The following is a 141,571-nucleotide window of genomic DNA, read 5'->3' on the forward strand; positions in this document are numbered from 1 at the left end:
TTGGTCTCTAAATGATCAGGCATGCCGGCGTCAGATAAAGCAGTGTTTCCGGACCAGTGGGTCGCAAAGCTACTTCAGGTGGGTCGCGAAGCATTTCTAAATGTTACAGATTTCTATTAGATCACGAAATTATTGCATTGGTCATATCTCATTGTGGGTCGCACAATAAAACTTGCATTAAAAGTGGGTCGCGAACTGAAAAGGTTGGGAAGCACTGAGATAAAGCAACTTGCAATCCATTTTTTAGACTTGAATCATTCCCTCACTTTTGAAAACGACCACTAATATAATAATTTTATACTATTATGTATTTATTTTATACCATTAGTTATAGGTTTGGGGAATGGAAATACGTACAACACGCTAAGTTACCGAAAAAAAGGGCAAATGTATATTCTGATCAATTGCTACTAAGCTCAAAATCTCAAATGTCGATTGAGAGAATAAAGCAACTCTTTATTTTGCCAGAATGAATAATGGCTTTATTTGCAAGTCAATCAAGAATTGACAAAGCGCTGAAGCGGCGTTAACACAATTAAAAAACAAAACAGAACCAAAGTCTCAATAGAACCGCCAATAAAACATTTTGATCCCATAAAAAAATGCAGGAACATAGAAATACACAGTAAATTGCGAACATTTGTACGTATGTATACGGCATGACGCTTATTTCGATCAAAATTAGTTTTTTGAGTCAAATTAAAGGTAAACCCAGTAGGTCTACTTCAAAACAAGTTAGTTGTGAGACAAAATAAAAGATGGAAAAATGAGGAAAATATTTTCACCGTTTTCGTAAACACTAGTGCGCAACTATAAAATATTACATATTGTAGTTCTAAACCGAATTGCTCCATGTTCTGTTTCATGGATACAATTAAACACCCCATGAACAGCTACCAAGCGCGGTTAAAGCTTCTTGGAAGCTTGTCCATTTGCACATATGTTGATCACGTTGGACGTGGAATAAAATCGCGCGTCTAACAGTCAAAGTCCTTCCCAGGATTAAGCAAGTTTTAATCGGAGCAGGGAAACCAATTCTCCAGTTCGAAAATTTTATCAATGGCCGCTTTGACGTCATAGACGATGTGATCGGCTTTGGTCATTTCTTCGGTGTAGGGAAGGTCCCTATGACCGTGGTCGATCACCAGCCCGTTGTCGTCACTCATTTTCACAGGAATTGGTGAAATACTGGGTTCAAATTCCTCTTCTGGGTCAATGGGTTTCATTGGGGTCGGAAGAGATGGGGAGTAAACTCCAGTACACACGAGCATAGACTTGCACCTGTTATGGAATAAAATAGTTAAAAGTCTGTGTAAATGTCGCCTCCAAAAAGGATGAATGTTAAAGGAAACCCTTGTGGCTTGTTTTTACTTGTTTAACACATTGAGTTCGACCATGTCGCGTAATCATTACAAGGATATTTTCTAGGTCAAGTTGCAAATCATGGGATGTTTAAACGAGGTTGCGACACACACTGTAAATAAATGCAAGGGTCGTAACATTCGCGAGTTCGCTTGTAATCATCACGTTTGCAGTTCAAGCAAGTAAACACACGGCAAGGTTTTCGCTTGGGTCAGCGAAAAGCCAAAATATTCCGTTTTATTTCAGTCACAAGATTCTTGTTGCAATAAAATGAAATATGCTGATGTAAACAGTTACATGATATCGTTTACATGACGTGTACCTTTTGATCCCCCGGACGTTTGTGATGTCACCATGTAGCGCGAAATGCGATTCCACAGCGTTTTGAGCTCCGTCGGCATTTGTGGAAGATTGCATCGGTCGTCGCCCGTTTCGTGGGGACCTAAATATCAACAGGCTTAGGTTTTAAATACAACTCGTTAATCGGGCGTTCGCCAAACACGCAATGACTTGGAAACTTACATTTGCAATTCAGTTTTCTTCTTCTCGATCTCGATTTTCTTTTTAGTCAAAAATCGATTGAACATGTTGGCTCCATATATGTCGGTCAATGGGTTATCTCTGAAGATCATAAAAGAGTTTGTAAAAATCAATAAACCGTTTTTTTTATGAGGGAAAGAAACGACCAATTTCCATATTTTCGGTTTTAAAGTTTTGGATAATTATTTTCATCTTGTGCTAAATGTAAAGTAACTAAATATCTGTAGATTTAATTTTTCATTTTTGCCAATAGTAATACGTATATTAGTCAGATGCTCACCCGATGGCATACACAGTGTCCAGCTGTGGAATTTTGGCGGATGTGGCGATTTCCTCAATCAACTTTTGTGAGTATTCGTAAGTGATTTCGCTTGGCTTTCCCACAAGTGCCGTGTAATCGAGCTCCCGGCCCGTAATCTTCTTGTACAAGTTTTCCAGGCAAACCAAAAAGGCGCCGTGCCCAAATCTGTTTAAAAAGAGGGGAAATGTACTCGTTTCAACTTTGTCGAGCTTTGTGATTCCGTCAAAGTGTTCTCGAAGTTTCGTAAATACCTTCACTGACCGATATTTCAACAATAGACTGTCAAATCAGTTTACCAAAAAGTAAGACACGTTGTGTAAATATTTAAGGCGTGAAGCATACATTTTAAGGGGGTCAGATCTTACCTAGGCATATTGGCTTTTGCCATCCACTGCAAATCCATGTTGACAGCTAGTACTGGTAGTTGTTTGCCGTCGAATTTGGGTGCTTGGTTCGGTTTTCCGTTTGTCACCAAAACGTCAATGATGAGTTGCAGGTTGGTCTCCCACCTACGCACGGAAAAAACACAGTTTCACCCGGCGTTTCGATGCAGTCTTGGGCTAGTTTGTTAACCATTGCAAAAACAAACGCGTAGTGATCGTTGTTTAAATTTTTCCTTTACCTTATGGGCTCGCCGAGCATAACGATGGCTTCAATAGTTGGGAATTCCTCTTCGTCTTCCTCTTGTGTTTTCGGCCACCTCGTGCGATCAACCCAATCCAAGTAGGGGTAAGCTGCCCTTAAGCGCTCAATAGTGATGATCTTTCGAAATCCAAGGCTGAAACAAATTGAAAAAAGTTTGATTTACAATGAAATTAGACAACAAGAACCAAATGCGCGAAGTTCAGAGTTTTTGCTAAAATCCTATGTTCCAATATTCTTTTTACGTGTTAGCGCGAACGTGGACATAACAGTATATGCTGTTTTATATTATGGATTTCAATTTTATCCTTTAAAACTGGGCGAGTGTACTCACCTTTCAGCAACTTTCTGGCTGCCGCCATCGTGTTCTGGGCCAGAAACCAAACACCATTTATCGTGAAAGTCGTGGAACATCTCCAGAGGTGTCTGGGACATCACAATCTGGTCGGGGTTTACTTGGACACCAAGCTTCTCCGACAATGTGGCGGCCTTGACCTCGCGCAAACCGAAACCGTTAGTGCAAAATACACACGGCACTTCGAATTCCCGCTGGTCGGCGCTCATGAGGGATTTCAAAGCGGTCGCTGCCGACGGGATTGGCGTCTTTCCACGCAACAGAACCCCGTCGATGTCGAACATAATGCCGAAGTTGGGCTTCTTTTCAGCCTGCGGAAGCAAGGGTTTCCGATTATAATTACAATTTTTCATAAACAAGCTATGATATGTACTTTAGGTATACCCATATGGTGTGTTTTTTACTTGTTAGGAAAAGATATACTTTTGTCAAATGAATGAATATAATTAGTTTCCTTGGCCACGGCAAACTGCGCTTTCGTGAAAAGAAACGCAACAATTCGCCTCACAATATTTGACCTCTGCAAAATCGCTTCCGCCAATGTCAATTCACCAGCTATTGGCAATGGCCCTATTGGATCGTTAAGTAACGTTCGCAGCGAACACTTGCGGTTTCATGAAAACAAGCTGACAGCGCGGTATTTGAAGTAGTTAACCTACTTTGCCTTCCTGCCATAACGACGAAGCGAATGCACAGTTAATTGTTACACACACGACACAAAATCACAATGTTGCAACAACTTTTGCAATATTAATAGTGTTCCGTAATTAATGCATTGTGGTTTGGTTATGAAAACAAAAATCATTAAAGAAACCTTTTGGGCAGTACCTTTGAATTGTTGTTGTTATTGTTGTTGTTAAGATCAAGTTCCATGCTTCTTTCTTTGGTAAGCAACTTGGTTAAATCAAAACAGCGCTAAGATTTGCTTGAATAATCTAAGTACAACAGTGCAATCGATGAGATATATATACAGTTTACTATCTTGGCATATGCTGAAATGTTGCAACTAACTGTCTACAATGAGTGGTTAACTAAAGCATTATAACCATGAACAGCATTCAACACACCCATTCCATAAGATTGAAAATGTATTGAGGCGCAGGCTGGTAATAAAGGCCGCGATTTGCACTGGCAATCACGTAGACCACGCGTGTTTTTATGGAAGAAGTGCCAGTCTCTGTTTTGTTTGCGCGCTCAGAGCAACGCACAACGGTACCTGGCAAAAACAACCTGTTGATTGCAAGCTTCCTTTCCATTTGGTGAACGTGCATGGCGGCACATTTTTTTATCGATATAAACAGGTAGAACTTAATCTTGTCCCAACAAACATGTCGCTGATACACATGACAAGTTCAACCTCTATGAGGTGAAACTTTTTTAAAAATACGATGAACTCCGATCAAAATCTATGTCTTGATAAGAAACGCGCCATGTACAGTGCCTTCAGGCTTTTATACATGCATTGATGCATGGGCAACTACAACTAAGCAGCAGAACAATGATTGAGTTTAACATCTGCATTTTCTTCTGTGACGGAACAATTGGATTTGGATCCCGCTTTATACTCAATACCGGGCGGCAATAAACCCATCGAGGGCCCGGGGTCGAGCGGCGACTGACGTAATAGCGCAACTGTTGACAACTTCCCGTCGATGCCCACGTGACGCGGGATCAAGTGCGTTTGTCACGTGACCGAGTTCTTTGTGGTAAACTGTTTACGCAAAATTTCGCATGTGAATAAATTCTTCACAAACTCATGCTTAACAGCACGACGACAGTTTCGTAACGTTCACTGAACCGAGAAATTTCTGGAACTAACGGCATATTCCACGCGCGTAAATCGATACCATACAATGGGTAAGTTGGATGCAACAACCAAACTCGAGCGGCTTAAGGTTAGTTTAGTAACCCTCTGTATTACTTTCAAAACCTCATCGTTAGCATAATACTAAGAAAACGAAGATATAATGTAAGTATGATATTTTATATATTTATTCCAAAGCGGTTGATACAGTTATAAACAGCATACCATTACCTAAGCCTCACGCCCGGTCAAATTAGAGTTACAGGCATTTAACAATAGACCCGATTCTAGTAGCGTAAGGCGTATAACAACGATTACAGCAATATCCAAAACTGACGAACGATGCAATGCACCACCTTTATATAAAACGCTATTGTTTGTTAAAGATTCGCCCAAAGCCCTTAACAATCGCGTTCTTTGCACTACTGTTTTGTTTGCTCGAAGCAAGAATAACGACACCCAACTGAACCCCTTGCAAGAGCACCGGCTTTTTCGTGTGTTTGGGTGTGCAACCCGGCCCTTCTGTTGCGACATGTGTTTGTAGAGCACGCATCCAACCACGCGGCAACCATGCGCGAATCACGCAGTGTTCACGTGACGAGTCGGTCACCCCAGCTGCTGTGGTTCAACGGCTTGCAATGAAATATTCTCTTTAATGTAACCTCCATTACGTGTGTATTAGTAAAAGCTATTCAGTATGCTAATGTGAATGTTATACTTTGAAGTGCACTTTTTGGGCAGCAAAAAATTATGCTTGTTAAAGTTTACATCACGGGAATATACAAAATCCGATTTTTAATTGAAGGGTTGCATATATAAGTAAAATCCTTGTCTGTCCACAGCTTGCAACAAACAATCGGCAGACAACACGCCATATTACGCAACTATTGCGAAAATGATTCAACCGGTGTATTGTGATGTCACATTAAAAACATAAACAACCGGTGCCCATGCAACTGTCCACGCTTCCAGCACGCTGCAAGTAGGTGGCCCACCACAAATGAAAGTGGAACCTATTGTTTCACAGGCTAAGAATGGAAATCAATAAAAAGGATTACAATGTATTGTTAAATTAACGACGTCAACGCTTGAACGTTTTTGTCGTTTGTACTTCGGTCACGTAAAACCACTGATACTGCGTTTCAAATTGGTATCTGTTCGGGACAGGTAGCTGTATTTGTGATGGGTGAAAATATCATGCAAAAAAATATGCAACAATTTTTAGTTGTAACGCATTTAACTGCATTGATCGTAAAATCAATGAGCGAAACAATCAAAAATTAGGTTTTTTGGTTTGCATCGAATTGTTGCGTAATGATGACCCGCTTCAAAATTGGTGTGTTTTTATTACTTGAAACGCGTTTATGTTGAATCGGACAAGAAGAGGTATTTTGTCGATTTGCGTCAATGTTACGACAGAACAGCACAAACGCATTCAATACATTTTATTGCGGCAAACAACTGTTTACGCCTTTCACGTAAACAACGATATGATAGTGACCAGTTACAATTACAAGAACTGTATATAAATTACTTTATGAAATAAAAGGCACTTCTTGACGTTCGTCTGGGAATTTTGTTACGGCAAACAATGCGAGCGATGCAGTTATCTGTTTTGCAACTAAAAATTGGCCCGCTAAAATCTTTGTTCCACTTTCAATTTTCTTTTGGACATAACATGTTATTGCGTAACATATCGACCAAAACATGTTTTGGTGATGGTAAAACGAACTCGATTAACCTCACAAAAGGGAAGTGGCCTGCAAGCGCTGCACTGCAGCCGCTCAGCTGCTAAATTGGAACAACAAAGCAATAACTGACCATTATTTTTGCAAATAGTTCTAATAAGCGGTGCAAAATATTTAGTTCACTTAGCTTTTATATTTAGCTCACAGCGGTGTATAATGAACAGAACAAGATCAGTGCGGTGTTAAAAAAATAACGAAACAAGTGTTACATAAACCTATGTTCTCATGTCGTAACAGTAAATGTTTGTGTGCTATATTCGGTGATTTCTGCGAACAGGTATGATTTTTTGTCGTTACTTTGTGTGATCAAATAGGAAAATGATTCTTGGTGCATTAGCAAAACGTAAACAATCATCACCATGTAAACTGAATAAAAACCCCTTACTTCCGCACCACGTGCTGTGCATGTGATTCGTGCGTGATGAACGCGTGGTCAGCCAACTCAACATATGTTCCAATAAGCCCCCGAAGGCGCACGATCAATTATTGAAAGATCGATGTTGGTTTCTGGACATGACACGATATTGAACTTCTGACGTCATAAATAGTCCGGGAACGTATTCCAATCGCGCAATGGCAACCAGACTGTTTCTACTTATATTAAGAGGTTGAAATATACGCCAGCATAAGTTCTACGTTAGTACAAGTAAAGGTTGAATTGGACATGAGAATCTGAATTCAAAGTTGTTTCATTTGTTTTGACTGGTGCAGCATCAAACTTAATGAAACAAACCAAAAACATTTCCATTTTTTTCAAAACAAGACATTATTGTGATTTGTCTTTGTATTTCAAACCTTTACCTGATGTCTTCTGTCATTATTCACCACATTAGCGCTCGGCGGAGTCTAGCACACAAACGATTAAGTGGTTGCTGGATTGATTAGCGTTTACTACTCAACATGACGAATTCACGAACGTCGCCAACACCAGCTGCATTTAACTACATGCTAACTACTACATTAACCACGATTGCACGAAATATGGGGTTCCAGCTACCGTAAAATAGCCAGGCAAGTTTTTTTTATATTCACCGTTGCACTAAGGTGCTCCCTTTAAATGTCGGCCTGTTTAAAACTGATTGAATAAAAAAATAGTGATTGCAGTGATGTATAAGCCCTCAATTACCGACTGTCCAAGGTGTTTGAAGACATTGGCTCCGGACACAGCTGTCTTTTTTACTACACATAGTTGCGTTTGCATGAAATAGAAAATATATAGAAAAAGATCTGGCAATTCACTTATATATGCGATTTCACCAAACCATACTGAACCTCACAGTTCAAAGCAGCATTGACGGCACCGTGGCGCAGTTTACTTCCAGTATAACACGCTTGAAGTTAAAAATGTTTTGCATTGAAAATAAAGTGGAGTAAAAAGAAACAACATTTTTTAATGCTCAACAAAGTGATTATCGAATTTATTCTTGACATTCTTATATGCGCGTCCAATGTAACGGTCAAATTACAAACTAAGTCTTAAATATATCCACCAGCATTAAATACTGACCGCATCGACATTCCAAGTTTTAAAACCAAATTTTAGTTTAAATCGCGCTCTTCAAGATTATAAAAACGTTTATCAGGCTTATTTTTTAAGACTTACATAGTCAGACATATGACATTAAGTTTAAATCGCCCAAATCGCAAGATAGTATGATTGTTGATTCATTTACCTAACTTGGTATTGAAGTTTAATAAACCATGAGTGTATTGCATTAATATAGCAGAATACTGAATGTTGTTTTTTTGGCTGTAAAATTTGGGTTGAACGCAAATAAGTAAAAACATACCATGCAGATAAATATGAACCATACTCTCAGCAAGCGGATCAACATAAGGGATAACAATACGTCATTGGTCATTATAACGAAGTCATAAAAGCGCCAGAAAGATCAAGGAACGTTGAACAATGAATTGTGGGACGAATTTACGACATTATGTAACACTTACGTCATTAGTACGTCGGTCAAATTGTTGACTGTTGGTATGCCACGCTGTTTACATATGTCTTGTTAACAATAACACCCTTACATAGTTTCTGTTGCTATTTACCAAAGATTCCAAATTTAGTTTAAAGCTTCTGGTTCTTCAATGTTGCTTTATGTGTTTTGCATGCGATAGTATCATTTTTTGTGAAAAAGATCGCTTTAGATAAGGTTTGTGACTAGATGCTATATATAGCGTTACTGTTGCTGAACATAAGTTACGTAGATTTTTTTGTAAAGTTTCGTCTGTCATCCGGCGAGACTTCTTCATGCAGGGTTATGGAGCAGCAGTTCATTAAGCGCATACACCACCAAAAACGCAAGCACAGCGTTAAAGTGAACATAAGAAAATGAGAAGTAGGTTACATTGGCACCGCAACGACCACTGCAAGCTTTCACTGAGATATGCTCCACCGCAGTCCTTGCAAGGAATTAAATAAACAACTCCCTTGGGTTGGGCTGTCACCTTCTTAATATGCTCAGATATTCTGTCGCCCAGCGTTCTATGGGGCTTGGTGTGTAGACCACAATGCTATGATCCGACATCATCATACGATAAAGTGTGTCCGTTAAGCCACGGGCATATAGTATAACGATTATGCCGGTGGTTTCGCGCTGTTAGGACCTTATTGTGGGTTTTGGTGGGTGATTGGCAACGTTGGTCAAGTGCCCGACCCATATACCAAGAAGAAAACCTGATCGGAATTCGTGGCCACAGGATATCCTGTGGGTTCAAATCCCGGTGTGGTAAAAAAATATCCATGACGAATACAATTTATCAAGAATGCGCTGCGAAAGAACTTGCATCAGTCATGGATATTAGGAAGAAAAAACGCAATGAAGCCATAGCGCCAACTACCGTCACAATTTTTACACCATATGTCCGTGGTTTTGTGGAGCATCTCTTGATGAAATCGGAAGAGCGTTACAGATTCGGTTGAAAGAGCATCGGCGCGACGTTGCAGCGAAGAACAGTTAAGTAACGGCATTAGCAAAACATGCTGCTGCGCACGGACACCGAGGACTTGACGTTTTTCTTGTGTTTTTTTGTGTTGTGTGCGCTTAATGAATTAAATGCATACGCTAGTCAGTCTCTATTATCTTCCAAAATCTTAAGCTTCATTACTTTTAACCTCGCTGATTGAAATGGGACGAATATTTTTTTGCTGCACCGCGATTCGAACTTTTATAGTGGTCACAAATCCGGATCAGGTTTCCTGCTTGATGTATGGGTAAAGTGCCTTGATCCTTGTAGACAATGCGAAATACCCGTTTTTCATCAACAAGTTTTTTTTTTAAAAAGGGGCGAATGATTCAATTGCGGGATTACGACACGATAAGGAAACATGGAATGTTGCAATGGGCGCTGACGCGAGGCAAAAACGACATAATTTTGAAAGCGACACCGTGTGGTGTGTGTTATGATCCACACCGTCCGCTGCAGGGCGCTGCATTTCCAAAGCTCATGGCAAGCCACATCCCGTAGTTTGCAAAACATTGACAAAGCAATAGTTTGTTTGATGCCAATATGACAAAATTTTAATTTTAATATTGCCCGATCTGTACCAAACTTGTGGACTTTTGGAGCAACATTTAAATGCATATGCGTGACAGCGACCAGTGCATACAAAAAGTAAATAGTACACCTTCTTAAATAGTTTAGAAATTTTGGCAGTGATGAACAAGTTCAAACGATAAAAGGTAAAAAGTGCACATTTTTAACTTCAAACGAAACAAAATTTTGGAACACAGTCGATAGATAAAATTTATCTTTTTGTAAATCCGAACCGGTGAAGTTATATCCTTGAACTGGAACTTCTTTGATAATTTGAACATTAACATGCAGTATGTACACGAGAACCCTTTACAATACACTTTATACAACATTAGCCAGAAGTGTCGCTCGGTTTTAGAATATAAACAATCTGAAAGCAAACGTTTCAGCACTCATTATGTACACAACCCCGGATTTTGGGGGTTAGTATTTCTTAAGGAAACCCAATAGTTGGTATAAAAAGCTAGAAATACACTACTACGTTGCTATATGTTATGTAAACGCTTTGCACATAATTTTTTTGTTTACAATCAAATACGAAATATTGCACCGATAACTCTAAAGCGCCATCGACCGGATGTTTCCTTTAATACGGAATTGCCACTAGGACAACCAAAGAAAGTTTTAAATAATGCTCTCTGTACCCCAATACCACCGTACAGTATCTCAACGTACATGCCTGATTAATCTTTATATACATACACATTTGCGATTCAACTGGGTGAAATCCCTTGAAAAAATGCAACAGATAGTAAACGGGTTTAGCTAATATATGTGGTAATGTTCTTTATGTGACTAAAATATTCTATCCTTTCTGGTATAATATGCCGGTATGTTTTTCATTCATAATTCATAATGTGAATACTGAATCTTTTAAAATGAAAGTCTAAACCGTTTATTTCGTTTAGTGGATGAAACTTTCGTGCCAGAAAATAGTGCGGACAGTCTTCACAAAGGTTGAAAACCACTGAATTACTCAATAGAGCAGGGGTGGCCAGACCTGCTTCATGCTCGAGCCGCATATAACAAAATCCAGTTTTAAAAGAGCCACAACACAAACACAATAAAACATACGAATTTATTTACTCACAACGAAGTGTAGCTATTGATTAAATATTAGTGCTGCGTGGTGATACTGTGAGTACCTGGGCTGCAAGACGTTTGAAATTAGGCTGATATGATGTTAAAGCCGTTCGGAGAACGCATTGTTTCATAGTGTGATCAAACAACTCGCCAAGACCGGGAAAATGCATGTCTAATTCATCAATGCTAATTCATTAAAGAGCCGCAATCAAGGACTCAAAGAGCCGCAGTTTGGCCACCCCTACACTAGAGGTTCCAGTCAAAACGCACAAAGCTGTGCGATAAAGATTTGCTGCTTGCAAATTTTATATTAAACGAATGCAATCCTGGTATATTCAATATCTACACTGATGTAACCGAAAAACACAACTTTTACCACTTATTGTATGTATTAATAAACGAAATTAAAAAGGTTTTAAAAACACACACAATTATTGACAAAACATAATATAAAGTGTTCACTGACTGCCACTGGGGTGAACAAAAAAATCTTACATGGAACAAAACAAAAAACATTGTTTTTGTATCTCAAAAACCTTAAAAGCATTTTATGCAGCGTTAGTAGCTTTGTACATATTTACAAAAAAAGATAAAAACACAGTTTTGTTGCGCAAGGAAGAAAACACGAATGGTAGGCGATAATAGGCAGAGGCATGACACTGATGGTAGGTTTATGTTAACCATGGCTCGATGCAATTCTGAAAAACAGTGTAATTTCGATGCCAATGCGTGTGATGCACATTTGCCACTGTACATTCATGCAGTCTCGCATTCCTATCAAGAGTTTTTAATCCAAAAACATCATCATGGTAGAGCTGTAAAATAAAAAAATCTGATTACAAAAAATTACATTAAATGACAAACGTAGCCATGGCACCACACAAATATAGAAGATGAACTAAATACTATTTGAAAACCCATTTAAATCAAAACATTTCATTTTAGGGTTTAAAAAAAAGTTGTCTACAACTTTGGTCTGGCAAGAAGTAAACATAGATTTTATTTAAATGTAAAAAAATACACTACGCCTGGTATCAATAATGCCAAATATTTTATGTTCTGTAGTATTCATAATTTCCTTTTTTTAAATGAGAGATTTTAACAACAATTTACATACCCTTAATTTTCGCATTGGAACTGGTTTCTCATTTCTGTTAAAGCAGCCAAATTGGGCAGATTGCCATGGAGCAATAACTCCATCATCTGGTCCCCCAATTAAAACCAAGTTGCCAAGGCGAGCAAAGTTCGACTTCCATGTCTTGCGGTAACTGAAGTCTTCATGCACACTTTCATTGTTTAATGCAGCCAGATATGAACTGTACTTTTTATACTGCTTTGAATGGTGAGGATCTGCAACAGAGTAATTATACAAAAATTTGAAATTAAACTCATAATGTGCTTAAAATGACAAAAAATGAACTGTTTTTGGTGAATAGCTATGCCTAGGGGACAGCAGAAATCTTCTTAAAAATTAGATATTAAATCGTATGACATAGCGTTGCATCACAAATACACATGAATTGCTAAATTTTACCTTTCCAATAATTTCCAATTGAGAACAATTGTCCATAGTTGGTGTAAAAAAATCTGTACAAATCCTCTTTGAGTTTTGATGGCAGCAACCAATTGATAAAAGATGTGTCTAAAATAGTATATGGTATTGTTAAAGCAAAGTAACATAAAATGTGATAAAATTTAAGCAGAAAAAATTCTTGGTATAAATATACAATAAAACAAATTGAGTACATTACCTCCAAATTGTCCATTCAGTGGTGATGATAAAGCAATAAAACTGTCAACATTGTGATTGTCACTGGTTTGAATTAGTCCTCTTCCAATCAGACCACCTGAAAATAATACAACCAATAAAAAAAGTTCAGAAAAATAAACACTATTCAGCTGTTACAAAATAAGTTTTAGTTTAATTACATTTTATTGTTGCTGGTCAGTAATTTTATCTAATGTTCGTTTCGAAAACAACTAAACAAAAGAAAATCCGGGTAAACAATATTTAAGTTACGAAGATATCATGGCACAATATCCAACAAACATTTAAAATATTGGGTGTGATTCCCTTAAATAAGTTTGAGCACTCCTAAAACTGGCAAACCAAATTACAGCGGGCGTCGCTTGTCACGTAGAAGGATTACATGAAGCGTCCAGTCACGGGTCACCATGGGTGCCCATTATTTGGGTCCTTGTTGTTTTAAGCCCAAGTCGTCATTGGTCAACGTTTGTGGCGGTAACTTACGGTCAAACCGCTCTTCAGCTGATCCATTGTTCGTTGCGCAACAAAGAGAGAGTCGGGGTTACTAGCGGTCATACAAAAACACACGCGCCGCATCGTCAACCAATCGCGTCCCCGCACAGAAACGCACGATGAGGTTACTGTAGGTCACTCTACCAACCTTGAGAGTAGCCGATTACGTGCACGCCGTCTTGAGCTGTTTTCATGATGGGGTCAGTGAAGTTTTTGATGACTGAAAGTTGCTCCCAAAGAGGTTTAAAGCTGTAGTAATGATCAAACAAATCAAGCCTGTGGACCTCAGTTCCAGGATGCGCCTATACAAAAAACAACAACACACATTATTAAATGAATGCAGTCTTAAATGCAAAATACGCTGACAAGAACACCAATGTACTAAAATAACAGTAAGTGTTCTGTACCTTACGAATATAAGTTCCCAACTGTGACAGGTCTTTAGCGTCGTCCAATATTCCGTGTATGATTATTACAGGTTTGTAACCGAAGGTTTTTACACTTTGGAGCAACAGTACAATCCATATTTGCAGCAGCGCAAACGATGTATACTTTGACATGATGATACAGCACAAGCTAAGCTCTTGCAGAACTCACTCTACAGTACAACAAAAACGTAAACAATGCAATGAAACGACTCATAACTAGCATTACTTTTATAGGCTAGGTTCTTCCAGGAAATACGCCAGACCTGTGACCAAATTTCCTGTTTAGACTTAATAATAATGCCTTTCTTACGTCGCAATAACTCAACAATCCGCTCATGTCATGATAATATCTGGCGGAAAGCTTAAGATAACTTTGAGTCTCATCCTGTGTGGATTATACATTGCACGACTTCCTGTCCACATTTCTACTTGACAAGATGTTTGTTTTAATTATACAAAACTTTTTTAAATTTGCCAGTACCACTTGACTCAAATATAAGGTCTAAAAAACAGGAACTATTTCTGGAACTGCGTTACTTCACGATGTCCGTAACTATGCGATACAGCTGTTGTACAAGTGACCAGCAGTCGCACAAACAAAAAGCAAAGCGAACACGGGAAAAAAGAACTAGTTCGGAGATACGGTTTGCCGACCCAGATAGCGGTGTCGCTGCGCGTTATTCTAAACTAGCACGAAGAGAACATACTTACACAAGTATTGTTTGGGTTAGATAAGTAGTTTACAAGACTAAGATAGAACGTCACCAAACATACCTTTTGGTGGGATTGCGGTAAAATGTGGCAATAATGCTACTTATTTTTTCTCAAAAAGTTATATTATGTTCCATACAACGTTCATGATGTTCCTCATTATCTAAATTTAAAATGCTGCATTAATAACATCACTTCGGCAAATATATTTTTGCGACTACAATATCTGTCGTATATATTTCCACATTGTTTTCGCCGTTGGCGATGCTGATACCTGCTCTGAGCTCGATGAGGAGTGAACGCTTTTATATACGACAGATGTTTTGGTCGCACGAGAGTACGAGGCTGTAAAACATTTCGTTGTTTTTTGTCCATCATATCACAACCCCCAATAACCTCCCAGCCTAATAGCCCGACAAACATGTTGATCTCCTCTGAACGATCCTATCACTTATTTAGCAAATAGTTGTTCGCAGTTTGAAGCTACCTTGTCCTAGTTTCCAAAAATAGTTGTTCCCAAACAGATTTTGTCAAAGTGGCACCACCCAGTGTTGAGCCAATCAGAATTGGCCACGTGACGCAAAGGAGGCGTTGAAAGGGTGGTTTATCCGACTGAACTCGTTTGAACCGAACGAGTGAACTGTGGTCGCTTGACACAATTGGCTTGTTTTCTTCTGCCAAAGTAAGGATTCAATTGATGTAAAGCCGAGTAACATATGAGCTAACCTGTAATAATATAAGCGCATATGATGTAATTGTGATGATATTATTTACAAAAACTGCAGCCAAATGATCACCAAACAACTGTTTTAGAAACTTTTAGTAAACCAAATGGTTATTTAAAGTAAAATGCGTGTTCATTTCAAAACAAGTAACTTATTATGCAGTGGATGAACAAATTATGATATTACCAAAAAATTGTAGGGGAAAGTGATAATGGTTGTGAGGAGGATTACTGACGCTCTTGCGGAACGACGGGCCGCCGATCCGTCAAAGATGTCTTTACTGTATCCTGTATGAAAGTCCCCCGGTATAGGAGCTAATATGACCAATTTCCTTCTCCTGGGCACAGCAGTTACTGAAAACATGCGTTGAGTTTGCGTATGCTTGGGTGCCTATTTGCACTGGCTTAGAGAATGCCCTTGTGCTCTTCCGTCAAAATTGCTAATTTAAAATAGAAGTTGATTGTTTAATATTCCCAAATTTTATACGCTTGCATGTGGGTGTTGTATATAAAGTCCCTACCAGCAAGTAAATTCCACAAGCCGGAAAAAAACGAACGCGATCTTACTTGTTGGTGCGATCGTGAAGGCAGAGCTGCCATCGACGTAAAATCGAAAATAAATATTCCTAAAAATGCGATTTACCGTCAACGATGCTAAATTTTTGCAGAAATTTTCACACGAAGACCTACGTTTTATCGTGGTGTGAGAATGGCAAAAAATCTTTGCAAATATAAAATGTGGGTTTAAAAAGTTGTAAGGAAAAGGTTGTGAAGAGGATTACTGACGCATTTGCGGAACAACGGGACGCCGCCGATCCGTCAAAGATGTCTTTACTGTATCCTGTATGAAAGTCCCCCGGTACAGGAGCTTGTATGGCCAATTTCCTTCTTCTGGGGCAGCAGTTACTGAAAACATGCGTTGAGTTTGCTTATGCTTGGGTACTTATTTGGCACTTGCTCTTGTGCTCTCCCGTCAAAATAGCTAATTTAAAGTAAAAGTTGATTGCATAATATTCCCAAATTTTATACGGTTGCAAGTGGGGGGTTATATACAGAAGTCTCTACAAGCAAGTAATTTCCACAAGCCGGAAATAAACCGAACTTACCTGTTGGTGCGATCGTAAAGGCAGAGCTGCCATCGACTTAAAACCGAAAATAAATATGCCCAAAAATGCGAATTCCCGTTAACGATGCTAAATTTTTGCAGAAATTTTAAAACGAGAACCTACGTTTTATCGTGGTGTGAGAATGACCAAAAAATTGCAAATAACGCAAAAAGGCCTGCGAGTGGCCCCAGATTTCCCGCAGTTCAGTCAGCAGAACTGCGGGTCAGTTATGCCCAAGGGCGTTGGTTCAAACCTCACCGAGAGCTTGATTTTCCTTATCTCGCTGCGACATGTCAGGAATAAGTGGCTTTGATCCAGCTTGGCTGCATTTCCTTGACTGCGATGCCAGTGAACCTTATGACCGATCCACATGATTCACCAGCATCTACGCACAACCCTCACTTCTCGTTTAATGCAAACACAGAGAAGGATGATTGAATAAAAAAACTTTATAGTTACGCAAATTTTACGGCATGAGAGGAAAGAGCATTTCTTTGGCGAATTATGAAGATTTATTTGAGGATTAACTATCGTTTACCATTTCCGAAATACTATGTTTAGTATAACATGGTTTCAGGTTGTTAAAGACGAAAAATTTCTATTGTAACCTGGAGTTGATGGACCGGAACAAGCGGGAAATGTTGTTGTGATTTGTGATAAATCCCGTTTTTGTTGCGTTTGTTTTAGAAATTCAATGTTAAACGGTAAGTTTGTCTATTTTTTTGCACCTTTCGAATGCCTATATGCTTTTTTATTATTTTTAACAATGCACAAAGGTTTTATTTGTTACCTTGTTTTATCCTAATATTGTGTTTTTTAATTAGATTTGACGTTCTAAGGAAAATGCCTTCAGCTGATATTATACACCAAGAAGAGACGTCGTATGACCCAGGAAGTTTACCAAGTTTGCTTCCAATTTACTACAAATACCTTTTCCCATATGGTCCATACTGCAAATGGCTGAGCTATGATGTTGGACCAGGTAGTCTATTGTTCGAAAGATATTTTTGGTGTAACTATGTGCCAGATTGGAAAGTTTGTTTTTTGCGTGGTGGATTTCGTTTCGGCAATCGTTAATTGCGCGGACGATTGCAACGTATTTTCGTATGTAATACATTAGCTAATTAATATTGCGCGAATTGTCGGTAAATTTTCGCACAAGTGCATGGAAGATAAATCCTCTTGAAGTGCTTATTGTTTTTGCACTCATGAACCTGAATGGAAAACAGCATCATTTATAATTTTATCAGCAAACGGATAAAAAATAGGTTGATATATAGTTAAATGAAAAAGATTTCTACAAATTTCACACAATTTGCCATTTTAAAAAACATTCCAATCTGAGTGGCCTTTTGCGAACATTTACTGTTAGTCTGTGTAAAAACAATTTGTTTATGCTTTAACATAGGAAAAACGTTTTAATAATCTGTGCATTGTCTGCTAAATTAACGATTCCAGTACTTTCCAATCTGGTTGAGTAGTATGTGCTTGCTGGTAATATACCAGATTGGAAAGTTCGTTTTTTTTATCGGGGATCTGTAATTGCGCACAGGATCGCAACGTTTTTAGTATGTTAATGCATTAGCTCACTGATCAAACATACAATTTTTTTGAATAGAATTTTACATTTAACAAAATACACTTGAAGTCAATACGTACACAAATTATTGTGAATATAAACACACTTAAACATATGTATAATGTGATATGGATGAAGATTTTTCAGTTATTATCTTTATTTAAAAAATGTTTAATATGTATTTCAAGTTAACATTTTTCACACAACTCGTAGAGAATTGTGACCCTTACATAAACTAATTTATACTGATATACCTAATTTTTGTTATTCCTTATAAGTACAAATATTTAGCTGCAGCTGACACATCCTGCTTCACCCATAGAGAATTTTCCTTTACCCTGCAAAATGATATTTATGTGAGGTATCAATCATTTACTAATCAAAGTGAGATGGAAAAGGAAATGCAAAGAATGAATCCTTACAAGATTGATATTGGTGCTATATATTCTCATTATGTATGTTTATAAATCTGTTTCTGGGTGTGTACAAGAAATGCTTATGAATCGTTTTTCAGCCCAAAGACCACAACAAATATCATAGTGGCACTTTTAAAGCACTTCACAAGGAGCTTGTTTTTGACATTGATATGACGGACTATGATAATGTGCGGAATTGCTGCCAGTAAGAAATAAGCCTGCTTTTGTATATACATCATTACATTTTTTCACACTGTAATGTATCTCTCCTATTTTTTCTAGAGGTGCTGATATTTGTTTGAAATGCTGGACACTGATGAAAATAGCAATAAAAATCATCAATCGTGCTTTAAAAGGTATGAAGGCAATGTTGCCTATTTTGCAAGCTTTTGCATTTAACAACATTTGTGCTTCCTTAAAATTGTTTATTTGTTTCTGGTTTGCAATTATGTAAATTTGGTTTGTTGCAGAGGATTTTGGCTTCAAACATATTTTATGGGTTTATTCTGGAAGAAGAGGTGTTCATTGTTGGGTGTGTGATGAAAAGGTAATCTGAAAGTATGTGATTAATTAGCGATCTATTTGACTGCACCTTCCATTAGAATAGATTGTGGTTCCATTGGTAAATAACATAACCAATGCCAGGTTTAAGGAACTGATCAAAAAATTTAACTTTTTCTATGTTAATTGGACTGTCTGGTTTAATCATGTGTTTGTCTGTTGTAGGCACGGAAACTATCAGCTCATGCTCGTTCTGCGATTGTTGAATATTTGAGTTTAATTCAAGGGGGAAATGTTGAAAAACGAGCTGTTATGAAGGAACCTGTTCATCCATACATCAGGTAAAATTATTGACTGACAAAACTGACAAACTTCAAAAAATTCAATGATTGTGGATCGTAATCTATATATTCTGAAGTTATCATTGGTTGAGGTTTTTTGTTTGACATAAAATTTGAAACGGGCTTTTGTACAGTTTGAAAAAAGGAGTCATTAACAAGTAGGCATTTGGCCAACTTGAAAATGTTTTGTTGCAAAAATTTAACATTGGTTTTTTTTTATTGTTTTTGCCCAGACACTGCCTTAAGATTGTCAATAACTATTGGGAAAAATATGCACTTGAAGACCAAGAAATATTCTCTACCAAGAAAGATATTGATAAAGTCCTGAAGCTTATTCCCAATGAAAATGTTCAGAATGCATTACACAAAGCATACCAAAGTAATAAATAGTGACCGGTTTTTATATGTGGCCTTTTATCATCTGTGAAATGCTTTTTAGGTGGATCCATGGAGCCAATGGAAAAGTGGACAAGATTGAGATCAGAATGCACACAAACCTATGACACTGTATGGATTTTGTTGGCTTTGTTATTTCCCAAGCTGATCTGGCATTTCAACTTTAATTCATAAAAAATGTGTTTCTTACCCTAATTAAACAAGCTGGGCCACAATGCAGTTAATAGTTACAAGTTTTTGGAGCAAACGTTTTGCCAAAAACCTATGCCCTTTTTAGTAAAATGACAGGACTGGTAGGAATGTTATGGAAAGATGTCCTGGCACAAGCAATACAAAGCATGATGGGCTATTTTATTTATTGTTAGAATTATAAGCAATTTTAATTGGTGTCACCTTGATTATTTGATTTGAAAATATATTATACAGGACCCCAAAAAGAACAAAAAGTTAAGATTTTGTGCCCCTGAAATTATGCTTGAATACTGCTTTCCGAGACTTGATGTCAATGTAAGCAAAGGTATCAACCATTTGCTTAAAAGTCCATTTTGTGTTCACCCCAAGACAGGTATGGATGTATTGAATATGTTGAATTGTGTGTTTTTATCAACCTTTAATTTAGGTCGTGTTTGTGTTCCTATTGATGCAGATAAAGTTGACGAATTTGATCCTTTTATTGTACCAACAATAAGGTACATTCCATATTTACTTACAATAAATATTCGTACAAAATTAGGCACTTAAGACTGGCAGGTTCCCCCAAAACTAAAGTTGGTGTCAAAATTGAAATATTTTTTGCACTAGTTGTGACAGCTGTTACATAAAGGTGTAACTTAGTTGATGTTAAAGATGTTGCAAATAATCCAAGCATTAATTGATTTCATCCGACTTGAGTAATTTAATATTGTATGTTTTATTCAGTGACTTGTGTACAGAAGTTGAACATGTGCAAAGTGACAAACAGGAGAAGGAATCTGGTAATGTGGTTTTTGTTCATGCACAAATATATGCGTAGAATATACTAGGATATAATATAGGGTTATTAACTAATACATTTAATATAATTGCAAGTTGGCTGGGGCACTAGAATGGTTTAGAAAACTACTTGACATGGCATATTTAAAATTGCACCATAAACTAACTTTGCCAGTCTTTTTAATATGTTTGGAGTTGAAAAAAAGTGGTTTAAAATTGATATGTGGTAATCAGTGGGGATTATCACTTTTAAACACACCTTTTAAGTGATATGTCATGCTTGATAGAAAACTAAATTGATTGCTTGTAGCATGTCAGTAGTTCACAAGTTTGATACAAAGTTCTAAAAAGTGTGAACGATTTCTGCTGTTTTAAATTGAAGTTTGCAAGTAATTTAGCTAAATGCATTGAAAAATCTGGTATTGTTGAGAGATAAAAGACATTGGAGAAATTCCAAACTAAAAATTAATGCACACAAGTCACGTCCGTTGTAATTGCTCAAACTTTTAGTGACTTCAGTAAAAACATCTTTATTTTTTGAAGAAAATATTCTTACAATAACATAAATGTCTTTTTCATATAGTACAGTGACAAAGACAAGTAACAATTGTGTTCACAGAGAATGCGCCTGAAACCCCAAAACGAAAAGGAACAAATTTGTACAAAAAGACCAGGCTTAACGAGTATATGAATGTTTTCCAATCATTTCTGGACGAATTGAAATCAAATGCCCCCAAAAATAAAGGTATATAAATTTTATAACAAGGCTTTGCAGCGCAAGTTTCCAACTATTTTTTTGTTGCAGAAGAAAAGATGGACTTTTGAAGTTGTAAAAAACGATTTGTACTTTGACATATTACTGTAAACAATAAATACAAACAACAAAGTAACTAGAATGAACATGTACCGTCCTGTTAAAGTTAAAAAAGTGTGCTTCATAGTTACTCAGTAAAGTACCAAATCTTAATTAGTAACCAATGTACATACGACCACAGCTATTTCTGTTAAAAGTAACTAACAACGATATCATCTGTTATAATGACTTGTATTGGACTGCGTCAGAGGAATCTGTTCTAATCAGTTTTCCAGTTTCGTGCATAAGGTCGACAATGTACCGTGTTGGGGGGTAGCGTGGAGCCCCTGGTTCCAACGACGCCGGAACTGTCACTTCGTTCCACGCTCTGTTGTATTCGCCCCGGACTAATGAACAAGGAACCCCGATTTTGTCGGCAAGAACCTAACAACATCATTAACTTGGATTTTTGTGCATATGTTTTAAAATTCGGATTAAAAAATGCCTGATTGTCATATAGTGCTCATTTCCAAGATTTGTTCTTATTTTCAAGAGCATTGTCTTGATTATTTATGGAAAACTAGTTTTTTTTTATCTCATGCCGATTTTCGACATATGCGCCCAAACGCGGTCAATAAAATCAAAATTAGGCACAATTTTATACACTGCGTCATTAAAAAGAAGCGTGCTTGTGTCGTGGTACATGTGGCAAAAGCAGGCTAAATAACCAAAGTTGCCCGCCGGATGCAGTTTGCTTCAACCTGGGCAAGACAAAATACAACGCTCCACATCAATCCTTAGTCCCAAATGACACGAGACAATATCTTTTACCCTTTGGATTGTAACTTTGTTTGGTTCAACGTATACCTTGTACAACAACGCTCTGTGGTAATGGATGCCCCTCTGCACTCTTCCAATGGGAACAATGTTAGATTTTAATTCGTGTTTTAGTTCAGCAACGTGTAAGTCCCAACTAAAGTCGGCAAGTTTTCCCTTTTCTACTTCACCTCCCATCTTTTCAACCACATATCTACAAAAAAATGAGAATTATGCGTGAATAATATACCTTGCAAGGGACAAATTAATGTCAATTTTATTATTGTTTTTCTTTGTTTCGCAGCATGTTTGGGCTAGAAAAATGACGTGTCCTACTTACTGGGCAATAGCAATGATTTGTTCCTTGGTTGTGGGCATCGGTTGAATGTATTTTGTGACGTCATCCAAGTAACCTTGCAGAGCCGTATCCACCGGAGGGCGGTATACACCGTCTGTGCGTAAATGGCGAAGTGTTACTTGTCTGGTGAGGGTAGATTTTCTACCAGTGTTAATTTCTATTTACTACTGTAGTTATTAAATTCTGTTGTCAGTTAATTTGAATAATCAAAAGTTAATTTTAGTATCATGCAAATAAAGACTGAAAAGAAAAAAAGACTACATCGTTAATCCATCTGAATCTGGGTATTGGATTCTAATTGGAATGCGTTTTCAGAAAATGACGTTAGGGGACTACGTCATGCCCTAGTGTTGCTATTATGACGACATAAACCTTGTCGCTCCAATTGTTTTTTCAACTCTTCTTCAAGTTGAAGCTGCTTGAGCCTCATCGCTAAAAACATTACATAGCAATGCGTAGTTGATAAAATATCTGACGTCATCCGATGAAGTGACATACACGCGATAAAACAGCACCGCGCACTCGAATAACGCTGCTTGCATAACTCCACAGTTACGCAAGCTGTCGAAAACATGTCATTCAACGATAGGCCATATTTTTCATAATATGTTAGGACCAACTTCAACACAATTTTAGAATTAGTGTCACATACAAACAATCTGCACACAACATAATTGGAAACAAAACAGCAAAAGTTATTAATCGAGACACACATGTGTCATTATCACAAACTCATAATGCGTTTAGCAAGGCTGAAATATGGCAAAGTTACATTGACAATAATACAAAATGACATATGCAGTAACGTTGGTTTTTTGATCATACAAAACAGACACACAATGTTTCAATTCGGCACAAACACTCTTATTGATTTGTCGTTAAACAGCAGCCCGCAATAGTGGTTTTAAAGAAAAATAACAACCTGTGGGTATTACGGTTGGTTGAGGAAAGAACATTTCAAAAACCCACCTTCCTTTTCTGCCCGAAGACGTTCGGCTTCTTCGCGCATTTGAGCTTCTTTGTCTTTTTTCTTTCTGAATGTTTGTTAACATGGAATCGCGATAAATTTCAACAAATTTCAAATGACACGCCGAGGTTTACTGAATGCCATTTTATTGGTAATTTTATCATAAATGGTACTACCATAGTATATACTCATAGTTCCAATAAGACAAATAAAATTATTTGAAAGTTTTATATGAAAGTTAGTGCAACAAATACACAAATAGCGTTTTTATAAACACACATATATATATATATAACTATTTATCGTTTATCAATTGAGCATTAGCTAACGTGATTTTTAATCGTTTTAACTAAAAATCTAACTTTTGGAGATTAACCAAACCATTAATTGCAACATGTTTTTTTTCACAGTGTTTACCTTCGTGTGTACGACGCTTTGGAACTAACTCTGCTTCCTTTATCTGATAATTCTTCTTGTGCCGTCTTCACACTAAAAAGTCGCTATGTTAGTAAATGCTTATTCTAGTGTGGATATTTGGCAATTACTGTGACCAAGCAGTGCGAAATTTTAATGGTTTTGTATTCAAAAGTATTTACAGGTCATCGTCAACATTTATTCAAATATATCGCTAAAACATAAAAAGCAAACCAAATGCAAAAGGTAGTGATGCAGCAAAGCAATCAACCGACCAGTCAGTAATTTCGTTAGCATTCCAACACAAAAATTAAAACAATTAAAAGTATAAACAAAATACAGCTAAAGTAAAGATTTAATTTTTAAACTGCGTGCATCTCATGCATATTTTATCCTGGTAGACCCAGCGTAATCTTTTACGCGAGCATGCAAGCATGACAAAAACAAGCGTTTCCATAGACGCGATGACGCAAGCATGCTATCAACCTCTCGCTTGCAAGGGGACTCCTTGCCCTTGCTTGCGTCACTGTGACGTCATTTCCTGCTGCGTCAGTAACGTTGTTGACGCTAAGTTGTGATTCGGCGGCTTCCCCTTCAGTGTCGGAGGTTTCTGCTTCGCTACTTTCGAGAGAATTCGGTCAGCTGATATTTTAACTTAAATTTTTCTAACTGATTCCGCCATGCTTTTATAGTGGAACGAAATAGTGACCTAGGTTATGGACGATACCTTAGGGGACAAAATTTCTTTGTGTTCCTTTGCTAAGTACTTGTTACTGGATTTCATTATTTGCTAATATATATTTATGTTTATAATGCTATAAGTAAAAAAAGTTCGCATCCAGAACAACACACATTCTGTGCTAAACCTCCGATACAACTGCTTTAAAGGGAGGTGGTAAATAATTGGATATTCAAAAAATATTTTTGAAACATTTTTTTATTTGACAACTTAATAAATAAATAAACTGCTTTTAAACACCAAAGGAACCTGTCTCTGAAAAAAAAAACAGTTAAACAAAATCAAAACAATTCAAACTGGCACACATCCTCACCAAAACTAGAAGCAAAATTACGAAAACACATTTCATACACAACCAAACACTTCAACGGAAAAGACAAAGAAACTTACGGTTCCGATGGTTTGCAATTAACCAGCAAAACTGGCCTCCTCTGGTTCACCTCTTGCTTTGCAAGTTCATCCAATGACTGAAACTTAGTGTTTGGGCGGAGCTGAGTGATAACAAAAAAATACGTTTATTTAGGTATATAGTCGAAGTGCCAGCAACAGGTATTCAGGATATGATTTTCAACAAAATTTGCACAAATTAATATACATTGGCGTGGTAAACAACGCATTGGTTTTGTAGTGAGGGTAATACCTGCCCAGCATCGTAAAACCCGTCCGTAATGATATTATTACAAGAAAGCTTTCCGGTCAGACTGTATTTCGCAGGCAAATTGCTGTCCAACAATTTGTCAAGCGCCGCAAGACTGTAATTGTTTCTACGTTGGTCAGAGTCGTTTATTTCCTGAAGAATTTCAAGACCCCTAATGACAAAAAAATAAATTGAAAACAGTAAAACGCCCACATGCTCTCTTGTTAATTAAGTAACATATCTCAAAAACTGCTACATTTTATGTGCAAAAAAGCCATCCAATATTACGGCTTTTTTGCACATATATTGCACTGGTGGTTTTGCCTTAGCGCTATGGATTACCAAGCAGATCCGTTTGGCCATAGTGTGCTCCACAGTGGTTTCGTCTCTGTTGTGTTGTACTCAGTATAGGGTACCCAACGGATCGACGGTCACCGCAAGGTATCACAAAGTGAAAAATAGTGTGCCCGTTAATGTAAAAGCTAGCACAGTGCCACTGACAACAGCTGCTCTGATGAGACCTTTTAGGTCGAAATAGTGCGTGTACACACTCTGCTACATTTTGTATGTGAAAAATTAAGAGAGGTCTGGTAGCGCGCTTATAATGACAATAGAACATTTTTATCCCATTGTAAGTTTTCTTATATTCTGAAGATGATGTAAGTAAGTGCAATGCAAACAAAAAAGTGGATCGAATTAACCACGGTATTCTGGCAGACATGCGACGAATCTTTAACTTTATTCTTGGATCAAAAGTTCAAAGATTAATGATATCGGAGAGTTCTGTAGATTTTAATTTTATAGAAAAATAATTTCGCCGTGAAGGCATAATGAGTTAAAAAATGACATTTTGTGTTTTTACCCAAGCTTGGAGATGGCTGCAGCAGTGGGAGGGTCGCAACTACACGCCAACACTGCCCATGACGCGTTCCTTCTTACTTCGTTGTCACCTGACTGCAACTGACCAATCAAAGGCTCCAAACCGCCATGTTGTCGCATCTGCACCAAAAATGTTGCACATATGTATACAGTTTTCATTCCCTGATACCAAGAGAAACTGTAGCGGTGTACCTACCTCGGTTCTTGCATCAGCTCCCGTTACAAAAGCAGTAACAGCCTGGGCGGCCTTGCTTTGTACTTTGGTGCTTGGCGACTTCAAGGGTTCAGTCAAAGCAGCAACGATGCCTCGTTTAAATATTTCACTCCTAAACCACAAACACTTTAAAAATACAGTCGTATACATGATACGTTAGTAATAGCCCTTAACTGTCAAATCATGTACAGAATTGTTATTTAAGAAAGATAATCATACTTGACATTAATGACAATAACGTGCTATGAATTAATCACCTGATGTTAAGATCATGTGCCATGTTAATGAGGCAAGCTGCTGCATTAACAACAACCGATTCCTTATTGTATTGAAGAAGAGTAAGGAGTTGCTCTATTCCACCACCAATAACCACTTCACTGCACACAAAAATACCACTTTATTAACTTGTCACAGTTCAGTACAACAATGAAAGAACCTGTTTAGGTTTTTATATTACACAATAATAGAAATAATAACATACTTGCTGTTGTTGGTATTGTTAAGAGTTAGGTTGGCAAGGGCAAGTGTTGCTGCCTCTCTCACGTGACCAGACTCAGCGGAAAGGAGAGCAATCAACGGGGGAATACCCTCTGAAGTAAAAACAATGAAAATATGAAACAAGTTAACAACACAGCATTCAGCATTTACCTGACTTCCCAAACGTATCTTTTGCTGCAAGATTATCAGACAGGGCTGCAATAGCTTGGCACGCGGCAACAATCACCAGGTCATCATTTGTTCCAATCATAGTGATCAGAGTTTTTTCTACTTCTTGCTCATGCAGTATTTTTCCATTTTCCACTTAAATCACAAACATTAAACATTATTTGCTTTTGTTTAAAATCAGGTATTTTGTATGGCTGTCACTTGTCATTCTTGCAACAAATTATATTTGAAAAGATTTTTTAAAGTACAAATGTGTATAGGAAGTAATTAAAAATTACCATTTTTAGCTGATCTTGCAATAGCTTTTGCAGCATTGGCCTGGACTTGGCTTGAGGCAGAGGACTCAGTAACAAAGGAAAGTAGTTTTTCCATTCCTCCAGCACTTCTGATGTCATCCAGAGATTCTGTGTCTTCCATGCAGTTGGACAAAACTGCGAGGCAATGCACATGGAGATCCTCCCAATCCTTTTGCAAATATAAAATTATGTATTCAAATGAAATCTAACAAAAGGAATATGCATTGTAAAGAATTGTCCACTTTCTATCAGAAATTTTCTTAATGGAAGCTTAATTAGTTTCAATGCAGAATACACACAAAATTACATGAGGTGTTTATTGCATTGTTTAGAAAAATATTCATGTTGATAATGGCCTCTTTGGTTGTTTTGTTTTATATTTATGTAAATAAAAGTGTTTCAAATTGTAGCTTTCCATGATAAAATAATTACAGTACCTTGTTTCCAAGAAATTCTACAAGTTGCTCCAAACCCTCATTCTCACGAACAATGCCTCTCGATTCAACTATAACGGAACAAAAAAAACTGTTTACCAAGTCTGCTTGTTAACATTAGGCAACCATCACAGAAAAAAACATTTAAACCATAAAGTGAAAGTCTAAATTTGACAACATGGCAAAAAAATTAAAGTGAACACTAAAAACCAACATAATTAGTTATGTATGTGTAGTTTACAACAAAATCTAGATAAATTTTAACATTGCAAATCAAATCATTTTATTTTGCACAAAAACATAAATATGAACCATACATGCGATAGTTAAAAGAGCATGGACACCGATATACCCTTAGTGGAGTCAGGCACCCATATGACAGTGATTTCCTCACTGAAAATAATGCACCTTGAGCATGTCTCTTATTCACCCATTTCACAGAATTATAGTGAAACTTACAAAAAATATAGAGTAGTTTTCCTACCATCTTGTGTGAGTGCAGCGAGTGTTGTTAATGTGAGTTCCTGAATTACAGCATAGTCAGATTTGAGAAGATCCAGCAATGGAGGAATTCCACCCAATTCACGAACTGCTGCTCTGTTCTGAAAGTCCTACAATGAAGTGCACAAAAATATTTGGATGAATGTGATAGAAATACAATCAGAATGAAATACATAGAAATTGCATAATTGAAACCAGTGATTCTTGCTCTTTTTGAGTTCTGTTCTCTCTACTAAAGTATGCAGCTTTATATGCACTCAAATGTTTTACACATTTTAATTTTTTACAATAAATATTAAAAATTAACCAAAAATTGTGCAACCAATAAACAAATGTTGCAAGTCGAAATATGACAAAAGCCAATGTTAACTTAACAGTAAACCTCACCTGCACAAGGTTACATATGGCTTGGACAGAATTCTTTTGTACGTCAGGGTCAGGTGAAGCGAGAAGGTTGATCAGAGGTTCCAAACCCTCAGCTTTACCGATAGACAACTTGCTTGCAAAATCAGTAGACATGTGTGATAGAAACAAACTTGCAAACTCATTGCAAACATCATCCTCTGAAAAAAGTACATACCATAATTTTAATATTATTCAACCTAATTATCTAAGAATTAAAGACATACCATCTCCCAAAAGCTGAATAGCTGCCATTATACTGTCTGTTTTTCTCAGATATCTTCTCACATCCGCTGGGAAATAAACAAGTGTTACACTTTATAGAATTAAATAGATGCTTTTAATACAAACCATGGCCCGCCATGACTCCAAATGCCATACAGGCATATCTCTTGACACTTCTTTCCTCATGATTTATCAGGCGAATTAGAGATTCCATTGCACCGAGGTCCAGAAGCTGTAACTTGTTTTCATCACCTATAGTTTCAAGTTTGGTGTGAAAAGAAAATACTTCCTGTTTTTTTTTCTACCTAATAATTGCCATCGGCTGTGCTATAAAATTTATCAGAACAGAGGACCACTTTTCAATGTAACAATATTTTAAATAAGTCAACAACATGTCTTGGTATATATTTTAAAGATAAAATAAAAAATTTTTACAGTGATGGATTACAAACTTATGGAACACTACATGACATGAAACAATTACTTGAACCTACATTTGTCAGCAAACTTATATATTGCTTCACATGCTTTGCTCAAAACTTCATCCTCTTCCGACTTGAGCATCAAAACAACAGTTCCCGTCTTTTTGCTCTCAATGTTCAGAGGATCAAACTACGATGAAAAAGAAGCTTGAAAATCATAAATTTGCACCAATTTACATAAATTTTCACCCTCGCTTAATTTTGCCAAAACTTTTTGTGGTACAACTATCATAGTTTTATAGCGAGGCAACAAGTATAATGATCCTTATTACTGTAGGGTAGGGTTTCCATACATTAGGACTGTTTCTAACATGTCTTAAATTTTGGTGTTCAAATGTGTATCAGGGAATATGGCAAAAAGTGACTATCATGGAATTCATGTAATAATCTGCAGTTGTAATCCAGGTTGAAAAGTTTGTAATTTGCTGTTTGTAAAATGGCACAGGACCGTTACTAAACGGAGGTGTGATAGAAAAAAGGTTAAGAACCACTAGGTTATTGACATAAATTGGTTGGGCATTGTTATTTATCAGACATATTAACCCATTTAAGGTTATTAACAAAACAATAAAATATGTATTTGACATCTAATATTTGTAATGACATCATTTGTAAAAAGCAATGAGATAACAATCCACTTATTTCAATATAAAACAATGAAAAATATAATTTAACCTTCGATAAAGTCACAAATCAGTGCTGTTGTTTTTCTTACCACATCCTTTGCTGGAGGTTCAACTTCTTTCTTTACTTTTTTGCCCATCTTTTAAGTCTTTGTGGACCTTTCTTTCTTTACTACCTTTCTTTTAGATGCATAAAATTGCCAAATAAATCAAAAGTTTCAAATTTGTGATTGTGAATAACAGTGGCTATGCGTATACTAGATGAAAACCGTGTCCCAGTTGTACGAAGAAAAACGTACAAAACTTGCAAAATAAGTTTGAAACAAAAGTACTAAAATCATAAAGCAAGTCTCCTGAAAGGCATTCGACCATGACCGACTGAAGCTCTATTCCGTTGTTAGGATCAGTTTAAAGGTAAACCTGATATCTCATATTTTATTTATTTGGTAGGGATTAGGATTGCGTTTGTTCGAAAAGGACCGGATACTCCAAAATACATTTTTTTATAACTATGAGCTGCAAATTTAATAATTTTAAATAATTATTTACCAACCTTTTATCTATGTTAAATCAAGATACACAAATAGACAAATTTGAATGACCCATAAAAACAATTTCTTTGATACAAATTGTGATTTCTATGTATATTTACGACATCTGACGTAGAGTAAATGGTGCCAGCAATGATTTTGAAAGTTTTAAAATCAATGGTGCCAGTTAAGCAATACATTATGTACACATGTTTATCATACACTTCGTAACATATACCCACCCAACATATGTTTTTCTTTCCAAAACATGTACAATAGAACTCGAATTTAATTCGTCCAGATAGTCGCCCTTTGTGGACGAAAGTTGAGATACAAGTGGTTTGCAATATTTGCCTCAAACAAAATAGTTTCTGTTATTTCGGGTAGTTTAATCAGGATTTCCACCAATCGCGGATAAAAGTTGCTCTTTGTTCAGGCCATAATACGGATTAGGGTGATTTTTGCTGATTCAACCGCGCTTACCACAAACCCACCTTTCAGTTAAATGTTTATTTATTATTGCTGTGCGCATGACGTATTTTTCTTACCTTTTAGCAAAATTTTAAGCCAAAGTTATTCCTTACAAAAGCAATTTCCAACCATGTATTTGTAACCGTCTGGTTTAGTCCCGTTTTGAGAGCTAATTGACAATTTGTCTGTGTTGCTAATCTAACACGTGACTGACCCGATGCATAGTTCAACTGCCAAGTCACGTTCGTGAACATTTAACTGGAGTTTGTTCAATTCATTTAACTGGAGTACAACATTCTTTCATTGCAGATCTTACACGAAAATCAGTTAAAATGTTTATTGTTAATATGATTCTTTAACTTGTGTGCCGCTCACATGTGCTTATGGTTGATTCTTCCATCTGATGTTTCTTGTGACCAGTTATTTTTCTTCTATTTTTCTGTTTGTAAACAACAAAATATTGTATGAATTGTCATTTTAAAATGCATTGAAAAGTAATGAAGTTTTGGAGAAATTCGTGATATTTTTACGACTCTCAAATGACCAATTCATGACACGATTTTGTTATTATTTAAATGTCACAAAGAAGCAAGGCGACTCTCAAATCGTGGCACGTTTTTTTGTAATTATTTAAAAGCATTAATTTCAGTGACAAGAAATGGCTTAATGGCTTACAAATAGGCTGGGGAGAGCAGATGAAATGCTAACGAGCAAATGTAGAAGATAAAATAGATTTCTATTCATTTTACCATTGATGTGTTCACTCCGTTTTGTAGAGCGTATCTGTTTTTTAATCAGTTAGTCAACTATTTTTAAAAAAAATGGATGTTTTGTGCCTTTTCCTTATGATGGCAATTGGAAGCTCCGATATATTGGCGGAAGGTAAAAAAAATAGTTGTTATAAATAAAAATTAGTAGTAAAAATAGTTGCGCAATTATAATTTATATCTGACCTTTACAACTGTAGTGTAATCAAAGATAAGAAAATATGAATTTACATTCACCACGTTTAAGTGTAATTAATTATTACCCTATTTCAAAATGTCTGTATTGAATTTTTTAGTTCATTGACTACGAATAAGTTTAATTTTTCCAAAATATATAATAGTTTGTTAAATCATTTCAGCTTCAACCACAGGGTGTGGGATAAGAAACCGTACACCAAGAGTTGGCGAGACGCAAGAACTTACGTCACCGGGTTGGCCTGGCAATTATGGAAACGATGAAAACTGTCTGTGGTTATTTGAAGCACCCGAGGGTCACGTGATCCGGTTTAACGTGCAATCATTTAGCATTGAAAATACACATGACTTTTTAGATGTAAGAACTAAAATAATCATTAGGCCTTTAAACCATTAAAATTCAATCATTACGTTATTAAGTATTGATTTGAGTTTGCAATAATTAATAAAATAAGCTTACAGGTGATAGATGAGCATCTTGTGGTAGCACGTTTATCTGGCAATCTCACAAATGGGTTCACGTTTAGTTCAAGCAGCAGATTTTTGAAAGTTCGATTCACATCTGATGGATTTCTCACCCGCCCTGGATTTTCAATCACATACAAAGCAAGTAAGTTGTTGTGGTATGGATTCTTTACTGAACAATTGCTTTTCTTTCCTTTGTATATTTATTATGTTGTAAACTATTGTTAAATATTTTGTTTCTTGAAGTTGAAGCTGCACCCGAAGTCGTGACAATACCGAAAGGTGATGGAACCAGATCTAGTTACGTTGAAATCAAAAATGCAGGAAAGTATAAAAAAATCAGAAATTTTGGATCGGGACCTGTCAATATTAGAAATATTGGATCAGGGGAAATCGAAATTGTAAATTTTGGCCCAGGGTATGTCTATGTCGCGAATACTCAATCAGGAAATGTCAAAATTCGAAACTTCGGATCTGGATATATCAGAATCAGACATCGCGGATCAGGGAACGTTGAAGTTAAAAATTCCGGGACAGGGAATGTCAAAATTGCAAATATCCAATCAGGGAATGTCAAAATTATAAACTTGGCATCAGGAAAGAGCATAATTAGAAACCGTGGACCGGGAGATTTCGAAGTTAGGAATCGAGGATCAGGAAATATCGACATCAAAAACTTTGGATCGGGAGACGGAGAAATTAGAAATTTCCGATCGGGTGAAGTAAAAGTTAAAAACTTCGGGACTGGGGAAGTGGAAATTAAAAATTACGGACCCGGAAATCTTGAAATTAAAAGTTTCGGAACCAAACCTGTAAAAATTGCAAAGCGTGGGTCTGGACATGTCAACATTAGAAATCGCCCATAACTTCATTGAAAAATTTGTATAAAAAGAAACCCTGGAAAACGCTTTGTGTGTTCTTGCGTTCGCCGTGCTTTCTCTCTCTCTCTCTCTCTCCCTCTCTTTCCCTCTCCCTCTCCCTCTCTTTCCCCCTCGTTCTCTATTTTAGGCATACCTGTATAGTTTGTTCAAATATTAACAACGTCATTCATACCTTAATTGAGTTAAAAATGGAAATTATACCGAGATTGTTTGTGCAGATATAAACAGATATTATAAATTGTTTTTAAACATTTATGACGACAAAACTTGCGTTTGCATAACAATATGACCTTTATGCTTTATAATCAGTTTTGTTAATTGTAACATTTAAAATCACTCAGGCATACTTCTGCGTTATACAGTACGTCTAAATGACGTAACAATGCTTTTAGAACTGCATTTCTTTCAGCCATGCTTGGTAAATTTAGTTGTTGAGATGTGTGTTGTGTAGTATATAGTGCTTTGAAGTTTCGGTTATATTTTATAAATATTGTACTGCAGTAAAAGTTAATCTGCTTTGCTGATGTCTTACTTGCTGGAAAGCCGTGGTCGTGTTCGTTTTCGTGTCCATGTGGAGTAGGTGATAAAAGTACACGCGTTTTTCGGAATTGAGACAGAGTAAAACTTTGCAACCCTAGTATGACGGACTCAGGGTGCCAGGCGCGCAAAATTCTGCCGTTACATAATTATGAACTTCTTGCAAGCACAACGAAAGAAAAATAAATTACTTATCGCGCTTGCCTCCCATTTGACGACTCACGGAAGTCAGAAAAAACAGCACTTATTTTCAGTACCGTGTAGAATGTATTAAGGCAGGGGTTCCCAAACCGGGGTCCGCAACGACTGCAAGGGGGTCCGTAATGACACTAAATAAAACAATTAGTATACGTTGTATACAGTGCATTAGCAGTAATCACTGCAGTAATTTATGACTGGATTGGTTTCGTAAGCTTTACAATACATATTGCACAATTACTCTACTTTTGAATGGTTCTTGCACTATCGTTGTATCTTACGATTTTAAAGGTGTTTACAATTCATTCTTTCGTTTTTGTTTCGTTTTTTTTCTTTTCGCGTGTAAAGAATTCACACCTATCATATAGTTTGTAGCATTTTCAACGCTGCAAAATGATGATGACGTAAGACAGGGGGTCCGAGAAAAAACAGGTTCACAAAATGTTGTCCGCGGCTAAAAAATTTTGGGAAACCCTGGATTAAGGAATCAAAAGCAATCATGATATCCAATTAATTAGGAAATGCATTGCCATACGGTTTTTAACATTAGATAATGTCATAAATGTGGCGTTGGACTATAAGAAAAAAAATATTTTATTGTTACCCAAGCCATGATAGTATTCCTTTGCCATTAACATCGAATGATTTCTCAAAGCGTCAAAACTGCGTAAAATGAGTCTGTCAGTGTCCAAATATATACACTCGACCTCCAGCAGGATTCTTATCCTTATTGCTACGTCTGAACCATGTTCTATTATCTACACGGTAATTTGTGTATTTTTATTCCAAATAACAACATTTTCACACAGCACTGTAGACGTCAATAATGTCTGGAAAGTTAAACACGTTTTCCATACCTTAACGGAAATTCCCCAAACTTGTTTAGGCTGAGTCCTTTTGATGAAACGTATCTTGTATCCTGCTTGCTTCTTAAAATGATCCCAATACTCTCCGTTGGGAGGACAATCTCCGTGATAAAGGATTATACGAGGATTCTGGTACTTGAGGGCCCCAAGCATTCTAAAGTTATAAAGGAGTTTGTGAGTTGTTTTAATCCAGACAAAATAATGGACAATGTAGCGCAATCGCTTTACTGTTGTTTCATTTACAGTACCGACTTCCTCTATAGCTACATCGAGCCTTAACCAACCTCACCACACCGCATGACAAAGGGATCATGCAAGTTGTAAATTTTGCAAATTTATTTTTGAGCGCATACCCCTCCAACGTACCATGTTCATCTTCATTAATTCTAAAATTTTCACATTATCTACAGACCTGTGTTGTTTGTTTTACACAACAAATTAATAAACAAACAGGTACATACGCCATACAATAGACTACTCCCATCAGGCGGCAACTAAACCAAATGAAGTGAATAATGTTAGGGACTTTGTATTGGGAATTGAACACCTCCTCTCTGACTTCTGGAATCTGCTCAAGAATTCGAAAAAATGTTGATGTAATTCTATACATGCATACTTGTTGCATGCCAAAGTAAGCTTTCGTAACGCCGTCAGTTCGTATATGCAGTGTTTTTTGTCAAGGCAGAGTACCAGATTTTCCGATGAATTTTGTTTTAACCTTCCAAAAAGCAACGATTTTTAAAATGTTAGACGAGCAGCTTTGTCCAGAGTTGGCAAAGATCCGAATTAAATTTGCAAATTATTCGAAGATTTTTGTTAGGATAAAGAATAAGAAGCGAATTAAGCGAAGTACCAAATTAACCGAATACGTAAGAGGTATACTGTAGTTATATTATTACATCACAATAATATAGAAAGGTTCACCTGCAGAATGTCGTCATCGTTGAGTTTTAAACGTTTAAGCCTTTCCTTTCTACGTCAGCAACAATTTCTGTTAAATTGACGTCTTCTTTCCAATTTTGCAGAACGTCTTTAGGAAGTTTGTCATCCTGCAGTAAACAAAACCAATTATATTGTATAACTCAGGACTGGCCACTAATCTAATGCATCGTGTTCTAAACACATTTTCCATGCCTTGAATTCGCTTTCCATGGGAGGAACCAAACCCTTTTTTCCGGGATTTGCTTTCCTTTTGATGAAGTCAAAAGCTTCCACTGTTTGTATTCGTCCAGTGACATCATCGATTTGTTACCAGGCAATTTAATTCACCAAAGACTTTTTTTTTCAATTCTTCCATTGCATTCCTGAAGTAAGATTGATTCCAACTCTGCAGCTGTAATTATTATTGAATGCACCTTGGACTCGACTCGGCAAACATTTGAGAGCGATGCACTTTTTGGTATGGATGTTTCCAATTTAATTTTTCGACTTGGCATGTGATATAACGTCTTGACAATCGATGTAAGAACCAGGATTGCGCAAAGGATTTTCACATACCGCCACGTAAATTGAGATTCTTTTTTAAAAAAAAATCTGTAGCCTACTCCGTTGCTGGTTTGGCACGAATCAAATTTGGAACTGATTATGCTTGTGTATAGTAACCTCTAAAGATTTCTTTACAATTATGAGTACACGAAAATAGCAATTGTGCACTGCAAAATCCATGTTGCAATTCAATCAACAGTGTCTGTTGTTGTGTTTACACCAACTGTCGTTGATAGTGATGTTGTGACTTTATTGGATGTGCCACAAATGGTGTGCCTGTCCCACGTTATGAAAACTTTTAAAAAGTTTTGCATGCGCGAAGTTTTATTTGTTGAATGCTGTGAAGAGGAAGCGCTTTTTATTAACCACATTTTGCAAAATGGAAGATAAAATCCGTGAAGATGTAAAAAAAACTTCTTCGCAATAAAATAGTTCGTTTCGCGTATTCGGTTTCTTTCTGTGACGTTACAATGACGAGATATTCGCGTGCAAATTACATTCCTCGGGCATGTTTATGCTGTGCGGCACGCTCGACTTTTCAACCAATTATCACACTAAATTGCAACCAACGGTATACGTTAAAGGAAAACATGTTGTTTTCACAACCATTAGCTGCGTCAGTGTTTTTTTTCTGGTGTGCATGCGTAATTTTTAAGGTTTTCGTTGCCTTCCACTACAACAAATATGACTTCTTCTTCTTTCTCAAAATGTGTCCCATATTTTAATTCTGCCACTTTCTCCGGTCAGCGTTTTCATAACCACTTTCGGTTCATAGCTGACATACATTACTTTTGGATACAAAAAAAGTTATAGAAGTGCTGTCAGTACCACTGCTATTAGTTTGCAAACGCCTCGAATATGTAAAAAAAATTTACAAGCAAATTTGCAAGCGTTAACCGGTAGTAAGTAAGTCATGCACAAAAATTTACCAAAATTTTTAGTTTACTAGACAATGTCGTCGCACAAAACTATCAAATGTAACGACCCAGTTTTTTCGTGAAAGTGGACTTACGTAGACCAGTCGGGTACGATTTGGTATAGAACGGCACAAGCTAGATTGTTCCCTCATTATCGCATGCGCAATAAAAAAGATATATGTTTGCCTTGTTTATTTTTTCATCGTACCCGACTTGTCTACGAAAGTCTTCGTTTCGTTTATTCACTTGTTTCGGTCATGCCATTCACACTGTTTCATGCAACAGTCGATTTTTTTCAAACCTCGGACGGTTCGGAGTTATGGAAATTTTGCCACTGGCACTTTGGTTTGGAAGCAATTTAAGCAGGGGTATAGTTCTATTTTCAGATATAAATACGTGAAAACAAGAAATTGTGGCTCTAAAAATGAGATAGATGTGAAGATTAAATTCTGAACATGTTATCGGTTTTAGTTTTTTGTCAAGCGTTTGTGGAAAACAAGTTGTAGGTTGCACCTGAACATAAGCAATCAAAAATCTATAATTGTTAAATAATGTGTTGCTTTTTAGACGCCAATGCTGTTCGCATTTGAAATAACTACATTGAATTGTTCAGTCTGTTGATTTAGTTCAAAGACAGGCGTCATTTTCATGATGTATGGCAAAAGTTTGGCTCGACTATGTTGACTTGAAAACAAAATGCGTGATGAGTTAACGACAATTTCATGACAACGTATGACAGTTTGACATTTCTACTCTTATTTTAATGACATGAAATCACGACCCACAGACATGCAAAGTCTACCGGAGAAGCACACATGCTGCAAATGGTAACAAGTAGAATTAGAAGACAGGTGGTTTGTGAGCTTTTTACAGCTTATACATTTTTATTTGTATCAAACAGAACTATTTTTATTTTAGTCATAATTTTCATTGAAAAATGGGCGTTGGTGGCGTTTTCCTTATAATGGCAATTGGAAGCTGTTTCCTCTTGACGGAAGGTAAAAGCTGTGAAATTCTACAGTGCTTTGTTTACTTCCGCCTAATTTATACTGATGATATGTAATATTACTGTATTTAACAAAATTGGAAAAGGAAATGAGTGTACATAAGTTACACAGTTCATCTTTATCAAATTCCATTGCATTTTTCAGTCTCGGGATGACAAGTTTTTTGTGCCTAACCATATTAATAAATCATTTCAGCTTCACCCAGAAGGTGTGGGATAAGAAACCGTACACTAACAGTTGGTGTGACGCAAGAACTTACGTCACCGGGTTGGCCTGGCAATTATGGGAACGATGAAAACTGTCTGTGGTTTTTTGAAGCACCCGAGGGTCACGTGATCCGGTTTGTTGTACAATCATTTAACATTGAAAGCAGATGGGACCAATTTCAAGTAAGTAATATATTGTGTTGTATACGTGCGAACATAAAGTTTAAAAAGGGTTAAGACTGATTTTAGGTCTACAACAAATTATAACCTATAGGTAACAGACCAGCGCGGTGTGGTCGCAAGTTTATCTGGCATCTTCTCAAGGGGGTTTACCTTTTCTTCAAGCAACAATTGTGTAAAAGTTCGATTTACATCTGATAGAAGTGACATTCGCCCTGGGTTTTCAATCACGTACGAAGCAGGTACGTTACCGTGTGGATTCCGGGTTATTTTTTGTATAATGGTAAATATTTTATTTCCTAAAGTTGCCGCTGCATCCACCGTTATAACACTTCCAAGACAAAACAGAATCGTCTATACACGACCAAGTTATGTTGAAATTACGAACGAAGGCTTGAAAGGGGTTCAAATTAACAACCAAGGAACAAGAAATGTCAAATTTACTGTTGACGGATCGGGAAAAGTAAATTTTAATAATCGAGGTTTACAACAAGTCGAAGTTTTAACTTTAGGATCAGGGAATGTTGAAATCGTCAATAGCGGATCTGTTCTAATCATAATTCGTGGATCTGGAAATGTCAAAATAAAAAATTACAGATCAGGCCACGTCAAAATTAGAAATTACGGAACAGGGGATGTCACAACCACACAAGAAGGGTCAGGGCGGGTTGAAATACTCAATTATGGATCAGGAAGATTTAGATTCTTAAGAAAGGGGACAGGTGTTGTTCAAATTACTACTGGTGGTACAAAGAGTGTACAATTTCATCGAAATGATCAAAATGGTTATCAAATGTCTTCAGTAGGCGCAAGTAGTTTACGTTCAATTAATATAGGATAACCTAAGCCCTTTGTCATTGGTAAGCACAACTACACAAAAGATCCCGGCATGTCAAAATCTTGAAAATTTTTGGCTAAACTGTTGTCATTAAAGAGTAGGTGTGGCAATAAAACAGGGCCTGTAAGAATGATTGCTTGTTTGTTATTGTTCACTCATTCCATGTGTTTCATGCTTATTTGCAGGAATGTCATATTGTTGTTATTTCCCAGATTTGTATCTTCATATTTTGAACGTAAACGCTGTTGATCTTTATTTCATTCTTTTTTGCCCTAACGTATTTATTTTAAAGCCGTTTAAAATTCCGAGTCCTTATTTTTAGTTAATTTTTTTCGACAATGTTTCTTGTAGGATTTTTTTTGTTTTACTTGTTTTGTGTGACAACCCCTTTTGGATAGAGTCATCAACACAAAAATGTTTTTCAAAATCATAATACTGCAGTATGTGTGCGGGCTGTATGGAAAAAGTTACATAAAGAAATATACAAGAAGAAATACGGATGTACTACCAAAAAAAAGAATGCCCGTCGCATAATGGGCGACAGTGGATGCGGAATGAAGTATATCAGGCAATTTGTTACAAGAGTTCTGAAAATACACATATATTGCAATGTACACATTAATGTTTTAAACTAAAGTTTGTAAATAGCATCTTTGTTTACCTAAATCTCTAGTTTGTTTGGCACTGGTAGGAGAAAGTAGGGTTAAAATCTACGCACTTGCCCAAATGAGTGGCGTTACCGTGGTCATATAGAGGGTGCTAAGATATTTTAAATGGTGGGTCGAAAAATTTTGGGGGAATCTTCCGATTTTTTTAGCTGTAAATTCAGGTTAATTGTAGTCAAGCATTGGGAAATACGAACACCTGTTGTAACGTCCGTCGAACGCGCCCCGGTTCTTGGCGCGGAACGTCACACGAGGCGGAATTCCCGCAGTTAAAACGCGTATCTTTAATGGGCCTCAAACTCGCTCACTCAGTTGATGTTATTCTTGTTATCGAATGTGCAGTACGCACTCGTACGCAAGATAGAATGTATTCGAAGTGTAGACGATACAGACGTCGGGAGGAGACGAAATACACGTAGGACACGTGGACCCTTAGAACACGGTTTCTACACAGAAGGCAATGTGTCAAACAAATACACTTCACACGTAGTAAAGTACAGCATAAGGCTCACCAACTATTTGGGAACTGGGAAACTGTGGACCACAAAGACGGTCCAAGCAGTTACTGTCGCACACCTAAAACGAAACAAGCAACATAAACTACAATGCGCCACTATGACGTAACACACACAATGCTTACCGATAACTTTGGGCGACAGAAGATTAAATACACCACGCTTCGCGTGCGTACAAATGCAAGAGAGACACTGTGAGTACAAAGACAGCGTCAACACCGTGTGTAAACTTAATCACATAAACAAAGGCAGCTATATTGTTCAGTGAACTGACTTCTAAGTCATCGCAGTTAAATTTGCCAAAGTTACAATTTACACATTTCGGTTATCAGTCGTTACACACATATGTACAAATAGACTCACCAGAAAATGCTCGCTCGCAACACAAAAAACCTTTTGCAGAATAAAATGACGTAGCACTGTGCTGCACAGTTGTCGGACAAAAAGGCCACGTTGCGTTATTACTTAAAACTTGGTCTCTTATTATTACGTCACAGACCGCATGAGATTGCAGCACACATTAGTGTAGAGAAAAATGTGCATTCATAGAAATCGGCAATTACAAGCAAACAAGATGTAACACCTGTGTTAGCGCGATCGTCATTCAAACGGTGGATTACCCAATTGCGTAACTTCAGGGAACATCCGAATGTGAGTTTTTGCGGTAGTACTTGCGCTGCAGTTTTGTTGCTATTAATTTTCATAGAAAGTTCTGAATACATTTGTAACCAAAAAAAGGGACTAAATGTGCGTTTACGTGGTCAGGAACACGTACAAATGAAAACTATGGCTCGCCATGCCTCCAACGTAAAATGGCACAAAAACGCTCATTGTTTGGAAACAATGGCAAGTTTAAGCACAGCGCGTTTTTACATGGATGATGACAGTTGCATTTATTTAGCTATCAAAAAGATAAAAACTATTTTACAAAGTTGAGACAGTAAAAGAGTGGCGGTTCAAGGACATTTTTTAAAACTACGTTAAACTTTAAATGTAACCCAACATTTAGAACAGAAATCTCTTAGTTTAGTTTCAAAGCAAAAACATGGTATTCGCGGGCCCTGTCACATAGTTTGTAGACGTTTGGAAAAGCTTAGTAGAATGTCACGACCTAATAATCCATCAAACAGGGCAACATTAATCACTTTCGGCCTTCCAGACAAGTTAGCTGGAAGCCATGTCCAAACCAAGCAGTCAACATTTCAAGTCACGCTTTTTTACGTCGGTTAGGGTTTGGTCGAACCCATTCCATATAGCCCAAGATAAAAGCCAAAGGGATGGTCAAATGTCAAAAATTTCTTTCAAAAAAGTGCATTCAATCTTTAGCGACCCAGAATTGAAATCTGTGTTCTGGTCGTAAACATTGTGATGCTTATAAAGCATGTAATTTGCGTACGTAGATGATAAGAATAGCATGTATAACTGTATTACGCGCCCAAAAACACAAAATTAAAACCCCTTGACTGTAAAGGTTGTAGTAAAAGTATAGAAACAATTTTGAAGGAAATTTACCAGGATTTTTCATTGGTTCATTAAAACTTCACGACGTGGTTATCCACCATACAAAGAAACATCAATTACTGCTCAACCTAACACGCGAGTTAACAGGAAGCAAAGTTCAAACTACGTACTCAGCCGCACATGTCACGTTCTTAAACTTTGGACAAAAGTTGTCAAACAACTTTTTATTTTAAACTTGGAAATATCTTTATGTCTATTACCTTGTTTTCTGCCACTGCAGCGTTAATCCGCCCCTGACAAAAACAAGTAATACCTAACCATGATGCAGTGGCGCAGATCCGTGTAAATTATTGGGGGAAACAATTACGACATAAAGAAAATACTTGTGCTCGTTTTTCAGAAGATTTTTTAAAATTATTTTTTTTAACCTTTTTGTCTGTTACTGTACTTTCTGCTATCACAAATTGACCAAACTTTGAAATAACACGATCTACCGCCAAAACCAAACACACAAGTAATGCCATTATCAGATTGTTTGTGTCACAATAACTGGCGACTGTGAGGACATACTCCGACCGATAATGTGCAATTCTTGGGTCACCATGCCTTCCCAGTGATTTTCGACCATACAACCATGTGTGTGTGAAATACAAGAACAATTTGTTCCAAACAACAAAATGAATGACAAGACGTTTACAGACACACATTTTGTTCTTGGCAGCAACATACTTGACAGAACTACACCAAACTAAACCAAGAACCCTTGTCTTCGATCAGTAGGGCATGTTTTGTATGTTATGCATGGTTGTACAAAAGTATAATAAACCTAAACAAATACTTCACACACGCACAGACAAGCAGACCAAAAAAACCTCGCGTGTTAAACCAAGTGGTATGGACATTGCGTCAAAACAAGGGTTGGTTTCGACAATGACTACAGCAAAAATAAAAAAGTGATGTAACTTTGTAACGCAATTAAATGAAATTGATATAGCAAACCAAAGTCTTTTCATCACGCTTCGTATCGAACTCGTACTGGTTTATGTTTTTGCGTAGGAACATATTATCAAAATATCGTGCGCCGCGCAAAAAAAGGGCCTGTCGCACACAGTTCGTAGTCATTAGACAGCAGAGTTCATTAAAATTTCACGACCCGGTAATCCATTTCCAAAAACCATTTTCGTTAACCTACCACGAAAGTTAACAAGAAGCAAAGTTCAAACCATGTACTCAGTCGCACATGTCACGTTCTTAAACTTTTGACTAGATTTGTCAGACAACTTTTCTGTGCTTCCGGCCTCACACCAGCATCATTGAAAAAAATCACAAATATTCTTCTTTTGTGATTTAACAAACCACTGTGAGATTTGTGTTTGTGCAAAACACCAACTAAATTTTTGTGCTTTTTTATTCACCTTTGATGTCAAATTGGCGTTTTACCTTGTAATGCTAATGAATTTTTTACTTTTAAACGGACTCGACATTTTCTGACAACTGCAAATAATTCATATCGGGCCACAACGCGGTAGGAAAAAACTGGTATATAGACATAACTTTAAATTAACTATTTGAAACATTAGCAGGAAATAATCTTATTCTTTAACTGGCAATTTCAAATATTACTATCATAACTTTGTGTCAACGCTTCTATTATCAGAATGCATGTTTCGCTTTATCAAGCATCATCAGTTCCGTACAAACAAAATAAACAGAGTTCTGATAATAAAAGCGTTAACACAAAATTATTATAGTAATATTTGAAATTGACATTGAAGTTTCACTTGTGTCACGCCCAAGAAGTGTTGCTGATCAGGTTTTGATTTCATGAAGTTAAAAACATTTTCATTCATAACTGGGATTTTTTAGTTGAAAGACGCGAGTGGATTTCCAAATATATAAAAAGGTCATGGGTTGGACAACAGTTTGGTCATTATGCGTGATGAGCTTTCACGACCCTTGCATGATGACAACATCATGGGACTGCCTTTCTCACTTTCCCAGACGTATATCAGTAACGAGAAATTGTGGCTCTCAGATAGGAAAAGTCGCTGGGAGGAGCTCACGTGTAAATGCCAACCAACATAGGTAGAATAAATACATGTGATTTTTGATCCTTTTTTTACGCGTTTATACATTTCTGTGCAACAGGAATCTTATTTAGTCTAGCATTTCAGTATAAAATGGGTGTTTGTGGCGTTTTCCTCGTTATGGCAATTGGAAGCTGTTTCATCTTGACAGAAGGTAAAAACTGTAAAAAAGTATGACATTTTTTGTTTTTTGTGCCCACTTTGCACTGGACGTTTGTAATTGTAGTGAAATCAACAAGAATACAAAATTTATTCCAGCTTCAATTGCAAGATGCGGCATTCGAAACCGTACAGTAACCGTTAATATGACACAAGAACTTACGTCACCGGGTTGGCCTGGCTATTATGGGAACAATGAAAACTGTTTGTGGCTATTTCAAGCACCCGAGGGTTACGTGATCCGGTTTGTCGTGAACTCATTTAACATCGAAAATAGATATGACGTATTTGAAGTAAGTAATAAAACGTGTTCTATCAATAAAACGTTGCGTTATGAGCTTTAAATTATATAGGCGACAGACGAGCACGGAGTGGTCGCACGTTTATCGGGTACATTCTCAAGTGGATTCACTTTTACCTCAAGCAACAATTCCGCACAAGTTCGATTTACATCTAGTAGACGGGACACCCGCCCTGGGTTTTCGATCTCGTACGAAGCAGGTACGTTGTTATGTGGTGGTTTAAAAAAAATAAAACAAATAATTCTTTGAAATTGGTTACAAGCACAGTTAACTATTTTGTTTCTTGTATAGTTACGGTAGGACCGACAGTCGTGATACTTCCAAAGCAAAACAGAACCTACAATAGACGACGCAGTTACGTTGAAATTACCAACGGAGGGTCAAAAGATGTTGAAATTAACAACGAAGGAACAAGAGATATCAGAATCACTACCAAAGGATCGGGAAGTTTCAAAGTCTATAATCAAGGCTTGAAAAAGGTCGAAATTTTTACACAAGAATCTTCGAATGTGGAGATAGTCAATAACGGATCTGTTCTAATCATAATTCGTGGATCTGGGAATATCAAAATTAAAAATTTCGGATCAGGGCATGTTAGAATTAGAAATTTTGGAACAGGGGGTGTCACAACTACACAAGATGGACCAGGACGGGTCGAAATCAAGAATTACGGACGAGGAAATTTTAATCTCTTTAAAGTAGGGTCGGGTTTTGTTCAAATTTCGATTGGTGGGTCAAGAGGTGTCACATTTTATCACAAATTACCAAACTATTATCAAATATCCAAAATTGGCTCAGGTCACTATATTTATTTTTAACATAAACTTTACTCATGGTAACAAGTGCGGAGATCCTGTCAAAATAATTGGAAGTTTGTTATTGTTCACAAGTCTATTTCAGTTTCATGCATATTTTCAGGAATGATAAAGTCACTTTATGTTTGAACAGCGGGTTTTGTGTGTCTCCTTGTCAGGAAACATTCGCCCCATAAAAATTCTCAAAAATCAAAATATTGTTTTACTGTAGCATTACCTACTGAAAAATTGTTTTCTCGTCGCCTTTATTTTGCGTCCCTGTTCGAGAGAACCCTGAATATTTGTACAGTTCTTTGAAATATACCACTTGTAACCTGCATGTAACACTGATTTTGGAAGCATCAGATCATAAATAAATGCTAGGTGTTCTATGTTAAAAGTTATAACAAAAAAGGAAAGCTGCTGGGTAACATAAACAAACAATATGCACTACAAAACTCTACTAACACTACAAAAACGTACAGGAAACTAAGTTGACCGAGCTACTGATGCCCGGAAATTTACGGTTGTTTAAAATGGGTATAATGCTACTTCATAGATACGATTTAAATTTCCATGGATCAGAAGGACAGTTTTGTTTGTGAGATCATAACAAAGTCATACGTTCAATTGTTGAAACGGTTAAATCTCTAATCCAAAAAACAAAAGTTAAATCTCTAATGCAAAATGCCTGAACGTTGGCAAAGAATAAATGTCAAAATCTAAAACCGAAACCTACAGAAATATTACGGGTGTAATGCAGGTACCTAAAGAAGTAATAAAACTTACGCTTGTAAAATATTTCAAACACTGCATTACACGATTTTTCGTTCGTTCCGAAGTGTGGTAAAAGTTTTTTCAATTTTTTTTCCCAGAAGATAAAGAAGGATTTAGGTGTTATGATCTACTTCTATGACGAAAAAGTTTCCCTGCCACCCATAAACTGTAAGATTAAGTCAAGATAAAACACCAAAATCTTCTTTTGTTGATTTTACACTTCCCGCTGGAATTGAGAGATTCGTTTTGCATGCACTTTTACGTCACCGATTGTTCGATGCTTGTAACTGTCACAGAATAATATTTGGTGGTCAAATGGGTAGAAATGTGTGATAACGTTACGTTCTTTGTTGAGATCGATAGATTGCTTGCAAGAAAGATCACAAACATTTCGAAGACATGCTTTGTTCTGTTGCGGAAATCTTCCAATTTTTCTCACAAAGGGTTTTCTCACAAAGGCTATACTTCGTTGAAACTCGCCGTTTTCTTTCCCAGGTGTATTATCACAACTGACGACGGTTTTCGATAAAAAATCAGCGATCACAACACAGCCAAAAATAAACGGTAGCAAGCACTTACCAACTGTTTTTTAACAGGCCAAAACGTGACAAAAATACCGTTTGCGATTGTAGCAAAATCCCGATAACATCGTACCATAGTTCTGGGTGCTGCTCGTAGCACGGGTTTTCGTCATCAAATTACAGAAGCGCATATGAAAACAAAAGGAACGGAAGTTCTGTGTTGTTTAAAATTATATTAGGTCAATCATGTCATAACGGCTTTATTACATTATGCCAATCCAAGTATCGTTTTTCCTAAACACTAGCGGTAAAGGCCACTGTTCGTCTGAGGAATAGTATAGACTCGGTTGTTGGTTTCAAAAAGTTTATTAAACTTTGCAGAAATCAACTGTATGCAATTTATTTGTCGTATGATAGCAAAACAACAGTTGATGAAGCAACATACTTGCGCACGTGATGCAAACGACCAAATATTATTGACGTCACACTTGCATACGAATATATTCGGGTTCGCACGAATAATGTTTCTATTTATTCGCATTCGCAGGAACCCGAATCTTTGTCCATTTGGCACTTCCCTAGGCTACGGTAAGTAAATCATAATTTGGTAACGAAACTCAAAAATACTTACAAATAAAGAAGATGTCAAAATCAGTGGAGAACAACATAAAATTGTTTAATGAGGCAGTATATGCAAAAGATGGTCGATCGATCGACCCGGGGCTGTCCAGCTGGCTAGTGAAATCGGTCGTATAACGGAAAGTTTAAGCGGGTTGACCGGTTGAGAATTTTATAGAAATTCGTTTGAAAAAGAATCTTATATAACTAAGACGATAGATGAGGAAGTTTCTATATTCCCAAGTTTGCAATAATTCGACACAAGATTCGTGCGAATTGCAAAAGACGGAAGTCGGTTAAACTGGTTGTAATTAAACGGATTAAATTGTACATGTGTTACGTAAGGTTATTTCTATGATCAAAAGAATTAAAAAAGATAAAAACTCGAAAACAATTCCAGCAGAAAATAGCTTGTTACTAATGCTTAACGATAGACGGTCATAAAGGTATCTCCTACTTTGTTTAGCACACACAAATACAGTAATGCCATCTTGAAATATATCATTCCATCAACCACGTAAAAAATTGTTCGTGCATGACAAGTGCAGCTCTAGTGTCGATTTCATTATCACCGTAAAGTTGTGGTTAAAAATTTGGAAAATTTAAAAACGCTTGATACAAAATGGTAATTATTTAACAAAAAAGGCAGTGAGACTTTTTTTAATTTGTTACATCCAAAACACCGATTTGGTACATAGATATCATAAGGGTTACATGACCAGTAGTGAGAACAAGTATTGCGGCAATACCGCACGTGTTTTGTTGCAAATTTGTTTTCGTTGTTTTTATAAAGTAGTTTTGGTAAAACTTTAAAATTGTTTAAAATTTGCAGAATCGAAACAAAATAATGTATTGAAGTGTTTACTTAATTTAACAAAGTCTTGGTTGATCGTTAAGTGTTTTTTTATAGGGTGCGGTAGTTTGCTTGATAAGTTCTCAACTACATTGCCCCCTGTTAGCAAAGTAATGCTAGTCTTGTTTGAATCACCTTCGGGGTTTGCAATTTTTAAGGTTTGTACTTTTTAAAGAAAATTAAACTGCTTTAACAACAGAAAAAATACATTAGATTTTGTTACAGTTTAATGCTCAGCTTTGCTTTTAAATGCTTCTCAATAGTAACCATCCAAAGTTCAATTTTATTGATTTTTTGTAAACAGGTTCTTGATGAATCAAAGTTGGAAGTTGCTGATAGTATCCAGCAACATTTTGACACAGCGGAAAATGCATCCAGTCTGTAAGACTAACTTTAACTTTTTCTTTTGGTTCAATTTTGGACACTGGTTTTTTGTATTTGTGAGTCCTATATGGGAATCTGTTTATTTACAGGTTAAAGCTTAAACACTTCAAAAAATTTGAAGACACTACCGAAGCTTTGGCAGGTATTTATCTATCAAATTGGAAAGTTTGTAATTTGAGCAGGTTTTTTAGCAAACTTCGCACTGACCAGCCGTCAAATAGTTTTTAACACTGGTTTATCAATTACATAGTTAGAATATCAGAGGTTTTTGTGCACCCCCTGACAACAGTTTACAGACCCAAGTGGGTCTGTGGTTCCCTGGTTGAGAACTACTGATCTTACCCTTTTGAATACATAGTTTGTGCAATTGTTTGTGTGCTAATATTCAATGTTTTAGCATAAGTATAAATTCAAAAAGTTTAAAATTGACAGCAGGATACCAAACCAAAAAGTTTCCTACAGCAAAGTAAAACATTCTGCCACTACACAAAAATGTGTAAATTAATCAAACTGTCATCAAAACACATTTAATGTTGCAGACAGGTGTACACACTGTTTCAAGCTGTGAGGTCTCATCAGTGCAGCTGGTGACTGGGGCATTGGGCTAGCTTTAAAACTAACAAACTAACAATTGTCGATCCGTTGGGTACGCAACTTAATGCCAAACAAAGGAGACAACCATATCTAATGTATATTTCAATGTTGTAAATTATTTCAGCAACAACTGCAGCAGTAGAGGGGAAGTTATGCAAACCCTTGAAAAAGATTTTAAAGAAAATAGTGGCAAAAGATGCCCATGAAAGCCTTGCTGTGGCAGATGCCAAACTTGGACAGGCAATAAAAGTAGGTGTAGTTCCTCACTTAAACTGTTTTTTGCTTTTATTTTGTGACAGTAGTTCACAAAAAATTTTTTTTTTTTATATAAATAACAAAAAGTAGGATATTGTTGACCACTTACATGACAATTTAGTTACTGTTGATATAATTACAGGAAAAGATGAACTTACCATGCATTTTCAGTCCAGCTGTACAAGAGGTTATGCGTGGCATTCGTGCCCATGTGGACAGTCTCATTACCGGTAGGTTAAAAAGATTTAATGCAAACATTCCTCATGAACAAAATTAAACTTAATATATTTACATAATTTTTAGGTCTACCTGCAAGGGATATGACTGCCATGGCCTTGGGGTTGGCACACAGCTTGTCCCGTTACAAGCTGAAGTTCTCACCTGACAAGGTTGACACAATGATTGTCCAGGCGATATGTAAGGACTGGTTCTTTGCAAGATTAAAGTTTGTTATTGAGAGACTTACTTAATCATTATTTTTTGGTCTGTCATTATTAATCGTTATTTTTTGGTCTGTCACTATCTTAATAACCAAAATTACATGAGTATAATACCAAATAATACCTTTTGTTAAATTTACTTAGCACTTGTACAGATTAATAATGACTAAGTAACATATTGCAAGATGCAGTCATAAATATTATTGTTGAATTTTAGCACTTTTGGACGATTTGGACAAGGAACTCAACAACTATATAATGCGCTGTCGTGAATGGTACGGTTGGCATTTTCCTGAATTGGGAAAGGTTGTAACTGACCATTTAGCATTTGCAAGAGTTATCAAAAAGATGGGATTTAGAACGAATGCTTCAACAACTGATATGTCTGAAATGCTTCCTGAAGACATTGAAACACAGGTAACAATTTAAATGATCTTTTTTCAAGACATTTTGCATTTTTGTATTGTTAGTTGGGTAAGTTTACGTAAACTATCTTGTCAGATAGACTTGGGACTGCAGCACACATGCACACACACACTAAGGTCATCTGTGTTTAGACTTAATTGCTCGAACTGTTATCTCTTCTGCTTGAATCATGAACTTTGACTTGTATAATTAGATAATTGTTTAAAATATTTACCTTTACAAATTGCTGTCACTGTTACCAAGACAATGCCTAAGGCCAGATTGTGTTAAAAATAAGGAACTAATTCCAAGTCTAGTTAAAAAAATTTGCAAAAGACCAACTGTAAATAATCACAAAATTAAAACGGTTAAACTTGTAACGTGCATCATGCCTAATATATATATGTATTGGGGAAATGTGGTATATGTATATATTATTGTTGTGATGTTATTATTTTGCTTAAAATCATAAGAAACTCGGATAAAAATATATTTTTAATTTAATGTATTTGTTCTCAAAAAGGTAAAAGAATTAGCTGAAATTTCAATGGGCACAGAAATATCGGAAGAAGATATTCTCAACATTCGATACTTAGCTGATCAGGTGTGTTGCTACTGCTAAGATAATGACTTGTGTTCATCTCCCTTTGTATATATTTGTAAACCTTATTTATTTAGTTTATCAGTGTATCTACTATTTATTTTTCATGTTTATTGTTTATATGTGTGGTAAATTTGCATGCAAAATAAAATAATTGAATTATAAAGGTTTATGCTAGTCATTTTTCTATCATGGGCCAAATTAAACAGATCGTAAAATACTGAAGTTTAATTTGGTTTCAGATTATCGAGATTACAGATTATCGCACACAGTTGTATGATTACCTTAAGAATAGAATGACAGCAATTGCACCAAATTTAACAATCCTCGTTGGAGAGCTTGTTGGTGCAAGACTTATTGCCCATGCTGGTAAGTTTCTAATGCTATACACATACAGAGTAAGCGCAAGTAGCAAAGCATTGTTTTAAATTATTTGTGTTTTTTTAGGTTCGTTGTTAAATCTTGCCAAGTATCCTGCATCAACTGTACAAATTCTTGGTGCGGAAAAGGCTTTGTTTCGTGCTTTAAAAACAAGAAAAGAAACTCCCAAATATGGTTTGATTTACCATGCTTCACTGGTGGGACAAAGCAACCCAAAAAATAAGGCAAGACGATTTTGTTAAACTACTATATCTTAATAATACTTGTTTGGGTAATGCTATAATGAAAGTAATAACAATTGTGAGGTATAAGGTGTTGTTTCATACATACTGATTTATGTGATACTAATTGTGCTTGGTACTTAACACTTTTGTTTATTTTTTATTTCAGGGAAAAATTTCCAGAATGTTGGCAGCGAAATGTGCATTGGCAATACGTTACGATGCACTTGCTGAGGAAACTTCAACTGAAATGGGAACTGAAAACCGGGCTATATTGGAAAATAGGTTACGTGCTATGGAGGAGGGTGGGTCCAAGCGACTAAGTGTGGGAAGCAAAGGAAAATTGGACAAATGGGTTAACAAAAGTGAAGTACGTATTCCAAACAACTAGCTGCATTCCATGCAACTGAACAAATTTACTAAAAAAAATTGGTATAAAACATTTGTTGTAAACTATAATTTAGCTTTTTGTAGAAGAAATTGTGTTTGTCAACTTTTTTGTGTATTGAATTGCATTGTTTGTGTTGTTTGCATGCTTATGTTTTGTTAATTCTATTTGCTTTTTCTGCCTCTCTCAGGTTCGAATGTATGACAACGCTCAGGACTCCACAATACCTGTGCCAAAAAAGAGAAAGATTCAAGAACTTGACACCACAGTGGCTGAAGAATCAGAAGAGGAAGAAGGTATTGTGATTCAGGATTTTCACCTGATGTTAAGGAATGTCTGAAGGTGTTGACAATCATACCAACACTTATAACTTTTGTATGATTTTAAGTTATTGGACATTTATGCCAGAATAGTGTAACAGAACAGCTCCCTTCATGTTTGGCACTTCACAAAGGAAAGACATGTTACTAATTCATTGGAATGTTGCACCGAAATTTTGTGGGACATTTTCGCCAAAGTTAATACTAAGATAAGATAATTTTGGACCATAAAAAATGGGCAGTGGCTTTAAAACACTGACATGAAAGTTGCCAAAACTTGTTATTTTATATATAAATGAATACGAAAGAATGCAGTATAGGACTGTTTGTTGTAGACTTTTTTTAAAGAAATAGTTTGTTGATAGATTTTTTAATTAAATTATAATTTTGCTTTGAAGTTTTGTTGTAATTGTAAAACCATTTATCCATCAGTTTTGTTTCACAGAAAAACCTTCTCTAGTGATCGCTGATGGCAACCTTAAACAACCGCCGAAGAAGAAAATTAAAAAAGAGAAGAAAGTTAAAGCCATTGACACAACTACAGAAGAAACACCTACAAAACCTGTAAGGAAATAGTTTTCAAGATAAAAGTGTTCAGGAAATAGTTTTCAAGATAAAAGTGTTCAGTTAAGGCACTCGGAAAGAATTTAACAAATGTGTGATCGTTTACTTTTGATATGGTGTTTTATTTAAAAATGTCCTGCCCTTGCTGCACATGCAAATCGATCCAACAAATTCTTGCGTTGATTATTCTTCATCCTTCCTAATGCTGGAATGTTTTTAAAGAAAAAAGACAAGAAGAAAAAAAAGAAAGAACTTGAAGGCGCAGAAGATGCTTCAACACCAAAGGTAAATTTTAATCTGGTGCAGATACAAAATATTGATAATATATGTGGTAAAAAATATTTTATGACCAACCATTATTTGTTTTCAGAAGGTTGCAAAAATTGAAACTGAAAGTGCCCCCACCCCTGACACTGAAGTAAGATCAATATAAGTCAACTTTTAAGTAAAAAAATATAAGTAAACTAACCATAATACATTTTCTTGCAGGTGAAAAAGAAGAAAAAGAAAAAGAAGGTTAAGACAGAAGCAGAAGAATAACTTCTATTTGGTTTTTAGTCGCAACACTAACACATCATGTTGTTAAGGATGCATTTTGAACAAAACATCACAAACTCTTGTAGCATTTAAGTATTAAAAATCATTGGCTTCACAGTAATGTTCTAAATGTGTATTTCATCTTTTACTACTGGAATACATGTTTTATATTGCCGATTTTAACTACTGTAGTTTATGATCTTTGTTTTCTAATGGAGCTTCATTTCATACACTTGAAATTGGTGGTTTTCAATGTAACACTCACGGTGAGGTTTTCTGGTTTTTGTATTTTTACTGCCTTTAGTCTGTACTGCCGGCGAATAAAAGCGTGAGAAACAATTATCATGAATGTGGCGAGGTTTCAAGTGGTAATATATAGGTTTTGCAAATTTGTAACGGGAGGTGTAAGAGGGTTGCAACATTCTTACAGCACCGCAGTTCTTTAGGCCGTGAATTCTTTATGATTTTTGTGGAAACATGTGGTTTGTTCAATCATGCGTAAATTTCTCCTGACCTCGGAATTAGAAATTTCAATCCGCAATTGTTCCTGTTCGGTTTTGCTGTAATATCCTGGTAAAAATTTCTTATGGGTGCAGGAGCGAATCAGTGAATATGTTAAAGTCATTATCGTTCATGAGAATTTATCTCAGCGGAAATGTGTCTAAATGCATGCTTTCCTCTGAAGCCAAGGCAGCTCCATCACAAAAGCAAATTCTCATGAAACTTCGAAGTAAAACAAATTATCCATTAATCAGCTGCAAGGAAGCACTTAAGGCAACGGGATATGATTTGGAGAAGGTAGGTACAGATAGGCCCTGTCATGCTGAACACTAAATATATTTTGATGATGCAAATAGAATTTGAGTAAATTAGTCCAATTTTTTAAAGTTTTAATTTTGGCATATCCGCATGCCAGGTCCCTTTATTGGCTGCATACATTGGTGCATTTAGTCTAACAATATTCTTCAGGAGTTCTTAAGCATAGCAATGATAAACAGCTTTATGTAACAAGGATACAATTTATACGATCAGGTCCCTTGATAGATACCCAAATATAAACAATAATGTCAGTTTTAATCCAAACCAAGTAAAAATCCTGATTTACCCAGAAACACATCAAACCAAAATTTCCTATTGTTTTCAAACACATAGTATTGTCAGACCTCCAACTTTTTAAGTGTTGCGGAGCACTGTCACATGAGAATTGCGGGCCGCAAACATTAAAAAAATACCAAAGTATAAGTATAGTGCTTATTAAAATGTTGTTGTTTCCGTCACAGTATTAAAGTTATCATTTTGCAGTTGTTCTCATTTGTCATTCTTACTAAAATAATCCTTAAATTCTGCTAATATCTGTACTGTACACATTATTACTCCATTGAAGTCTGATATATCTGACATATACAGTTTGGACATTACAAAAAAAATTAAAAAGTTCTTTAATTGTGATGTAACAATTAACCAAAAGAGGTTTCAATTGATCACAAGTTGCACACACTGATATCAACTGGTATGCATTTATACCAAATTTAAAAGATTACATATTTTCGTTTAACATTACAGTTTTTGAATAACCCAAACTAATCATACTGAGGGTCACTTAAACAAACCAGATGACCGCAAGTTGGGCAGGCCCAGTATTGTTGATGACCATATATGCCATTGTTCGTTAATTTAGGGATGAAACTTTTTCCCTTGTCTCCGCTGTCAAGTGTCATGCAGTTTCCTTTAGTTATGAAAAACTAATTATTCATTTACGAACAAAATTTTTTCGGTGACTTAAGTCATTTACGCAAACCCCTATTTTATTTGACTATTACTGCAGGCGCAAGCATCAGCTTTGTGCAGCTTGCACACAAACCGCACTCTAGTAGTATCAAAATTCTGCACATGCTTATGTGTATCCTCCTTAATTTTCACTAGTTGCGCCACTGAGTGCTACATATATTGTTTTGACAGAAATGAATTTTCATACCTTTGTGTTGAAATAACATCCACAGACTAGTATATAATTTGCTTCATAAATATAAAGAAAAAGATATAGACTATAACAGCATTGTTGTTATATATACCGAAAAGATGCATATTATTAAGTAAAATATGTATATTATGTATAGGCTGAATTGTATTTGGTTGAACTTGCCAAGAAAAAAGGATGGGAAAAGATGACCACTGGGAAGCAAAACATAAGGGAAGGGTTAATTTCAATACTAACCAATAAGACAAGTGCGGCCATTGTTGAAGTAAGGATATATTTTTCTTTCGGCTCTTTCTGTACTTCTGTAGCATTTTGTTTCAATTCAAACTTCTTATGACCCATGTCACATAACAATTAATGCACTAACATTTGCCCAGTGTAACAACAAATGTTTTCAACACTTAATTTACTGACACACACATGGTCATTTTATGATTGAGGAAGTGAATAAAACAAATAAAAAATATTTCTTTGCCTTCAGTCTGTGGGGAATTGTGTTATTTGTGTTGTTATTGTGCGATAGGTAAACTGTGAAACAGACTTCGTTGCAAAAACAAAGGAATTTCAAGATGTTGTAAAAACTGTTGCGGATGTTTCTTTAAATACATTTCAACATCAAGGAAAGGTCAGATAAATAGTTTTATTAATTATATACTATATGTACTTAAATTGATGAGTTAGTTGTAATTTATAATTATAATCTATATAAGGTTGGTATGTTTGTGTGTTGGCGTTAGTAAATACTTTATTTGATAGTAATGGTATCTTAAATTTTGGTAAAGAGGATGTTAAATTTGTATCTCTGGTTTGAAAATGATGAACAAAAATATTTGTACATGTATTGTGCACGCAGGGCTGGTGTTTTTTTCTGTACAAGGTGTATCTAAGAGTAAACATATTACTTCTTTGCTGAATATTTTGTTCCAAAATTGCTGTAGCTGTGGTCACAATTTTATAAGACCCCAAATATTTTGTGGTGCTGCATTTTACCAGAGATTTGTAGATAACACACACATTTTAGAGTTAGTTCTTATTAGAGTATTGCTAAATTCCACACTACCACTGATTGCCTGCCTAGTCCTTGAATATATACCTTGTCTATATGTTTCAAATTGTGGTGTTAGATTTCCATACCAAGAGAGGAAATTCTGAAATTGCAAGATCCTAATCAAAATCAGAGTATTGAGGATACTATTGCTCTTACAATTGGTAGGTTATGTATCACTTCTTATATCACAGTGTTATTTTGATATGGTTGTCAGATTACATAATAATTTATCAACAACTTGTTTGAACCCAGTGTTTGGTTTAGTGTTTCTTATGAATTGTTTTTTTTTACTACTTTCAGGAAAATTAAAGGAGAATGTAATTGTTAGGAGAGTAACCATTTTAACACCACCACCAGAACAGTCTATTGCTTACTACATACACCCAAGCATGTTGGTAAAAAAGACAACTTCAGATCCTATATTTGGTGGATATGGGTCTGTGATAGCCTACTCAAAAATTCAAACTAATGGTGGGTTCATATAATTTTGTCTGATGATTCAGCCTGATTTACAAACTAATTTGACTTTTTAGATCCAACACCATCGACATACTTTAAGCTTAGAGGAAAGCAATTGGCCCAACACATTGTCGGAATGCAACCCACCTCCATTGGAATAGCACCAAGTATGTAGTTTTACCTTGACGCTTTTTGCAAGCAGTTTATTAAAGTACTGATGATGAACCCAGTAAGAGTTCGAAACGCCTACTTAATATGATAAACAGCATTTTAGCTCTGACTTTCGTTTTTAGATATGTGGTTCAACATCATATAAAATACAAATTCTTGAGTTGCAACTTAGCAGTTTGTTTGTTTTCTGGGAAAAAAACTGCCTTTTCTATTTTATACGATCAGTTTTTAGGCAATATCATTGGGGGTCACATGGTCATTTCAATAATTTCGATTTTTACTGATGTTTATGTTTGTAGAACCAGTAACCATCTCAGTACCAAAACTGAATGTTTCCGACGATTTTGACAATGAAATAGACAACAACACGACAGATGATGATACTGCAGTTGAAAATCTATTACATGAAAAAGATGTTTCGGAGAATACAATCAATGCCAATGTTGATTTAGAAGCCCCGAAAGAAACAATGATTGTTTTGCCAGCAGACGAAAACAGCGATGAGCTGTTAAAACAGCCGTTTCTGCTGGAGAGTGACGTGTCAGTCGCTCATTGGATGGAATTCCACTCGTTGCAAATACATGACTTCGTCCGTTTCCAAGTTGGCGAATTGAGCGACACGTAACTTTTTTGGATAACTGTCCATACATACGTGATATTTGTATAGTTTTTCCCAAGTATGATTTTTTCCACTGGGAATACAGAGATAGATAAGATAGTAACACATGTAAGTTTTAAGTTGGCCGACCGTCTATATTATAGAGAATATCAGTTCGATCCAAAGATAATTTTTTTACCTTCCACATGGCCACGTGATTTCGTAATTTATAACCTGATACCCATGGCACCGCGTTGAAAAATACATACGATTTTATGGTTAATTCAAATTTGTTCGTGGTCTGGGTGTTGAAAACAAAATAGTTTATTTCGTTGCTTTGTCGTTACTCTGTTTGTTTTCGTACCTTCGCGCCACAAACGAACTTTCAATCGAACAAGTCGTAACGTCACAATTGAAAATACATTGGGATGTATGTGTGTTGCATTGGTTTAAATCTATTTGTGATTGGAAGAATGAATACACGGAAGATGACGTCTTGAAAGCAATGTGTAGCGAATAATATGAATGCGGATAGATGCCCACTGCTATAACCTAATAGATATCAACAGTGCGTCTTAATATGACTGTTGTAGACAATCATGTCGTACAAACGTCTAGGAAACGACTTCCTTTTAGTGGTGATTGTCAATCACCGCCAAGCCTTCGGTGTTTGAACGAATAATATCCGCAATGATAGCAAAACAAAATGTCGTATTGTAATCATACTAAAAGTAGACTGTTAGCCATGGGTAAAAAGTTTTGGTTAAGTTTGAAGTATGTGAATTAAACTTAGATTATATGTAGCCCGAAAGCAATCGATTCAGTAAATGTGATAGCGACAGAATTTTGTGTGTAACCTTCAATAACGCATCGTTCGTCAGCCTAGAGTCTTTTGCTTGTACTTCGTTACAAGCATTACTGCAAATCGCGTACGTGGAAATAACAGAGGGTGTTCATTGAAGACAGCTAAATACCTTTGAACAACCTGGAGAACCAAAACGACACTTCTCTTTCGATGTGTATCGAAACAAGAGCTAACTACCCGAAGAGCAGTGTGCGAGTTTACTGTTGCAATTTACACGGGCAACAATAACAGCCGTTATCTACCTATAAGTAATGGTTGTGAATGAAACTATGACTGAAACATGGTTTGGTGTAAAAACAACGTAAATGTCGAAGCTGCAATGTTGATGTAAACAGACGAGGATGAAATAAATATTAGTTTTCCGATTCATCCAGTTCCGTTTAATAACAACACGTAATATGGTTGCTAGACGTTTATTAACCAAATGTAAATATTTGGGAAAATGGGTGCAAAACAAAACTGTACATAACAACGTAATTTGTAGCAAAAATGTTAGAAAGGAAATCTCTGTTTATTTTAATACAGTTCAGATTCATGTCTCCATTCAGCTATAACACAATGTTTACAGTGTCTTTTCACAGGCATTTTATATTACTCGTTTCTCGTTGAAGAAAGTCAAAAGCTTCTGCCATGAACAACAGTTTCAAGAAGTTGGTTACATAAAAATACAATCGAGTTAATCAACCATATACAAAGTAAGTGCGCTATTGTGCAAAACACAAAAATATCATAATAAAATATGAGAGGTTGTATTTACTATGAATATATTCTGTGATTAATCAACGAAAGTTGTCCAACGATGTTTGAATTTTGTGTGTAGGTCATACTTGGTGTCTACCTTTTGATCATTTTTCCAGCATCTTTCTGATTCCACACATACTTTACATTAGGACGGTTTGTGCGGAACGGAGTGGGTGAGTAAAGATGACCCAAGTCCATTTTTTCCACTTCTTCAATCATGAAACGGATCTGGAGCAAATCACATTTACTATAAATGTCTACACACAAACTACATTGCTGATACTCACAAACACATAAAACATAGAGAGTCCATTACTGATCGTCTGGACATTTTGTATGTCAAACGGTTCGATCATGGTCTTTGCCATCTGCGCTTGTTCACGCGTTATGTTCTTCGTGTCAACATCCATGATCTGTCTCCGGATGCTCTCTCTTCCTGTCTTTCCCATCAACGCCTGAATATCGGTCCAAAACTGAAAAAATGAAGGAATTGGTTTTCTATACTTTCTTTGCTCCAAGATATCAGTGTATTCATTTTGTAACATAAATTTGTCCATTGCAACTGTTATTAAATCACCATGCTGGTTGAGCTGAGACTGGATGTCATACAATGAATATTATTGTTTTGCAATAACAATATTTACACATTTTTTACTTTGCGAAAGTTTAGTTTTGCGTCAAAATTAGTATGCAGAAAAGTTTGAAAAATGTTACAAAAGTAATTCGAAAATGAAGATTCTTTAAATCAAGTTACCTCTAGCTCATGCGGTTTGTAACCAAGCACGAGGTATACAGCTGTCATAACCTCGTGCACGCCCTCTGGCGGTTTGGCATAGCTTCGAATTTCAGAAACTTCGCTCTGGCGAAGGTTGAGTACATCCGTACGCGCCTTTAATTAAAAAATTTTAGTAAAGCTGTAAAAACTGACTCATGTTATTCTTAATACTGTCGATTTGATTAAACCTCATGAGAACGGATAAAAGCAGTGAAAGTTGAAAGTTTTTTCGAACCTTCTCGACCATCTCCAGTTCAGATTTCATTTTTTTTGCTCTCTTCACTTCCACGGGAAGGTCGAACTCGTACCCACGCTCTTGCACGACACCTAGTGTCTTTGTAACCAAGTCGTAGTCTCGGTTAAGAACAGAAAGCTCCAAATCTGAAAGTATAAACGATAGAGATCTAAAATTGCATGCAAAAAACCTTTGACCTAGAAAAACAAGAAAAACATTTTTTTTACATTCACAAATCAGGGCATTAACTTTTTTGTTAAATAAATAAATACCGAGTGATTTATTTTGTTTTAGAAATTAGTTTACCTCCTTTGCAACGATAAACATCCAACATTCTATCAATGGTTTCTTGGTCACATCCTTTCATGTCCTTTAGCTGTAAACATATTTTCTCCACAGCATCAATATTTCCGTTGTCCATTGCCGCTTTTAACCGTTCCATTAAACTCTAAAAATACGAGTGAATGCGATGTATATTGAGTGATAGATTTTTGGCATGTTAAAACAATTGACATGACTGTCAATATCTATAAAATGATTTTGTACATCATTTGTTTGTACTTACATCAATCTTCTTAAGGTCGTTTAGCAAAACTTCTGCATCATTTAACTCAACGGAAAGTTCTTCAGTAAAATTCCTTCTTTTCACTTCGAAAACAGATCGTTCGAGGTATCTGATATTTCGTCGCTCCGTGGAATAGCTTAAACCTTCAGAAACATGTTTCCATTAATTGCGATACATTCACCAACATTGAGGTAAATTGAAAACCTCACTCATATTTTTCAACCAATAAGGTTTTCGTTAAAGTTTTTCTTGAGAAATGATTAGCGCAGATTTTTCGCCGAATAATAGATTTTTGCGTCTTTCAAAGTTCAGATAAACTGTTGTAATCGTACCGTCTTTGCATTGGTGCATACTAAGCAGACGTTCCCCTCTGATAACGTCACCGTCTTTGTCTTCCAATTTCATGGCGTTAAATTTGTCTAAATTCATGGCCACGCCCGTGACATCATCCTTCGTTAGAGCGATTCGAAGATTTTTGCGAACCATGGTTTCTTCGTCCATCTTGTTGTCGCTTCTAAAAGCATCACGTGATCTACTGAATCGCGACAATATGTTATGAGCCACATGATAAAAGTATTAATTTACATAGTATAAATATATGTATTTAATAATTTGTGTTGTGCTGGTACGGGTTTGACTTCGATAAGGAAATGTTTAAATCAACGCTTCCACGCAAACTAGAGGTCAAACGACAATTTTAGGGTCGTTAAGAGTTTACTATGTCATACAAAATATAACATTAACTGTAATGTTTCATAAAACTACGCCACTAGTCACGTGATGTGTTACTATTGGCCCGTGATTTTCATTAAAACTGTATACTGTGTGATAAATATCTAAAAATAAGTTGAATGTCAAACACGAATGGTAGCGGATACACATATAAAGAGACAAGCCAACACATACCCTTTGACAAGAACTTCATTCAACTCTGCTTTTTCTGTTTTCTGCAATTTCAACCAACAACTTACTAAAAAAACTCATGGACATGATAAACTGACCTTTTCTACGTCCACCAAGTTCTCGCGGCGAGAAAACCAATAATAGGCCAGCGCGATTATGATGCCACAAATGAATATAAGGCAAGCAAAAACGATGCCAATAATTGCTCCGTCAGGAAGGGTCTTGGCTGTGGTAGTGCTGGTAACCGCCTGAGTAGTAACTGTGGTGGCGTTTGTTGTTGCTTCTGTTGTGGTTGTTGTTGTTGCTGGAGCGCTTGTTGCCACAACTAGAATGATGTGAAATACAAAAATCTTGTTACAAAAACTTGGCTTTAAGTACAAGGGGCACCGAAATATGAACCCCCTCTGTATAATACGTACGTTACCAATTTCCTTACAAAATTATAAACAAGTTTATCCTGCAAAAGTTAAAAGAAAAATTTTCTGATAAATAATAATTTTTATTAGGTTCACTGATATCGCAGCCAAGCTGGATCAATCACATTTTCCCGACATGCCGGAGCGAGATATCAAAAACGACCCTGGGCTTTCTGGTCCTATCTTTTAACGCCTGATCTACGGAAGTTCAGCGTTACAGAGGATGTAGTGTGGTCAAGATACACCGGTGCGCAAGCTCACACTATTGCAAAAGATCTTTGCATTCACTTTGGGGATATCTACCATTATAATCAGACAATTAAGAGGGCATGACAAGGCAGGACCGTCCACACTGCGAAGGCCCTTGTTTTGCGATCGCTCCGACTTGTCCGAAAAAAGTGGCCTTGATCCAGCATGGCCTCAAAACCTTGGTTGGGATGCGAGTGAACCTGATGATCTATATACGATAGCTCACATCTTCAAGTAAGGGCCTTTTACACTGAGGCGATTTTAAGTTTAGGCAATTAAAGTATACATCATACCAGGATTTCCAACTTGCACAACAAACTGGGCTGTTTCGGGGGAAGTTCCTTCCACTGCGAAGTAGACAGTTTGGTTTTGTGTGATATTGTAAACGAACGTCGATAAAACGTTGGGTGAACTCGCTGTCACTCTGAAATGTAAAGTTTACCAAATGAAAATTACTGTTTGCACAGAATATTGGCAAAAGTCGCGAGTGGAAAAAAAACTGTGTGTAATGTCGGTCGTTAGTACACCTGCTATTCTATTGCGTTGCATGTCAAGACGTGTAAATGTAATAAAATGAAAAACTACAGCTTGTGATGAATACCCTTTAAAAACACAGTAACTTACACAAAATCGTGAAAAGCAGCGTTTGGGGTTTCAACCGAAGTGGAAAAATAACAATTGGCAGTCCCGGATGTTGTGTAGAACGTAAAAGTTGTTGATTCTGAGAGAATTGTCTCGAAAGACTGAGTTTGGCCGTTGCCAAGGGAACCCAAAACGTTGGTGTTTGTTGGAATTGTCGCTTGTTCTGCACCAAAAAATGATATTTATCTTAACGGTGAATAGTCAGTAACACAAGACTACAGTCAACAACTAAACACAGGGTGTTTTAAAGGCTGGATTTCATCACAATATTCATCATTTTTTTGTACAATTTTAATTTATTTTATACAGAGTTTGAAATTTGTTAGGACAGTCGGTAAATGAGGTTTTGCAGACTCCCTTTTGCAGTTAGTTTGGACGCCTAATTAATATGCCTACCAGGTTGCACTGAAACAGTATTACGGCCCCGGAGGATAACAAAATTGGTTTAACACATCTTCTACACTACGGTACCAAAGCAAATTGATTCCTGGACATTGGTTGTGATTCCCGTCAAAGAAGACGCGTTTGCCACCAACAGAGCGTGCGTAGAAACCTCGCCAGTCGCTAAACTGTTCAACTCGGTCTAAAAATATAAATTACAATTAATACAGATATATGTGTGTGCTTTATCAACTGGCAGAACACAACATAAAAAAATCGTTGCTGGGCCCAAATCACTGCATTTTAATGAAAGGGTTGTATTTTATAAGTAAATTTACGCCTTACCATATTGTAGTGATTGTGATACCATTTAGCTACTGTGAGCTCCTCAATAAAAGTTTTTCTACTGGACGTCAAGTTAAATACAAGTAGTTTATTGGGCTTATTTGTGAAATAAGACAAAGTAAGAATGTTATGCAAATGATAGAAAATCTACCTCGTAATAGCAAGAATGTTGAAACAATTACCTTTATATAAGCAAAATATTATGTGGAATCTGTGAGCTGTAGACAGATAGGTCGAAAAATTGTCAATCTGTCTGCCGCTCACAGAATAATTACCTTTGTGCAACATTTCTATAATTTTTTTGGGAGTTACGTTTGGTTAACGCGTAAACAGTTTTAACCTATGTGTTTATCACATGTTGTCTGTCTGTTTAGGGTACCTGATTACTGCTGTTGGAATAACCGATCGCAATAATGTCAGCTTGCGCCAAGCGAGCAAAGGTCAAGGGCAATGTCAACTCGTCTCCACTACTTTCATGGGAAATTATCACCATCACCTGTAAGATGTATTGTGACGTTAGAAATTCGTGAATTAAGTAGCAATGTTGCTGGTGCCAAGCATGTTATCGGATTACCCACTGCCCTTAGATTAACATAGATTGTATTACACTGACCTATCGCCTACAATTCGGTGAGGCATTCATTCGATAGTAATGAAATCTATGATTAGCAGAAAGGCAGCTTTTATTAAAAAAAGCTTGATTGAACCGTATTCATTTACCCTCCATCGCACATATTCTTAGATTTTTCAGTTTTTTACAAAAAATGTTTTCCAAAAGATATGTTTTCCTGTGGAGTTCAACGTGGCGGGGGGACTTACCCTTCCAATACCCTTGTCTGGGGACCGAGTTGGTGAAAACATGAGTGTTGCATGAGAAATAGCGATTCCAGTTAACACAGAATCAGAGGACTGTTTTGTTAAGTTGTTGATTGTTTCCGTCACAACTGTTCCATTGTTTCCTGCACTCAACTCTAGAGCTACCTGCATGTGGTTAAATAATATGATTCGAATTTTAACGTGCGGTGGGTATGTAAAAAAATGGACGATTGAAAGATTTTTAAGGAATGCGGGAAGTTGCCTATACAATCAAAAGAACAAACGTAAGTGAATCTGTGCATTTAGCAGCAAAAACAACTCTACAATTAGAACACCCACATGTAATGTCAATAAATATTGTTCTTGGATACCTCTTGGATGCCTGAGTATTGGAGGATACCGATGCGATTCGTACTATCACCAACACTGAAGTGCGATACCACGTCAAGCGTGAATGATTTTACTGAGGCAAAATCACTATCGCTTATTGAAGAAGAGCTGTCCACCACAAATATGATGTCGTGTACGTTATGCGTGCAAGCTGAAAGCAATCAACCAGTTGTTTTTGTGGCCTTCGCCCAGGTTACAAACAAGTAACACATTGTCAACATTTGCATCACGTCAAGTTTTTGCATCAATGACAAAGGCTACATCTACATTATTGCATATTAAAGTTGTGTCGCAATGTTAAAGATGATTTAATGACAAAACATGTACAACACCTTACTGAAATAAACAACTTGACATTTTTCAGTGCTACTTCTTTGCTAATTGCGCCATTTTCTACTCTTGGGATGAATATGAGAACAATTGGTTGTGACATAATAATGGCAACCATTTTTTTTGCTGTGGCGCATGAAGTTCTACTCTTTTCGCAAGTTGTGCTGTGCCGTATTTTAGGAACGGCTTTCCTGCGCTTACAGTACTTTCTATGTTTATCTATGTTTCGTTTTTTGGGCATAGCTCTATTTATGCCACTTTCTAACAAACGTAATTTAGTACTGTTTCACCACAACAAACAAATTGGCAATTAACTGAGTTTATGGTAAACTTTAGGAGGTTGTTGGGTTGTGACAATCATTGATGTGATTTGCTCATTGGCAGGATGTTACAGTCTGTACTGGATTAAATTTGTCATAATACATTGCCAAGCCTGCAACTAAAGCTTACTTGTTGGTAGTTGATCGACAAGGTTTGTAAAATTTCCCAAAGTGATTGGTGGTGATGAGTCGTAGTAATATTGAGACCAGACGGAATACTACAATTATACCAAATAATTTTTATATCAGGCAAACTCATATTCAAAATTTATGAATACAGTTTAGTGCAGGACAAAATTTACAATGCCCACATATCGAAGTGATATATCTTTTCAGACAAATAACAGGCTACATGCAATTGCGTACCACACCCCGTTTACCTTTGTTGGTAGGAGGAGTATATTGCGTTTACAAAAAAGGCAGGTCCAAACCATCCGGTTTTCAATCCATAATCAACGTTACCTGTTGGGACACGTCACTGCTAATAGTGACACCTTGTGATTCCCCGTAAGCTAAAAGCAATCGAGCTGCCAGAGCAGAGTAGATGGGAATGGTCAAATTTGCAAATTCCACGTTTGTCCAGTTAATCGCAAATTTGGCATGGATTGCGTCATAAAATGACGTCACGTTGTAGGTTTCGGTTTGAATGTTGGCAAAATTCACCTCGTCCACCTTACAAGCAGAGTTTATCGTTATAGGAAAGTAGGTCTATCATACTGCACTCGCACAAATTCACCTTCCATAACCCCCCACCGCTGTTGCCCAAATGAACACCGTCTGTTGTTTCCACGTACGCGATTCTTCGCAACAGTCCATTGTCTGGTGGAAAAATTTCTAGAAATATAATGAAATGTTGATCATCAGACTCACTTCACTTGCACAACGGTTTGTGTTGGAAAGCAAACGTGGTGCAATACGACGACATTGATACGTCATCGAAAACCACTACGAACTTGGAGCAAGTTTGTCAAACTTATGATAGTTGAATAAATCGTACCTGCATCTTGAATCAAATCGACGCATCGGACAACAATAGCTGTACCTGTGGCACCAGACTGCAAAGTCAGATCAGTTTGTGACGCAACAGAGCAAATCAGAAACAAAAGACACAGCGCAACTTTCCAAAACATTGTATTGTTTTGACTAACTCAACTCATTGTGTACGAAGAGCATCCAATATTAGTTTTATCACTTCTGAAAGAGAGCACATCAATACAGCTGTACGTTCTTTGTTTCTTGAAAAACTAGGATTTGTAAACTCCCTGACTATCAAAGCAAAAACTCTTCATCTGTTTGTTAAAAGTTAAATTTTCCAAACTTACAACTTCTCATGACCGGTTCGTGCAAACCAACGTCACATATTATTGCTTTTTTGGCCAAAATTAAAACGAGAAGGCAATATTGCGCGCAGGCTAAGTTTAGCAACGATGAACTGCACAAAAGCGTGTCGGGTTTGCCCGCATGTGTACAACAGGTTCCAAGCAACCACATCAAAATTTGAGTAACTAAGATTATTCACACAATGCGCTATTATGGGTAATAACATGTTACACGCAGCGGCTGAATAGCGGATAATTCAGGTCTCTAACATTATAATACGACGACTATTTTCCAACTCGCCTTTCTCTGAGAAGAAAAACACTGACGACATCATTCCAACCACTGACCTACGTCTGGTGATGAAACATTGTTTGCGAGACATTTTGTTCCTGTATGACCATTGTCTTCCGTTGAAATTTGATAACTCTCCACTCCTGTATGGGTGAATCAGAATTGTTTGTAACGATAGCAAGTACAAACAAGAGACTCGAGACCGACTTTTTATTATGACCTATAAGATGCGGTTATAGTAGTTTACAGAGCCATCCCACATGTTTATTTAGGTCAGTTTATTTTAGTTGTAAAGCGCAAATTTCTGTCACTAACATTTTCTGAATCGATTGCTTTCAGGCTGCCTACAATCCAAAGTTTATTCACATACTTTAAACCTAAAAGAAATTGAACATAATTAAAATGTCACATTTTGTTCGGCTGTTGCTGATATTTTTCGTTTCAACTTGAAAAACTATCTTCAAAACTGTTGGGTTGCAACCCAATCTTTCAGGCCTTCTATGTTTAATCTCACCTCATAGGGAGTTGTTTACGATTAAAGTGCACTTGGCACAATCATAATAACTGGGGATTAAATTCGAAGGAACCACATCAAACATATTTCTGATGTTTTTAGGTTCTCGTTTAACTTCATAAAGGATAAAGAAGAGATAATTGCTTGAAGAGGCTTTGTTTACATGTGACAAGCGCCTGGTTTCGAAATTACCGAACCGTCACCAAAATACGCTGGCGACAAAACTTTTTTTCCAGTCGAAAAAACTTTCAACGCATGTAACTTCGTCATTTTTTTACGGATTTCCAAATTTTCATTGCAAAGATTGGCACGTACAAGTATCGATGATTTTGAGGGCGAATATTATCGTACATCGGGCGTAACTAATTTTACAAAGCCGCGGCCACCACAAGTCATATATATATCATTAAAAACGTCATAAAACCTTTTTTCAAATATAGCAAGTATTATTTATCACTTCTTGTGTTGCCCTAGATTCGACTTATAGTTCATCTTCCTATCCGGTCACCTACTCGAAAACCATGTTTGGTTCTAAGCTGAATCATTTTCGTCTCTTGTGTAGGAGTGTTTATGCGCAAATTATATGCAGTGATGACATAAAGATAAACGAATAAATGAATGCAAAAGCATTTATGATTTTGTCACTACATATAAAGACATAAGCATACAACCATGTCATCCAAGGTATCTGGATCTAATGGAAAGAATGCCTTATTACTGAGGGTCTTAACCTTTATTTGCACCTACGGACACATATTATTTAAAGTAGTCCTCTATCTCCATCACGCGGAAGTTTTTAAAAGTAGTCCTCTAGCTCCATCTCGCGGAAGTTTTTCAAAGTAGTCCTTTATCTCCATCTCGCGGATATTATTTAAAGTAGTCCTCTAGCTCCAAACGGTCATTGATGTCACGTGTGTAAATGAAGATCCTGTTAGTCATGCTATGGCGAAGTCTTTTTGAATTGTTAGCAACATTACGAACACAAGCCAGTGAATATATTTGTGTTGCCGAGCGGTTAACAGACTGCATAAACTGTAACGCAATGCTGTGCTATGTTGATTTTATTTATAATAATGCATTGTCGATTTCAAGTAGCTGGAATAACATTATGATTAATTTTTTTCGACCATAGATGAAAGCAGCGATGGAAATAAGGCAATTCTCTTCAGTTCCTTCCTGCAACAAATAACATACATAAATTTGGTTTAAAAATTCGTTCGTCAGTACTTACAGTTTGGATTCGGTGATAAAATGGAAAGCTTTATTGGTGACGAAACCGTTGAATCCAAACTGTGTCAGCGCAGAATAACTTCCCATTTCTTAAATACATGAACCAAATTAAGAGCAACAAATTTGATCTTTTCTAATGTCGGAAAACGTTTATCACAGTATTTGAATTGATTTGATGTAGTTATTAACCCACACTAAATAGGTTTGAGTGGCTTAAAGACGTAAAGCAACTCTTTGCTTTATGCGAAAGTCAAACCTTTCCAGAAAATCCAAGAACTTCGGTTGACTTCCGGCATTAGCACCGAATCAATTATGACGTCAGAGCCATCACACGATATTCCATAAAATGTACTTTTGTGGAGAATTCCTTCGACACTCTTTAAAATAAATGCCCCTTTTATTGACGTTATCATTCCATCTGTTTAATTAAGTTGTTATGAAAGCAAGTATTTCGAAAGTATAGGGACATATCCAAAAAATTTTCGGTTCATTAACAAATAATTGCCCCAACAATAGCATGGATGTCCATTTGAGACAAATTTTCCAACCAATGCTGGTGTCAGGCCGAAATAATATGTTCATGTTGTGTTTGTTGGTATGAACATACTAGTAAACCACTTACCAGCAAAGGTATTGGCGAAAACTTAGCGTTCTCCAGCAATACATTGCAAAAACTGTTGTAAATGCCATCACCGACGTAATATGAAATATTATCTGTAACAATTCGTATCAAAAAGTGAGATTCAATTTCCGGTAACTGTTCTTTTGTTCACAGTCGCAACATTTTGCTGCGATTTTTTCCAGGTTTTTAATACCTTCGGTTACTTTTTTTCCAATTACATTCGTAACCAGCGATATCGCGGGACCAGGAAAGTACCTTCCTGGTTCAGAGATAATAGTGACGTCACTTTCAAGTGGAAAATATTCATCCAAACTCTCTCTGATGATGCGGGCCATCTGAAATAGAACATATGTTTCGGAAATTCTAAATCTTTTAATGTTTTTCGTCTCACACCTGTTTGAAAGGGACGACAGCATCTTCTTCCTTCGTACCGGGGAACCCCCCACCTATGTCCAGTAAATTGAAAGTGAAACCTACGTCATTTGCAAAGTCAAAAATCATTTTGGATGTCTGGATAGCCGATTTAAACGAATCTGCCTCCGGGCATCCGGAACCAACGTGAAAGCTGGAAGTACACCAAACAAATCCTTGCATCTATTTTCCATAAAGTTCCCAGTAGGTTTAATTTACCTAATTCCAACTACATCCAGCTTAAGTTTCCAAGCAATTTGAATCAAAAATTTGGAGTACTTGAACGATGCTCCAAATTTGTCACCGAATGTGGTTCTAGCTGTGACGTTGTTGCTAGTTTGAATTCGCAGAACGAGTCTGTGAAAGAAATATTTATGAACTTGTTTCGTTTCACTAAATGTAATTCTGAATCCACCATAACTTAGTTCTCTAACAAGGCATTGTTGTACAAAGCTATCTGGTGCCCCCTCTATGTACGGTGCCCTTTTACCTTCCATGGGCCTGGTTCGATTCCTTGCTTTTATGTAAAAGAGTTACCTCACTTCTGGATACAATTCTTTTGTTTTGTAAAGCTCCTCTTCGTTGTCAAACACCATTGTTTTAACTCCTTTCTCTTTGGCGAACAAGATATGTGAGGAGAACTTACAAGTATGAGCGAAGATGATTTTATCCGGATCAACACCGCTCCTTAAAGCCATAGAAATCTCATTCTAAAAACAAAATTTTATGTGTGTTTTTACATAGGAAATAGTAGTGTAGAAGTGTTTCGGCTTTGTTGAATTGGTGTACACATTGTTCTTATCCGCCCCGTATCAAAAGGATTTCTACTGAAGGCTGTTGAGAGTAACTGTGCAGTCTTTTGTCATGTTATTTTTTTGCGTCATTACAACAGGTCAGTCTGTCGTGACCAAGACTATTGCCATTCCAAACGCCAATAAAACATCTTGCCATCGATATCGATATTGTAACACAACGTAGGCACATTATTTTAAAAAGAAAAGTCACCTTACTTATTATAATATGAGCCTTCAAGCCAGGTTGCCCAACGCTAGAAACTGGTTCTGCAGTGACACGCAAACGTAACAAGGTACAAGTCACAATAATATATTTTAAAACACAAGCATGATCTTACCTTACTTGCGCAGTCAAATCCACAACCAATTGCGGCCATTGTAGAAACAACGGGTTGAAGCGAGTTTGCTTTGATTGCGTAACAAACGTTAACACGAGGTAATTCTTCTTTGAATCTCTTGTACTGATCAAGGATTGTTCCAATGTCGCATACAAAGAATGATTCGTCCCAATCCTAAACGAAAATATACATATATAAAAGTTAAATTTATACTGTGACACTGTCAGTAGGATATTGTTGTGTTTATTGCATGTTCTTCTATAAACTCCGTCTATCCAACACCAATCAGGTAAACAATCTTTTATTGAGATGGCTAAAACGTACGGCAGCAGTCCAAATGAAACCACAAGAAAAATGGAAATCGTGTGGACTCACTACCGAATGGGTGGATTCATCTTCACGTCCCCCACCAACAACACAGGTAAATGCAATTCATTATATAGTGGCACTGGTCAAAGGCGTGTCAGGGCGAACCAGCAAGTTATTACAGTTTAGAGTAGAGGTTATTGAATTATAGTCGGGGCGGTCGTTGTTTAAAGGTCTGTAATTATTGTTGCAAGACGTTTGGATTGTCCTTTTGTACGTGGGAAACCGGTTACAAGTATTACATTTTTCGTATTAATATACACTGTGTTCGCTACAATAAGTGATCCTTCTTTCACTAATTGCCTCTCGTGAAACAATTCCTTCGGCCAAAATTTAGCGTTTTTAATTGGATGTTATTGTGTGATCATCGAATATTACCTCTTTGTTTCGATTATTTTCAGCCACATCTTGCGCCACTTTTAAACATGTTGTGGAGTTTGTTACAACTTCAACTGATTGTTGATATGGAAAGTTGAAAGACGGAGAAAATTCTTCTTGATAATTTTTAAAAGCCTCCATTCTAGTTTGAAGCCACCTAATACAAAATATTAACTAATCATGTTTAACCAATCACCATTATGTTGTAGCAGTCCAAGCAAAACTTCTAATTCTTTGCATTCTGACGTGGTTCTGGCGTGTTCTTTTTTCGTACGTTTTTCTGCGTTTCGTGTGATACATATTTGAAATGCTGCGCAATGACCCTGGTGGCGAGACTCAAATCGCCTCTGTAACAGAACGGGCCGCCGGGGTTACTCCAGGTCACTTGTGTCGTACCACGAGGCATGCACGAGTAAGCCAGATAACTAATAATATACCTAACGAAAACAACGTATTCCACGTAAACAAACCAATTTCAAAAAGAATTAGCTGATACAAGTACGACATGAGTGACCTGGAGTAACCCCGACGGACTGTATCGTTACGGAGGTGGTTTAAGTCTCATCCCGAAATATTGATTGATTAAAATCTAGGTTAGTGTTTTTGCAAAAAGTCAGCGTTTGAAAGTATACAGCAACTGCAACACATAATTGTCTCTAATGTTAAGCTGATTGAAGTCTACAATTCTTCACTTGTGCGCTTTTGAAAGCCACAAAATCATATCGGCACCTTTACCTGCATGAGAGTCTTTTCTAATGTAAACCACATGATTTCTCAGTTACGACATATTCACCTGCAAACGCTACAGGACTTTGTTTTAAATTTCGGTGTTTCACTACTGTCACAATGCCCTTGATGTCAACAATACAAAAAACAGATAAACCTAAGCAGTGACTAAGACGTAAATGGATGAGAGTAATTGTTAAAGGCTTACAAGTAGGTGAATCAGGCTATTTCCAACGCGTCAGCAAAATGCGGTCAACCGTGCAACATCTTGCGCTTGTACAAACCCACATTGTTTGTATGTAGGTGTTTGTATTTTATTTGACGTGCGGTTAATGTTGACTTCCCAATAACCGCAGACAACTTATGTATTTCGCGCTGTCCAAAGTATGAACAAAGTTTATGTAATGTCTTCTATGTTGGGACAAGGACAATCGAGCTGCTTCATTAAATTATTTTGTAATTAACACGGAAACGTCAGGTTCCATCATTTTCAGGTATTTATCATCTCTTCAGGCAGTCATGGTATTTTATCTATTGTAGCCTCCATGTTCAGAGTTATCAAAATTTATCAGTTACTGAAATTATCAGGACAATTCTCAAACATATTTGCGATAATGTTAAAATGAATCCGCTTAATAGCCATTTAAAATTGGTGCATCGAAACAAGGCGACAAGAAACAGTACATACCAATTAAGTATAATATATGTGATGACCAAGGCTGATTCCTATGAACACTTTATAAAGTTTGACATTTGTGAAAGCAAATGTACGTAAAAGGGTACCATTTTTACATGCGTGAAGTAGTGGTGACAGATTTAAGATGTTACAATGTATTAACGACGTTGGTTATGTGTATTTATCCGGATGTAGGTACCACACGTCTGTCTCAAATGCTTTGGCATAATAAAATGTATGCCATAAAAAAGTATCACAGAATACTGGTTTCTCAATATCAAAATCTTTTATTTAACTGATTTCCAGTGGCTCATGTTTTCATGGTTGTTATGATTTGGTCCGGACGTTTTGTTCGTGACAAGTAAGATTTTACAAAGAATGCCTCAAAAAGGCTTGCCTGAAATTTGTTTTTCTAATCTTTAACCATCACGTTTCATACAATTAGGGAAGAAAATCGATTTCACAAATCTATTTAGAAAATACTGCATTGATTTCATGACGATGCAGTTGTGCTTTTTTACATTTATGTATTCTTAAAGTTAATTTAGACACTTTCCTCACCGTAAATGCAACATCAAAAACTTTTTTTTTATTGTTGAGATAGGTCAGCAAAGTTTTTTTGCGAATGTTGGCTTTAATCTCAACGCGAAAACGTAAGCATAAAATTGTATTAGATTATGAAAACAACAATTCATTGTCGATATGGACAAAAATGCTCATTTGAAAAGGCAAAACGATTCTGATTTACTTTATTTTAAGGATCAGATTTGCAACAAAACACATGTCCTTTAACGTAACAAGGGTTGTACATTGCAGTAAAAGGTGGACAAGGACCAGTTGTGTTTCCCCAGCTTGGCAGCTTATTATACAACACAGAGTGACGCTCACAAAGTCTTGTTGAGTTCACTATGTTGTCATCACCAATGGACATCCAGGCGCCCGCTAGATCTCTGTAAACAGTTCGATTTCAAATTAATTGCTGTAATTAAATGTCATCCAAAGTCTGTATGTGTTGGTCATGTGGCAATAAATAATAAATCAGCGAATCAAAAATATCCCACCTCATTGGAACGAACAACTTACCTTTAAAAACAAAATTTTTCGAAGTTGTGCCACTATATTACTGATCGTATATTATAATATATTACTGTACTTTCTGGTGGGTGCTTCTGAAAATTATGGTGAAAATGAATCACAAAATTCGGACTGTATTTGTAGAAAAGTGAATCGTTTAAGTGGCCGATCATCCGTGATTTTATGAAAAATTCATCACAGATCTACAAATTTTGATCAAAATTAGGGGGCCTGCTTAGTCAATATTTTGACAAAAAAAGCAACAAAAATTGGAACTAGATTTTGCAGAAAAATTAATCGTTATACTACCCACTCTGTTGTGTAATTATATCATCATGTGTCCTAAAGCTGACCTAACAAAACGGCGCTTTAGATTCGTGAAATCAGCGTGTCTGGCAATGCGACTTACGCCTGTGGATCTACTGCGCACCTCAGTGGCTAATAATTGCGTTCCTGGCGTTTCTGGCTTTGCCTATAACACCTGCGTACCGTTTTGTACCAATACACTTGAATTGTTGTGACTGAACAATACAACAGTTATTTGGCGACGAGGACGGAATTCTGGTCATGGAGAAGCTTGTGTAGATAATGCAACGTCAACCTAAAGCTCAAGAACGTCAACTTGAAGCACAAGAATGTCGACACCAAGAACAACACGAAGCCCAAGAACGTCAACACGAAGAACAAATGGAGCGATGATCGCAATTCTGGGGAAGCCTCGCTCGAGTAAAGGATCGACGGAAGGAATGGCATCAACGGTAACTCACCTAAATACGCCACATTTTTTGCCTTTTGATTCGACCTCAGAGCTGTGGGTTGACTACTGGTTCCGGTTTTGCACGTTTGCCAAAGCTCATTTGGTACCCGACGATCAACTGGCAAAGGTATTTTTGACGAATCAATCTTCAACTGTGTACAAGTTGCTTTTCAATTTGGCTGCACAGGAATCGCCACCAAGAGACATCAATGAGCTCACGTTAGAAGAAATCGTCCAAGATATGAAGTTTCAGTTCGACCCCAAACGTTTTATAGTCCGTGAAAGGTTCAAGTTTTGGACCGACATGAAGCGCAAGCCGAGTGAAACCATTCAAAAACTCGCTGTTCGCATTCGACAAAGCGCAGCAACTTGCAACTTTGCATCCATCACAGATCCATTGCACTCGTTTCATCTGTTCAATTGAAAACGAAGCGGTTTTGAAAGCTCTGTTTAGGACAAAGGATGACGAATTGAGTTTTGCTCGTGCAATTGACATTGCGGTCGAAACCGAAGATGCTGCCAAAGTGGCTAAAGAAACTGTTTACGGGACGCAGCCATCTTTGGTGTACAGGGTACGTGCTACAGTTTAACCGTGGGAAAAACGTAAAGTTGATTCGAGGACGGTGCAATTACCTGAAGGGAGGAAATGTTATCGATGCGGCAAGACTTCGCATCAGGCTTCTGAATGTCGTTTCAAGAATGCAACCTGTCATGTTTGTCACCTAACTGGACACTTGAAATCCGTTTGCCGCAAAAAGATTCGACAGCGCACACCCCATGGCGTTAAAAGAATTGAGAAACTGAATTGCTTTTCTAGTTTTGAAGTAGCCACGCCCAAGTTTGAAGTTCTAATTTGTATCAACGATCGATCGCTGAACATCGAACTTGATACTGCTACCGGCGGAAATTTTCTGTCAAAAGAAACACGGAAGAAGATTGGTTCTCCAAAGCTGCACAAAGCAACGTCGCAGTATCAGTCTGCAAACAGGCACAACTTGGCGGTGATGGGCACATTTACGTTTGCTACCGGTTATGTAGATTCTGAAAAGGTAGCTTACCTTCATTTCAACGTCTGCGACATTCCACGTTTGAATTTGGTTGGGCGGAACGGAATACGGAAAATGTGTATTTCGTTGGACAAAGTTCTGTACGGCAGGATAAACTTACCAGCTGCAGAGGTACTACAAGCCGTAACCGCTCAAGAACCGCAAGATATATCACTATATGAAGAGTGTGTCAAGTTTTGCAGTGAATTCGCAGAACTGTTTAAGCCCAATTTAGGCTGTTTTCAAGATTATGAAATGGAGGTACAATTTAAGGACGACGCAAAACCATTTTTCTGCAAACCGCGTTCAGTTCCGTTTGCTATGCAGAGTTTACCCCAGGTTTTGGATTCCGGGATAAGCAAAGGAATTTGGACTCCAGTGAAGTTCAACGACTGGGGTACGCCAATAGTTCCGGCTGCTCCGCACGATGTACCGACGCTGCGGTCTTTCCTTGGATCTGTACAATTTTATGCAAAATTTTTGCCCACAGAATTGTTTTCTCACTACGTCGTATGGAGTTCTTATGTATGGCTCTAGAATCGTCATTCCAGCAAAACTACGTGACAAAGTTTTACAGCCACTGCATTTGGGCCATTTCGGCATGCAGCGCATGAAGCAACTGGCCAGGACAGTGGTGTACTGGCCAAACATTGATCGAGACATTGTGGACATGAAAAGTGAAACGTGTTGTTTCAACACGGCAATTCTGTAGCCGTATACAACACTGTACACGTGTTGCATAACAGCCGTGTTGTTTCTCCCTGTGAATGCTGTGACACACCAACGGGTTGTTTTGCCGTGAAAATCTGCGATCCTGCCTAAACAACACGCGTGTAATGTGTCGTGTACGGCTACAAGCCCATTACACGAGAAATGCGTGTTGTTTTATGCAACAAATTGTATTACAATACTAAAGACAATTGAAACGGACTGGAACGAAATGCAGAAAAACAAATAGAACTGTGAAAATGTGTATATGGCACTAATTATAACCAAATTTGAAACCATCAAGCAGCACAAGTAGTTGAAATACATATCATACACCTTTTTGTGTTGAACATGCAAAATGTGAAAGTCAACAGTTTTCTTACAATTTTGTCCCAGGCATTAACTTCAACTATGTTAACTTTGAAAACATTTTTTGGCTGCAAAGTACCATGATTCAACAAAATCAAACTATAATGAACAGCCAACCAAGCAAATAAGTTTGGTAGCTTTACTTTATATAGAGATATCCACAGCAATGGACATCGGTCCAATGAACCCAGCATTATTTGTATTGATTACAATACAAGCATGGGCTGGCATCTTGGGCTGTTCATTCTGAAAAGAAAAGAAATATGCATAAGAAAAAATATATGAATATAGCATTGACACTAACACAATTAGTTATTTTTAAAACCATGACAAAATTGAGACAACAATACAACTTTGCCTTGCAAAGTCAATGTATGAATATGAATTATCACCAACATGTTTTCAGCCTTCTAATATGCGAATTAATGAAAAACAAGAATGCCATACAGTAATTTGCTACCACAAAATGAGCATTTTCAGTAACTTGTTTTTGTAAGCGGCTTCATACATACTACTTACAAAACTAACTTTTTGTTTTGTGAATAAAAAAAATATTTACCTTCGTCAGAACAAAAATGGCAGTAGAATGCTTGCTGATGTTACTTTTTCCTTTGTATCTTCATGATGTCCACCCCAACATTAATTAACCTAAAAGGAATTGTTGTTAAAAAATTTTATTTGCCGAAGGGCAACAAAGGCGACATACAGAACACAAAAATGCTACATTTGTTACTTTGATAAGAAATGACAATACTTACAGAACATTACTTTTCATGTGTCAACATATTCTTCTGGTATCAGGCTCAAACCAGCAAGTAAGACAATCTACAAAACATTCAACAACAAAAATAACATCTGCACAACATTTATTGTTTTATTTTAAAGTGCTTGATGTTTGGTTTATTGTACATGCAATTGTTAATGAAGTGAATAAAAGCACATGCTTAAAAAAGCACACATGTTGATAAAGTGCTTGAAACTAACCTCAGGGTGATCCATCTAATCCACAATTTGTATATGCAACAAGTATAGTGGATCAAGTTCGTATATCTATCCCATTATTACACAGTCCTCATATCCATGTATATTGTTTGGCTCTCCTAAAGCCCACTGGCCACTATTAACACTTAATCCATCCGTCCACTTAAAGTTGTATTTTCCCGGAACCCCCCTTGCCCCAATGTAGAACGAGTATGGGATAGCTAAAATAATTCACAATATAAATTCATAATACTTGTATATACAGTTGTTCGATTACATACTTTTAAAACACTTCTTCTTGTAATGATTTACAAAACGCAGTAAATAGGTGAATTTAACATTCGCAAACCAGAAAGATAAAAGATCCCATAACGGGGAAAAAGACAAGACAATGACTATCCAACAAGTGTCAAACATGACTTGTCAGATAAAATATGCTTGTAAAAGTGTGGATTAAAAGGTAATATGTGGATGTGGTAATGAAATTCTAGAACGGTTTTTTTAAATAAATTGTTACTGATGCTGCCAGGCATATTTATTGCTTAATACTGCTCTTCTGGCAAACTTTATTGTATTTACGTTTCTCGACGTTTCGGCTATTATGCAACAGCCTTCATCAGGAGGAAGTATCTTTTTAGCGTTTCTGTTTATGTGCCTCAAATCGTCCACTGTGGTAGACTTAGATACTTCCTCCTGATGAAGGCTGTTGCATAATAGCCGAAACGTCGAGAAACGTAAATACAATAAAGTTTGCCAGAAGAGCAGTATTAAGCAATAGAACGGTCCATGTGCATTATTTTAATGTTGTTGTTTTTGTCAAATCTTTCGCATAAAAATTTGCATTACCTATTACATTTCCGATTTTCGCCTTCAGGATTTCAAATATGTTTGTTGTTTTAACATGGGCGAGATGTGCATTCAGAGCCCTGCATGCTGCTTCAGCTTCTGTGTATGAATTAACTTGGGTTCCGATGTAGTATTCCCTGTAGTCATATAACTTTTGCCAAGTTTGTCCAAAAACAGCAGGTAGAAAGGGTATAAAAAACATCACAAAAAATATCATGTTTTTCCTATGTGTAGTTGGTGTAAATGCTGTTGAAAGCTATCAATTATGATAACTTAAACACTAAACGCGAAAACATTGCATTCTTTTACATTATCTTGTTTGGCCATATTAAAAATTAATCAAACTTTCGCCACGCTTCTTCCCTACACGATCTATATGTTTGCACTTTAGTCGATAGCTGCGTATTTGCGGCCGACTTCAGTGCTAAACCGAATCCAAAATCTGATCACAGTATGTAAGCAAAATCCTGAGCAGAAGTATAAATTCGTCAACGCGTTCAAAAATTTATAAGGGTATAAGTGATAGTGTACAGCCATGCCAAGTAGGTAGATCGACCCTATTGCATGTCTATAAATATCATTGACATGTCGGGGAGATGGAGCAACAGGGTTTGGTGCGCCCTTCGCAATCGCCGTGGTCAAGTCCCGTCGTTCTGGTTCGGAAAAAGTCTGGTGAGACGAGGTTTTGTGTGGATTACCGGCAAATAAACATTCTTACGTAAAAGTGTAGCTACCCGATACCAAGGGTGGACGATAGTTTAGACGAAATGGCTCATGCGAAGTTTTTCTCAACTCTTGATCTTAAGTCAGGCTATTGGCAGATTCCAATGCGGAATGACTGCCGAGAGAAAACCGCTTTTTCTTCGCACGTGGGACTTTACGAGTTTAATGTTATGCCCATCGGACTATGCAATGCCGCGGCTAGTTTTCAGAGATTAATGCGGCTAGTTCTAAACGGGATGGAATGGCGCGGCGCTTTGGCATACCTCGACGATATTATAGTGTATGCCACTACCTTTGAAGAGCACATGGATCGTTTAAGTGGAGTACTCGATCGGTTAGTAGAGGCGGGTCTCACGTTGAAACCGACCAAATGCAATTTGTTTCAATCGCAAGTAAGTTTTTTGGGGCATGTGATTTCCGATAAAGGAGTGTCTTGCGATCTCGGCAAAATAGATGCTGTAAGTTCCTGGCCTACCCCGAGGAGTGTTAGACACATTCGACAATTCGTTGGCCTTACTTCTTATTATCGCAGATTTATCAAAGATTATGCTCGGGTGGCTGGTCCGTTACACAAGCTTACAGAAAAGGGTCGAACATTCAAATGGGGGGAAGAGCAACAAGATGCATTCGACGAACTAAGGCGACGCCTTACACAAGCACCTATTCTACAGCACCCGGACTTTTCAGCGACTTTTGTATTAGATACCGACGCTTCCAATAACGCGGTGGGATGTGTGTTGTCCCAGGTAGTAGATGGCAAAGAACATGTGATCGCCTATGGCAGCAAATCGCTATCGAAAGCTGAGCGCAATTATTCGACTACGCGAAAAGAATTGTTAGCTGTAGTATACGCCGTTAAAGTGTATAGGTGTTATTTGCTTGGCAGGCACTTTCTACTGCGGACTGATCGTTCGTCACTCCGGTGGTTGTGGAAGTCGCGGGAGATGTATGGCCAGTGTGCGCGTTGGTTTAAACGCCTCGCAGAGTACGACTTCACACTGATTCATCGCCCGGGAAAAAAACACGGCAACGCCGATGCACTAAGCCGCTTGACCAATGAAGAGGAAGAAGCGATGCCATTTCCGGTCAACACTTCCTACGGCACAAACAGTCGTCGCAACGGTACAGAAGGAGTTTATTCCTTAGACTTGCGTCGCTCCATTGGACTGCCATACGAGGAAATAAGTAAAGCCCAACACGACGACCCGAAATTTCCCCGGCTTTTAGGTGGTTAAACCTTGGCAAGAGACCACCTTACCGAACTGTTAGGTCAGCCTCGACGATGACCAAACACCTTTGGGGGCAATTCGGGCGGTTAATCGTTCAAAACAACTTGTTGTATCAAACGAGTGACTCCTTACATCAACCGGGCGCATGTGTGTACCGCCTTATCACTCCACAGACCACCAGAGAAACGACTATGTCCGATTTGCACGACGCACCACTTGGCGGTGGCCATCTCGGGATGGCAAAAACCTGTTCGAAGATCGAAGAAAGACACTTCTGGCCCGGTTGGAGGACCGACGTTGAGGCATATGTCCGTTCCTGTCGCCACTGCCAAAGAAGTAAGAAGTTTACAGCAAGGCCCCGCGCTCCGTTGGTTCCTTCCGGGGAGATGCAACCAATGGAGCGGGTCGAGGTGGACATAATGGGGCCACTTCCGGCGACCTCCAGTGGTAATCAATACGTATTGGTTGCATGCGACATATTCACTAAATACGTGCGCGCATGGCCACTCAGGACGCAAAGGGCAGAAGACGTAGCCGGGACAATGTTTCATCGTTGGTTTACGGTACACGGCGTCCCGGACGTAATCCATTCCGATCAAGGTGCAAACTTTGAATCTACTTTATTTAAAGAGCTAGCACGGTTGATGGGCTGCCGAAAGACCCGGACGACCGCGTATCATCCTCAAGGAAACGGTGCGTGCGAACGCAACAACCGAACAATACTCTCCATGATACGGAATTATACGTACAGCGCGATGAACGGTGCTGGGATGAGGCGCTGTCGGCGGTGGTCGCCGCCTATAATGCGAGTGTCCATGAAAGTACAGGTGTGTCACCACATTATTTGTTAAATGGCCACGCTCTACGACTCCCAGCAGATTTATTCGGTGCTCCCGCCCAGCGCGATCCATTCCCGGAACCACTGGAAGGGCTACGCGCTAGGCTCCAGTTAGCTGAAGAGGTGGCCCGTGAAACGTTGCGGAAACAAAGACGGCGCATGGCGTCGCAGTACGACCGACATAAGAGGGGCAAACCGCTGAATGTGGGTGATTTTGTTCTCTTAACAGACCCCGCGGTGAAGCCAGGGATGGCGAGGAAATTCCACCTTCCGTCCAAAGGCCCGTACAAAGTGGTGGACATCAAGTCAGCCGTGACGTATGAGATCGAGGACGAAGAAGGACACCGAAAAGTCGTCCATTATAATCGCCTCAAACAAATTCAAGGTGAAGGGGCGGACAAGACGGAGGGGCGACCAACCGTGGAAGAGGAAGTCCGCACATTGCCACCTACGGGAGACCCCACGACACAAGTGGTGACCTGGACCAATATCACCGAAAACGAAGAAAATGCGCAGGCACCGAACTCTCGCGATGACAACGGAATTGCCAGTCGCCTTCGCGTAAATCGCCGTCCCACTCAGCGCTATTCCCAATAAGTCTGCACGGGAGTGCCTCGACATAGATGGGGGAGTGTGTAGCGCAAAAGAATTTGCCCACTTGTTTGCGTTTCATTTCCAAGTTTCACGCTTTCGTTAAATCACGTATTCTTTTACGCCATGTTCTTTTTCACCTTCCACCTGTTCTTTTAAATGTTTTGTATTGATTTATATTTTTGTATTTATTATTTAAGTGTCTCGAACGCACCAGTCACCGCACGTTGATTTGATATCGTAGCGCTATAGCTCCCTTCCTCTCACGTGACACTGTTGGGCCAATGACTGGCGAGAGAAAAGATAAAACCGGACGAACACGAGACGCTAAGAAAAATCGGAGGGCAGACTGTTTGGGCAGATTGTGATTCGGCTGTGCAATTTTTATAGTTTTATGAACAAGATTGAATTGCATTGTTTAACCGTTGTGCTGGAACAGGCTGGTGGTTAGCCGTTAATGCAGCGTCCTGAGGACCTTGGGAAGCGCTTATTTAAGAAGCGTAACAGTACCAGGATTTCACGCAGAATCATGCAAGAATGTGTAACCCATGATACAAGTTTGCGTTCCAAGCTATGTCTGCAAGTTCTAAAGTCTCAGTGATATTTTACAAATACGCAGTATTTTAACACCAATGTAAATCATAGAACAGGATCTGAGAGCAATGCTACTATATATTTGTGTTTGTGTTTGTAACCAATTTTGGGCAAAATATAAATATGTCACTTAACTACGTAAGAACACCTCATCGAGATTATTCCACGTGATGATTTTGATGGCATTTGTTGTGGGCTGAATGAGTTGCTTGACTGTGTGTTGGTGTGTTGCCTGTTGTCGAGGTTTACTTGATAAAACAGTTTGTGGAACAATGTATTTTGAATCTTGCTGCATTTCAACGTTTGCTTTTACTTTCAATAAATATGATTAGTTACACGATATTTTTCGACATTCTTGCATATTTACATTTGTTGTGAATTTTGTCTAATTTAACAGCAAAGTTAACTTTAATGAATGAAATCAATTTCAAAATATTAGTAAACGTGTCAGGGTTTGATATGTTTGTGTATCTTGATGTGTGAAGAAGTATTCCTTGTCTTTTGTTTGTTGCCCAGAAACCTTTAATTTTCGAATAGTGTTAGGCCCGCTGGCCACCCAGCGATAGAGCTTTTTCCAATCGATTATCTCTCAACGACAGACGGCGAATCTCCGTAGGCGAGGAAAACTTTCACATGAGTTGCAGACTTGGCAACTCTTATGGTGCCCACGACAGTCTTACACGCAAGACACAGTTACAGGCAAAATGAAATTTGCAAATCATGTTGAATATAAAGTACCGGTAACCCATAAGCAATATAGTGTACCAACATATATCTGTTATAAGTCTAATTACACAGTATGTGTTGTACCAACAATATCCCGTATCTGGGATTTTGCTTCTTGTCCATTTGACCACCATCTGTCAAGGTACGTAAACTGGAAGTAGTTGTTGGAATAATTACTGAGCTGCAGACAGATGGCCGCTGTTTCGACCTATTCTGTCTCATTTAATTGTGTAATTGTAAAACAGTTACTGGGACAGGGTGTTCTTGTGATTACAGCATGTATGATCGCTAACGTGATACATGAACTTTTGAAAACACGACAGAGACAAACCATCAATTTAGCATTTCCGCCTTTCCACATTTATGGTAAGTTAGATTGGTGTTGAAATACAAAAAAATATAGAATAGCAAACAGAAAATAATGTTTCTAACGAGTGAGCACTTGGTAGGACTGAGTTGTTGGCAGTGTTCTGCAAACAGTCAAGAAGATTGTGCTAAGTATGGGAAACTTGTGACATGCACTTCCAACCAGGTATGTCTCTGTGTTGTTTTATGTAAACCTGGTTTAGTTGAGATGTGATGTAGAAATGCTTTACATCATTTTGTGAGTTCAGTTCTTTGGCGCGTGCACTACAAGTTGAAAACCAATGAAGAAATTTCGTATAGCTCGGCCAGTCCCGCGACTTACTTTACTGATTGTAACACATGCCAGGGTTGAAACATAAATAAACATGACGATGTTATCTGTATATAATGTGTCAGTCATTGCTCACAAATGTTAACAACAACTTTTTGCTTTAAGGATGTCTGCGCTACAACTGTCCGTCGGCATTATTCTGTGTCGAGAATTTTTCGACGGTGCAAACAAAAACAATACTGCTTCAATGACATGAAACAGGTTGCCAAGTAAAATTATAACATTAACACAATTTTGTTTTTTTTGGTTGCTTTTTAAAAATTTAATCTTGGTAAAGTCTTTCTCATTAAAAAAGAAATAAACCATCAATTAAGCATTTTCATTTTATTTTGACATCAAAATATAGTTGAATATTTTGGTAAAAGCCAGTTTTTCTGACCAGTGGGCTTCTGGTTGGGCACGTTTTTTTTGTTTATTTTAACGTATATCTGTATATAAAGAAATATAATAGTAGTCAAAATAAATTGCCACAGTACGTAATGTGATCTTTCAAAAACAATCATAACAAAGTTGATTCCGATTTGAAAAAGATTTAAAACTATATGCACTGCTTATTGAGCATTGGTGAATGCCCATATCATCGCTAATCATTGCATCAAAATGTTATTCGCCACTGATGAGTTTCTATTGTTGCAGAATTAGAACAAATACGATTGGAGACATCAATGCAACAATAATTTACCTTCGTCACTTTGTCAATGCTGCTGTGAGAAAGATGCGTGCAACCTGGAACAAGTTTGCACAGGTAAATTTTTAGTTTTACTTGTTTCCAATATTTAAAAACAAGATAAAGCAAAACAAATAACTAAAAAAAAGATGAGCGTCATAAGTATGTTGGTATTATCGATTCTGTATCAAGTAATATGGCTTTTAAATCAAAGGCTAGTCCTTAAATCTCAATTACGGCTTATAAACTTCAATTTGTCTATCATATATATAAAATATATATAAAATAGCCACATTTTTTTACATCTTGTGAAGGAAGCAAAATGTTCCTTTTTTGTAAATTTATCTTGCGTTTTACCCTGTAAATGTATTTGACACAATTTTTTTATCATAATGTGTACTGTAACAATGTGATAAGCATTTTGTGCATGTACTTATGGGAGTGTCGTTGACAGGAAAATTAAGCGCCATGTCTTGCCCTCGACAGCCAAAGGAGTTTGAGAACGGGGTGAATTTTTGTACCAACGATAATTGGATCGGTTCGATGTGTCAATATCGCTGCACAAAGTCCGGTTTCCATCTTAATCCTCAAGGAGTTACATCTATTTATTGCATGGGAAACGGACGGTGGTCAAACGATCCTCCCTGACAAGCTCGACACGAGGGGTGTGGTCTACAGTATTCCCTGCGGTGGTTGCAGCGGCGTATACATTGGTGAAACTGGCCGTGCGCTAAGAACAAGATTAAAAGAGCACCAAAGGGACGTGAGAAACCATGAGGAAAAAACGGCTCTTTCGCAACATGCGGCCGAATCAGGACATGCGGTGGACAAAAACGATCATTTTGGAACGCGAGTCCGATAGGCACAAGAGGATGTTTTTAGAGTCGTTAAACATCAATACGTATGCGTCATCACTCAATGACAAGAAACAAACTCTGTTTCCACCGGTTTATCGACACTTGCTAGAGAAAAATTATGCCGATAGACATTACGCACTTCAAAAACCGTGATAAAACCGTGCGGTTAGTGATAAGTATACTGTGCAGGTGTGTTCGCCCTTATCGCTTTTTCGTTGTTTCACTTCTTCTTTCTTTTTAGCGTTTCTGTTTATGTGCCTCAAATCGTCCACTGTGGTAGACTTAGATACTTCCTCCTGATGAAGGCTGTTGCATAATAGCCGAAACGTCGAGAAACGTAAATACAATAAAGTTTGCCAGAAGAGCAGTATTAAGCAATAAATATGCCTGGCAGCATCAGTAACAATTTATTTAAAGTAAGTTTCTCATTTATTTTTATATTGTCCTTTTTTGATACGATCAGCTGCAAAGTTTAAGATAAATATATCATAATGTTAGGTTATGGAGCGTAGATCCGGAATTCTACCGTGCATCCAGGGTTTTGTATAGTAGCATCGTTCATCCAACAACCTTAATCCATCTTAACCGGTCATGGGCTTCTGGCGGAAGTGCTCGGAAGCTTGAGCCAAGTAACTTTATACGCTTATAATCCTCATCTAAAACATAATATTAAATGAAAACAAATGATTATATCAAAGATTTCAAGGCAGATTAATCTCATATATTTCACCATAAACTAAGCGCCACAGAAATAGCACCACTAAACGTTCCAAACGGCCGATTGCAACCCATCACCTCCCAGACAATGTTTCCCAACCGTATTGTGGTCTCGTACCACATGAGAGGTAACGCGACGTCGCCACGTACCACCGAGCTCCAAATGGACGTTTAAATTCAGAATTTAACTTTCTGAACAGAAAAATACAGATCCAACAACAAACGCCGTTAAATTTAACGTGGGTTCTGTATTTTTACGCTCTTCGCCAGCCAATTTTGCTCATTGCACACCAAAAACTACATTGTGTGAAGTAATTACTTTCTTACTCTCAAACAAATGCCCGAAGCCTAAAAGTAATCTGCGCCATGGTGTCGACGGTTCTTTGAATTAAGGGGGGCAGGTTGAGTCCATGACATGACACCCAAAACGTCCGAAACGTAACTTAACTATTCATTTCATGATATCTTTAATAGGATTTCCTTTTTTAGGCAAACGCAAATATGCATAGTAAAAAAATGCAGGTGTACAGCCAAGATCTTCGAACATCTTGAACAGTCAAGCAATGACGGCGAACGTCACTGCAATAACCAATTTCTGTATAAACAGGCGAACATATTTAGAGCGAGCACCTTAGCGCAAATGGTGAATATATGGGTGACACAATGCACTAACTGAGCGTTAAGTTTGTCCTTGAAATTCGGACCTTCCAGGCATAGCTGGAACCACATCCCCTATACTATATTAACATGTTGAGAAAAGCTGACAAACACCAGTGGTTAAATGCAGCCGGCATCTGTGGATTCGTCATCTGCAAAAACTTAGTCGGCTATGTCGACCGATATTTTAACTGCACGGCGCTTTCCAGTGTTGTTACAGATGTACCTAAATAAACATTTTCGCCACTGCTATACTCTAAGCTGTTTTGGATAATGCGCCTGTTTTAGCAGTATGTTGCTGTTGTGTCGCTGAAGCTTAACACTGTGCAACACGTCACCTTACGGATAAATTCTAATTTCGGTCGCAATAAAAATGTCTGTTCTGATGTGTCGACAGTTGTGAAGTTGTGAACACAGGAAATGCACTTCGTTTGGTGAAAGATCACGTGTTTGTTGATGACCATCGTGACGTCAAACATATGTATGTCATTTTCGTTGTTATTGACAAAAACTCTGACGATGATGTTAAAGAAGTGGCCAAAGCTTTGCGTGACAAAGGTGTCCTGGTAAGTATGTTGCTATTGTTGGCAATATGTTTAGATATAGTTTTCTATAAACCTTCGTAACAAAAGATTTTTGGATTTCCGAAGAAATGTTAGTTTACAATTATAAAGGTTATCATTATATTGGCACTTTGCAAAGTTCCTTTAGCCTACATGTGTATATTGATATAAATTGATGAATATTGATATATTTTGATCACAAGGTTCACAGGCTGCGCAACCAAGGCAATGCAGCCATTGAGCTGCTATAGCATACGAGTGCTGAGATCGCCAATTATAAAGGGCCTGCGCGGTGGTGCGATCCTGCCATGCAGTGCGAAAGCATGGTAATACTTGATTACGGTGATGATCCCCTACGTATGTGAAGGTCGCCTGGCAAGTTGCACAGCACACGCTGTGAAACCAGTTGGTAGAGCGTTTGGCCTGGTTTGGTCAGGGTCGTGAGTTCAAACCTCACCAGGTGTTGGATTTTTCAAATCTCGCTCCGACTTATCGGAAAAAGTGCCTGAGATTGGCTGCAATGCCTTGGTTGCGAAGCCTGTGAAGCTTGTGATCAAAATACGATAGCTGAGATCGCCAAAAATTAAGGTCCTTAGTTTAGGTAAAGAGTTTCAACATGCTACTTTATTGTCAGCTTTTTTGGGAACCAGCTTAGTATAAGCTTACTTAAAGACTTCTACTGCATATTTTTACAGGCAAACCAAACAAAGTTTTACAGAGCAGGTGTACAACGCCGACAAGTCTTGTTGAGTTCACTATGTCATCACCAATTGATATCCAGTTGCCCAATTAGTCCCCACAATCTTCATAGCAAGCAGTTACAACCGACACCAGTACGAAATATGTTGATACAGTTTCAAAAATTACTTTTTATAATATCCAATTCGGCTCATGACATGTGCACAACGACAGATTGGTATTGTAGCGAACACAGTTAATATTTAATATGAAAAGTGTAATGTTAGTATTGTTTATATTCGTGACCGGTTTCCCACGTAAAAAAGGACAACACAAACGTGTGCAAAAGTAATTACAAACGACCGCCCTGACCTCGACTTCAAACTGCTGTAACTTGCTGATCCGCCCCGACATGACTCGCGGACGCCTTTGACCAGTGCCACTATATGATGAATTGGATTTGCCTGTGTTGTTGGTGGGGACGTGAAGGTGAATCCATCCATTCTGTGGTGATTCCATGCTTTACAAACGAGCGGATTTGTGTTCATCTGGCCAACAGGTCACCAAAACCACGTCTGCGGATCTACAGTCATGATTTGTATGAACGAAATTCAATCAGTATAATTACAGCAACTGCAACACCTTTATGAACTAACCTTAAAGTTTTGGTAAATCCAAATGTAGAATAATTCTCACCACAAAAACCACAGAATATATACACGAATCCATACAGAGCAAGTATGCAATCCCAGGGGCCACGATGCTATCATAATCCGATCACGATCAATTGTTAAATTTACTTATCTCGGACAGTTCAATGAACGGAGGTGTTTACTATAGGGATGCACCGAAAGTTCGGTTTGCCGAATTTGAACCGTAGTTTCGGCCGAATATATAAATATAGCTGTTTCGGTGCATCAATAGTGTTTACCTCGGCAGTGTGGAACTGCAAGTCATTCATTACATCACAGCACGTTACATAAGTGTGAAAAGCACATTACATCATAGCTGGTTACACAAGTGTGAAAAACAAATTACGTCACAGCACGTTTCAGTTTGTACTAATTTTTTTTTTCCGATTTACCTGCACAACACTTTTTAAAGACCAAGTGGGCGAATGGATGTCAATTGGTGATGACAACATAGTGAACTCAACAAGACTTTGTGGGCATTACTCTGTGTTGTATAACAAGCAACCAAGCTGGGGGAACACAACTGGTCCTTGTCCACCTTTTACATCACTCTACAACCCTTGCTATGTTAAAGGACATGTATTTTTTTTTTCTGTTCCTTAAAGTCATGTGTTTTAAACCAACATGTAAACAAACAGGTGTAAACAATTTAAAGTGATTGCAGTCTTGAATAAATAGATGTTTCAAAATATATTTGGTGGATTTACTATTTGTCGTTTAACATGGATGTTAAGTCCTGAATGTTGACAGACCACAGATAGTATTTGTCTTTTTAGAATTAAATTTACTCGTGGAATTTGATTGTTTTGTTTGTGATGATATTGTTTTCATACACCGAAAAATACATGCGATGCACTCTATACACGACATCATAGTAAGTTGCAAATTTGGTTTTGCAGAATAAACTGTAGATTTTATAATTAATTTCTACTTCTTTAAATTAGATTAATTTTCGTTGATCAAGAAAAAATGTCCATGGTTTAAATTTATATCAATAAAAACATTTTTGTGACACTTATGTCATTGCTTATTTTTCTACTGGCTTTTTTGAACTTTGTATGCAGTTACGGCGCTTGTGTCATGTCAATAAACTACACGGGGTTATTTGCACATTTTCATATTTCGCGAGCCAGTTACAGCATTTATGCAACTTACTGTGCGTATACGTAGCTGCAGCGCGGTATGTTAACACACAATCACAGGAAACTGGTGAAAACAGGATGTTCGTGTTAACAGTTTGATGAAGTTTTTTGATTAATTTTGTCTTTACAATTTGATATTGACAATTGCGTATTCACTGCACATTACGGTACAATATTAACAGAGATTTATTTTTCGGGGACAGTTTGGAAGGTAACATGCGTTTGATCGCAGTGAGTCTTTTGCTAGTTGTCACTTTCACGACTGTCTGTCAAGGTATGTATTTTACTGAAAAGTTAAATGTGATTCGTTTTGTTGGGTTTTGTATACAGTGTCACGAAGCATTACTAGTAAACTTATAAACAACTTACCAACCCACCTAAATTTGGCACAATAACCGAAAACATTTATAGCATATGTATAGCATATTATATCACCAATATATTCGTAAACAAAAACATCTTAACAGCAAGGGGTTAAAGGATCGGAAAACTATCAATAAATCTAATCCAGATCTCCTCATGGTTTTCCCTGTTGTTTCAACAGGCCGACGTCGTTTGAGCAAAAGTATCTTTGATCTCGGAACAACTGCAAATAGTATCAACGTAACTGTGGTTTATGAAAGATGTTACTATAAAGCGGCAAAGTACATATATGCAATAGCAAGCACAACTGCAACGTCATCAATAAAGTTTAACATTCATGTCTATAAAAGTAACATACTTTCTTTCGATGCCACTATTGTGAGGATGAACAGTACTTTAGGATGGAATCAAACGTCTGTTGTTGTTTCTTGGAAGCGTTACGTCAATCACAGTAAGTTTGTTCGCGTTTTATATTTGTTTACGTTTCTTTAGTATGTAAACATATTTCAAATTGCGTATGCGAAACCGAATTACTTTTACAAGATACAAAAAAAAATTCTTAAAGTCTTTAGTGTGGTTCAGTAATGGACAAGACTTAGCACATAACTTAGGTACATATATTTTATTTAAATATTCAATCATGTCATCTTATTTGTAGGATTTATGTTATATTAACACTAGTATAACAAAAACCAAACTAATGACCCACAAAAGACTCTGTGCAATTAGTAATTCCAGCTATGTATTAAAATAGTAAAACATTTGAATACTCAGAATAAAAAGGTGCCAGTTTCAAAGAGGCTTGGTGATGCGTATTAAGACAATACAAAAAATTGTTAAAACAAGTCAAAAACAGTTTTAAACTTCAGCTCAAGCGGTCAATACATAGACTCAATTCAAGGCGTGTTCACCGGGTAAAATGTCATAAAACAAGCGTAAAATCTCATGACTCAGTTCAGCAGAAAATATTCAGCGAAGCTGACCTAAATTTCTATCTCGTGCGAGAGTTGTTTCAACATATTAATATCGCACCATAATCGTGACGCGCGCGTTGATGAATGAATGTTTGCTGAAGTAATCAAAGCGATTAAAATACATTACACAATATACTACAACTGTACTACCGACTACATTGAACTTTATCTTTAACTTTAAAAAATAATCTTTCTATTTTTCTCAGTTGAAAAGGTGAATACGTTTGGGCCTTACTATATTTACTATTATTACCTTGGGGAGAAAGTGACGTGGGAAAGCGCCAGAGTTGTTTGCAACAACTTGCAAACGAGAGGGGATCTTTGCAACAGTACACAAATTTGCCAAAACAAAAATGTTCTTGTAATTGAAACCACATTCGGCAACAATTGGACACCTATAGGGTAGGTCGTGTAATTATGATTTGAAATTTGTATTTAGTTTGCCGTGCATAGGTAACTTTGTTATCCATCAAATTGTAATTTAGGCATCCCACTAAATCGGAAAAATTTTGTTGAAAAAGGTGCTTATGACTGTTGGTGTACGAATTCCTGGTATTTGTTTATCGAATTTTTTGGGGTTTGGTTTGCCAATTCGTTTGTTAGTTCGCATCACATGCAGGAGTTTCGACGTTCATTTAATCACTACATCTAATGTGAATCTAAACTTTTTGCAGAAACCAAGCGGGCGACTGGATGTCAATTGGTGATGACAACGTAGTAAACTCGACAAGAGTTTGTGAACGTTACTCTGTGTTGTATAACAAGCTGCCAAGCTGGGGAAACACAACTGGTCCTTGTCCACCTTTTACTGCAATGTACAATCCTTGCTACGTCAAAGGACATGTGTTTTGTTGTAGACCTGCTCAGTAAATTTAATTGCACAATCTGTAAATTCAATTTGTACATATTCATGTTTTGCAAGATAATATGTTGCTTTTTTCCCTATGATTTAATCAATCCCTTTGGTCAGAATTGCAAATAAAAATATTTACACCTGTTTTTTAAAGATTTCGAAAGTGAAATTTATGAGCCTCTGTATTTTATAATAAACAATAAGTGCCAATGAAAATCGAGGAACCACAAAATATCTTTGTCTGGCTATGTTACAAAACGTTTTCCGAATAACAAAATGCAAAACAACTGTTCTACCATAAAAAAATATTTTACTTTTAAGCCAAACAGGGTAAGCTTCTGCGCCATGCAAAAACTTTGTAAGTCCAGAAATCAAACTGCTCATTTTTACACGATATTGAAACAATTTATCAATGAGGTGGCACAGACACATAGATATCTAAAAAAAGAATTGCAGTAATCCAACCCATAGTGTTTGCCATCTATTTTTCATGCGTAAATCCGAAAGAAAGCTGCTCGATTCCAAGCAACAGGTTACATTCGAGTCAAACACCAGCATATAAAAATATTATATATGAATGTACTTAACCGAATTCAGCGGATATTACCGATGATTTTATGGATGATGAAGATTTCTGATAAGCGCAGTTGTTTGTGAAATGCTTGCATATGAAACTGAATTTCATTCGTGTTAAAAACATTGATACAAAATAATAGATGACAGACGGTTATATGCACACTTTTTACATTTGGATTAAGCTATATGTTTGCAGGAAAACACGTGTCCTTTAAAGTAATAAGGGTTGTACATTGCAGTAAAAGGTGGACAAGGACCAGTTGTGTTCCCCCAGCTTGGTAGCTTATTATACAACACAGAAAAACGCTCACAAAGTCTTGTTGAGTTTACTATGTTGTCATCACCAATTGACATCCAGTCTTTTCATCAGCAAGTAGTTGTAAAAGTGAAACCACGCGCTTTATAGGGGTCCAAATAATTCCTCAGGTCACACCGATTGAAAAATTTTTCTGGATTTTGCAAATTTGGGTTCTATTGGAAAGATCTCTTTAAATGGTTATGTAAACAAATGTTGACTTTAACATAATTTGATTTAAAATCTGATAAAATTGATGAAATTGATAAAGATAACCAATAACTATATATGCACTGGAGAAAAACAGCAAAGAAAGATAATCGACTTAGGTGTGGTTACCAGGATTAGGTCATATTAATTTTTTATCGCAAACCCTGTTTCCTTACCAAGCTATATAGACAAATAATTTTGAAGCATTACACTGAACATTTATTCCTATTCATAGACTTTCTGCTGTTTATATAATTCTTCTATTTGACAGTAATAGAAGTTTGATTCCATCCAACAGAACTATTCACACGTTCTATGGTTGCATCGAAAGACGTTTGATTAATTTGGTAGATGTGTATGCCAAGCTGAAGTGAAGACTGTATGGTTGTCGACGCTCTCGCTTCCACATGTTTAAGAAAAGCATTTTTCAAAGGCCACTGTGACGTTTATTGTATTTGCGGTTGTGCCAATATCGAAGATAATTTGTCCATTATTATATCGACCTGTCGAAAAACAATGCGATGTCTTGCAAAATTGTAAAACAAAGAATTTGATTTGGTTTTGAACCTCTTGGTGGTTTTGTGTATCATATAAAACGAATACTACGAAATAAAAGCAACCAGTATTATCAGCAGCTTTGTATTACAACACGTAAAGTAAATGATTTACGTCGTATTGCCTTCAACGCTTAATAACCGTTTTTTTTCCAATGCATATCGTGCGCTTCATAGCATTTCAGTGCCCCACACTGTTTAAACCATGATTTATAAACTGTGCCTGTGAAACGTTTTCACCAATAAATTGTGGAAAGTTTTCAGCAACAATTTGCAATAATGTTGTGTAAAGTTGTAAATCGAAACGCATTATGTTAGCAATAAAAAATTATTTTGGTTTCGGTTTTACTTCATGACTTTAACTAAACATAAAAAACGTTCGGGTCTGAACGCTTTGGATAAGATGAGAAATACGTGCTGGGAGAGAGCTCAACGAACATTCTGCCCCGAATCAAAACAATTTGTTCACTTAACCAGGACCATGTAACGTAGCCTTAAAATTCGGTGTAACCCAAACTAACTCAGTGGTTTCATTTCCCGACCAACCAAGGTGTGGAAACCACAGATGCAGATCCTGATTCCTGCCGGAAGGATTTCTTTCGGCTTTTTTACATTTGTAGTTGGCAGATTTTTTCCATCAGTATTATGGTTAACTTTACCTTACCTTGCAATATTCCTATCATATTTTGTTTGTGGGACCAGGTATTAAAAAGCGAAGTCTTAGAATCCTTCATTGTAGCACCAAACATATTTCCAACCTGGTTCGTGAAGCACTATCTTATATTTTAACACGAAAGAGAAGTTTGCAGTACAAAAGCAAATTATGCTTGTTCAGATTTGGATCAATTCCTTTGCTAATGATACAATCCAAGACAACTCTTGGCCATTTTTTTTATAAATTATAAATTCACTTGATTTTACTAAAATATACTTCTTGTATCGGCATTAAAAACAAGTAACAGATTACAAAACACAAATATTACATACGTCATGAATTAATTACAAAACTAATTATCCACTCCTACACCATTCGTCGATTTATTATCATTCATTTGTGTTTGCGGGATAATGCAAAAAAGGCGTAAGCTTTGACTGTGGTTGTCCTTTTACTATAAAAAGCATTGCTAAAGGTTTTTGTATAACTTAGTAGCAATGGACTTGACTGCAGTCAATATTTTCCTCTTTGCAGCTTTGACGACAATTACGCAAGGTATGTGTTTTTTGTGATTTTATTGTGTGATAATTTATAGTTATAAAAGCATGTTAGATTTACATTACAGTTATTTTCTGTTCGACATTGTAATGAATTGAGACAAACAAAAGAACCAACTAGAATTTATTCACTCAGAATAATTACAACTACTCCAATAACTCTTAAAATAAACTTAAATTAACAATATTGCATCAAATCATCGGGCATGATTCAAACGAAACTTAAAAGACTATTTATCGGGCAATTGTCATCCGCACTCATCCGCACCATGTTACTCATACACACAACAAATTATCATAATGAAATAGTGCGGACAGTCCAACAGGTTGAAATACATTGCCTTAGTGCATGGTAAATTACATCCAGTTTATTATAACAGTATTAAAATCATCATCTACAGGCCGTATAACCACATTCGACGTTGGTACAACGGCCAATAGCATCAACGTCACTGTTGCCTATCAAAGATGCTACAGACAAATCGCAAAGCACGTGGATGCGAGGGCAAACACGACTACATCGTCATCACTGAAACTTGACATCTACGTCTTCGAAGTTCACCTTCAGTCTTTTGAAGCCACTGTAACAAGAACGAATAGCACTTCAGGGTGGAATCAAACATCTATTGATGTCTATTGGAAGCGTTACTTTAACAGCAGTACGTCTTTGTTTAATAAGAACGCTAAAGTATGAAAGTATTTTACTGCAGTCTCGCCCTTAAAAGGCGTTAAGTCTATGCATAAAAATAGCGGCTACATGTGACAAGTAGGGCTCTAACATATTTTTTCCCAATAATTTAAATCTTTAATATTCGGAAAATAATAATTGATTTTAACAGGTTTAAGCGAAAGCAAAACCTATGGTTCATACAAAATCTACTCGTACTATATTGCCAAGAACTTGACATGGGAAAGTGCAAGGGGTGTTTGCAAAGTAAAATCGACAAGGGATCTTTGCAAAAGCACACAAATTTGCCAAAACAAGCAAGTCCTTATTACTGAAACCACTTTAGGCAACAATTGGACACCTGTCAGGTATGTGCCTCGTGTAAAATATTTAAAGATTTGTCATCTAGTCTCAGTTATAACATTAATCTAATTATACAGCATTCTTTCGGGTATGACTACAGTCATAGTGCACAATTGCACAATTAAATTTTAACTACACATACTCTGTTTCAAACAAGTTCTTTATATTTTAAAGTGGGTTTATGTATGCTTTCTTTGTACTTGAAATAGTGTTTTTTCGATTTACCTATGTACAACACTTTTCAGAGACCAAGTGGGCGACTGGATGTCAATTGGTGATGACAACGTAGTAAACTCAACAAGACTTTGTGAGCGTTACTTTGTGTTGTATAACAAGCTGCCAAGCTGGGGAAACACAACTGGTCCTTGTCCACCTTTTACTGCAATGTACAACCCTTGTTACGTTAAAGGACATGTGTTTTGTTGCACACCTGCTCCGTAAAGTCATGTGTCTCAGGCTAAAATGTAAATAAACAAGTTTAAACAATTTAAAGTGAATATCTGTCCTGAATGTCGGGCATAGATGTTAAACCCTGATTGTAAACAGACAACAGACAATATGTTTAACTAGAATAGAATTCACTCAAGCAATCTTATCGTATGTTTGTAATGTTATTGTTTTTGTATTCAACAATACAGGCGATGCACTTTACACACGACATCAACGTAAGTTACAACTTTGGATTTGCAGATTAATGTGTATATTTGAAATTAATTTGTACTGCCTTGATTTCCATGATTTAGATTTATATCAATAAAAACATTTTTGTGACACTTATGTCATTGCTTATTTTTGTACTGGCTTTCTTTGAACTTTGCATGCAGTTACGGCACTTGTGTCATGTCAATAAACTACACGGGGTTATTTGCACATTTACATATTTTGCAAGCCAGTTACAGCATTCATGCAACTTACTGTGCGTATACGTAGCTGCAGCGCGGTATGTTAACACACAATCACAGGAAACTGGTGAAAACAGGATGTTCGTGTTAGCAGTTTCCCATTAGATGAAGTTTTTTGATTAACTTTGTCTTTACAACTTGACATTGTCAACATTAAACAAGTAACTAAATACTCAGCTTAAGGATGTTGTATAAACACAAGCACACATAAACTTACCATAGTAGAATTGGTACCAGTGCCGACAAGTCTTTTTGAAACATGTTTATGGTCGTTGCATGTTTTTCCCTAAAAAAATGCTACATTGTCAAAAAGTTTTGAGTTGCTTCCAAAAAGTACTTGCTAATCACAAACAGTTGGGTCTAACCAGGCTGTGTGATTTAATCAAAAGCTGGAATAAATTTTGAAATTAGGTATTTGAATACAACTTTGTGTGCTTTTGGGCGCAAAATAACTTTGTGTGTTTTGAAAATCTAAAATATGTGAATGAATTATTTGATAGCTTCAAATAAATCGGACAATTACGTACTCACTGCACATTACGGTACAATATTAACAGAGATTTATTTTTAGGGGACTGTTTTTGCAAGGTAGCATGCGTTTGATCGCAGTAAGTCTTTTACTAGTTGTCACTTTCACGACTGTCTGTCAAGATATGTATTTTAGTAACGATTTTGTTAAATGTGTTTTGTTTTATTTGGTTTTGGTGATGCAGTGTCACGAAACCTTACTAATAAACTTTTAAACAACTTACCGAGCTACCTAACTAAGGCATATTATCCGTAAACAAGTTTTATCCCAATTAAATATATATATATATGTAGTTTAACATCCATATCTACAAAAGTAACGTACTTTCTTTCGATGCCACTATTGTGAGGATGAACAGTACTTTAGGATGGAATCAAAGGTCTGGCACAGTTTCTTGGAAGCGTTACGTCAATCACGGTAAGTTTGTTCGCGTTTTATATACGTGGGGAGTCGATTTTCATAGTGACGTGCGTAGATGAATGGGTGTTGGTTAAAATAAATCAAAGCGATAAAAAATACATTACGCAATATAGTACATTTTTACTACAGACTACATTGAACTTTGTCTTTAAGTTTTAAAATCAATCTTTATATTTGTCTCAGTTGAAAAGGTAAATACGTTTTGGCCTTACTATATCAACTATTATTACCTTGGCGAGAACTTGACGTGGGAAAGCGCCAGGGTTGTTTGCAACAAGTTGCAATCAAAAGGGGATCTTTGCAACACCACACAAATTTGCCAAAACAAGGAAGTTCTTGTAACTAAAACCATATTTGGCAACAATTGGACACCTATAGGGTATGTCGTGTAATTATGATTTTAATTTGTATTCAGTTTGGCGCGCCTGGTTAACTTTAATATCCATCGATTTGTAATTTAGGCATCCCACCTGAAAAATTCTGTTGTAAAGGTGGTCATGACTGTTGGTGTGCGAAATTCGGGTATTTGTTATCGAAAGCTTTTTGGTCAGTGCGTTTGTTAGTTGGCATCACATATTAGAGTTTGGATTTTCATTTAATCACTACATCTAATTTGAATCTAAACTCTTTGCAGAAACCAAGCGGGCGACTGGATGTCGATTGGTGATGACAACGTACTAAACTCGACAAGACTGAAAATAATTGTAAAAAACAATCGAAACGTCGGTATGAGGTTATCTACCATTGTATGGGCCATCTTGTTTATATTGAAGAAAAAATGAGCATACGGTCGAACCCATGCCTGCCTTGCGAAGTTGACAAAAACTGGTGTTGGTGAATGTTATTCTTTCAAATTGTGGTGGAAACTTCCTATCAACAACATTGCTCTTATATTGTATTTGGTTTGACTGAAGAACAAGTTTTTGGGTTATTTTTAACATAGCACTTTAAATTGTAATATTTATATAGTAACCGATGCGGTTGGTTGTAATGATGGTCAGTTGAAAACAATTCCACGTTGTAATCACCGTGTAGTCATCTCAATACAGTTTAGTATCAACTTCCAGGAACAAACAACGCTCCAGTATACAATAGTTCCGTGGAAAGTCATAATTAAGCTAAAGGTCGAAACAAGTGAATGTTCTCTTTAAATAAATTGCTAATCACGTCCAATTTCACAATTAAATGTCGCATTTTAGTTGAAAAAAACTTAAACGGAGCTGTTAAAAATAATGAAAAGAGAAAAAACTTACAAATGCTTTACTGTAATTTTCTGGATTCTCAACAATTCATCCTATAGTACAGAGCATGGATTTCGCATGAGTCAACATGGGACTATGCGTTACAAACGAGCGGAAGTCGGTTTTGCCGTGAGTAAATTGCACAAACAATTGACAACGCTATTATGTTATCCATCACTGACGATTAACAAGATAGCAATGCGTTTGGCTGTGGTTGGGATTTTGCTTCTTGTCCATTTGACCACCATCTGTCAAGGTACGTAAACTGGAAGTAGTTGTTGGAATTATTATTTGGACTGAGATAAGATTAACGACAGATGGTTTACAAGATTAAATACAAAATTGTTAGTGCCAACGGTTTGACTGACCTTCTGCTCATTAACTCCAGGTATTTTGCACCAAACTTTATTTTTTATAAAATTTATTTTCATTTCCTTAAAGTATGTTGATTTTCTAGGAAAAGGAATATGTAAATGTTGTAAATTTATGTCAATAAAAACCTTTTTAGTGACATTTTTGTCATTGCCTGTTTTTCTACTCACATTTTTAGCTTCATATACAACTACATCGTTTGTATCATGTCAATAAACTACAAGGCGTTGTTTGCACAACCAGTTACAGCATTTATGCAACTTGCTGTGCGTATACGTAGCTGCAGCGCGGTATGTTAACACACAATCACAGGAAACTGTGATGAAAACAGAATGATCGTTTTAGCAGTTTCCCATTTATTGAAGTTTTTGAAGAACAATTCTGTCTTTACAACTAGTCATTAACAAACAAAAAACAGGAAATTAAATACTCAGCTTGAGGATGTTGTATAAACACAAGCACATATAAACTTACCATAGTAGAATTGGTATCATTGCCGGCAAGTCTTTTTGAAACATGTTAATGGTCGTTGCATGTTTTACCCCAACAAAATGCTACATTGTCAAAATGTTTTGAGTTGCGTCCAATAAGTACTTGCTAATCACAAACAGTTGGGTCTAACCAGGATGTGTGATCTAATTAAAAGTTGGAATACTGTTGAAACTAAGTATATGAATTTTTACGTTTACGTATTCACTGCACATTACGATACATTATTAAACATAGAATAACTTTTTGGGTGACAGTTTTGCAAGGTAACATGCTTTTGACCGCAGTAAGTCTTTTACTAGTTGTCACTTTCGCGACTGTCTGTCAAGGCATAAGTTTTAGAAATAATTTTGTTTGAAGTTAAATGTGATTTGATTTATTGGGTTTAACAACTTTCCAAGTTACCTAACTTGGGCATATTAACCGTAAACGTATGTTTTCGCAATTGAATATAACATATAATATCATCAATATATTCGCTAACACAACATAATAAGAGCAAGAGTTTGAAAATTACCAATAAATCTAATCCAGATCTCTTCATGGTTTTTCCTGCTGTTTCAACAGGCCGACGTCATTTGAGGAAAAGTATCTTTGATGTCGGAACAACTGCAAATAGTATCAACGTAACTGTGGTTTATGAAAAATGTTATTATAAAGCGGCAAAGTACATATATGCAATAGCAAGCACAACTGCAACGTCATCTATGAAGTTTAACATCCATGTTTATGAAAGTAACGTACTTTCTTTCGATGCCACTATTGTGAGGATGAACAGTACTTTAGGATGGAATCAAGCGTCGGTTACTGTTTCTTGGAAGCGTTACGTCAATCACAGTAAGTTTGTTCGCGTTTTATATACGTGCTTCTTTAGCTGATGTAAATATATTTTCAAATTTTATTTGGCGTTGCCGAATTACTTTTACAACTATTGACTCACAAAAGATTCTAACACTGCGCGAGTAGTAATAACAGTATAATTAAAATTGATATAACATTCAAATACTTAAAACAAAAATGTGTCAATATCAATAAGACAGTTCAAGTCAATCCTATGATGCGTATTAAGAAAGTATAAAAGATAGTGGAAACAATTTAAAAACTGACTTGCTTTTGAGCTCGGTTAATATATAGACCAAATTCAAGGCGTGTTTACCGGGTAAAATGTCATAAAACAAATGTAGATCCCTTAAAATCTTATGGCTTAGTCTAAATAGGAAAGCCAAAGCTGAAATGCTGTTGATCATATTACGTTAGTAAACGTTTCCAATTCGTACTGGGTTCATCATCAGTGCTAAAGTGAACTGCTTGCAAGAAGCGTCAAGGTAAATAAGGTACAGAGCAGGCATAAGGGAACAACAACAACATCAAGAAACAAGCCTGAGCCGCGTTACGTGATAGCAGCCTCGACTAACTTAATTTGACCAACAGCATTTTACCTTTGGCTTTCCCATTTAGACTCGTCAACTCCAGATATTTGGCACTCATGGCTTAGGTTAGCGGAAAATTTTAGTCTTGCGAAGCTGACCGAGATTTATTTCCATCTCGTGCGAGTGTGGCTTATCGGACTAATATCGCACGAGTATCGTGAAGAGGCGTTCGTTGATGCATGAATGCTGGCCAAAGTAATTAAAAGCTATAAAAAATGCATTACATAATATGCTACAACCTCACTACCGACTACACTGAACTTTATCTTAAATTTTTCAAAAGGATTCTTTGTATTTTTCTCAGTTATCAGGAATGAAACGTTTGGACCTTACAATATTTACTATTATTACCTTGGCGAGAACTTGACGTGGGAAAGCGCGAGGGTTGTTTGCAACAAGTTGCAACCGAAAGGGGATCTTTGCAACAGCACACAAATTTGCCAAAGCAAGGAAGTTCTTGTAACTAAAACTACATTTGGCAACAATTGGACACCTATAGGGTACGTCGTGTGATTATGATTTCAATTTTCTTGACAAACGGAAAACACAAACATGCACTGATCACAGTATACCAAAACCACGTAATAACTGATCGATTTTCGCGTTATATTTCCACATCTGGTATAGATTTGTATTAAGTTTGCTGTGCCTTTGTTATATACAGGAATTTAGATGTTCATTTAATCACAACATATAATTTTAATCCGCTTTTTGCAGAAACCAAGCGGGCGACTGGATGTCGATTGGTGATGACAACGTAGTAAACTCAACAAGACTTTGTGAGCGTTACTCTGTGTTGTATAACAAGCTGCCAAGTTGGGGAAACACAACTGGTCCATGTCCACCTTTTACTGCAATGTACAATCCTTGCTACGTTAAAGGACATGTGTTTTGTTGCATACCCGCTCAGTAAATTCAGATGTTTTTTATGTGAATAAGAATTATTTGTTATGCAAATTCGCTCTGTTGAGAACCTAAAATTTCAGCCTGTGTTGGATGTAAAGTTAAATACTTTAGCCAAAACAGTAGTTTGGAATCAAATATTAAACACTATTTAAATGTATCACTCAATATTTAAATGGTAATTTGCACCATCTGTAAGTTTAATTTGTATTTTTTTTGCGAGGTAATACGTTACCTGCTTTCCGAGGAATTAGTTGCCCAACTTCTTGAATGTTTCTGGACAAGTATACCTTTCTCAATCCATTCCTTTGGACTGAATTGCAAATAAAATTAATTACCCCCTTTTTTTTGTTGTAGATTTGTAAATTTTTATGACTATCTGCCTGAACTGGCAACCTTCCAACTGCCACACGCAAAAGTCTGTCATGTTCTTCGTCGACTCTGTGGTCATGTATTTGACAAGGCAATTGTCACAAACTTTCACGAAGTTGTCTGTGTACAATAAAAATCCACCATCTTTGTATGTTCATAAACACAAACAGCCTAATTTTACATGATATTGGCAAAATTTATTAACAAGGTAACACAGACACAAAGATAATTTACTAAGTTCAGTGATCAAACCTATAGTGTTTGCCATACACAATCTTAATTTCGTGCATAAATCCCAATAAAAATTGCACGATTCCAAGCAACATCTTACATTCGAGTTAAACACGCTTAATGTATTTCAATGTATATTCTATTTGAATAAGGTATTAGAGTGGTGTTAAATTTGAATTACACTTAATCAAGCCTAGCTGAAACTGTGTTATGTCACCACATACTCCAAAAAAACTACCTGGATCAACACTCTCTGCAAAAGTGGACATTTTAATTGAGCAAGTGCAGCAGAACAAAAATCACGTAACTGACAAACTTAACTCAGCATTGGCAGATTTACAAGCAATCAAAGAAAGTCAAAATTTCATGTCACAAAAATTTGATACTCTGGAAAAAAAACTGAATCAAACTGAAGAAGAACTAAAAACAGTCAAAAAAGAAAACTTGGAACTGAAGGAAAATGTCAAACGATTAAGAATTGGAATGGCTGCCTGTTCTGATGAAGTCAATGCATTGGAACAGTATGGGAGGCGAGATTGTCTGGAGTTGAAAGGCATTCCTCACACAAAGGAGGAATGCACAGATGAGATTGTTGTCTCCATTGCAAAAAAAGTGGGAGTGATTATCAACAAAAGTGACATCAGCATATCCCACAGACTGCAAATGCATAAGCACAATACTCAGCAACCGCCAACTATAATAGCAAAGTTTTTGTCAAGAAAAACTCGAGATAGTCTGTTTCAGAATCGGGCAAAGCTACGAAAAATAAACATGGAAAATATGGTCAACAAAATCTTTATCAATGAAAGCTTAACAAAAGTAAATAGAAAAATATTCAATACTTGCCTTGCATATAAAAGAAACCACGGATTCAAGTTTATTTGGACTAAAAATGGTACAACACTACTCAAAAAAGATGAAGGCACTCCGGCGTTGTGGATCAAAAATGAAGATGATCTACGGAAGTACAAAATACCAAGCATCCAATAAGGTACTGTAATGATGCAGTCAATTAGTGTAAAAATGATGATGTTCACCTGCAAAAACAATCATTGTGATATTTTGTCTGTCAGTGTATTTTTATTTTGTTTAATGTTTTACAACAGCTTTGCACAACACCATATTAACAAACACCTCCATGAACACAAACATGTGTAGCAAATATTATAGTATGCAAGAATTTGATGCTGCAACCAAACAACCACACCAACAAAATTTCGTTATGACTCATTTTAATGTAAGAAGTTTGCCTCATAATCTACCTATTCTAGAAGCCTTTGCTAATGCGTGCAGTGTACTACCTCATATAATTGGAATCTCCGAAACAAAACTTAAAAAAAACACAGCAACCAACATATCTTTAGATGGATATGACTTCCTTGGAGAAAACTCCCCAACACATGCTGGTGGTGTGGGCATATATGTTAAAAGACCACTGGTTTACCGTAGAAGCGACCAGTATAAAATTCATATACCTCGTTGCGAAAATTTGTGGATTGAAGTTGACCTGAAACAAAAAAACAAACAGAAATCAATGGTAATTGGAATAATCTACCGACACCCAGATCACAACATAAAAATTTTCGCTTCACATTTAGAACACACTATCCATACTTTAAACAAAAAAAACAAAACCTTTTACATTCTTGGTGACTTCAACATCGACATTTCAAGAAAAACACCTCATGTACAAGAATACAAACTGATGATAGAGAGCCTGAACACCAAAATTATAATAGACAAAGCATCCCACACAGCCCCATCACAGAGACAATCCACTATAGACCATATCTACACAAACAATTTTTCAAATGCTATTACACCTGGTCTCATTACATTCAACATATCAGACCACTTGCCCTTTTTTGCCATTATTCACAAGTCCGAACCCCAAATCATGGAATACCCTACACTTACTAGAAATTATTTTAAATTTGACACAGACAGTTTCCTACTTATGATTGAAAACAGAGCCGGCATTATTTGGAATGAATCAGATGTTCAGGATCAATTTGCAACCTTCATCCACATTTTTCAAAACACTGTAGAAGAGCATGCTCCATACACACTACAACACAGAAGGCGCAAGGCAAAGCCTTGGATCACCAAGGGTATCCTAAAATCTATAAAACATAAAAACAAACTTTATAGGAAACTCATTCAAAAAGGAAATCTCACACCCAACTTCAAATTACATTCCAATAAACTAAAATCAGTTATAAGAGCAGCCAAGCAAAATCACTACAAAAACTTATTTAATGTTAACAAGGCAAACCCAAAGCAAACCTGGAAACTTATTAACAAAATAACCACAAATAACGCCACAAAGAAAACACCCATATCACAAATTACCACACCTCCTCCAACTCTCACAAAACCAATAGACTACCTCACAAACAGTCCATCAGCATCCTTCTTTTTCCACACTGTGGAAATAAACGAAGTATTTAACACCATTGCACAATTAGACATAAATAAATCAACAGGCCCTCATGACATTCCCATTAAACTAGTTAAATTAGCAGCACCAGTTATTTCACCAATCCTTTGCCAATTGCTAAACCACTGCATCCAAACAGCAACATATCCTAAATGCTTAAAAATATCTAAAGTGATACCACTATTTAAGGGAGGGGACTCTGAAAACTTAAGTAATTACAGACCAATATCATTAATACCAATCTTTGCCAAAATATTTGAAACAATTATACATAAAAGGATGATGGACTATTTACTAAAATTTGACCTACTCACCAAATTTCAAAATGGATTTAGACCTGGACATTCAACCGACTTAGCCATAGCACACATCTATGATCACATAGCCAATTTGTTAGACCACCAACAGAAAACATGCGCAATATTCCTTGACCTCCAAAAAGCGTTCGACACAGTCAATCATGACATCATACTACAAAAACTAGAATTTCATGGTTTTCGGGGTAAAATTATAACCTTCCTTAAGAGCTACCTAACAGGCCGACAGCAATATACAAAAATTGCCAATTCACACTCCAATGTTTCCAATGTGGTTTGCGGCGTACCTCAGGGATCGCCTTTAGGACCCCTCCTCTTCCTTATATACATCAATGACTTGCCTTGCGCCTCCACATTCCACACAACATTATTTGCAGATGACACATGTCTAATCATGTCACATAAAAACATAGAGGATTTGGAGAAATATACCAATATTGAAATTGACAAGGTCAATACATGGATGCAGTCCAACAAACTAACAGTTAATTGCCAGAAAACCAAGTTCATGCTCTTCTCCAGATGTAAAAAATTAAACAATAAGTCATTTCACCTGAAAATCAATGGCGTCACACTTGAACAAGTTGAAACAGCTAAATATCTTGGCATTGAGTTCGATAGCCAACTTTTATGGGGTCCGCACATCAGCATGCTCTGCAAAAAAATAGCCAAAACCATCGCTATCATGTACAAGCTCAAGCACCACTTAGGCCAAGACACACTTCGAATTGTGTATCATGCACTAGTACACTCTCACCTAAGATATGGTCTTCTAACATGGGGTTTTGCTAGTCCGTCACTGCTACATCCTCTAGTGGTTATGCAGAATCGGGCACTGCGCTTAGTTACCAATAGTCCTTTTCGCACCCACACCTGGCAACTACATTTAAACACCAAAATTCTGCCGATTCACTTAATGCATAATTTACAAATTGGAAGGTTCGTACACAAGTACAAAAATCAACGTTTGCCATCAGTTTTCAAAAATTATTTCACACCAGTTGCTAGAGTTCATGCCCACACAACCAGAAGTCATACCAACCTCAAATATTTTCTTCCACGTGCATCAACGGAATTGGGCAAAAAAAACTTAAATTACAAAGGCGTAGAAATTTGGAACAACATTCCTGAAAACATAAAAAAGTTCAGTTTGGTCGGATTCCACAAAGCACTGCACGCATTCCTCATCGAATCGCTTGACAAAAATCTAAACAACAACACGTGGGCGAGGTAAACACCCCCAGGAATGTTATAATTCAATCAGACACGACACCAATTAATCAAATAATTATCGCAAACCTGCCGCCAGCACGTGCCTCAACATAAGTCCACACTCCACAGACGTGCCTAGATATATCTTCACACCGTCTAATGTGTTCTGCCAAGCTTATTAATGATAGATACGTAACACATCTTTTGTTGTTGTTGTTTTTTTTTTTTTTTATAAAACTAGTTGATATAAAAGGAAAAAAAAATGAAAAGTTTTTCTTCCAGTTGCCGATATGTGTTTGTCTTTTTGCAACGCCCGTACCTTCCATAGGGCCGGTCATATGACCAAGAATGGTTCCACCGGTCCTTCGTCACGTCACCAGTCGAAATGATTGCTGCAAGTTGTTGTGCGTATTCGATGACGTTTGCGAGAAATAAAATGAATTGAATTGAATTGTATAATTCGCGATCAATATGCTTGAATATAATTTGCATTCGCAATAAAAAACATTCATACAAAATAATAGATGACAGACGGTTATATGCACACTTTTTACACTGGAATTTAAGTTGCAAGTTTACAACAAAACACATGTCCTTTAACGTAACAAGGGTTGCACATTGTAGTAAAAGGTGGACAAGGACTAATTGTGTTTGGTTAAAGTAATTAATTTTACATCCAACACAGATTGAAGATTTAGGTTTTTAGCAGAGCGAATATGCATCACAAATAGTTCTTATTCACATTAAAAACATCTGAATTTACTGAGCAGGTCTGCAACAAAACACATGTCCTTTAACGTAACAAGGGTTGTACATTGCAGTAAAAGGTGGACAAGGACCAGTTGTGTTTCCCCAGCTTGGCAGCTTGTTATACAACACAGAGTAACGCTCACAAAGTCTCGTTGGGTTCACCATGTTGTCATCACCAATTGACATCCATTCGCCCACTTGGTCTCTGCAAATAGGTGCAATCGGATTTAAATTGTTGAATTAAATGAACTACCCAAACATTTTTGGATGTAACTGTAAAATTCTAATTTAAGAACACCATTTTATGGATAGTCTTAAATGAATCATTTGAAAATCACTCTTCATTTGAAATTACTGTCCACCGCCAAACAGAAGTAACGACGTAAATTACAAATATGTTTGTAGTTATATAAGTGATCAATGTAATTAATCGGTCTATTGTCAAAGTGAAAGTAAAACCACGTGCTTTATAGGGGTCCAATTAATTCCCCAAGTGGTTCCTGTTGAAAAAACATTCTGGCTTTTGCAAATTTGGGTTCTATTGCAAAGATCTCTAGTCTTGCGTTTTTTGCACTGAGTTCTTGCGCTATCCCAAGTAATGTTCTCTCCAAGGTAAATGTAACGAAGCTTGTAAAATACGTTGCTTTCATTCTTTTTAACATCTGACAAAAAAATAAATAGTTGTATAAACAGTTGTTGACTTTGACATAATTTGATTTGAGAAGCCGAGTTTTTTAATTTTACACTTTTTAAAGTTTATCTTACATTTAGGCAGGTGATGAAAATAACTATATATGCACCAGAAAAAACCTGCAAAGAAAGATAATCGACTTAGGTGTGGTTAAAGGGATCACTTCATATTATTTTTTTGACCCCATTTTCTTGCCAAGCTGTATACACAGTATTTTGAAGCATTACACATAATAATTTATTTCCATTCATAGACTTACTGCTGTTTATATAATTCTTCCATTTGACAGTAATAGAAGTTTGATTCCATCCAACAGAACTATTCACACGTTCTATGGTGGTATCGAAAGAAAGTTGATTGACTTGGTAGATGTGAATGCCAAGCTGAAGTGAAGGCAATATGGTTGTCGACACTTTTGCATCCACATGTTTAGGAACTGAAGCAAAACATGCTTCAAATGCCACTGTGACGTTTATTGTATTTGTGGTTGTGCCAATATCGAAGGTACTCTTTCCATCGCTATATCGACCTGTCGAAAAAGAGCGCGATGTCTTACAAAATTTTGATACAAATGACAATGATTTGGTGTTGAAACTCTTTGTGGTTTTATATATGATATAAAAGGAATACTGCTGTTTAAGTGTATCCCATCAAAGTTGAAACTAGCTCACCAAACGTACCGTCCAAGAACAGTTAACTCTAATCTACTAAACCCACCCTTTGGATCACATATCTGTAGCCGATTATTATAATTATGTTTTTGTATTTATGAGGCAGGGCGCTGCACAATTAATCCCTTTTTCTAATGGAGTGTTTACTATCGACTACATAAGGTTTTGAGTGAAAAATAACATCTTGATTTCATAACAATAGAGGTGTCGCCAAGCTGACACACGGCAGTGAACCGAGATATATGAGGAAACACTGCTTTAAAGTAAAGTCCATTTATTAGTTCGATTCGTTTACATAGTAATTTTTTACAACGTCATTCTTAAAAAACCATTATCCAACATTTACTGTAAACCATACCTTGACAACTGACTCCAAAGCAATAACAAGAAATATTGCGATAACAAGAGAACTCATGTCTACTTGGTGAAGATAACAGCAACTGGTGTTGTGAAAATGTTGTCCATACCATGATTACACAGACTTCCTGTTTATCAGAGTTACGATAAAAAAAACTGTCAAATAGCAGTGATTTCCTCATCAAACTTTTTGGTTGTTTTCTGCATAGTTACCCAGCAGTCCTAGATTCTTTTATATGCACACATTGTTGTAAAAAATAACTATGATATCTTGATTTCATAACAATAGAGGTGTCGCCACGTAGTGATGTTCCCAGTTCCAAATTATCTGGCCCGGCCGGATCCGGATAGATATTAATCAAATCCGGCCGGATAATTTGGATCCGGCAGTTTGTTAACACCGATCCGTGTATTTTATCGGTATGGCAAAAATGTTTGATTGCCAAACAGAATGCTATGTTAAGGTTAGCCTGTCATGAGTGGAACAAATAAACGTGGGCATTTATTAATATGGCAAAACACGTCACGAAAAACCTTCATAACAAATAACAGAAAAATCTTACGTCGGCGAGTATAACAGACTGGGTCCCAAAAATGAGTAATTTGCGAAATGTTTGTCCGCTTTTAGGACAAAAATGCCTTCCCAACTATCCGGTAAAATTAAGTGTATTGTCCGGCCGGGTCCGGGTATCAAAAATTGGTCAATATCCGGCCGGGTCCGGGTACCCGGACCCGGCGCAACACATCACTAGTCGCCAGCAAGCTGTCACACGACAGTGAACCGAACCATATGAAGAAAACACTGCTTTAAAATAAAGTCCATTTAATAGTTCGATTCGTTTGCATACCATACCACACTTACATTGCAAATCGTGATTGTGTCGCAAAACAAAAGCTGAAATAATTTTTTTATTGCCAACATAACATGTTCCGATTTACAATTTTATACAATGTTAATACAAATTTTTGGTGAAAACTTTGCACAATTGCCAATATTGTGGCATTTTTTGCACATATTTTGCACAATTGTTTGGTGAAAACTTTGCACAAAAAAAGCGCCCGCAACGTAGCAAAAGGAAGTTCGTTGACACGAGACCAAATGCTACAGGAAGTCATCTTCAAACCTACGTATTGAAATATGTATAGTGAAAACAAAACTGGTGGCTCCTGGCTATTACTTGTTACAGTGGTGATAAAACAAGGTCAAACACAAAAACTTTTTTGGTTGACGCGTACATGATTTTTGTTGAAGTAAGTGTATCTTAATACGTCAATGTTTACCAAATCTCATGGCCATAAATAGTTAATGTTGCCAAAATCACTTCGCCGCCTAATGTACTTGGGTCTGCATACAATGCATACATATAAAGTTTCCATTTTTGCACACCTCAAAACTATTATTTTACGTACCTATATTGATGTGAATTTAAAAAATCCAGGACAGTTGCGTTACCATGTAGTAAGCAACCATAAAGTTTTGATGAGAAAATTATTGCTATTGTACAGCTATTACTTCGGGAACTCTGATTAACAGGAATCTGTGTAATCATGGTATAGAGAACATTTTAACAACACCAGTTGCTGTCATCTTCACCAAGTAGACATAAGTTCGCTTGTTATCGCAATATTTCTTGTTATTGCTTTGGAGTCAGTTTGTCAAGGTATGGTTTACAGTAAATGTTGGATAATAATTATATAAGAATGACGTTGTGACAAAAATACTGTAAACCAATCGAAGTATTAAATGGACTATTACTTTTACTTTAAAGCAGTGTTTTCTTCATATGGTTCGGTTTACTGTCGTGTGCCAGCTTGCTGGCGACGCCTCTATTGTTATGAAATCAAGATATCATAGTTATTTTTTACAACAAAATATAGAGATGTACATAGTTATGTTTAACTCAAAACTTTATGCAGTCGATGGGAAACGCTCCACCAGAAAAAGGGATTGTTTGTGCAGCGCCCTGCAAATAAATACAAAAACATAATAGGTGATCCAAAAAGTTGGTTTCGAAATAGGTGGTTTGGAGTTAACTGTTCTTGTATAGTACGTTTGGTGAGCTAATTTCAACTTTGATAGGATACACTAAACAGCAGTATCTCTTTTATGTGATACATAAACCAAAGAGGTTCAACACCAAATCATATCATTTGTATTATAAATTAGACATCGCGTTGTTTTTCGACAGGTCGATATAATAATGGACAAATTGCCTTGGATATTGGCACAGCTACAAATATAATGAATGTCACAGTGGCCTTTGAAAAATGCTTCAGCTCAATTCCTAAACATGTGGAAGCGAGAGCGTCGACAACCTTACTGTCTTCACTTCAGCTTGGCATACACATCTACCAAGTTAATCAACCGTCTTTCGATACCACAATAGAACGTGTGAATAGTTCTGTTGGATGGAATCAAACTTCTATTACTGTCAAATGGAAGAATTATATAAACACCAGTAAGTCTATGAATAGTAGAAATGTTTAGTGTAATGCTTCAAAAGACTTTGGTTATAGCTTGGTAAGGAAATAGTGTCTTTGGTGAAAAATTATGTCTTTCTTGATTTTCTGGTGCATATATAGCTTTTTTTTGTTGTTTAACTGCCTAACTGAAGTATAAGCTTTACACAGATTAACAATTCAAAAACGTTTCAAAATCAAATTATGTCAAAGTCAACACCTGTTGATATTGACCACTTTGCAAGGTAATACATCATAACTATTTAATTTTTTTTAGATTTTAAAAAGAATAAAAGCAACGGATGTATCATCTTCGTTACATTTACCTCAGAGAGAATATTATTTGGGATAGCGCAAGAACTCATTGCAAAAAAAACACGAATAGAGACCTTTGCAGTAGAACCCAAATTTGCAAAAGCCAGAAAGTTTTTTCATCAGGAACCACTTGGGGAATTAATTGGACCCCGAAAGCACGTGGTTTCATTTTTACTTCGACAATAGCCCTATTAATTACAATCATCACTTATATATTTGTAATTTACGTCGTTACTTCTGTTTGACGGTGGACAGTGATTTTAAATAGCAGTGATTTTCAAATGTTGCATTTGAGAATATCCACAAAATGGTGCTCTTTATTAAGAATTTTACAGTTGCTAAAAAAAATGTGTTTAAAATGTTCATTTAATTACAAAAACTTGAATCTGATTGCAACTACTTACAGAGACCAAGTGGGCGACTAGATGTCAATTGGTGATGACAACGTAATAAACTCAACAAGACTTTGAGAGCGTTACTCTGTGTTGTATAACAAGCTACCAAGCTGGTAAAACACAATTGGTCCTTGTCCACCTTTTACTGCAATGTATTAAACACTATTTCAATGTATCACTCAATATTTAAATGGTAATTTGCACCATCTGTAAGTTTAATTTGTACTTATTTTTGTTTTGCGAGGTAATACGTTGGTTGCTTTCCGAGGAATTACTTGCCCAACTTCTTGAATGTTTCTGGGCAAGTATACCTTTGGACTGAAATGCAAATAAAATTAAGTACAACTGTTGTTTTTTAAAAGATTTCATAATTGCGATCAAAAAGGCCTCTGTATTTTTTGATAGACAATAAGTACTAATGCAAATCTAAGGACCATAAAAGATCCTCCTCTGGCTGTGTTACAAAATGTTAAATTTTTTACAGTAACTAAATGCTATACACTGTTCTATCATGAAAGGGTTAAGCCAAACAGGGTAAGTTTCTGTGCAAACACACTTTTGAGCCAGACATAAATGACCTTGCCACTACAAGTGTACGGTTACGCACATAATAAAAATGATTTAAAGAAGGAGTAACTATGTTTATAATATTTAATTCTTGCAATACACAACAGTACTAGAATTATGCCCAAAAAATTAGTGTTTGTTGTAACGTGACTTCAACAAACCAACCTGTAAGACCATTGAGAATCAACTAATATTTTGGTCGGCTCAGCTATGTTTGGTTAAATTTGGAGCAACTTGTTTCCGAAGAGTTGTGATTTTTTTATGACTATATGCCTGAGCTGGTAACCTTCCAACTACCACACGCAAAAGTCTGTCATGTTCTTCGTCGACTCATGTATTTGACAAGGCAATTGTCACAAACTTTCACGTAAAATAAAAATCCACCAAATTTGTATGTTCATAAACACAAACAGCTTAATTTTACATGATATTGGCACAATTTATCAATAAGGTAACACAGACACAAAGATAATTTACTAAGTTCAGTGATCCAACCTTTTGTGTTTGCCATACACAATCTTAATTTCGTGCATAAATCCCAATAAAAATTGAACGATTCCAAGCAACATCTTACATTCGAGTTAAACACACATAATGTTTTTCAATGTATAATTCGCGATCAATATGCTTGAATATAATTTACATTCGCGATAAAAAAAACATTTATACAAAATAATAGATGACAGGCGGTTATATACACACTTTTTACACTGGAATTTAAGTTATAGGTTTACAACAAAACAAGTGTCCTTTAACGTAACAAGGGTTGTACATTGCAGTAAAAGGTGGACAAGGACCAGTTGTGTTCCCCCAGCTTGGCAGCTTGTTATACAACACAGAGTAACGCTCACAAAGTCTCGTTGAGTTCAACATGTTGTCATCACCAATTGACATCCATTCGCCCACTTGGTCTCTGCAAGTAGGTGCAATCGGATTTAAATTGTTGAATTAAATGAACTACCCAAACATTTTTGGATGTAACTTTAAATTTCTAATTTAAGAACACCATTTTATGGATAGTCTTAAATGAAACATTTGAAAATCACTGTTCATTTGAAATTACTGTCCACCGCCAAACAGAAGTAACGACGTAAATTACAAATATGTTTGTAGTTATATAAGTGATCAATGTAATTAATTAGGCTATTGTCAAAGTGAAAGGAAAACCACGTGCTTTATAGGGGTCCAATTATTTCCCCAAGTGGTTCCTGTTGAAAAAACTTTCTGGCTTTTGCAAATTTGGGTTCTATTGCAAAGGTCTCTATTCGTGTTTTTTTTGCAATGAGTTCTTGCGCTATCCCAAGTAATGTTCTCTCCAAAGTAAATGTAACGAAGTTGATAAAGTCCGTTGCTTTCATTCTTTCTAGAATCTGACAAAAAAATAAATGGTTACATAAACAGTTGTTGACTTTGACATAATTAGATTCGAGAAGCTGAGTTTTTTACTTTTACACTTTTTAAAGTTTATCTTACATTTAGGCAGTTGATGAAAATAACTATATATGCACCATAGAAAACCTGCAAAGAAAGATAATCGACTTAGGTGTGGTTAACGGGATCAGTTATATGTTCAACCTCATTTCCTTACCAAGCTGTATACAAAGTATTTTGAAGCATTACACATAATTTATTACCATTCATAGACCTACTGCTGTTTATATAATTCTTCCAATTGACAGTAATAGAAGTTTGATTCCATCCAACAGAACTATTCACACGTTTTATGGTGGTATTGAAAGAGAGTTGATTGACTTGGTAGATGTGTATGCCAAGATGAAGTGAAGGCAATATGGTTGTCGACACTTTCGCATCCACATGTTTAGGAACTGAAGCAAAACATGCTTCAAAGGCCACTGTGACGTTTATTGTATTTGTGGTTGTGCCAATATCGAAGGTACTTTTTCCATTATTATATCGACCTGTCGAAAAAGAGCGCGATGTCTTACAAAATTATGATACAAAAGAAAATGATTAGTGTTGAAACTCTTTGTGGTTTTATATATCATATAAAAGGAATACTGCTGTTTAAGTGTATCCCATCAAAGTTGAAACTAGCTCACCAAACGTACTGTCCAAGAACAGTTAACTCTAATCTACTAAACCCACCCTTTTTCTGATGGAGTGTTTTGTAAAGACTACATAAAGTTTAGAGTGCGAAATAACATCTTGATTTCATAACAATAGAGGTGTCGCCAAGCTGACACACGGTAGTGAACCCGTCATAGTGAACCCGAGCCATATGAGAAACACTGCTTCAAAGTACAGTCCATTTGATTGTTCGATTCGTTTACACAGTATTTTTTTACAACTTCATTCTAATATATTATCCAACATTTACTGTAAACCATACCTTGACAAACTGACTCCAAAGCAATAACAAGAAGTATTGCGATAACAAGAGAACTCAGCATGTCTATTTAGTGAAGGTGACAGCAACTAGTTTTGCTAAAACGTTGTCCATACTATGGTTACACAGACTTCCTGTTTATGAGAGTTACGATAAAATGACTGTCTATTAGCAGTGATTTCCTGATCAAACTTTGCGGTTGTTTTCTACATGGTAACCCAACTGCCCTAAAGGTAAAGTCATAAAATGCACATAAGCATCGGTGTGTAAAATAATGGTGTTTGCATCTTTGTAAAACAGAATTGAAAACTTATATATGTATGTATTTATATATGCATAATCTGCAGATTTAAGCACAGTAGACGGAGAAGTGATTTTTTTGCAACTTATTACGGCCATAGGTAAACATTGACGTACAAATATTTTGTACATGTCAACCGAGAAAGAACATGTGTTTGGCTTCGTGCTCTCCCCACTGTAACAAGTAGTAACCAGGAGCCACCATCGTTGTTTTCACTATAGATATTTCAATACGTAGGTTTGTAATGACTTCCTATAACATTCGGTCTCGTGTCAACGAACTTCCTTTAGTTATGTTTCGAGTGTTCTTTGCAGCCACATTATTTGTCCCAGCAAGTTATAAAAAAGTGATTTTGTTATGTTCGAGAAAGTATGTTAAATGTTTATCCAAGACACGGCATAGGATTTCTTATGAGGCACTTTTCTTGTATATTCAGTGGATTTAAATACTAAAATGGTGATATCTAAGAAATCGATTGCTTGAGCGTTTTGCGATAAATTATAGCTTTAACACGAAACATGAAGGCCGCAGTATATCCACATTTACACTGCAAATCGTGATTGCGTAGAAAACCAAAAGCCGAAATAATTTTTTTATTGCCAACATAGCATCTTCCGATTTACAATTTTATACAATATTATTGCAATTTATTGTTGAAAACCTTACAGGGCGCACAGTTCATAACTGGTGTGGGGCACTGAAACGCTATCACAACATATGTGTTACATCTTGTTTGCCAGTAATTGCCGATTTCTGTGAATGCACATTTTTCTCTACACTAATGTGTGTTGCAATCTCATACGGTCTGTGACGTAATAATAATAGAGCAAGTTTTAAGTAATAACGCAACGTGGTTCTGTCCTTTTTGTGTCCGACAATTGTGCAGCACAGTGCCACGTCATTTTTATTCTGCAAAAGTTTTTTTGTGTTGCGAGCGAGCATTTTCTGGTGAGTCTATTTGTACATATGTGTGAAGCGACTGAAGAACCAAATAACCGAAATGTGTAAATTGTAACTTTGGCAAATTTAACTGCGATGACTTAGAAGTCAGTTCGCTGAACAGTATATAGCTGCCCTTGTTTATGTGATTAAGTTTACACACGGTGTTGACGCTGTCTTTGTACTGACAGTGTCTCTCTTGCATTTGTACACACGTGAAGCGTGGTGTATTCAATCTTCTGTCGTCCAAAGTTATCGGTAAGCATTTGTGTGTGTTACGCCATAGTGGCGCTTTGTATGTGGCTTGTTTCGTTTAGGTGTGCGACAGTAACTGCTTGGACCGTCTTTGTGGTCCAGAGTTTCCCGGTTCCCAAATAGTTGGTGAGCCTTATGCTGTACTTTACTACGTGTGAAGTGTATTTATTTGACACATTGCCTTCTGTGTAGAAACCGTGTTCTAAGGATCTACGTGTCTTACGTATCTTTTCGTCTCCTCCCGACGACTGTATCGTTTTTTTCGAATACATTCTATCTTGCGTACGAGTGCGTACTGCACATTCGATAACAAGAATAACATCAACTGAGTGAGCGAGTTTGAGGCCCGTTAAAGATACGCGTTTTAACTGCAGGAATTCCGCCTCGTGTGACCTTCCGCGCCAAGAAGCGAGGCACGTCCAACGGACGTTACAATATGCATTGAAAAAACGGTTATTAGTCGTTGAAGGCCAACACGACGCAAAACATTTATAAGCGTTGTAATACAAGGTTGCTGATAAATTGAATGTTTTTATTGTGTAAAACCATTCGTCTTCACAAGTGTGCAATAGCTACACATGGGGTTATTTGACAAAAGCTGCGCAATCACGATTTGCAGTGTGTCTTAATAAGCAACCATAAAGTTTTGTTGAGGAAATTACTGCTATTAGACGGTCATTTCCTCGAGAACTCTCATAAACAGGAAGTCTGTATAACTATAAAATAGGCAACTTTTTGGCAACACCAGTTGCTGTTAGCTTCACTAAATAGACATGAGTTCGCTTTTTATCGCAATATTTCTTGTTATTGCTTTGAAGTCAGTTTGTCAAGGTATGGTTTGCACTTTACTTTAAAGAAGTGTTTTCCTCATATTTTTCGGTTCACGGCGTGTGTCAGCTTGGCGACACATCCTCTATTGTTATCAAATCGAGATGTTATTTTTCACTAAAAACTTTAATTCCACCACAGAAAGAAATTGTTTGTACAGCGCCCTGCCTAATCGATACAAAAATATAATTACAATAAACGCCTGAATCCAAAAGGATGGTTTCGAAATAAGTGGTTTAGAGGTAACTGTTCTTGGACACTCCTAGTTTTGGTGAGCTAGTTTCAACTTTGATGGAATACACTATTCAGCAGTTATACAATATTGTAGCATAATTTATGTTACATGTTAACGGTTGCATTTATGGACTTAGGTTGCATGGCCAGTTTGTCATTGCTCGGAGTTTCTCTCTCAACTGGGTTACGGGTGACGGTATTTTTAGGTAGTTTTGGCAAGCGTGTTTCATTTCAGAATGTAGCGATAGCAACAGCTGTTCATTCCATGTGATTTGTGTCTTTTTTGTCTTTTGTGTGATATGGTTTAACAGCTGTTTGATTTTAGAAAGTATGAAAGCAACGGACTTTATCAACTTCGTTACATTTACCTTGGAGAGAACATTACTTGGAATAGCGCAAGAATTCATTGCAAAAAAAGCACGAATAGAGATCTTTGCAACAGAACCCAAATTTGCCAAATACAGAGAGTTCTTTCTACAGAAACCACTTGGGGAATTAATTGGACCCCCTATAAAGCACGTGGTTTCATTTTTACTGCGACAATAGCCCAATTAATTACATTCATCACTTGTGTAACTACAACCACATTTGTAATTTACGTCGTTGCTGTTTGGCGGTGGACAGTAATTTTAAATAGCAATGATTTTCAAATGTTTCATTTGAGACTATCCATAAAATGGTGTTCTTAATTAAGAATTTTACAGTTATATCAAAAAATGTTGAAAATGTTCATTTAATTACAAAAACTTGAATCTGATTGCAACTACTTACAGAGACCAAGTGTGCGACAGAATGTCAATTGGTGATGACAACATAGCAAACTCAACAAGACTTTGTGAGCGTTACTCTGTGTTATATAACAAGTGCCAAACTTAAGAAAGACCAACTGGTTCTTGTCGTCCTTTTACTGCAATGTACAACCCTTGTTACGTTAAAGGACATGTGTTTTGCTGCAAACATATAGCTCAAATGCAAGTGCAAAAAGTATGGTAAAGTGCATTCATATAGATTATAGGCATATGCTGGAACATATTGGAATATTGAAACTGAATCAAAACATTGACCGCCAATTATACATTGAAATACATAAGTGTGTTCAACTAGAATGTAAACTATGTGGCTTGGAATCGTGCATTTTTTGTTGGGATTTGTGCACAAAATTGAGCTTGCGTATGGAAAAATATTAAAAAACTTTCTTCAAAAGCATAATTTGCGTAGTACGAAATTGAGATATGCAAAACTAAATTTGACATAAATGTGGAAGAAAAGGTCACATTCAATCCGTATGCCAACTTAATTAAACGACGAGTCAAATTGGAGACGGTCCACGCTTTCCAGATTAATACGGAGTACACTGCATACTATATTGCCAAGAACTTGACATGGGAAAGTGCAAGGGCTGTTTGCAAAGTAAAACCGACAAGGGATCTTTGCAACAGCACACAAATTTGCCAAAACAAGAAAGTCCTTGTAATTGAAACCACTTTTGGCAACAATTGGACACCTGTAAGAAATGTGGTGCCTTGTGTAAAGTATTTGCAAGTTTATCATGCAGTCAGAGTTATCACACTAATCTAATAATACATCATTATCTCGGGTGTGAAATTATAAGTGAATTATGAAATTTACCCACGCACTACAGTTATAGTGCTCAATTAAATTTTAACCACAAAAATCTATTACAAAAAAGTTCCTGATATTTTATTGTGGGTTTATATATGCTTTGTTTGGTAGAGAATAAGATGTTTATTGGTTGTTTGCGTGTTCTGCTGCGACTGCATTTCCAAACTCCGCTGCACTAAACAAACCAAACTTGGGTTAGTTTGTTTATTCTATAGACACCAAAGATAGGAACGAAATATCGTGCAGAATACAGACGATGATTCTACACAAAGTCGATCCAAATGTAGAATGACACAAAAACCACAGAATATATACACGAATCTATATAGAGCAAGTATGCAATCGCAGGGGCCACGATGCTATCATAATCCGATCACGATCAATTGTCAAATTTACTTATCTCGGACAGTTCAATGAACCGAGATGTTTACTATAGGGATGCACCGAAAGTTCGGTTTGCCGAATTTGAACTGTAGTTTCGGCCGAATATATAAATATAGCTGTTTCGGTGCATCACTAGTGTTTACCTCGGCAGTGCGGAACTGCAAGTCATTCATTACATCATTTTCGTTATATAATTGTGAAAGGCACATTACATCACAGCAGGTTACATAAGTGTGAAAAACAAATTACATCACAGCACGTTACAGTTTGTACTTGAAATTTTTTTTTCCGATTTACCTGCACAACACTGTTTTCATACACCGAAACATACATGCGATGCACTCTATACACGACATCATAGTAAGTTGCAAGTTTGGTTTTGCAGAATAAACTGTAGATTTTATAATTAATTTCAACTTCTTTAAAGTAGTTTAATTTTCGTTGATCAAGGAAAATGTCCACGGTTTAAATTTATGTCAATAAAAACATTTTTGTGACACTTATGTCATTGCTTATTTTTCTACTGGCTTTTTTGAACTTTGCATGCAGTTACGGCGCTTGTGTCATGTCAATAAACTACACGGGGTTATTTGCACGTTTATATATTTTGCAAGCCTTTTACAGCATTTATGCAACTTATTGTGCGTATACGTAGCTGCTGCGCGGTATGTTAACACACAATCACAGGAAACTAGTGAAAACAGGATGTTCGTGTTAGCAGTTTGATGTTGTTTTTTGATTAATTTTGTCTTTACAACTTGACATTGTCAACATTTGAAAAGTAATTAAATACTCAGCTTAAGGATGTTGTTTTAACACAAGTGCACATAGACTTACCAAACGGTCAGTAGAATTGGTGCCACTGAAGGCAAGTCTTTTTTAAACTAGTTAATAATCGTTACATGTTTTTCACTGACAAAGCGCTACATGGTCAAACCGTTTTCAGTCACAAAGAGTTGTGTCTAACCAAATGTGTGACTTGATCAAAAGCTGGAATAATTGTTGAAACTAGTATTTGATGCAACTTTGTGTGCTTGGCGCACAAAATAACTTTGTAAGTTTTGAAAACTGAATATGTAGATGAATTATTTAATAGCTTTAGATAAATCGGAAAATTACGTATTCACTGCACATTACAGTACTATATTAACAGAGATTTATTTTTAGGGGACAGTTTTGAAAGGTAACATGCGTTTGATCGCAGTAAGTCTTTTACTAGTTGTTACTTTCACGACTGTTTGTCAAAGTATGTATTTTACTGAAAAGTTAAATGTGATTCGTTTTGTTGGGTTTTGTGGATCCAGTGTCACGAAGCTTTAATAGTAAACTTATAAACAACTTACCAACCCACCTAAATATGGCACAATAACCGAAAACATATTTTTTTCCTATTAAGTATAGCATATTATATCACCAATATATTCCTAAACAAAAACATCTAAACAGCAAGGGGTTGAAGGATCGGAAAACTATCAATAAATCTAATCCAGATCTCCTCATGGTTTTCCCTGCTGTTTCAACAGGCCGACGTCGTTTGAGCAAAAGTATCTTTGATCTCGGAACAACTGCTAATAGTATTAACGTAACTGTGGTTTATGAAAGATGTTATTATAAAGCGGCAAAGTACATATATGCAATAGCAAGCACAACTGCAACGTCATCTATGAAATTTAACATCCATGTCTATAAAAGTAACGTACCATCTTTCGATGCCACTATTGTGAGGATGAACAGTACTTTAGGATGGAATCAAACGTCTGTTACTGTTTCTTGGAAGCGTTACGTCAATCACAGTAAGTTTCTTCGCATTTTATACTTGTTGACGTTTCTTTACTATGACTATGTGCTTGCTTGTGCACTGCTTTTGTAAGGGACTGACTATGAAACCACTTTATTAGCACGTGCTTTCGCGAGATTAATCTCGCTTCTTCAGGTGCAGCAAATAACGTGTCAAATAAAATGCGGTAACAGCGCTAAAAACAAGAAAGAAAAAAAGGAAAAACGCACGAAGAGGTGATCATTGTTGGTCACTGAGTGCCCGTGGCATCTTGGTGCGTATAATGACTCATAAAGCCCCAGTCTCTATTGAGACCGTGGTTGATAGAGTCAAATTTTTCGATGTGGCGTTGTTCTGCCGTCTCTCTCGCTAGTCTCGTTCTTCTCTTAACCTTCTGTAGCCCTCAAGTCTTCAACACTGTGGTCAGGCTCGTTGAAATAAGCTCCTACCGGTTTCTCGTAGTTGTTGTGCCGAATATCGTTCTTGTGTCCGTTCATTCTTTGTCTTAGTGTTTGTCCGATATACAAAGCTCGTGGACAGCGCGCACACGTCAAGGCGTAGATGACGTTGGTTGACCTGCAGGAAAATGTTCCCTGTGGTGAGAAATGTTGCCCATGCTTAGTCATGAGCTGATTAGACCGGTTTATATGGTGGCACAATGCGCATCTCGCACCTCCACATGGGTATGTCCCAAAGTTCTTCTTGGTAGTAGTCCCCGTGTGGGTTAACATTAATTTCAGGTTTGGTGGTTGGCGATAAGCGACAACCGGAAGCTGCGGGAACACTGCACAAAGTCGGCTATCACCATGCAAGATGGGCGGTAGGTCTTTTGCGATTTTTTTCAGTCGTCCCATCGGTTTGTTGTATGTGACGACGATGGGGATTCGTTTTTGCTACAACACTGGTTCTCTTGAATAAGCCGGTCTCGTGGGACGGTCGTCGCTCTTGTCATCTCCTTGTCTACCATGCTGGACCGGTAGTCATTCCATATAAACCTGTCAAGAGAACCAGCGTGGTAGCAAAAACACACGAATCCCCATCGTCGTCACATACAACAAACCGATGGGACGACTGAAAAAAATCGCAAAAGACCTACCGCCCATCTTGCATGGTGATAGCCGACTTTGTGCAGTGTTCCCGCAGCTTCCGGTTGTCGCTGATCGCCAACCACCAAACCTGAAAACAATGTTAACCCACACGGGGACTACTACCAAGAAGAACTTTGGGACATACCCTGGTGCGAGATGCGCATTGTGCCACCATATAAACCGGTCTAATCAGCTCATGACTAAGCATGGGCAACATTTCTCACCACAGGGAACATTTTCCTGCAGGTCAACCAACGTCATCTACGCCTTGACGTGTGCGCGCTGTCCACGAGCTTTGTATATCGGACAAACCGGACAAACACTAAGACAAAGAATGAACGGACACAAGAACGATATTCGGCACAACAACTACGAGAAACCGGTAGGAGCTCATTTCAACGAGCCTGACCACAGTGTTGAAGACTTGAGGGTCATGGTGCTACAGAAGGTTAAGAGAAGAACGAGACTAGCGAGAGTGCCACATCGAAAAATTTGACTCTATCAACCACGGTCTCGATAGAGACTGGGGCTTTATGAGTCATTATACGCACCAAGATGCCACGGGCACTCAGTGACCAACAATTATCACCTCTTCGTGCGTTTTTCCTTTTTTTCTTTCTTGTTTTTAGCGCTGTTACCGCATTTTATTTGACACGTTATTTTCTGCACCTGAAGAAGCGAGATCAATCTCGCGAAAGCTGGTGCTAATAAAGTGTGTTTCATAGTCAGTCTCTTATAAAAGCAGTGCACAAGCAAGCATATAGTCATAGATCAGAGACTGACACGCAAATTGAAGAAATTTAGTTACTTTAGTATGTAAACATATTTCAAATTGCGTATGCGAAACCGAATTACTTTTACAAGATACAAAAAAAAATTTCTTAAAGTCTTTAGTGTGTTTCAGGAATGGACAAGACTTAGCATATAACTTAGGTACATATATTTTATTTAAATATTAAATCATGTCATCTTATTTGTAGGATTTATGTTATAATAACTCTAATAACCCACAAAAGACTCAATTAGTAATTCCTGCTATGTATTAAATTAGTAAAACATTTGAATGCTCAGAATAAAAAGGTGTCGATTTCAAAGAGGCTTGATGATGCGTATTAAGACAATACAAAAAATTGTAAAAACAAATCAAAAAAGTCTTAATCTTCAGCTCAAGCGGTCAATACATAGACTCAATTCAAGGCGTGTTCACCGGGTAAAATGTCATAAAACAAGCGTAAAATCTCATGACTCAGTTCAGCAGAAAATATTCAGCGAAGCTGACCAAGATAAATTACTATCTCGTGCGAGAGTTGTTTTAACAGATTAATATCGCACCATAATCGTAACGAGGCGCGCGTTGATAGATGAATGTTTGCTGAAGTAACCAAAGCGATTAAAAATACATTACACAATATACTACAACTTTACTACCGACTACATTGAACTTTATCTTTAACTTTAAAAAATAATCTTTATATTTTTCTCAGTTGAAAAGGTGAATACGTTTGGGCCTTACTATATTTACTATTATTACCTTGGCGAGAACGTGACGTGGGAAAGCGCCAGAGTTGTTTGCAACAACTTGCAAACGAGAGGGGATCTTTGCAACAGTACACAAATTTGCCAAAACAAAAATGTTCTTGTAATTGAAACCACATTCGGCAACAATTGGACACCTATAGGGTAGGTCGTGTGATTATGATTTGAAATTTGTATTTAGTTTGCCGTGCATAGGTAACTTTGTTATCCATCAAATTGTAATTTGGGCATTCCACTGAATCGAAAAAAATCTGTTGTAAAAGGTGCTTATGACTGTTGGTGTACGAATTCCTGGTATTTGTTTATCGAATTTTTTGGGGTTTGGTTTGCCAATGCGTTTGTTAGTTCGCATCACATGCAGGAGTTTCGACGTTGATTTATTCACTACATCTAATGTGAATCTAAACTTTTTGCAGAAACCAAGCGGGCGACTGGATGTCAATTGGTGATGACAACGTAGTAAACTCGACAAGACTTTGTGAGCGTTACTCTGTGTTGTATAACAAGCTGCCAAGCTGGGGAAACACAACTGGTCCATGTTCACCTTTTACTGCAATGTACAATCCTTGCTATGTCAAAGGACATGTGTTTTGCTGTAGACCTGCTCCGTAAAGTCATGTGTCTCAGGCTGACATGTATATAAACAAATGAAAACAATTTAAAGTGAATATCTGTCCTGAATGTCGGGCATGGATGTCAAACCCTGAGTGTGAACAGACAACAGACAATATGTTTCACTGGAATAGAATTCACTCATGGAATCTTATCGTATGTTTGTAATGTTATTGTTTTTATATACCCTGTCTGCAGCTTTGCAATAATATGGCTTTTTTTGCACATATATTACATTGGTGTTTTTTGCCTTTTGCGCTATCGGTTACCAAGCAGTTCCGTTTGGCCATAGTGCGTTTCACAGTGGTTCGTCGTCTCTGCTGTTCGGTACCTAGTATAGGGTACCCTGCAGATCGACGTTGACCGAAAGGTACCACAAAGTGGAGACTAGTGTGCCTGCTAGTGTGAAAGCTAGCACAGTGCCACTCAACAGCTGCACTGATGAGACCTTACAGGTTGAAACAGTTATTGTTTTTATATTCAACAATACACGCGATGAACTTTACACACGACATCACCGTAAGTTACAAGTTTGGTTTTGCAGATTAATGTGTTTTTTTTGAAATTAATTTCTACTGCCTTGATGTCCATGGTTTAAATTTATATCAATAAAAACATTTTTGTGACACTTATGTCATTGCTTATTTTTCTACTGGCTTTCTTTGAACTTTGCATGCAGTTACAGCGCTTGTGTCATGTCAATAAACTACACGGGGTTATTTGCACATTTTCATATTTTGCAAGCCTGTTACAGCATTCATGCAACTTACTGTGCGTATACGTAGCTGCAGCGCGGTATGTCAACACACAATCACAGGAAACTGGTGAAAACAGGATGTTCGTGTTCGCAGTTTCCCATTAGATGAAGTTTTTTGATTAACTTTGTCTTTACAACTTGACATTGTCAACATTAAACAAGTAACTAAATACTCAGCTTTAAGGATGTTGTATAAACACAAGCACACATAAACATACCATAGTAGAATTTGTACCACTGCTGACAAGTCTTTTTGAAACTTGTTAATGGTCGTTGCATGTTTTCCCCCAAAAAAATGCTACATTGTAAAAATGTTTTGAGTTGCACCCAATAAGTACTTGCTAGTCACAAACAGTTGGGTCTAACCAGGATATGCGATTTAATCAAAAGCTGGAATAATTTTTGAAATTAGGTATTTGAATACAACTCAAATTGTGGTGGAAACTTCCTATCAATAACATTGCACGGTGACAAAACAGAAAAAGATTTGTAATTTACTTTCCTTGCTCTTATATTGTATTTGTTTTTTTTGGGGGTGGGTGGGGGGTTATTTCTAACAGAGCACTTTAAATTGTAATATTTATATAGTAACCGATGCGGTTGGTTGCAATGATGGTCAGTTGAAAACAATTCCACGTTGTAATCACTGTGTAGTCATCTCAATACAGTTTGGTACCAACTTCCAGGAACAAACAACGCTCCAGTATCCAATAGTTCCGTGGAAAGTCATAATTAAGCTAAGGGTCGAAACAAGTGAATGTTCTCTTCAAATAAATCGGTAATTACGTCCAATTTCACAATCAAATGTCTCATTTTAGTTGAAAAAAACTTAAACGGAGCTGTTAAAAATTATAATAAGAGAAAAAAACTTACAAATGCTTTACTGTAATTTTCTGGATTCTCAACAATTTATCCTATAGTACAGAGCATGGATTTTGCATGTGTCAACATGGGATTATGCGTTACAAACGAGCGGAAGTCGGTTTTGCCGTGAGTAAATTGCACAAACAATCGACAACGGCATTATGTTACCCATCACTGACGATTAACAAGATAGCAATGCGTTTGGCTGTGGTTGGGATTTTACTTCTTGTCCATTTGACCACCTTCTGTCAAGGTACGTAAACTGGAAGTAGTTGTTGGAATTATTACTTGGACTGAGATAAGATTAACGACAGATGGTTTACAAGGTTAAATACAAAATTGTTAGTGCCAACGGTTTGACTGACCTTCTGCTTATTAACTCCAGGTATTTTCAACCAAATTTTATTTTTTATAAAATTTATTTTCATTTCCTTCAAGTATGTTGATTTTCTTGGAAAAGGAATATGTAAATGTTGTAAATTTATGTCAATAAAACCCTTTTTAGTTACTGTGCGTATACGTAGCTGCAGCGCGGTATGTTAACACACAATCACAGGAAACTGTGATGAAAACAGGATGTCCGTGTTAGCAGTTTCCCATTTGAAGTTGTTTTTTGATTAATTTTGTCTTTACAACTTGACATTGTCAACATTAAACAAGTAACTAAATACTCAGCTTAAGGATGTTGTATAAACACCAGCACACATAAACATACCATAGTAGAATTTGTACCACTGCTGACAAGTCTTTTTGAAACATGTTAATGGTCGTTGTATGTTTTCCCCAAAAAATGCTACATTGTCAAAATGTTTTGAGTTGCACCCAATAAGTACTTGCTAGTCACAAACAGTTGGGTCTAACCAGGATATATATGCGATTTAATCAAAAGCTGGAATAAGTTTTGAAATTAGGTATTTGAATACAACTCAAATTGTGGTGGAAACTTCCTATCAATAACATTGCACGGTGACAAAACAGTAAAAGATTTGTAATTTGTAATCCCTGCTGTTTCAACAGGCCGACGTCGTTTGAGAAAAAGTATCTTTGATCTCGGAACAACTGCAAATAGTATCAACGTAACTGTGGTTTATGAAAAATGTTATTATAGAGCGGCAAAGTACATATATGCAATAGCAAGCACAACTGCAACGTCATCTATGAAGTTTAACATCCATGTTTATAAAAGTAACGTACTTTCTTTCGATGCCACTATTGTGAGGATGAACAGTACTTTAGGATGGAATCAAACGTCGGTTACTGTTTCTTGGAAGCGTTACGTCAATCACAGTAAGTTTGTTCGCGTTTTATATACGTGCTTCTTTAGCTGATGTAAATATATTTTCAAATTTTGTTTGGCGTTGCCGAATTACTTTTACAACTATTGACTCACAAAAGATTCTAAAACTGCGCGAGTAGTAATAACAGTATAATTAAAATTGATATAACATTCAAATACTTAAAACAAAAATGTGTCAATATCAATAAGACAGTTCAAGTCAATCCTATGATGCGTATTAAGAAAGTATAAAAGATAGTGGAAACAATTTAAAAACTGACTTGCTTTTGAGCTCGGTTAATATATAGACCAAATTCAAGGCGTGTTTACCGGGTAAAATGTCATAAAACAAATGTAGATCCCTTAAAATCTTATGGCTTAGTCTAAATAGGAAAGCCAAAGCTGAAATGCTGTTGATCATATTACGTTAGTAAACGTTTCCAATTCGTACTGGGTTCATCATCAGTGCTAAAGTGAACTGCTTGCAAGAAGCGTCAAGGTAAATAAGGTACAGAGCAGGCATAAGGGAACAACAACAACATCAAGAAACAAGCCTGAGCCGCGTTACGTGATAGCAGCCTCGACTAACTTAATTTGACCAACAGCATTTTACCTTTGGCTTTCCCATTTAGACTCGTCAACTCCAGATATTTTGCACTCATGGCTTAGGTTAGCGGAAAATTTTAGTCTTGCGAAGCTGACCGAGATTTATTTCCATCTCGTGCGAGTGTGGCTTATCGGACTAATATCGCACGAGTATCGTGAAGAGGCGTTCGTTGATGCATGAATGCTGGCCAAAGTAATTAAAAGCTATAAAAAATGCATTACATAATATGCTACAACCTCACTACCGACTACACTGAACTTTATCTTAAATTTTTCAAAAGGATTCTTTGTATTTTTCTCAGTTATCAGGAATGAAACGTTTGGACCTTACAATATTTACTATTATTACCTTGGCGAGAACTTGACGTGGGAAAGCGCGAGGGTTGTTTGCAACAAGTTGCAACCGAAAGGGGATCTTTGCAACAGCACACAAATTTGCCAAAGCAAGGAAGTTCTTGTAACTAAAACTACATTTGGCAACAATTGGACACCTATAGGGTACGTCGTGTGATTATGATTTCAATTTTCTTGACAAACGGAAAACACAAACATGCACTGATTACAGTATACCAAAACCATGTAATAACTGATCGATTTTCGCGTTATATTTCCACATCTGGTATAGATTTGTATTAAGTTTGCTGTGCCTTGGGTATATACAGGAATTTAGATGTTCATTTAATCACAACATATAATTTTAATTCGCTTTTTGCAGAAACCAAGCGGGCGACTGGATGTCGATTGGTGATGACAACGTAGTAAACTCGACAAGACTTTGTGAGCGTTACTCTGTGTTGTATAACAAGCTGCCAAGTTGGGGAAACACAACTGGTCCATGTCCACCTTTTACTGCAATGTACAATCCTTGCTACGTTAAAGGACATGTGTTTTGTTGCATACCCGCTCAGTAAATTCAGATGTTTTTTATGTGAATAAGAATTATTTGTTATGCAAATTCGCTCTGTTGAGAACCTAAAATTTCAGCCTGTGTTGGATGTAAAGTTAAATACTTTAGCCAAAACAGTAGTTTGGAATCAAATATTAAACACTATTTAAATGTATCACTCAATATTTAAATGGTAATTTGCACCATCTGCAAGTTTAATTTGTATTTTTTTTGCGAGGTAATACGTTACCTGCTTTCCGAGGAATTAGTTGCCCAACTTCTTGAATGTTTCTGGACAAGTATACCTTTCTCAATCCATCCCTTTGGACTGAATTGCAAATAAAATTAATTACCCCCTTTTTTTTGTTGTAGATTTGTAAATTTTTATGACTATCTGCCTGAACTGGCAACCTTCCAACTGCCACACGCAAAAGTCTGTCATGTTCTTCGTCGACTCTGTGGTCATGTATTTGACAAGGCAATTGTCACAAACTTTCACGAAGTTGTCTGTGTACAATAAAAATCCACCATCTTTGTATGTTCATAAACACAAACAGCTTAATTTTACATGATATTGGAAAATTTATTAACAAGGTAACACAGACACAAAGATAATTTACTAAGTTCAGTGATCAAACCTATAGTGTTTGCCATACACAATCTTAATTTCGTGCATAAATCCCAATAAAAATTGCACGATTCCAAGCAACATCTTACATTCGAGTTAAACACACTTAATGTATTTCAATGTATAATTCGCGATCAATATGCTTGAATATAATTTGCATTCGCAATAAAAAAGATTCATACAAAATAATAGATGACAGACGGTTATATGCACACTTTTTACACTGGAATTTAAGTTGCAAGTTTACAACAAAACACATGTCCTTTAACGTAACAAGGGTTGCACATTGTAGTAAAAGGTGGACAAGGACTAATTGTGTTTGGTTAAAGTAATTAATTTTACATCCAACACAGATTGAAGATTTAGGTTTTTAGCAGAGCGAATATGCATCACAAATAGTTCTTATTCACATTAAAAACATCTGAATTTACTGAGCAGGTCTGCAACAAAACACATGTCCTTTAACGTAACAAGGGTTGTACATTGCAGTAAAAGGTGGACAAGGACCAGTTGTGTTTCCCCAGCTTGGCAGCTTGTTATACAACACAGAGTAACGCTCACAAAGTCTCGTTGGGTTCACCATGTTGTCATCACCAATTGACATCCATTCGCCCACTTGGTCTCTGCAAATAGGTGCAATCGGATTTAAATTGTTGAATTAAATGAACTACCCAAACATTTTATAAGTGATCAATGTAATTAATCCATCAACACATCACTAGTCGCCAGCAAGCTGTCACACGACAGTGAACCGAACCATATGAAGAAAACACTGCTTTAAAATAAAGTCCATTTAATAGTTCGATTCGTTTGCATAGTATTTTTGTTCCAACTTCATTCTTATATAAACATTATCCAACATTTACTGTAAACCATACCACACTTACATTGCAAATCGTGATTGTGTCGCAAAACAAAAGCAGAAATAATTTTTTTATTGCCAACATAACATGTTCCGATTTACAATTTTATACAATGTTAATACAAATTTTTGGTGAAAACTTTGCACAATTGCCAATATTGTGGCATTTTTTGCACATATTTTGCACAATTGTTTGGTGAAAACTTTGCACAAAAAAAGCGCCCGCAACGTAGCAAAAGGAAGTTCGTTGACACGAGACCAAATGCTACAGGAAGTCATCTTCAAACCTACGTATTGAAATATGTATAGTGAAAACAAAACTGGTGGCTCCTGGCTATTACTTGTTACAGTGGTGATAAAACAAGGTCAAACACAAAAACTTTTTTGGTTGACACGTACATGATTTTTGTTGTAGTAAGTGTATCTTAATACGTCAATGTTTACCAAATCTCATGGCCATAAATAGTTAATGTTGCCAAAATCACTTCGCCGCCTAATGTACCTGGGTCTGCATACAATGCATACATATAAAGTTTCCATTTTTGCACACCTCAAAACTATTATTTTACGTACCTATATTGATGTGAATTTAAAAAATCCAGGACAGTTGCGTTACCATGTAGTAAGCAACCATAAAGTTTTGATGAGAAAATTATTGCTATTGTACAGCTATTACTTCGGGAACTCTGATTAACAGGAATCTGTGTAATCATGGTATAGAGAACATTTTAACAACACCAGTTGCTGTCATCTTCACCAAGTAGACATGAGTTCGCTTGTTATCGCAATATTTCTTGTTATTGCTTTGGAGTCAGTTTGTCAAGGTATGGTTTACAGTAAATGTTGGATAATAATTATATAAGAATGACGTTGTGACAAAAATACTGTAAACCAATCGAAGTATTAAATGGACTATTACTTTTACTTTAAAGCAGTGTTTTCTTCATATGGTTCGGTTTACTGTCGTGTGCCAGCTTGCTGGCGACGCCTCTATTGTTATGAAATCAAGATATCATAGTTATTTTTTACAACAAAATATAGAGATGTAAATAGTTATGTTTAACTCAAAACTTCATGCAGTCGATGGGAAACGCTCCACCAGAAAAAGGGATTGTTTGTGCAGCGCCCTGCTAATAAATACAAAAACATAATAGGTGATCCAAAAAGTTGGTTTCGAAATAGGTGGTTTGGAGTTAGCTGTTCTTGTACAGTACGTTTGGTGAGCTAATTTCAACTTTGATAGGATACACTAAACAGCAGTATCTCTTTTATATGATACATAAACCAAAGAGGTTCAACACCAAATCATATCATTTGTATTATAAATTTGCAAGACATCGCGTTGTTTTTCGACAGGTCGATATAATAATGGACAAATTGCCTTGGATATTGGCACAGCTATAAATATAATAAATGTCACATTGGCCTTTGAAAAACGCTTCAGCTCAATTCCTAAACATGTGGAAGCGAGAGCGTCGACAACCTTACTGTCTTCACTTCAGCTTGGCATACACATCTACCAAGTTAATCAACCGTCTTTCGATACCACCATAAAACGTGTGAATAGTTCTGTTGGATGGAATCAAATTTCTATTACTGTTAGTTGGAAGAATTATATAAACAACAGTAAGTCTATGAATAGTAGAAATGTTTAGTGTAATGCTTCAAAAGACTTTGGCTATAGCTTGGTAAGGAAATAGTGTCTTTGGTGAAAAATTATGTCTTTCTTGATTTTCTGGTGCATATATAGTTATTTTTTGTTGTTTAACTGCCTAACTGAAGTATAAGCTTTACACAGATTAACAATTCAAAAACGTTTCAAAATCAAATTATGTCAAAGTCAACACCTGTTGATATTGACCACTTTGCAAGGTAATACATCATAACTATTTAATTTTTTTTAGATTTTAAAAAGAATAAAAGCAACGGATGTATCATCTTCGTTACATTTACCTTAGAGAGAATATTATGTGGGATAGCGCAAGAACTCATTGAAAAAACACGAATAGAGATCTTTGCAGTAGAACCCAAATTTGCAAAAGCCAGAAAGTTTTTTCATCAGGAACCACTTGGGGAAATAATTGGACCCCGAAAGCACGTGGTTTCATTTTTACTTCGACAATAGCCCTATTAATTACATTTATCGCTTATATATTTGTAATTTACGTCGTTACTTCTGTTTGACGGTGGACAGTGATTTCAAATAGCAGTGATTTTCAAATGTTCCATTTGAGAATATCCACAAAATGGTGCTCTTAATTAAGAATTTTACAGTTGCTTAAAAAAATGTGTTTAAAATGTTCATTTAATGACAAAAACTTGAATCTGATTTCAACTACTTACAGAGACCAAGTGAGCGACTAGATGTCAATTGGTGATGACAACGTAATAAACTCAACAAGACTTTGAGAGCGTTTCACTGTGTTATATAACAAGCTACCAAGCTGGGAAAACACAATTGGTCCTCGTCCACCTTTTACTGCAATGTATTAAACACTATTTCAATGTATCACTCAATATTTAAATGGTAATTTGCACCATCTGCAAGTTTAATTTGTACATACTTTTGTTTTGCGAGGTAATACGTTGCATGGTTGCTTTCCGAGGAATTAGTTGCCCAACTTCTTGAATGTTTCTGGGCAAGTATACCGTTGGACTGAAATGCAAATAAAATTAATTACAACAGTTGTTTTTTAAAAAAAAGATCCTCCTCTGGTTATGTTACAAAATGTTAAATTTTTTACAGTAACTAATACACTGTTCTATAATGAAAGGGTTAAGCCAACCAGGGTAAGTTTCTGTGCAAACACACTTATGAGCCAGACATAAATGACCTTGCCACTACAAGTGTACGGTTACGCACATAATAAAAATGATTTAAAGAAACTATGTTTACAATATTTAATTCTTGCAATACACAACAGTACTAGAATTATGCCCAAAAAATTAGTGTTTGTTGTAAGGTGACTTCAACAAACCAACCTGTAAGACCATTGGGAATCAACTAATATTTTGGTCGGCTCAGCTATGTTTGGTTAAATTTGAAGCAACTTGTTTCCGAAGAGTTGTGATTTTTTATGACTATATGCCTGAGCTGGTAACCTTCCAACTACCACACACAAAAGTCTGTCATGTTCTTCATTGACTCATGTATTTAATACGCCAATTGTCACAAACTTTCACGTACAATAAAAATCCACCAAATTTGTATGTTCATAAACACAAACAGCTTAATTTTACATGATATTGACACAATTTATCAATAAGGTAACACAGACACAAAGATAATTTACTAAGTTCAGTGATCCAACCTATAGTGTTTGCCATAGACACTCTTAATTTCGTGTATAAATCCCAATAAAAATTGCACGATTGCAAGCAACATCTTACATTCGAGTTAAACACACATAATGTTTTTCAATGTATAATTCGCGATCAATATGCTTGAATATAATTTACATTCGCGATAAAAAAACATTTATACAAAATAATAGATGACAGGCGGTTATATACACACTTTTTACACTGGAATTTAAGTTATAGGTTTACAACAAAACACATGTCCTTTAACGTAACAAGGGTTGTACATTGCAGTAAAAGGTGGACAAGGACCAGTTGTGTTTCCCCAGCGTGGCAGCTTGTTATACAAGACAGAGTAACGCTCACAAAGTCTCGTTGAGTTCACCATGTTGTCATCACCAATTGACATCCATTCGCCCACTTGGTCTCTGCAAGTAGGTGCAATCGGGTTTAAATTGTTGAATTAAATGAACTACCCAAACATTTTTAGATGTAACTGTAAAAGTCCTAATTAAGAACACCATTTTATGGCCAGTCTTAAATGAAACATTTGAAAATCACTCTTCATTTGAAATCACTGTCCACCGCCAAACAGAAGTAACGACGTAAATTACAAATATGTTTGTAGTTATATAAGTGATCAATGTAATTAATTAGGCTATTGTCAAAGTGAAAGTAAAACCACGTGCTTTATAGGGGTCCAATTAATTCCCCAAGTGGTTCCTGTTGAAAAAACTTTCTGGCTTTTGCAAATTTGGGTTCTATTGCAAAGGTCTCTATTCGTGTTTTTTTTGCAATGAGTTCTTGCGCTATCCCAAGTAATGTTCTCTCCAAGGTAAATGTAGCGAAGCTGATAAAGTCCGTTGCTTTCATTCTTTCTAAGATCTGACAAAAAAATAAATAGTTGTATAAACAGATGTTGACTTTGACATAATTACATTCGAGAAGCCGTGTTTTTTAATTTTACACTTTTTAAAGTTTATCTTACATTTAGGCAGTTGATGAAAATAACTATATATGCACCATAGAAAACCTGCAAAGAAAGATAATCGACTTAGGTGTGGTTAACGGGATCAATTATATGTTCAACCTCATTTCCTTACCAAGCTGTATACAGAGTATTTTGAAGCATTACACATAATTTATTACCATTCATAGACTTACTGCTGTTTATATAATTCTTCCAATTGACAGTAATAGAAGTTTGATTCCATCCAACAGAACTATTCATACGTTCTAGGGTGGTATCGAAAGAGAGTTGATTGACTTGGTAGATGTGTATGCCAAGATGAAGTGAAGGCAATATGATTGTCGACACTTTCGCATCCACATGTTTTGGAACTGAAGCAAAACATGCTTCAAAGGCCACTGTGACGTTTATTGTATTTGTGGTTGTGCCAATATCGAAGGTACTTTTTCCATCATTATATCGACCTGTCAAAAAAGAGTGCGATGTCTTACAAAATTATGATACAAAAGAAAATGATTAGGTGTTGAAACTCTTTGTGGTTTTATATATCATATAAAAGGAATACTGCTGTTTAAGTGTATCCCATCAAAGTTGAAACTAGCTCACCAAATGTACTGTCCAAGAACAGTTAACTCTAATCTACTAAACCCACCCTTTTTCTGATGGAGTGTTTTCTAACGACTACATAAAGTTTAGAGTGCGAAATAACATTTTGATTTCATAACAATACAGGTGTCGCCAAGCTGACACACGGTAGTGAACCCGTCATAGTGAACCCGAGCCATATGATGAAAAACTGCTTCAAAGTACAGTCCATTTGATTGTTCGATTCGTTTACACAGTATTTTTTTACAACTTCATTCTAATATATTATCCAACATTTACTGTAAACCATACCTTGACAAACTGACTCCAAAGCAATAACAAGAAGTATTGCGATAACAAGAGAACTCAGCATGTCTATTTAGTGAAGGTGACAGCAACTAGTTTTGCTGAAACGTTGTCCATACTATGGTTACACAGACTTCCTGTTTATGAGAGTTACGATAAAATGACTGTCTATTAGCAGTGATTTCCTCATCAAACTTTGCGGTTGTTTTGTACATGGTAACCCAACTGCCTTAAAGGTAAAGTCATAAAATGCACATAAGCATCGGTGTGTAAAATAATGGTGTTTGCATCTTTGTAAAACAGAATTGAAAACTTATATATGTATATATGTATGTATATATGCATAATCTGCAGATTCAAGCACAGTAGACGGAGAAGTGATTTTTTTTGCAACTTATTACGGCCATAGGTAAACATTGACGTATTAAGGTTCACTTACTTCAACAAATATTATGTACATGTCAACCGAGAAAGAACATGTGTTTGACTTCGTGCTCTCCCCACTGTAACAAGTAGTAACCAGGAGCCACCATCGTTGTTTTCACTATAGATATTTCAATACGTAGGTTTGTAATGACTTCCTATAACATTCGGTCTCGTGTCAACGAACTTCCTTTAGTTATGTTTCGAGTGTTCGTTGCAGCCACATTATTTGTCCCAGCAAGTTATAAAAAAGTGATTTTGTTATGTTCGAGAAAGTATGTTAAATGTTTATCCAAGACACGGCATAGGATTTCTTATGAGGCACTTTTCTTGTATATTCAGTGGATTTAAATACTAAAATGGTGATATCTAAGAAATCTATTGCTTGAGCGATAAATTATAGCTCCAACATGCAACATGAAGACCGCAGTATATCACCACATTTACACTGCAAATCGTGATTGCGTAGAAAACCAAAAGCCGAAATAATTTTTTTATTGCCAACATAACATGTTCCGATTTACAATTTTACACAATATTATTGCAATTTATTGTTGAAAACTTTACAGGGCGCACAGTTTATAACTGGTGTGGGGCACTGAAACACTATAACAACACAGGTGTTACATCTTGTTTGCCAGTAATTGCCGATTTCTATGAATGCACATTTTTCTCTACACTAATGTGTGTTGCAATATCATACGGTCTGTGACGTAATAATAATAGACCAAGTTTTAAGTGATAACGCAACGTGGTTCTGTCCTTTTGTGTCCGACAACTGTGCAGCACAGTGCTACGTCGTTTTTATTCTGCAAAAGGTTTTTTTGTTGCGAGCGAGCATTTTCTGGTGAGTCTATTTGTACATATGTGTGAAACGACTGAAGAACCAAATAACCGAAATGTGTAAATTTTAACTTTGTCAAATTTAACTGCGATGACTTAGAAGTCAGTTCGCCGAACAGTATAGCTGCCCTTGTTAATGTGATTAAGTTTACACACGGTGTAGAGGCTGTCTTTGTACTCACAGTGTCTCTCTTGCATTTGTACACACGTGAAGCGTGTGGTATTCAATCTTCTGTCGCCCCAAGTTATCGGCAGCATTGTGTGTGTTACGTCATAGTGGCGCATTGTATGTGGCTTGTTTTGTTTAGGTGTGCGACAGTAACTGCTTGGACCGTCTTTGTGGTCCAGAGTTTCCCGGTTCCCAAATAGTTGGTGAGCCTTATGCTGTACTTTACTACGTGTGAAGTGTATTTGTTTGACACATTGCCTTCTGTGTAGAAACCGTGTTCTAAGGATCCACGTGTCCTACGTGTCTTTTCGTCTCCTCCCGACGACTGTATCGTTTTTTTCGAATACATTCTATCTTGCGTACGAGTGCGTCCTGCACATTCGATAACAAGAATAACTTCAACTGAGTGAGCGAGTTTGAGGCCCATTAAAGATACGCGTTTTAACTGCAGGGAATTCCGCCTCGTGTGACGTTCCGCGCCAAGAACCGGGGCGCGTTCAACGGACGTTACAATTACTACGTTTCCATGGCCACATTTGTACATAGCCCGAAAACATGGCCCGATCATATACTAGTCCCGAACGAACAGGCGCAAAACGGCTTGCGTTTCCATGTCCGTTCAGACTTGTGCATGTTGTGGAAAGTACGCCCAAATAATGCTGTCTTTGTGGTTATTAGACATAAAAGGGTGCCACAGAACATTGAATTCCCAAGAAAATTATAAAATATTGTAAAACACCACCAACCTTGTCTATTTCCACTTTTTGTGAAAATTAAGAAGTTTTAAACAGTTGTACACATTACAGATTCCATCATATAACTGTGCCCAGCATTAGACAGTAACATATTTTCTAGGGTGCAAAGTATCTGGAGTTAAATAGTCTAAATAAAAAAGCCAAAGCTAGAATGCTGTTCATCATAATGCTGGTAGACATATTTTCTATATCTTTGATTTTTTTAATCCACACAAAACTTTGTGATTTTATTTATTGAATTGAAACAAAACATGGTCCACAAATTCATTCATAGGTGAGCATTCACCAGGCCCATTTGCTTTCAATGGTTAGGTCCATACACACATAATACTGTGCACCATGATCAAGCTCATGTGAAGTTTCAATGACTGACCATTTTCATATGTCTGCATGTGCTTTAAATGTTTACTGGATTAACAACCTAATGCATTGTTTACAACACATTTGTATGTGATAACAAGTCATCAAAATGTATGTGATAACAAGGGAAGCATATGGTGATCCTTGTAGAATGGGAAGTTCCTTCAAATACAACTTGATTTCTGAACTTTCAAGCCAGTAGCTACCTGACAATTAATATTAGTGATGCACCGAAACAGCTTTTTTTATATTCGGCCGAAACCGAATATTCGGCAAAAGTTGCCGAATTAATTCGGCCGAATAAACCGAAACTAAATTTTGGTATCCATCTCTTTAAACGCAATAAATTTAAACAAAACTTGTGCTGGATTAGATCTTATCCTGTCATACAGCCTTTTTTGGCGCTTGAAGAATAACCTGGTCTTCTGTACCAACTGCTTAAAGTTGATTTTTGTCGTATCTGTGAAAGTAAACAAATGAAACGAACACACTCGTACAGTTTAAACAATGATTTTAACCTTTTCTAAACTTTGCATATCAGCGTTATATGCAGTAAAAAAGTTTCGGTTTCGGCCGAATTTTGCAGAAATATTCGGCCGAAACCGAATAATTGCGAAAACCTTAGTTTCGGCCGAATAAATTCGGCAAACCGAACTTTCGGTGCATCCCTAATTAATATCCATAAATTTACAAAAAAAGAATTAAATTGCAAATAATTAGTCATAAATGGTGAAGCTGCGACCTTTCTAATTTCATCAGCAACCAGCTGTACAGTGAGTCTACCACAATCCGGTTCATAGCATTTTTGCAAGGTGGCTATATAGTCACATTTTTGTCTCCCTGCAAGGATAATATTTTCAATAAATTGTTACTACTCAAGTTAACAACACTAACGCCATTCGTAGAACTATTTCTTATCACCACACGACTGCACAGTAACAACTTCAAAAAAACCGAAATCCGTCGGGCCGAGTATACTCCGCCTCAACTCGGTCAGGCAACCCCTTCTAGACCGCCCGACCGATCGCCAGTTCAGGCGCAGTAAAGCGCCTCGTTTTACTACGTCACTTCCGTTTTTCGGCCTTCGGGCCGAGTACTGCGCTTGAAAAGTGGCCATGGAAACGTAGTATATATGCATTGAAAAAACGGTTATTAGTCGTTATAAGGCCAACACGACGCAAAAAATGTATAAGCGTTGTAATACAAGGTTGCTGATGAAATTGAATGTTTTTATTGTGTAAAATCATTTGTCTTCACAAGTGTGCAATAACTTCACATGGGGTTATTTGACAAAAACTGCGCAATCACTATTTGCAGTGTGTCTTAATAAGCAACCATAAAGTTTTGATGAGGAAATTACTGCTATTAGACGGTCATTTCCTCGAGAACTCTCATAAACAGGAAGTCTGTAGGCTATAACTTTGAAATAGGCAACTTTTTGGCAACACCAGTTGCTGTTAGCATTACTAAATAGACATGAGTTCGCTTGTTATCGCAATATTTCTTGTTATTGGTTTGAAGTCAGTTTGTCAAGGTATGGTTTCAGTAAATGTTAAGTAATGGTTACATAAGAATGACATTGTGACGAAAATACTGTCAACCAATCGAACCATTAAATGGACTGTACTTTAAAGCAGTGTTTTCCTCATATTTTTCGGTTCACGGCCGTGTGTCAGCTTGGCGACACCTCTATTGTTATCAAATCGAGATATCGTAGTTATTTTTCACTAAAAACTTAATATAGTCGATGGGAAACATTCCACCACAGAAAGAAATTGTTTGTACAGCGCCCTGCCTAATAAATACAAAAATATCATTGCAATAAACGGCTGAATCCAAAAGGATGGTTTCGAAATAAGTGGTTTAGAGATAACTCTTCTTGGACACTTATTTTGGTGAGCTAGTTTCAACTTTGATAGGATACACTAATCAGCAGTTATACAATATTGTAGCATCATTTATGCTACATGTCAACGGTTGCATTTATGGACTTAGGTTGCATGGCCAGTTTGTCATTGCTTGGAGTTTCTGTCTCCACTGGGTTACGGGTAACGGTATTTTTAGGTCGTTTCGGCAAGCGTGTTTCATTTCAGAATGTAGCGATAGCAACAGCTGTTCATTCATGTGATTTGTGTCTTTTTTGTCTTTTGTGTGATATGGTTTAGCAGCTGTTTGGCGTCAAATTAATCTCAAGTGATTTGGTGGCTTAGAGACTTTAAGTTTTCCTCGTCTTTCAGTAAC

General features: G+C 36.8%; 13 protein-coding genes, 2 long non-coding RNA genes and 1 pseudogene across 25 annotated transcripts in view; 8 read left to right on the forward strand and 8 right to left on the reverse strand.

Annotated features, from left to right (window-relative positions):
• Nucleotides 1-481: 481 nt before the first annotated feature.
• On the reverse strand, nt 482-4,137 carry LOC145913737 (haloacid dehalogenase-like hydrolase domain-containing 5). 2 transcript variants are annotated; one of them, XM_083001486.1, is made up of 8 exons: nt 4,029-4,137; nt 3,180-3,511; nt 2,826-2,981; nt 2,569-2,712; nt 2,183-2,368; nt 1,885-1,983; nt 1,685-1,804; nt 482-1,281 (listed from the first exon to the last, which is right to left on the reverse strand). In XM_083001486.1, exons 1-8 carry the CDS (start codon nt 4,071-4,073, stop codon nt 1,014-1,016), a joined length of 1,350 nt encoding a protein of 449 aa, XP_082857612.1. In that variant the 5' UTR covers nt 4,074-4,137; the 3' UTR covers nt 482-1,013. The 2 variants fall into 2 exon arrangements, with proteins under 2 accessions (XP_082857612.1, XP_082857611.1); XM_083001485.1 differs by having other exon boundaries at nt 1,685-1,819.
• Nucleotides 4,138-11,751: 7,614 nt separating this feature from the next.
• Nucleotides 11,752-14,270, reverse strand: LOC145913561 (lysosomal thioesterase PPT2-like). Its single transcript, XM_083001277.1, has 6 exons — nt 14,043-14,270; nt 13,784-13,937; nt 13,127-13,222; nt 12,910-13,017; nt 12,493-12,725; nt 11,752-12,190 (listed from the first exon to the last, which is right to left on the reverse strand). The coding sequence occupies exons 1-6, from the start codon at nt 14,193-14,195 to the stop codon at nt 12,047-12,049; spliced, it is 888 nt and encodes a 295-aa protein (XP_082857403.1). The 5' UTR covers nt 14,196-14,270; the 3' UTR covers nt 11,752-12,046.
• A 2,952-nt stretch (nt 14,271-17,222) lies between these two features.
• On the forward strand, nt 17,223-21,752 carry LOC145914238 (DNA primase small subunit-like). Of its 4 annotated transcripts, none has more exons than XM_083002037.1 (14): nt 17,223-17,308; nt 17,429-17,589; nt 18,475-18,638; nt 18,698-18,804; nt 18,882-18,955; nt 19,070-19,146; nt 19,326-19,441; nt 19,675-19,820; nt 19,881-19,948; nt 20,264-20,402; nt 20,457-20,526; nt 20,756-20,811; nt 21,429-21,554; nt 21,615-21,752. In XM_083002037.1, exons 2-14 carry the CDS (start codon nt 17,448-17,450, stop codon nt 21,632-21,634), a joined length of 1,305 nt encoding a protein of 434 aa, XP_082858163.1. In that variant the 5' UTR covers nt 17,223-17,308; nt 17,429-17,447; the 3' UTR covers nt 21,635-21,752. The 4 variants fall into 4 exon arrangements, with proteins under 4 accessions (XP_082858163.1, XP_082858166.1, XP_082858165.1 ...); XM_083002040.1 differs by having other exon boundaries at nt 18,481-18,638; XM_083002039.1 differs by having other exon boundaries at nt 17,429-17,586.
• On the reverse strand, nt 21,359-30,609 carry LOC145914237 (armadillo repeat-containing protein 3-like). Of its 4 annotated transcripts, none has more exons than XM_083002032.1 (22): nt 30,348-30,609; nt 29,645-29,762; nt 29,277-29,402; nt 29,153-29,218; nt 28,911-29,086; nt 28,507-28,633; nt 28,026-28,093; nt 27,571-27,757; nt 27,275-27,427; nt 27,108-27,216; nt 26,884-27,003; nt 26,609-26,738; nt 26,396-26,532; nt 25,537-25,705; nt 25,287-25,387; nt 24,644-24,778; nt 24,161-24,232; nt 23,746-23,810; nt 23,149-23,208; nt 22,759-22,870; nt 22,470-22,632; nt 21,359-22,046 (listed from the first exon to the last, which is right to left on the reverse strand). In XM_083002032.1, exons 1-22 carry the CDS (start codon nt 30,393-30,395, stop codon nt 21,843-21,845), a joined length of 2,646 nt encoding a protein of 881 aa, XP_082858158.1. In that variant the 5' UTR covers nt 30,396-30,609; the 3' UTR covers nt 21,359-21,842. The 4 variants fall into 4 exon arrangements, with proteins under 4 accessions (XP_082858158.1, XP_082858159.1, XP_082858161.1 ...); XM_083002033.1 differs by having other exon boundaries at nt 21,360-22,046; nt 24,644-24,775; XM_083002035.1 differs by lacking the exon at nt 24,644-24,778 and having other exon boundaries at nt 21,364-22,046.
• A 7,735-nt stretch (nt 30,610-38,344) lies between these two features.
• Nucleotides 38,345-40,245, forward strand: LOC145914157 (uncharacterized). Of its 2 annotated transcripts, none has more exons than XM_083001941.1 (5): nt 38,345-38,418; nt 38,486-38,565; nt 38,770-38,963; nt 39,055-39,202; nt 39,266-40,245. In XM_083001941.1, the coding sequence occupies exons 2-5, from the start codon at nt 38,505-38,507 to the stop codon at nt 39,799-39,801; spliced, it is 939 nt and encodes a 312-aa protein (XP_082858067.1). In that variant the 5' UTR covers nt 38,345-38,418; nt 38,486-38,504; the 3' UTR covers nt 39,802-40,245. The 2 variants fall into 2 exon arrangements, with proteins under 2 accessions (XP_082858067.1, XP_082858068.1); XM_083001942.1 differs by having other exon boundaries at nt 38,371-38,421.
• Nucleotides 40,246-44,371: 4,126 nt separating this feature from the next.
• Nucleotides 44,372-46,057, forward strand: LOC145913934 (uncharacterized). The gene is made up of 4 exons (XM_083001705.1): nt 44,372-44,504; nt 44,785-44,978; nt 45,039-45,186; nt 45,279-46,057. The coding sequence occupies exons 1-4, from the start codon at nt 44,372-44,374 to the stop codon at nt 45,803-45,805; spliced, it is 1,002 nt and encodes a 333-aa protein (XP_082857831.1). The 3' UTR covers nt 45,806-46,057.
• Nucleotides 46,058-48,601: 2,544 nt separating this feature from the next.
• LOC145913142 (nucleolar protein 58-like) lies at nt 48,602-53,982 on the forward strand. 2 transcript variants are annotated; one of them, XM_083000694.1, is made up of 16 exons: nt 48,602-48,708; nt 48,855-48,931; nt 49,024-49,076; nt 49,653-49,777; nt 49,926-50,013; nt 50,087-50,200; nt 50,441-50,640; nt 51,152-51,232; nt 51,472-51,598; nt 51,677-51,834; nt 52,001-52,201; nt 52,410-52,515; nt 52,985-53,103; nt 53,326-53,388; nt 53,474-53,521; nt 53,593-53,982. In XM_083000694.1, the coding sequence occupies exons 1-16, from the start codon at nt 48,664-48,666 to the stop codon at nt 53,641-53,643; spliced, it is 1,656 nt and encodes a 551-aa protein (XP_082856820.1). In that variant the 5' UTR covers nt 48,602-48,663; the 3' UTR covers nt 53,644-53,982. The 2 variants fall into 2 exon arrangements, with proteins under 2 accessions (XP_082856820.1, XP_082856821.1); XM_083000695.1 differs by having other exon boundaries at nt 53,477-53,521.
• Nucleotides 53,983-54,170: 188 nt separating this feature from the next.
• On the forward strand, nt 54,171-58,298 carry LOC145913953 (elongation factor Ts, mitochondrial-like). The gene is made up of 7 exons (XM_083001723.1): nt 54,171-54,438; nt 55,758-55,883; nt 56,142-56,243; nt 56,743-56,827; nt 56,967-57,137; nt 57,200-57,292; nt 57,596-58,298. The coding sequence occupies exons 1-7, from the start codon at nt 54,253-54,255 to the stop codon at nt 57,919-57,921; spliced, it is 1,089 nt and encodes a 362-aa protein (XP_082857849.1). The 5' UTR covers nt 54,171-54,252; the 3' UTR covers nt 57,922-58,298.
• Nucleotides 58,299-59,156: 858 nt separating this feature from the next.
• On the reverse strand, nt 59,157-67,057 carry LOC145913469 (uncharacterized). 2 transcript variants are annotated; one of them, XM_083001132.1, is made up of 19 exons: nt 66,910-67,057; nt 66,604-66,701; nt 66,330-66,539; nt 65,998-66,085; nt 65,199-65,368; nt 64,831-64,992; nt 64,391-64,507; nt 63,757-63,868; nt 63,268-63,448; nt 62,937-63,067; nt 62,077-62,303; nt 61,982-62,022; nt 61,408-61,589; nt 61,076-61,218; nt 60,817-60,958; nt 60,511-60,656; nt 60,255-60,389; nt 59,788-59,973; nt 59,157-59,728 (listed from the first exon to the last, which is right to left on the reverse strand). In XM_083001132.1, the coding sequence occupies exons 1-19, from the start codon at nt 66,995-66,997 to the stop codon at nt 59,594-59,596; spliced, it is 2,694 nt and encodes an 897-aa protein (XP_082857258.1). In that variant the 5' UTR covers nt 66,998-67,057; the 3' UTR covers nt 59,157-59,593. The 2 variants fall into 2 exon arrangements, with proteins under 2 accessions (XP_082857258.1, XP_082857257.1); XM_083001131.1 differs by having other exon boundaries at nt 66,865-67,057.
• Nucleotides 67,058-69,039: 1,982 nt separating this feature from the next.
• LOC145913935 (ornithine decarboxylase-like) lies at nt 69,040-72,272 on the reverse strand. The gene is made up of 10 exons (XM_083001706.1): nt 72,132-72,272; nt 71,388-71,561; nt 70,793-70,965; nt 70,475-70,612; nt 70,238-70,409; nt 70,038-70,179; nt 69,845-69,936; nt 69,479-69,599; nt 69,224-69,311; nt 69,040-69,168 (listed from the first exon to the last, which is right to left on the reverse strand). Exons 1-10 carry the CDS (start codon nt 72,270-72,272, stop codon nt 69,105-69,107), a joined length of 1,305 nt encoding a protein of 434 aa, XP_082857832.1. The 3' UTR covers nt 69,040-69,104.
• Nucleotides 72,273-78,258: 5,986 nt separating this feature from the next.
• Nucleotides 78,259-79,531, reverse strand: LOC145913936 (C-type lectin lectoxin-Enh7-like). The gene is made up of 4 exons (XM_083001707.1): nt 79,315-79,531; nt 78,553-78,689; nt 78,472-78,486; nt 78,259-78,312 (listed from the first exon to the last, which is right to left on the reverse strand). The coding sequence occupies exons 1-4, from the start codon at nt 79,529-79,531 to the stop codon at nt 78,259-78,261; spliced, it is 423 nt and encodes a 140-aa protein (XP_082857833.1).
• A 4,905-nt stretch (nt 79,532-84,436) lies between these two features.
• LOC145913940 (uncharacterized) lies at nt 84,437-92,892 on the forward strand (annotated as a pseudogene).
• A 10,959-nt stretch (nt 92,893-103,851) lies between these two features.
• Nucleotides 103,852-104,631, forward strand: LOC145913942 (uncharacterized). The gene has a single exon (XM_083001714.1). The coding sequence runs from the start codon at nt 103,852-103,854 to the stop codon at nt 104,629-104,631; it is 780 nt and encodes a 259-aa protein (XP_082857840.1).
• Nucleotides 104,632-106,146: 1,515 nt separating this feature from the next.
• LOC145913477 (uncharacterized) lies at nt 106,147-107,921 on the reverse strand. Its single transcript, XR_014403344.1, has 4 exons — nt 107,441-107,921; nt 107,156-107,278; nt 106,952-107,052; nt 106,147-106,786 (listed from the first exon to the last, which is right to left on the reverse strand). It is a non-coding gene; the product is annotated as an uncharacterized LOC145913477 (long non-coding RNA).
• Nucleotides 107,922-135,583: 27,662 nt separating this feature from the next.
• LOC145913946 (uncharacterized) lies at nt 135,584-136,853 on the reverse strand. Its single transcript, XM_083001718.1, has 3 exons — nt 136,787-136,853; nt 136,084-136,353; nt 135,584-135,804 (listed from the first exon to the last, which is right to left on the reverse strand). Exons 1-3 carry the CDS (start codon nt 136,845-136,847, stop codon nt 135,584-135,586), a joined length of 552 nt encoding a protein of 183 aa, XP_082857844.1. The 5' UTR covers nt 136,848-136,853.
• A 3,933-nt stretch (nt 136,854-140,786) lies between these two features.
• LOC145913947 (uncharacterized) overlaps nt 140,787-141,571 on the forward strand; it is a 1,811-nt gene continuing 1,026 nt past the window's right edge. Inside the window, exon 1 of the long non-coding RNA XR_014403348.1 lies at nt 140,787-140,864. This is a non-coding gene — a long non-coding RNA (uncharacterized LOC145913947). The remainder of the gene's footprint in view (nt 140,865-141,571) is intronic.

This window comes from Ascidia mentula, chromosome 9 (genome assembly GCF_947561715.1).
Source record: "Ascidia mentula chromosome 9, kaAscMent1.1, whole genome shotgun sequence".
Taxonomy (NCBI): domain Eukaryota; kingdom Metazoa; phylum Chordata; class Ascidiacea; order Phlebobranchia; family Ascidiidae; genus Ascidia; species Ascidia mentula.

Excerpts from the sequence above, each read along its gene's own strand:
- LOC145913953 (XM_083001723.1), top strand. The coding sequence starts at position 54,253 with ATGTTAAAGTCATTATCGTTCATGAGAATTTATCTCAGCGGAAATGTG. Across the intron at positions 56,828-56,966 it reads TACTATTGCTCTTACAATTG|GAAAATTAAAGGAGAATGTA; the intron begins GTAGGTTATGTA and ends TACTACTTTCAG. Across the intron at positions 57,293-57,595 it reads CTCCATTGGAATAGCACCAA|AACCAGTAACCATCTCAGTA; the intron begins GTATGTAGTTTT and ends TTATGTTTGTAG.
- LOC145913936 (XM_083001707.1), bottom strand. The coding sequence starts at position 79,531 with ATGATATTTTTTGTGATGTTTTTTATACCCTTTCTACCTGCTGTTTTT. Across the intron at positions 78,690-79,314 it reads GAAAATCGGAAATGTAATAG|CTATCCCATACTCGTTCTAC; the intron begins GTAATGCAAATT and ends GAATTATTTTAG.
- LOC145913561 (XM_083001277.1), bottom strand. The coding sequence starts at position 14,195 with ATGTCAAAGTATACATCGTTTGCGCTGCTGCAAATATGGATTGTACTG. Across the intron at positions 13,223-13,783 it reads CGTAATCGGCTACTCTCAAG|GTGGTCTGATTGGAAGAGGA; the intron begins GTTGGTAGAGTG and ends TATTATTTTCAG. Across the intron at positions 12,726-12,909 it reads AATTGGAAATTATTGGAAAG|ATCCTCACCATTCAAAGCAG; the intron begins GTAAAATTTAGC and ends ACTCTGTTGCAG.
- LOC145914238 (XM_083002037.1), top strand. The coding sequence starts at position 17,448 with ATGCCTTCAGCTGATATTATACACCAAGAAGAGACGTCGTATGACCCA. Across the intron at positions 19,442-19,674 it reads CCTGTTCATCCATACATCAG|ACACTGCCTTAAGATTGTCA; the intron begins GTAAAATTATTG and ends GTTTTTGCCCAG. Across the intron at positions 21,555-21,614 it reads AAATGCCCCCAAAAATAAAG|AAGAAAAGATGGACTTTTGA; the intron begins GTATATAAATTT and ends TTTTTGTTGCAG.
- LOC145913934 (XM_083001705.1), top strand. The coding sequence starts at position 44,372 with ATGCGTGATGAGCTTTCACGACCCTTGCATGATGACAACATCATGGGA. Across the intron at positions 44,979-45,038 it reads ATAGATATGACGTATTTGAA|GCGACAGACGAGCACGGAGT; the intron begins GTAAGTAATAAA and ends TAAATTATATAG. Across the intron at positions 45,187-45,278 it reads TTCGATCTCGTACGAAGCAG|TTACGGTAGGACCGACAGTC; the intron begins GTACGTTGTTAT and ends TTTCTTGTATAG.
- LOC145913737 (XM_083001485.1), bottom strand. The coding sequence starts at position 4,073 with ATGGAACTTGATCTTAACAACAACAATAACAACAACAATTCAAAG. Across the intron at positions 2,369-2,568 it reads GCAAAAGCCAATATGCCTAG|ATTTGGGCACGGCGCCTTTT; the intron begins GTAAGATCTGAC and ends CTTTTTAAACAG. Across the intron at positions 1,820-1,884 it reads AAGAAAACTGAATTGCAAAT|CCTGTTGATATTTAGGTCCC; the intron begins GTAAGTTTCCAA and ends TTAAAACCTAAG.
- LOC145914157 (XM_083001941.1), top strand. The coding sequence starts at position 38,505 with ATGGGCGTTGGTGGCGTTTTCCTTATAATGGCAATTGGAAGCTGTTTC. Across the intron at positions 38,566-38,769 it reads CTGTTTCCTCTTGACGGAAG|CTTCACCCAGAAGGTGTGGG; the intron begins GTAAAAGCTGTG and ends AAATCATTTCAG. Across the intron at positions 38,964-39,054 it reads GCAGATGGGACCAATTTCAA|GTAACAGACCAGCGCGGTGT; the intron begins GTAAGTAATATA and ends TATAACCTATAG.
- LOC145914237 (XM_083002032.1), bottom strand. The coding sequence starts at position 30,395 with ATGGGCAAAAAAGTAAAGAAAGAAGTTGAACCTCCAGCAAAGGATGTG. Across the intron at positions 29,219-29,276 it reads TGGAGTCATGGCGGGCCATG|CGGATGTGAGAAGATATCTG; the intron begins GTTTGTATTAAA and ends TTTATTTCCCAG. Across the intron at positions 22,633-22,758 it reads CAAATCATTGCTATTGCCCA|ATATGTGGTTGAAAAGATGG; the intron begins GTAAGTAGGACA and ends ATTTTTTTGTAG.
- LOC145913935 (XM_083001706.1), bottom strand. The coding sequence starts at position 72,272 with ATGGAGGCTTTTAAAAATTATCAAGAAGAATTTTCTCCGTCTTTCAAC. Across the intron at positions 70,180-70,237 it reads CTGTCGTCCCTTTCAAACAG|ATGGCCCGCATCATCAGAGA; the intron begins GTGTGAGACGAA and ends GTTCTATTTCAG. Across the intron at positions 69,937-70,037 it reads TGGAAAAAAAGTAACCGAAG|ATAATATTTCATATTACGTC; the intron begins GTATTAAAAACC and ends GAATTGTTACAG.
- LOC145913942 (XM_083001714.1), top strand. The coding sequence starts at position 103,852 with ATGTCACCACATACTCCAAAAAAACTACCTGGATCAACACTCTCTGCA.
- LOC145913946 (XM_083001718.1), bottom strand. The coding sequence starts at position 136,847 with ATGCTGAGTTCTCTTGTTATCGCAATACTTCTTGTTATTGCTTTGGAG. Across the intron at positions 136,354-136,786 it reads TTTGGAGTCAGTTTGTCAAG|GTCGATATAATGATGGAAAA; the intron begins GTATGGTTTACA and ends CTTTTTTGACAG. Across the intron at positions 135,805-136,083 it reads GAAGAATTATATAAACAGCA|ATCTTAGAAAGAATGAAAGC; the intron begins GTAAGTCTATGA and ends TTTTTTTGTCAG.
- LOC145913142 (XM_083000694.1), top strand. The coding sequence starts at position 48,664 with ATGCTAGTCTTGTTTGAATCACCTTCGGGGTTTGCAATTTTTAAG. Across the intron at positions 49,077-49,652 it reads CACTACCGAAGCTTTGGCAG|CAACAACTGCAGCAGTAGAG; the intron begins GTATTTATCTAT and ends AAATTATTTCAG. Across the intron at positions 53,389-53,473 it reads AAGATGCTTCAACACCAAAG|AAGGTTGCAAAAATTGAAAC; the intron begins GTAAATTTTAAT and ends ATTTGTTTTCAG.
- LOC145913469 (XM_083001131.1), bottom strand. The coding sequence starts at position 66,997 with ATGTTTTGGAAAGTTGCGCTGTGTCTTTTGTTTCTGATTTGCTCTGTT. Across the intron at positions 65,369-65,997 it reads TGTCGATCAACTACCAACAA|CTTGCACGCATAACGTACAC; the intron begins GTAAGCTTTAGT and ends GATTGCTTTCAG. Across the intron at positions 63,449-63,756 it reads CCAGGAATCAATTTGCTTTG|AACAAGCGACAATTCCAACA; the intron begins GTACCGTAGTGT and ends TTTTTGGTGCAG.